Source organism: Phaseolus vulgaris, chromosome 5 (genome assembly GCF_000499845.2).
Source record: "Phaseolus vulgaris cultivar G19833 chromosome 5, P. vulgaris v2.0, whole genome shotgun sequence".
NCBI lineage: Eukaryota > Viridiplantae > Streptophyta > Magnoliopsida > Fabales > Fabaceae > Phaseolus > Phaseolus vulgaris.
Window position 1 is genome coordinate 3,470,379 of NC_023755.2, and position 121,896 is coordinate 3,592,274.

At 31.2% G+C, this 121,896-nt stretch overlaps 7 protein-coding genes across 10 annotated transcripts; 4 read left to right on the forward strand and 3 right to left on the reverse strand.

Moving 5' to 3' along the window:
• Positions 1–22,153: 22,153 nt before the first annotated feature.
• Positions 22,154–23,151, forward strand: LOC137834877 (zinc finger A20 and AN1 domain-containing stress-associated protein 5-like). Its single transcript, XM_068643104.1, has one exon. The coding sequence runs from the start codon at positions 22,427–22,429 to the stop codon at positions 22,919–22,921; it is 495 nt and encodes a 164-aa protein (XP_068499205.1). The 5' UTR covers positions 22,154–22,426; the 3' UTR covers positions 22,922–23,151.
• A 20,260-nt stretch (positions 23,152–43,411) lies between these two features.
• Positions 43,412–47,927, forward strand: LOC137834876 (pentatricopeptide repeat-containing protein At5g40410, mitochondrial). Of its 3 annotated transcripts, XM_068643102.1 has the most exons (3): positions 43,418–45,735; positions 46,849–47,154; positions 47,465–47,927. In XM_068643102.1, the coding sequence occupies exon 1, from the start codon at positions 43,779–43,781 to the stop codon at positions 45,660–45,662; it is 1,884 nt and encodes a 627-aa protein (XP_068499203.1). In that variant the 5' UTR covers positions 43,418–43,778; the 3' UTR covers positions 45,663–45,735; positions 46,849–47,154; positions 47,465–47,927. The 3 variants fall into 3 exon arrangements, with proteins under 3 accessions (XP_068499202.1, XP_068499203.1, XP_068499204.1); XM_068643101.1 differs by having other exon boundaries at positions 43,412–45,735; positions 46,849–47,927; XM_068643103.1 differs by having other exon boundaries at positions 46,833–47,927.
• Positions 47,928–61,799: 13,872 nt separating this feature from the next.
• LOC137834878 (DNA damage-repair/toleration protein DRT100-like) lies at positions 61,800–63,417 on the reverse strand. Its single transcript, XM_068643105.1, has one exon. It carries the CDS (start codon positions 63,231–63,233, stop codon positions 62,130–62,132), a length of 1,104 nt encoding a protein of 367 aa, XP_068499206.1. The 5' UTR covers positions 63,234–63,417; the 3' UTR covers positions 61,800–62,129.
• A 6,799-nt stretch (positions 63,418–70,216) lies between these two features.
• Positions 70,217–75,381, reverse strand: LOC137834879 (uncharacterized). The gene is made up of 7 exons (XM_068643106.1): positions 75,125–75,381; positions 74,922–75,034; positions 72,951–73,019; positions 72,775–72,833; positions 72,385–72,445; positions 72,252–72,305; positions 70,217–70,881 (listed from the first exon to the last, which is right to left on the reverse strand). The coding sequence occupies exons 1-7, from the start codon at positions 75,273–75,275 to the stop codon at positions 70,600–70,602; spliced, it is 789 nt and encodes a 262-aa protein (XP_068499207.1). The 5' UTR covers positions 75,276–75,381; the 3' UTR covers positions 70,217–70,599.
• Positions 75,382–79,782: 4,401 nt separating this feature from the next.
• Positions 79,783–85,485, forward strand: LOC137834880 (SURP and G-patch domain-containing protein 1-like protein). Of its 2 annotated transcripts, none has more exons than XM_068643107.1 (9): positions 79,783–79,943; positions 81,141–81,580; positions 82,908–83,034; positions 83,129–83,235; positions 83,825–83,983; positions 84,242–84,376; positions 84,494–84,667; positions 84,799–84,977; positions 85,099–85,485. In XM_068643107.1, the coding sequence occupies exons 2-9, from the start codon at positions 81,178–81,180 to the stop codon at positions 85,123–85,125; spliced, it is 1,311 nt and encodes a 436-aa protein (XP_068499208.1). In that variant the 5' UTR covers positions 79,783–79,943; positions 81,141–81,177; the 3' UTR covers positions 85,126–85,485. The 2 variants fall into 2 exon arrangements, with proteins under 2 accessions (XP_068499208.1, XP_068499209.1); XM_068643108.1 differs by having other exon boundaries at positions 79,819–79,943; positions 81,125–81,580.
• A 12,657-nt stretch (positions 85,486–98,142) lies between these two features.
• LOC137834881 (transcription factor bHLH130-like) lies at positions 98,143–101,616 on the forward strand. Its single transcript, XM_068643109.1, has 7 exons — positions 98,143–98,898; positions 99,154–99,788; positions 100,177–100,511; positions 100,608–100,778; positions 100,885–100,950; positions 101,047–101,115; positions 101,223–101,616. The coding sequence occupies exons 2-7, from the start codon at positions 99,188–99,190 to the stop codon at positions 101,292–101,294; spliced, it is 1,314 nt and encodes a 437-aa protein (XP_068499210.1). The 5' UTR covers positions 98,143–98,898; positions 99,154–99,187; the 3' UTR covers positions 101,295–101,616.
• Positions 101,617–104,867: 3,251 nt separating this feature from the next.
• Positions 104,868–120,586, reverse strand: LOC137834883 (clustered mitochondria protein). Its single transcript, XM_068643110.1, has 29 exons — positions 120,408–120,586; positions 119,602–119,839; positions 118,188–118,249; positions 117,758–117,947; positions 117,544–117,684; positions 117,285–117,447; positions 117,004–117,197; positions 116,810–116,911; positions 115,378–115,513; positions 115,132–115,260; positions 114,355–114,742; positions 113,713–113,817; positions 113,329–113,447; positions 112,920–113,028; positions 112,637–112,834; positions 111,813–111,947; positions 111,470–111,640; positions 111,236–111,322; positions 109,971–110,105; positions 109,693–109,848; positions 108,819–108,887; positions 108,211–108,369; positions 107,708–107,764; positions 107,590–107,630; positions 107,203–107,322; positions 106,607–106,916; positions 106,426–106,533; positions 105,895–105,966; positions 104,868–105,716 (listed from the first exon to the last, which is right to left on the reverse strand). Exons 2-29 carry the CDS (start codon positions 119,828–119,830, stop codon positions 105,258–105,260), a joined length of 4,344 nt encoding a protein of 1,447 aa, XP_068499211.1. The 5' UTR covers positions 119,831–119,839; positions 120,408–120,586; the 3' UTR covers positions 104,868–105,257.
• Between the last annotated feature and the right edge of the window lie 1,310 nt (positions 120,587–121,896).

Here is a 121,896-nt window from a genome sequence, read left to right on the forward strand (position 1 = left end):
ATATTTCTACTAAAATGGTAAATTTTAAAACTATATAAAGGAAAATTTATAAAAATGATAACGATAAATTTACGTATATTTACTCAAAGAGGTATATAATAATTATAAAGGTTAATTTAATATTTCCAATAATAAATTAAACACTAAAAGTAATTAGTTTCTATAAGTTTTCTTTATCATCATTTTAATTGAGAACTTTAAAAGTTGTAAGTCAAATAAAAAGAACTTGAACCAAGTTTCGTTCAAAACAAATTGACACATGTGATGATGGACTATAATTGTATAAATATATTCATGTTTTATAGTATTAAAGTTGTCAAATATTTTATTCTGTCTAAAATGTTATAAAATAATCATTGTCAAATATTAAATTTTAAAATAATCTTAAACTTCTTTTTTACTATAAATATCCTTTACAATTTATCAATTTTAATCACTATAAGAAAATCATAAACAACAATTAAATTTAAAGACAAAAAAATAATTAGTCACTATATTGATTAGAGAGTAAAAAATTATTGGTATCTAAAATGGTTTATATTATTAATAAAAATTTATAAAATAGTTTCTGGGTATCTAAATTAACTATCAAAGTTTTAACTACTAATATTTCAGATTCTAAATTCATCTCTTAAAAAATTAATAAAAATTAATTTAAAATATAAAGTAGTTAGTAGCTAAAACTTGAGTAAGTAATGATTAGATACCAAATTAGAAACTACCTTATAAATTTTATTAATAATAAAAATTATTTTAGATACTAATAATTTTATTAGTTTATAAAATGATATATAATTTAATTAATATAGTAACTAATTATTTTGATATCTAGAATTAATTTTTATTTAATAATTTATTGTAATGAATAATCCACAAAATACTATCAATTTGAGATTTCAATATATACATATATTATTTTTCCACCTAAATGTGTTTAACAAATGAATTACTTTAAAATTTATTTACTAAAAATAATGAAGTTATGAATAAAAGAGTGTTGTCTAAACAAAAAGACAAAGACTACCATTTTAAAATGTTTTGAAATTGGTTTAATTGATGTTAAATTGAATGATGTTGAAATAGATATTTAGGGAGCAGGGCAGATCTAGTTGTTTAGTGTGGATATCTATAAAAGTCAATAGACATGATTGCTGAGAGTAGAGGTGCAACAAATGAGTATCTGCAGAACAAAACTATAACATTCAATATGTATCTAAACAAAGTAATCAACAAAAAGTATTTTCTGTAAATGGTTGTGGTATGCCATTTGTGACAAAGATCATGCCATGTTAGGTGAATTGTTTTTATGTCTAAATAAGAGGCTTATTTGCAACAAGTACTACAAAAAGGAAAGGAAACTTTATCTGCATAAGAACAATTATTTCTATTCTAGTAATATTGATACTCTTCCTTAATTCTTCTTCAAGATTCCTAGCTTTATCTTGAATAATTCTTTGTAATTGTTGAAACCTTGCTTACCTTTTCTTAGTTATAGCCATGGACATTGTAGTTATGCTTTAAATGTTATACTTTCATGAAAACATCATACATTTAAAAGTCCTACATCACAGCACTTATACTTAGAATAAACTAAGAGGGGTAAATTAGTTTTGTAGAACTTTTTTAAATTATTTTTACCCCTTTGTATACCCTTTTGAAAACAAAACTTATTAAAAACATAATGCAACTGAATCTGGAAACAAGATTGAACAAAATCACACAGTATATTCATAAACAGCAAGATAAATGTTTTATCTTCTTAGTCACAGACAATTTTAGTGACAATTTAATATTTTACCTTCTTTGTTGGACAAAATTCAATCATGAACAACATAAGGGAGTAATGGTTGTGGAGGTTATATATAGCAGAATATGCCATGCAATGGCTATATGATGTGTATTATAGTGAGGAACCCTTGTTACATGCACTTTGAACTACTTATTTTCTAATTATAAACTATCATTTTGAGCCATAGTATGAGTTATATCAATGAAATACAAAAGGTTTTTCATATAGATGGAAATCTGCACTTATTTCAATCCTTCTTACCTTAAATTTTAATTTTAGGCCTGTTACAAACAATAATACTATCCTTATCAGAATCATCATATTGAACTATTTTTGCCTTTTTTTCACTTTTGTTTCTCTTTTCCATGCCAACATTTAGAGGAAAAATGACCTCATTTTTCATAGTTTTAACATTGAATTTTCCTTTTATCAAAACCTTTGTTCTTTCTTTGACTTTTACCATTTCCTCCTCATCTTCTATTTCAAGAATTCTGCAACTCTTATTTTTTTTATACTGTGCTAATTTCTCTTTTGCTTTCCTTTACCCTTCTTCCCATCTTTCTTATCACCATTACCTTTCTCAGAAGTTTGAGCTTGCAATGCTTGATCTATCTGTTGGTCCACTCAATGAATCTTTGTTCATATGCTTTGAATGAATTCTGCAACTCCTAAACCTGTAACTCTACAAGATCTTTTGCTTTCTCAAATTCTTGGTGTTGTCTACTTTTCTATATGTTAAAACTTTAGGCCAGTTGGGTTGGGCTTTCTGGGCTTTCCTTTTTCTGTTTTTTTGTTTCATATAGTGCACCCCCTTTTCTTTTTGCACCGCTTGTATATAAACCCTTTTTAGGGTTTTCTGTATTCATAACTTCAGATTAATGAAATTCTCTTCCTCTCTTTCTCTCACACCGTGCTTCACCTCTCCTCTGTTTCTTCACACCTCGCTGATTTCTTTCTCTTTGATCTTTGTAAATGCTGCAACTACCTCGAAGCACTCCTTTGATTTATCTCTGTTATGGTATCAGAGCTCTTCTTTGAGAAGAGCTCTGCTGCGCGCACTCTGTCTTCGTTCTCTCAAGATTACTTTCCTTTCTTTTCTTTACTTTTTGTGCATTCATCCTGCTTTGTATCTTCTTGATTCTCTCTAACGATTGTTTTATTTCTACAATTCGTGTTCTTTTTGCACGCAAATGGCTGACGAGAATAGTGAAGGGAGCGAAAGCCCTAGTTCCAATCAGGGCAAGAATTCCTTACAAGGCGAGAGTTCTATTCATAGCTTCTTATACCTACATCCCAGTGAAAATCCTGCCACACCCCTTGTGTCACCCGTTCTTGATTCCACAAATTACCACTCTTGGAGTCGCTCGGTTCTCACGGCTTTGAGCGCAAAGAATAAAGTCGAGTTTGTTAATGGCGCTGCTCCCCGACCTTCTGAAACCGATTCGTCTTTCTCATCCTGGACAAGATGCAACAACATGGTGGCGTCTTGGCTTGTACACTCAGTCTCTGTTCATATACGTCAAAGCATCATATGGATGGACAAGGCACTGGACGTATGGAATGATCTCAAGGCCCGCTTCTCACAAGGCGATTTATCCCGTATTTCTGATCTTCAAATGGAAGCGTCCTCACTCAATCAAGGTGACCTTTCTGTTACCGATTACTTCACTAAACTCAGGATCATTTGGGATGAATTAGATAACTTTAGGCCTGATCCTATATGTTCTTGTACTAAGCCTTCTGTCATTACCCAAAGAAAAAGAGAGGATCAGGCAATGCAATTTTTACGCGGCCTTAATGACCAATACAACAATGTAAAAGCTCATATTTTGCTCATGGAACCTGTCCCTGCTATTACCAAAATTTTTTCTCTTGTTATCCAACAAGAACGCCAGTTTAATAACAGTGTTCTTATAGCTAATGTAAAAAATGTTACCCCTGTTACCTTTGTTAACCACACCAGTTCCAATACCATTTCCTGTACTTTTTGTGGTAAGTTGGGTCACACTGAGAGTGTCTGTTTTAAGAAAAATGGTTTTCCTAACCAAGATAACAGAGGCCCAAAGTTTGGTAGTAATAAAAAGGTCTGTACTTACTGCAACAAAGTTGGTCATACCGTTGATGTCTGTTACAAGAAACATGGATACCCTCCCGGGTATAGGTTTCAATATGGTAAGTCTTCTCAGTCTAACAACGTCTCCACTACCATTCAAGAAGAAAATTTTGGAAATCAATACCAAAACAAGCAGAATAATGGAGGAGAGTTTCGCATCACTCAGCATCAATATCAAATTCTTTCGGAACTTCTGAAAAATGCTAACAATTCCAACAATCAAGTCCAAGTCAACCAGGTTGGTTCCCTCTCTGCTGATCATCAAGGTCAGAATTCGGCTGTCACAGGTAATATCCAGAAGCTCAAAAATTCCAATTTTAATGAATATACTTGGATTCTGGATTCTGGTGCGACTGATCACGTTTGTTTCTCTTTATCAAATTTTACATCATATAAAAATATCAAACTCATTACCATTAGGCTTCCCAATGGAAATTCTGTTATTTTTTCCTGTTCTGGCACAATTTTCTTTAATAAAAATCTCATTCTTGAAAATGTTTTGTATGTACCAGATTTTTCTTTTAACTTAATATCTATTTATCAATTAACTGCATCACTTAAATGTGAACTTATTTTCTCTTCCACTGAGTGTCTAATACAGAATTCCAAAACCAAAGACAAGATTGGTACAGTTGATCTTGTAGCTGGACTATACGTCTTCAATAAAGCTGATGGCAGGATTATGAATTGCACTACAGAACCAAGCAACATTTGGCACCTCCGAATGGGTCACCCCTCGGATGAAAGGTTAAAAATTCTACAAACATACTATCCTAATATGCATATTGATAAGAACTATGTTTGTGATACTTGTCACCAAGCCAAACAAAAGAAACTTCCTTTCTTTCCTAGCAATACTAAAACTGTTCAACCTTTTGAATTACTGCATATTGATATCTGGGGACCCTGTTCTGTTGTTTCCATGCTTGGTTATAAGTTTTTTCTTACCATAGTTGATGATTTTACTAGATATACTTGGGTTTTTCCCATGCACAACAAATCTGAAGTCAGGGCTAGTGTTGTTAAATTTACTGCTTACGCTGAAAACCATTTTTCTACTAAGGTCAAAATCATTCGAACTGATAATGGTGCTGAATTCTCTATGCATGATTTCTTTGCTTTAAAAGGTATTATACATCAAACCACTTGTATTGAAACACCTGAGCAAAATGGTATTGTTGAAAGAAAACCTCAACACCTCTTAAATGTCACACGTGCCTTGCTTTTTCAATCCAACCTTCCTGCTGTTTTTTGGTGTTTTGCTGTACAACATGCTACTTTTCTTATTAATTGTATGCCTACTCCGCTGCTTAATAACGCTACGCCTTATGAGAAACTGCATAAAAAGCTTTGTGACATTTCTTCCCTTCGTGTTTTTGGATGTCTATGTTATTCTTCAACTATTATTGCTCACAGAAAAAAACTGGACAGCCGTGCTGCTCCAGGCGTCTTCCTTGGTTTCAAACCAAACACAAAAGGGTTTTTGTTTTTAAACCTTAAAAATCACAAGATAGATTTGTCAAGAAATGTTATTTTTTATGAGAACTCTTTTCCCTATCATTCAAATCATATTCAAAATGATGACTCAAATAGTCTTTCTTTACCTATTCCTCAACACTATGCCCAGACTCATGATGATATTCATATGCAAACTGAAAATGTTATTGACAATACTACTAATGATGTTTTTGAGACTGACGCTATTTTTGAGCAAAATGAGCAAACAGAGCAAAATGAGACAGCAACAACATCTCCTAGAAGATCTACCCGCAGCAGAAGACCCCCTATTTATCTTCAAGACTTTGATGTACCAAACATCAACAACAGTGTTGTAAGTACCAAACACTCAATCCATTCCTTTTTAAATTATAATTCTCTATCAAAGTCTTTCAAAAATACAATTCTGTCAATATCTTCTGCTGAGGAACCTCACAACTATGAGGAAGCTGTCCAACACCCTCTTTGGATCCGTGCTATGAAGGAAGAACTGAAAGCACTTCAAGATAATGGGACATGGTCCCTAACTACTCTCCCTATCGGTAAATCAGCAATTGGGTGTAGATGGGTTTACAAGATCAAGCATCACGCAGATGGTTCCATTGAGCGTTATAAAGCCCGGTTGGTAGCAAAAGGCTACAATCAAATTGAAGGACTGGACTTCTTAGACACCTTTGCTCCTGTAGCAAAGTTGACTACACTACGTCTACTTCTAGCTCTAGCTGCAGCCCAGAACTGGACACTCAAACAACTTGATGTGAACAATGCTTTCCTACATGGGGACTTAGATGAAGAAGTTTACATGCAACTGCCCCAAGGCTTTCACACTTCTTCCCCCAACCTGGTCTGCCGCCTAAGAAAGTCACTCTATGGTCTAAAACAAGCAGGTAGACAATGGTATGCCAAACTCTCAAATTTCCTATTGTCACACAATTATAAAATTTCCACTGCTGACCACTATTTATTTTTGAAACATGATGACAAACACACCACGGCACTCTTGGTCTATGTGGATGACATTGTTCTCACTGGGAATGACCCTATGGAGATATCTGCTATAACCAGTATGTTACACAATTTCTTTCACATTAAAAACCTTGGTGATCTGACTTATTTTTTAGGAATTGAAATTGCTCGCAATGCCACTGGTATCCACTTAAGCCAGCGCAAATATGTCTTGGATCTGCTCAAAGATACTGGTATGTTGGGATGTGCCCCTGCACCTACACCAATGTTACACACTATCAAGCTCTCAACCATAAAAGGCACCCCTCTTGGTGATGCAGAATCCACTGCATATAGACGTTTGATTGGACGCCTTATTTATCTGACCAACACACGACCTGATATTTCATTCTCTGTCAATTATCTCAGCCAGTTTGTCTCACACCCAACTAGTGAACATCACCAAGCAGCAATGCGCATCCTTCGTTATCTCAAAAGAACTCCTGGCACAGGTATCTTCTTACACAGTCAGTCTCTTATTCAATTAAAAGCATATAGTAATTCTGATTGGGCTACATGCCCTGAAACCCGCAAGTCCATAACTGGTTTTTCTGTGTATTTGGGGGAGTCACTTATCTCTTGGAAGTCCAAGAAACAGCAAACCATATCCAGGAGCTCATCTGAGGCAGAATATCGTGCTCTTGCTGCAACCACCTGTGAAATTCAATGGATAATGTATTTGCTACAAGATTTACGCATCCAACACCTGCAACCAGCCCTTCTCTACTGTGACAATCAAGCTGCCATCCAAATTGCAAATAATCAAGTCTTCCATGAGCGCACCAAGCACATAGAGATCGACTGTCATGTTGTCAGGGAAAAGCTCAATGCAGGCCTACTCAAACTACTTCCAATCTCTTCATCCCTGCAAGCGGCTGACTTCTTCACCAAGCCTCTACCTGCAGCCCAATTCAATATACATTTTTCCAAGCTAGGAATGCAGAACATCTACTCCTAGCTTGAGGGGGGCTGTTAAAACTTTAGGCCAGTTGGGTTGGGCTTTCTGGGCTTTCCTTTTTCTGTTTTTCTGTTTCATATAGTGCACCCCCTTTTCTTTTTGCACCGCTTGTATATAAACCCTTTTTAGGGTTTTCTGTATTCATAACTTCAGATTAATGAAATTCTCTTCCTCTCTTTCTCTCACACCGTGCTTCACCTCTCCTCTGTTTCTTCACACCTCGCTGATTTCTTTCTCTTTGATCTTTGTAAATGCTGCAACTACCTCGAAGCACTCCTTTGATTTATCTCTGTTACTATATGCTTTCTGCAACATGCTTCCTTTACAGTGTTAGATTTTGAAAAATCTTTTCTAATATAGAAGGTTCCACACATTGATGATCTTAGCTTATCTTATAAATGTTTTTTTTTACATTACAATATATCCTACAGACTTGCTTCTTCTCTAGGAAGGCTTTCAATTCCAAATTTTCTGCTTACTGATTAACAATGCTATATTCTGTCATCGTTTCAATCCTAAACCTCCTTCTGCATCACTGTATATGTTATTAGTACAATTATCTAAGTTACGATTTACTTTTAAGATACATATATTAAAAGGAAAGAAAGAAAATGTTTATGTGATGGTTCAAGTCTCAAATGAGATGGTTGAAGGCAATTCCATCTGATGAAGTTGCAGCCAAATCCATCAGTATGTGAGTTCAATCACAACAATTATAAAAGGAGTGCTTAGTTGGAGAATTTTAGTTGTAGAATTTTGTTTAGTGATGTTGGAGATCCCACATTAAATAGAGATTAGGATATTGCATATTTTATAAGTGGATGCAATTCTTATTTTATAAGTTGGTGTATCAGATTTAGATAATGAACTTTTATTTAAGTAATAAGTCAAAAGATTTTGCATTTCTATTTCATTGTTTTTTACATCACCTTTTCTCTTTTCAACATATATAGCTTTATTAAAAAAAATACTTAGTATTTTAAATTTATTAGACAATAATTAGTATAGACTCTAGAGTTTCTTATATATAAAAGCAGAGAAGTAACTCTGGCATCATCATAACCCTTCTTGAATTGTATTCATTAGTAGTGATTGAATCAATGATTGAATATTTTTTCATTTATTAATTGATTTGATAACTGGAGTTTCAGTAACAACAAATAATAACTAAATTGATTATTGATTTTAATTACATAATAGGTCACTAATTTCCATTACTCAATTGGTAATTAATTTCAAATACTGGATTGGTTACTAATTCTAGTTACTCAATCGATTAGTGAATTTTGTCTAACGTGGTGTCCTACTTCTAACATTGTGACCCTACGGTTACTCACATTTGCAAAAACAATTTAGATTCAAGTTGGTTGGAGAATAATTTTAGGAGAATTAATGTTCATGAACTCAATACTTTTTTAATCGGTCAAATTATTGAAATTAATTAATTTGATGTAATATATAGTTATAACACATTTTGTTGTTCTTAAGATGTGCTCAATTTAGATATAATGAAGAAAAATATTATCATCTTCGTGATCAAATTTTAGAATATTTTATTGTGTTTAATTTTACTTTCACTTGTTCTACTCTTCTGCGTGTGTCACGTAAACACACCATTAATATAATGTTTCTTGTTGATGACTCTTTTATTTTAGTCTTTCAACATAATGATCATACTTGTCATTGACAAACTTGACCACAAAATTGACAGATGTTTATGCCTTACATGATCGTCCTCCTAAATTTGTTCCAGTTGCCAAAACTACTCTTGTGCAACCTTCTACTGTGGACCATACAACCTTCTACTGTGGACCATACTTCATTTGATACCCTAGGCGAGTATGCTATTTTCAATGAATTTCTTAAATGGTATGAGGATCGTCAGAACCCTGGTTCCACTGTTGTTGCACATTCAGGTACATCTTTTGTTGGCCTCACTCATTTTACTTTCCTTAATTCAAGTGTCACAACTCACATTATTGGTAATTCAAATAATCAATTAGCAAATATTTTTACTAAACCCTTATAAAAATCTAGGACGGATTACATTTATAACAAGTTAGGTACGTATGATTTATATACACTAACTTGAAGAGAGTGTTAGATATTATTATATATAATTAGATATTACGATATATTATAAATATTATGAGATATATTTTTTCTATATAAATATAATTCTATCGGTTAAATATACACAATAAATTATTTTTTTAATAAATATAAAGAGAAGTGAGAGTATCATGCTACATTCCTTATATACACACTACGCATGGGACTTCTGATAATTTACTTCACTTTTATTTTTTATTTTAAGTTGTAAATTTGATTTAAACAGTGAAAAGGGGTGGGACCCTAGAAACGTAAGGCATGGTGGCACATCTGTGTCCGGTGAGCACACGCGTCGGCGACGGCGTGGACAAAACCTGACGTCTCAAAATTAAAGAGTTGGTCGGTCAGATAGGGCGGCTCATCCTCCTTTAAATGCCTTCCCGTTTTGCCCTTTCTTCGTCAATGCTCGCGCTGTAACCATCCCAATCACTTTTCAAATTCTAAAATACACACATCTCAACGTCCTTTTAAACACTCTGCATAACTTATAAATAAAACAATCAAGTTTCTTTTACCTTCTAATATTATAAAACAAACATTCAATAACATTTTTTATAATGAAATAATATTTTTTTTAATGTAAAGTGGATGGAATTAGTGTTAAAATATTATTATCCTAAATAAAAATATAAAATAAATTATTCATAATATCTTACAATTTACTTTTCCATTTTTAACAATAATTTTAGCGGTTTGGGTTACTTTGGAAAACCTATTACCTAACTCAAAATAAATTTGGGTTTATTCTTTTTCATTTTATGTAAAATTCAATCCACTTTAACTTAACCTACTTTTGATCACGTTGGATTAAGTTGTGTTAATTGAAATCAAGATTTTGAATTTTTTTTATTGTTAAAAGATATAGTTTTTAAGTATCAATTTAATTAAAAAATAATATAATATTTTTAAAAAAATAAAATTTTGAGTAAGTCAAAAATGTAAGTTATAACAAGTTTATTCAAATTAATTCAACACACTAAACTAAAAACATAAAATAATTTGTTTATTACATAATTTTTCCAAAATAACAAGGTATAAAATATAATTTAAAGTTTAAATGAAAGTCATAATATTATAGTACATGAAGTCTTTTCAAAATATCAAATACTAAAAAAAAACAATAAAAATATAATCAATTGTTAGCAAGATAAAGTTTATCAATAAAATGTGAAAAGTTTTAAAAAAATAAATTATACTTGTAGAATAGTACAAATTTCAATATTTTTAATTCCTATAAAGAATAGTCACAAGAGTAATAATATTTAATGACAAATCATATTAAACTCATCTCTCAAGTCAATTAATTTGGATTAGGTTAATCACTCAATCTATATAATTAATTTGTTTGGATTGAATTAAGTTGCACTCAATATAAACGAAACTTAACTCAATCTAATTAAAACGAAACTTAACTCAATCTAATTAAACTAGAATAAGTTAGATTGGGTCATTAGATAACTCAATCCAATAAATACCCCTAACTTTTAATTTTTTAATTATTCAATTCATAAATATATTCAGCTAACACTGATCTTCCTGAATAAAAGAAAAAAATTACACCAAATTTGTATTTTATCTATGAATAAATTAGTGTTATCAGTACTTTATTCATTCACAAGTTTAAACATGTTGAATCATCTAAATACACGATGAATATATTATAAGAAATGATGAAACCAATTACAAATATGGCAAAATGTGCTTTCAATTACTATTTTTTTTATTAGATTTGATTTTAATCTCTATATTCACAACTTTAATGAATATTTGACAATTAAAAATGTATTTTACCATTGAAATTTAATTTTCATATATTTTATCAATAAATTTGTGAAAAACCAGTTAAATACATAAGAAGAAATGATTGAATTGGGTATTAGTTTTTTAAAAAAATTTACAAAGTTTGTATGATGCTGGCATACACAAATTTTTACGTGACAAACGGTGTATCATAAATTTGATAGATGCAATTTAAACAGGTTTAAGGAAAAAAATATTTATGTTTAAGATTTTATATTGGTTTGTCTATTTTCTTCTTTAAAGCTTTCATTACAAGAAAATTATTAAGCAGATACTAATTTTAGATAAAAAAAATAATTAATTATTATATTGACTAAATTAGATATTATTTTATAAAAAATAAGTAATATATAAAGTAATTTTTTATTATTAATAAAAATTTATAAACTAGTATCTAAATTGATATCTTGTAATGAAAGTTTTAAACAAAAACATAGACAATATTTTGACAACCCTTGATCACTTGTTCTTTTTGGTAAAATTATTCTTCTATCTATTAAGAAACTTCACCTTCAAGCTTGTGTCTATCTACATTGAGATGTAAAAACGCATTAATTATGTTCCATGCAACATTAAAGACTTACATCTTCTTTAAGCAACATCATGATAACTAACGTGAGTTATCCGACATAGTTAAATTTTTCACCCAAACTAGAGTAAAGTAGTAGACCGTACGTACAAATATCCATTCCAAATTTGACAAAGAGTGCGTTAAGATGAGTGTTGGCGTAGAACAACTTTAGTCCATCCTTCAAGATATCTTTAATGTTAACATAAGTTTTACAAGATATTTTATGTAGGCGTGAAGATGAAATAATCCCTACAATACATAATAAAGTTATAAAGAATTTTGTGATGTACAAAGTTAGCTTAACTATATGTATCATCTTATACTAAAACTTTACTTATCATAAAAACAAAAGAGCATAACATTGTATGTATCATCTTATACTAAAACTTCACTTATCATAAAAACAAAATAGCATTTTTTTTTATCAGCAATGAATAAATTGAATTAAAAGGGATACTTCAGGGGTATCCCAACCCGTATACAACACCCACAAGTGGCCTCCCATTTATAGTTGGATCATCCACAATTGAAATTTGTTGTAGAACCAACCATAAAGTGGAAAAAGCACACCCAAAAGAACCCCAAAATTACAGCCTAATTCTTAGAAGTACCTAGCCCTCAGCAAGCATATAACACGTAGGATTTAGAGCAAGGAGTGTAAAGCTTTTAATTGGTTTACCATCATGGCAGGACAAGGTAAAAATGGTAGTAACCACCCCATCCATCAACTCAGAAAAACAACCCTGCAACAGTTAGATTTCCTGCCAAAATACTACTTTTTCGTGCCACCAGCTTCCCCATCTTCCTCTTGTTCCTTACAACCAACAAGCTACCTCAATCCAACATACAACTTTGCTGAGTCGCCCAGAATCAAAACCACACACACTATACCAACCACCCAGAAAACGTAGCAGCCTCACCCACTTCATACCAACAGTAACCATGTACCATAAAGCACCTTGAAAATGCCTCATTGCCCATAACCAGCTGCATGGGAGTTGGGTGTAGTGTGACTCCAACATCCCATACGTATCTGTCCAGAAGAATCAGTACTGGTCACCCGTCTCTGCCCTACAAACATCCTGTATTTCGGTAGTCATTGCAAAACCAAGTTGAGCACTTTCCATATTTCCCCCTTCGCAGCTCCAGAGCCGAGAGCCATCACAGTATTCAGTCCCCAACATTCCTTTGTTCAACTGCTCCCCTTAAGTGCCTACAACACAAACCAGCATGTATTGCCTAACCTCGCAACAGTAACCAACCCAGTACAACCACATGCACCAACAAATCAGCTCGTACCTTCCGAGGCACTAACAGAGGCATTTTGCCTAGAATGCCAAAACCAGAGTACAGAGTCTTTTCCTTATGCAACCACACCCACATCAATACCATCCCTTTACAACAGAGCAGACCCCACTTCTCCCTAGTCCCCTCACAAGAACACCAACAAGACCTCCTCCTGATCCCCTTTACTTATAACTCTTGATACAGGACATTGGGTTCAAAATCCAGTCCACAAGGGAATAATCAAACCTTTGTGCCTTATGCTTCATCCATAGCCACGATTTTAGTTGGGCTTTTTGGAACACCTCTTCTGCATCCACTATTTCTTGCTTGAACACCACCGAGTTTCTGTGCTCCCATATGCACCTTATTATAGCTGCCCAGATACCTTTCCATACCATGTTTTGTTTGTTGTTGGCCTGGATTAACTGAAAACTCTCGAAGTGGCTCTTTAGGGCATTATGTTGTACAAACAAAATATCAATCCACCTAAAACACAGGCCCCATACGCGCATAGCTAACCCACACTCCATAAAAAGATGTTGGCTGGATTCGATCTTTTCTTGGCATAGCACACATAAGGTAGATTCCAGCGCCACCCCTCTCCTGCTCAAGCACTCTCTAGTTGGTAGTCTGTCCAGAAGAGCTCTCCATACAGTGATAATGACATTGGGGAAAGCCTTTGCCTTCCATAAAAGCTTAAACACTTCACTCTGGGGTCCATTACCACTCTTGGTTAAGCACAAATATGTTGATTTCACTGTGAAACACCCATTTTCTTCATTTCCCCATACCCGTAGGTCTGGCTCCTCCCTTTTAACAGTGGCCCTTGATATGAGAGTTGTAATAGCTCTGTTACTAACTCTGATTCCCATTCGAATCTGTCACGCCTCCAGCTTAATGTCCATCGCCATACTGACCCTTCCCACACACCTACCTCTTCCACCCTTTGTCCCTGGTTGTGCAATAGGGAGTGAAGTCTGGGGAATAGCGTTTTGAGGTTAGTGTTCTCAATCCATACATCCTCCCAGAATCGTGCTCTGTCGCCCCTTCCTAGTTTCCATCCAATTTCTGCCTGGAACCATCCATCACCTTCTCCCTCCCTACACACTCTATGAAGGTCTCTCCACCACCATGACTGCCTTTTGATAGGTGTTTGCACTGACTCGCTGTCTATTCCATATTTTGACTCCAACAACTCCTTCCATTTCCCTCCCTCGTCTGATAACCACCGCCATCTCCACTTGGCCAATAATGCATAATTGAAATTGCGGATGTCAGTAAGACCCAACCCTCCTTCCTCTTTTGCTTTGCACATATTCTCCCAGCTTACCCATGAGATAGGCTTCGTGTCCTTCCCCCATCCCCACAAAAACCTCCTTTGAATGATGGTGATACTCTTGCACACTGAGTTCGGCGCTCTGAACAGATATAAATAATACAGAGGTACAACAGTGAGTACAGACTTTATAACACATATTCTCCCAGCCATGGATAAGAACCTCCCTTTCCACACACTGAGCCTAGCTTTTAGCTTACTAAGGACTGGCTCCCAAAACTTCTTCTTCCGTGGATTGCCTCCCACCTCAAGACCCAGATACTTAAAAGGAACTTCCATCTGGTTACAGTTCAAGGTCTTCGTGTAGCAGAGGAGATCATTGCTATGGACATTAATGCCTGCTAACTTGGACTTATGAAAATTAATCTTCAGCCCTGATGCGACCTCGAAACCCCTAAGAATAGCCTTTAGGGTCGTCACATTCCTGAAGGAGTCCTCACAAACAAACAAGGTGTCATCAGCGAATTGGAGAATGCACAGCTGGAGCTCGTCCCTTCCAATCGTGAGACCTGATAATAGATCAGCCTTTACTGCTTGCCTTACTAACCCGGTCAACCCTTCAGCTACTACTAGGAATAGAACCTTGCCTCAGCCCCCTTTTAGGATAGAATTCTTCCGTTGGGCTTCCGTTCACAAGTACGGACACAGTAGCACTCTCCATACAACCTCAGATCCATCTTATCCACTTGCTATGGAAGCCCAATTTATGCAGCATATCGTAGAGGAACTCCCACCAGACCGAATCGTAGGCCTTTTCGAAATCCACCTTTAGGCATAGTCCACTTCTCCCACCCTTTCTAAGATCTTCCACAACCTCATTAGCCATAAGCACACTGTCAAGGATACCTCTATCCTTCAAAAAAGCCGATTGGCAGTCGTCAATAACCGAGGGTAGAACCTTCTTAATCCTACCAGCCAACACTTTTGAAATAATTTTGTATATGGCGCCAACTAAGGATATGGGTCTGTATTGGTCGAGGTAGACGGGATTCTTAACTTTGGGTATTAGTGCTAAGAAAGACACATTACACCCCTTCGGTATATGGCCTGTTTCATGAAAAAGGCCCATCAGTGCCAAAACCTCTTCCTTCAAGAAATCCCAACTCTTCTTTATAAAATTGAAGTTGAATCCGTCGGGTCCTGGACTCTTTGAACCTTCACATTGCCATACCGCTTCCTTTATTTCCTCCTCAGAGAACCTTTCTAATAGACACATGTTATCAGAAGCAGATAAGGACTTGAATTCCACCGCGTCCAGTCTAACGCCTAAGTCTTTAGTCGCTTCAAATCTGTTTTGAAACAACTTCTTCGCTTCCGCCCGAACGATGCTAGGCTCCTCGCTCCACAGGCCCACAACCTCCACTCCCTTCACTTCATTTCTGATTCTTCTCCATCTCAGTGAAGAGTGAAAGAATTTTGTGCATGAGTCTCCATTCTTGAACCAGCTAACTCTGGCCTTTTGGCGGATAAGTGATTCGAGCTTGATATTAGTTTCCTTCAGCCGACTGACCAGTTCCACCCATAACATATTATTATATCATCTGTTAGATGTTAAACGAAGTAATTGCGTCTCACATAATCTATTTGAAAATTATCGTCTTACAAACAAAACATATTCATATTTACACTTTATTATTTACCAATACTTAAATTAAAATAATAAGAATATATTGGACTTTACCTTCTTCTTTTTTACGCATTTTACTGTTTTTTTTTTTTTCAATTTTGATGCATTCTATTATTATGTTAGTAACAAAACACGTTGATGTTGTTTTATAAGATAGATAAACACTTTGTTACATAATTAATAAATATGTAAAAATGTGTGTAAATAAAAAAAATGGTATAATGTGCTTTAAAAACTTAGGATGACAAAAAAATTCAAATACTAATAACTGACTAGTAGATTATGCAATTAAATCAATATTAATTTAAATGTAAATTATTTTAATAAATAATTTGAATAATGTTATCAAAGTTTGGAGTTGATTCTAAATAGAAAAAAACATTTAGATAATATTTTTTACTAAAAATAACCAGACGTATTTTCTGAAAAAAATACCAAAATTAATGTATATTTTGTTTAATAACTTAACTATAAAAAGAAAATACTTTACGGAAAGTCCCAAGGTCATTCTTTTTATATATATATATATATATATATATATATGTATATATATATATATATATATTTGAATAAAACAATACCATTGAAGTAAAAATATAAAGAAAGTTTAAATAATATTCACAGTAAATATATGATGACTAGTTAAATTACTAGCAATTTTATAAGTTCCAATAGGTAATAAATTCGATATTTTCAAACAATGTCTAAGATCGAGTATTTTAGACGAGAAAATTTAGTTGGGACAAAAGTTCCCACTAAAACTTGTCATCAACCAAGTTAGTGGATATTATGTATCAATAATATAATTATAAAAGTTACTATCTAAATGACTAAAATAATATTTAGTTATTATTACTTTAACCTTTATTTCATCTTTTAAATTTAAAATTAAAATAACTTTTCCTTTGAAAATACTTATAAATTTGACACCCTATATAGGGTTTTAGTACAATTTGTAAATAGATGGTCCTCGACATAACACATTGTCTTATGGTTGGAGACAACTTGATAACTGTATAAAATTATTGATATATAAACAACATAGAGAAAAGTATCAAATTGGTGAATTATTAAAGTTCAACACTGTTGGGGCACAATATTATTTAATTAATGCTACATGTACACCATTTATCAACTCCATGATATTATATGTGGCTCTCTGAAGGTAAACATGTTATTCCTAATTTCGCCCAAAAATTTAATAAAATGTACATTTCATTAATTTAATTTGAAAACGACTTATGAATAATAAATTAATAGGATTTAATAGACGACTTGCTTCTGCTTTCATTTAATAATATTCTATATTCAAATTCTAGTTGTTTTTTATCGGAAAACTCTTGAAAACAGTGTTATTTCTGGAAAGGTAATATTGACCCTTTAAGATTAATTGTAAAGTTGTTGTTGAAAACTAAAAAGTTTACTTGAAAAAAAAAATCGATATTTAAGTTAGCAAGAGTAAGAGTTAGTAAGAATTAAAGAAAATTGTAGAATATAAGTAAAAGTGACTATGAGAATTAAGCATGTACTTGTGGAATTGATTTTGTATTTATAGATTTTTGAATTTAGGTTAAAATATTTCAAAAGATATTTAAAATAAATAAAAAATATGTTTATTAGTGAATATTTGACTATTCAATCAGTTATAATCATATATATATTTGAGTTTTTCTAGTGCACCTTATCTAATTTGATTTAATTATATATATATATATATATATTTAAGTTGAGATTTGATATTATTATGTTCATACATTTCTGAATATTTCAGATACGAATATGTACATTAAACCTTTCAAATGTAAAATTCATGAATAAGGTGCACGTGGATTCATTTGAGGATGAACGACTTTTAGTGTTTCAAGTAACTAAATTCAATGTTGTATTTTTACAACCATCTTTTTGAGGTTGGTATTTTGCGACTCTCATGGGTTGAGTTTATTTAGTTTTTTCTAGTCAGTATGATGTGTTTTTACAATGATGTATTTCTCAATATGCATTAATCAGGACTTTTCAATATTAATAATGTGTTTGTGCCTCTTTGAGACATTTCATCATTTGACGGCAGTCATTTCAATTTCCATGTCATATTGTCCCATGGCACAATGTTTCAAATGTCGTTGTTTCATGCAAACATTTGAAATTTTTTATTGCTTTATATTCGAACATGTCTTCCTTTGTTATTACTTTGTTTCATTACTCTCCCTCCATCTCTCCTTATTCTTTGAAGCCTTTGTGAGAGTGTTTAACATTTTTCGTCGTTGTTCACTACCATTTATGTCTAGTTACGTCTCTAATGACTTATTCTTATTCATTTTCTTATTCTTCCATCACAAATAGTTCTTAGTAATTAGATAATTTGTTATCATTGAAGATGAATTGTCCTCAAGTCATATTGACTATTTTTCTTTGGATGGGATGCTAGATAACACTTCTCAACTTTAATATATATATATATATATATATATATTATCATTTAAAAGTTTGCTTGAGTACCTTGCTAGAGAAATCCAACCTTGCTATGAGAGACTAGATTCATAAACCAAACATATGAACTTAGAATTAGTAGAGATTTCGTCTTTTTCAATTTGATTACAAATGCATTGCACTGAGTCCTTACATGCAAGATGAACCAACAATTGGAACTGAAGATTTGCAGGAAAAAGAAAAAACTTGTTCAAAAATAAAATTTGATTGCTTCATATTGTCCTAAACCAAAATTATAATCTAAATAATTGGTAGTTAAAACCTTGATAGCTAATTAGATACCAATTTATAAACTATTTATCAATAATAGAAACTAATTTAGAAACCAATAATTTTTTTAGTCTCTAAAATGGTTACTAATTCAGTAATTATAGCAACTAATTATATTTTGTCAATAAAATTGGTTTCTATTTAGTGATTTTTTTTGTAGTGCAGAGGTGCTGGTGTGTCTTCTACCAACTTATCCTTCTTTTGTTTTTGTTACTTTTAAAGACTAATTTCATATTTTTGAAATTAAAATTGGTGGTGATCAATGTTTTATATATAATTTTATTTACATCATTTTTTTATACATAACTTTATTTATATTGTTGATATTTACTTTATTTTGTTAGATATTAATTATTTTTTTAATTAGAATACTAAAGTTTGATTCAATTTTATTGTTATTTCTTGTATATCTAAAACAAAATAATTAAAAAAAAAGTGACGGACAATCCGTCAACCCGCGGGTTACTAACCATAATTAGGTGTAAAAAAAATAACCATAATTAGGGTGTAAAAAAGAATGAAGGCAAATTCTTCGTGCACCATATCAATTTCAACTTGACAAAACTGACCATAAGTGAAAGAAGGGTGTGGATAAAATCCATATTTAAATTTTCATAACACATTTCTGAATTTCAAAAATTCTTTTTCAAAATGCATTTCTAGAATTTATGTTTCGAATTTTCTTTTTCAAAATGTTTTTTTTTTCATTATGAAATTATTTTTCTATTTTCTAGAATAATATTTTTGATTTTTGAATTTTATTTTTTAAATTTCATATTTTCAAATTCAAAATAGAAATAATTTTAGAAAATTTAATAAATATATGATACAGGTTCAAAATTATATGGTGCAGAAGTTGCCAAGAATGAAAGATTAGTTTAAAAGAGAAAGTGAATGAAAGATGAGGAGGTTGATTTAATGGAAGGATATTGAATTTAAATAAAAAGTTGACGTATATATATATAATAAGGGTTGGTAAGTTATTTTATAATGTAATATTAAAATTGTCTTTAGATATATTTTTAAAATATAAATATTTTTGTTTAAAATTTAATTGAGAAAATAAAAATATTATTTATTAATCACCAATAATAATTATAAAAAGTTAAAAAAATCAATAAATAATTATTTTAAAGAAAATAAAGCATTAAGTATAAAGTTAAATTAATGATTCATTAACCATTCTAGTAGTTTGCACTTTTACTCCATATTCCTTTTCAAAAGTTTTCAGATAAATTACTAGAAATTAGTTAAACTAAACAGATAAGATTTTCATGTATCATGTATCAATCCCTGTAAATAATAATTTATCCATAACAAATAATACATAACCTCTGTCTGCAACCAGGAACAAACCAGTTCTCCAGGAACAGGAATATACACATATATATATATATATATATATATATATATATATATATATATATATATATATATATATATATATATATGATCATGTCCATGCTCTCCCCACATGCTTCTTACTTTTTTACTCTTTTTTATGTCCTCTATAAATAATTTTCTATAAAGATTATTAAAATGATTTTTATCTCTTCTAGTAAAAATGTATCAATTTAAGGACTTTATAATCACATGTTGATAAAAACAATCTATATAGTAGAAAATCCATTGTGAAAAATATAAAAAAGATATTTCAAAATATTTTAAAACTTTTGTGTATAAAACGATCTTCATAATTTGTATAAACCTTACCACCAATAGGACTGTGTCTAAGTTTTATCCTTTTCCAGAACAAAGTGAGAGAGTGAAAATCGAAGAGAAATGAAATGTTTTTAATTAATGAAATTGTAAAAATTACAAATTTATCATTAGAGTGAAAATTAATTTTAAAAAATATTAATTATTTATATATTGAACTCAGGTATGATTAAAATATTATTTCTATTATGATTTGTGTATTTAGTTAAAATAAAATATGATTTATCTTATATTATGCATACATGTAAAATTATTTAATATAGATTTTGATAAAATTAAATAAAATTTAAAGAAGATGGTTATTTTATATAATTAAGTCAATATTTTATATATTATTGATTTATTCGTTATATGAAATATTAATTGGTGAATATACATGTGAAATATGACACGATGATTTTTTTAAATGGTTTTTATTCTTTGATATTACTGTCAATGAAGATGAATATTCCTTACCTATCTGATATGGTGTTTTAATCACAATGGGAGAGTGGAGGTTATGATGAATCCTAATTGCAAATGAAAAGAAGACAATGACTATTCAAGCGTAAAAGAGAGAAAAACAGATAAAAGAAAATACAAAAGAAATTCTTATTCACTTATATATTAGAGAGTAAAATACATTGTGGATATATAAGAAAAATACTATAATCTAGATGAAACAGAAAAGAAAAGTTGAGCTAAACAAACAAAGTCCAATAACTTAAAAAAAAAAAACTAAATATGTTAACACTTGAATTTTCAATTTAATTTTAGTTATGATACTATGTTGTTATATGATTTCTACAAATCAAATATTATTTTGTATAATATATATATTTTATATTCTCACTAAGTTGATAGGTGGAATATTATCAAATGGTGAAACCTCTCCTATCTTGTCATCCCAAACATTCAAAAATTACAACCATAAATGGATTATCTCAAAAACCATTTTCAATCTCTTGACTTCAGTTTGACAAAAATAATTATATAAACCTAATCGATAAACATATTATAATATAATATATAATTGATTATATTGTTTGTAAATTAAAAATAAGAGTATTTTAATTTTGTTTGTATATATATATATATATTTATTTAACTTTTACTTTTTTATATATATTTGAACCATATATTTTCCGATTATTTTGTAGCATATTGTTGTTTGTATTTCTTTACTAATTAACGTATTCATAGTGGTGAGCTTGTTTGACATTAATCGATGTAAAGAGTTTTTAGCCATTGGATTTGTTTAGAAGAGGAAGCTTAGAATTTAGTGTAGTATGGTGATAGAAAGAAAAAGGCATAATTGGAAGCCAACCCACCAACCTAACAAAATGAATCAGAGTAGTAACAGAGGCAACACCAACCATAATAATAAAAGCAACAATAATAATAATAATAATAATAAAGAATAATAATAATAAAAAAAAGGAAAAAGACAGAGACATATGATTTGGATGATGCAGTGACAGGAACACGTCAGAAAGGTGTGAGAAAAGTAAGGGGCAGAGGGAAATTGCAACAGTAACAACGCGAAGAAAGGAGGAAGTTGGAGAAATTGGTAATTTGGGCCGCCAGAGTATGAAGGAAAGAGAAAGGGAAAGAAAGAAAAAGAAAAGAAAGAAATGTTTGATACGCGTCTCTATGAGGCCCATATTCCATTGCCATTACCGACCTCACAACTCATCGCAACACCTTCAAATCCCCCTCTCCTTTCTCTCGCTCCTCTTCGCAACCCATCCACCACAATCACAACCCTTTTCTCCTTTCTCTCTCCTTCTCTCTCTCTCTCTCTCTCTCTCTCTCTCTCTCTTTCTCTCCCTTTTTCTCTCATACGCAAAACCTAACTCTCTTTTCTTCTTCCTCCATGGCTCAGAAAACCGAAAACGAAGAAACCGAGTTCAAGGTTCCCGAAACTATTACTCTCTGCGTTAACAACTGCGGCGTCACCGGGAACCCCGCCACCAACAACATGTGCCAGAACTGCTTTACCGCTTTCACCGCCTCCACCGCCACAACCTCATCCGCCGCCTCTGCCGGAATCTCCTCGCCCTCCGCTAGATCCGTTGCTTCCGCGCGTCCTCAGAAGAGATCCTTCCCCGAAGAGCCTTCTTCGGCTGCAGATCCTCCCTCCTCCGACCAAAACGCGCCGTCCGAGGCCAAACGCGTCGTCAACCGCTGCTCCGGTTGCCGGCGGAAGGTTGGACTCACCGGATTCCGATGCCGGTGCGGCGACCTCTTCTGCGCGGAGCATCGGTACTCCGACCGCCACGACTGCAGTTACGACTACAAAGCCGCCGGAAGAGAAGCCATCGCCAGGGAGAATCCGGTGGTCAGAGCCGCCAAGATTGTTAAAGTCTGAAAGAAAGGAAAAAAACACAAAAAAGCAAGAGAAACCTGAAACGGAATCTCGTTCGTTGACCGGTTCCGCGCGATCATGGGTTTTCGGTTTTTTTTTTTTTTTCAGATTATATATATAGAGAAGCAAAAGAAAGTAGCAGGTTTAAGAGAGAGCGTGTGTGAGATTTAGAGAGAGATTGTTGCTGAAAAGATGAAGAAGAATTTATCTGAATTTCTCTTGTGTTCGATCAATCTCAGATCGTTTCATTTTTTTATTTTCCTCCTATTTTTACGCTTGTTTTCTCCCCTATTTGATCTTAAGATGATAAATTATTGTGATTTACCATAATTGTTTCCATTCTGGGGTCGTGGATCTGTTCCTTGCATGATTTCCATTCTCAGAAGAATATTGATTTTGCATTATTGCTCTCTGTTCGAAGTTGGATTCAAATTTTGAGATTGTTTCATTCGAAATTAATTTGCAACTGAAATCGATTTCATGATTAAGCTCGTGATCATGAAGATTTTGAACTTTTGAACCGAACCTAATTAGGTTCTTGAAAGCGTTGAATTTTCATGTTAGATGAATTGGTGGGCGATGATTATTTTTCTCAGAAACGAGACACGGCGTGGTGGAGTAATTCGGCGGTGTTCGTGGGGATATTGTGGTAATTTCCAGCTCTTTGAAAATGGAATTTTCGGTAATAGCGATAATTGAAAGTGGGGTGGGGTCCACGTGATTTGACGTGTGACGATATATTGGGTTGTGAGATAATGAGTTTGGGTGCGATATATCGCGGTTTTTTCTTTTATGAAAGTGACTGGTGCCTTATGTGACCCAATAGAGTATCGCCAGGTGTTTGCTGAATAAAGGTATGTGACGTATGACACAGACAATTTTTTTAGTTTTTTTTTCTCGAAAGGAATATTTTTTATTTAATAAAACGAATCTTGAAATTTTTTTTTTTTTTTTTTCTTTTTTCTCTGGAGGAAGTATATTTATTTCGGATAAGGGGTTAGCGAATTGCCTTATTAGGTTCTGTATCCTTTAAGATATTCCGATCTTCTTTTTTTTTTTTTAGAATTTTTGAATTAGGCTTATTTGACCTAGGAAAAGGGATTATAAAAGAATATAAGTGACTCGGTTAATTTATATACACCATTATAGGAATACAATTTTTTTAGTTATCATTCAGTGTATCTTTTATTTATTATTTAATAATTTATTCTTTATTTATTAAGAAAAGATGTATTTTTTAATTATCTTTTTTATAGTTTTAAGAAAATATGTAATTATGTAATTACTCACTACTAATATTAACGCTTAATTTCTTTATTTGAAACAACTGAATCATATATTTTTAAATATTTTTAATAATTATATACACTTTTTTAAAACTATATTATTTAAATTAAAAACAGAATACACAACTGTAAGAGCACATGTGTTTCTGCTCGTCAATATAATAATAATATTAGAATATTAATCGTAAAACTATTGTGTTTGTTCACGATGAAAAGTCACCAGGAAACATTCTTCAATAGGTTTCGTCCATAAAACATTTTTCTTTTAAAAATTTATAACAAATGTGACTAGATAGTCTAGTTTCAATGTTTAATTTATTCTTAGTTTTTCAAGTTTAAAAGATGAAGTTAAAAGTGGATAAACTCAACTAAATCCCTTCACTAATATATATTCATGTTTATTTCAACTAGTGTTAAGATAATATAATATAGTTTTAATGTTTGACCATGCAAATACTTAATTTAAAAGTCTTTAATAAAATATTTTAATTTAAGTTCTCATACATTAGCTTTTTCTTATTGGGTTAGTGCAAACAATGATAACATGAAATATAGAAAGACTCAAGGAGAAGAGATTAATATACAATATTTTATATTGGTTCATCTGTTTCATAGACTACGTTTAGTTCATAATTAACCAACTAAGTTCAACTAGGTAGACTAATGTGGTGAAGTACACATAGAGTATTTTTTGGGCACAACCACTCATGACTAACTCCTTGAGTATTCTTGATAAAAGTCACTCCTAGTTTTACTGAGTATTCTTTGGGATCATAGTCACTCTTGGCTAACCCTTTGAGTATTCTTGCCTCAAGCAACTCCTGGATGAATTGAGTATTTTTTACTCAGGATGCTCTTAGCTAACACTAAGTATTCTTTGCTCAAGTCACTCCTAGCTAACCTTGAGTATTTTTTACACATAGCCTGAATGACCCATCAAGGAGTATTCTTTACTCAAGCCACTCTGAACTGAACCCGAGTATTCCTTGCCAAAGAGTCACTCCTGGCTAAGATCTAGATGTTTGGTATTTTAATAATCTATTGATGATTGGGTCTGACAACTAGAGAGGATTGTGCCTGACTACAAATATAATGGTTAAGCTTTCTCTCCAAGTTCAGATCATCCTGCTCTATCGGAAGGGTAACATCTTTCGATGTCTACAATAACTAGGCTCACTCTCTTAGGTAGCCGAATAAACACTCTAAGTGTTTTCCATAAGGTTTGTTTGGATCTTAGTATTTTAATCTTCATTGAACTCGAGGATCCTTTTATGAAGTAATGATGTGTGGTCTATCATCTGATCGACATTTTGTATCGTGCAACCTCTGCTCTATTGGTTTAGAGAAGTCTTTTTTGTTTGAGCAGCCTTGTAGCATCACATATCCTCTCATATGTATTTTCTTCTTTTGGATGAAATCCTTTCTGTAGACTCTTGAAGAAAGTAGTGGTTAGGCGGTCATTTATAATCTATATATGTTATTTTTGTGTCTGTCGAGTTTTAACATGATTTTCACATATGCAACTTCGATCTTTGTTCCTTTCGCTTCGTAACGTCCTTGATAATTGACAATGTTTATCTCCCTAGGTAGTATAGTATTTTGAACAAAATCATGATTGGCATGCATTCCGTACAAGGCAAATATAGTTGAAAATCATTTTGTATTAGGAAGTTGATGAAGAAAACAACTTTAGCTTGCGTCTCGAGAAATCTTTGATATTTGATTTTTGAACAAATTTCTTTGGAAAACATACATTCATTGCAAAGATAGAGTAAGCACATGGATATTTATTTTAGGTATGAGGTTTGCTTAATCTATGTGTATGGTTTGATGTTTGGTGCATGTTTCATTTGTTCTTTTGTGCGTCTTATCATACTTAAGAAAATATTATATAGTGTTGTATTGTTTGTCAGACAAAAAATTACGTCTTATATGAATTATCATTTTTATAGCATTATCTTTAAGACAAAGTGTGATGATATTTTATATTTGGTTGTTTTGAACCACTAATTAAAACCTTAGGGTGTTATACTTTTGCCTTAACACAATTGAATCATGACACTTAGGCTACTATGTTCTCAAGTAAAAAAAAATTATGTTTTGATTGTCAACTATAACTTTTGACTTAATGACAAACACTTGATCCAACATCCCTCATGAATATGATCCTATTGTGATATTAATGACCATGATAATCCACAATGTGCATGAGTCCTAATAGACCAAGGAAGCTCGAAAAATGTATTATTTTGGGATACATTTTTTGGCCTTTATATCTTGTGTAATTCCATTAAACTGTTTAAGGGAGTTTTCGTGGGTTTCTCAAAAGACCAAGTTGAAGTATAAAACTATGCTATACTAAGAATGAATTTTGGCATAGGTGGCATGAGAAAAAAACATTGATGGTTAAGTATATTGTGGTTAAAACTCATTTACCATACAACATCCTGTTAGGTCATCCATATTTGATAACCTTATACTCACATGTTCCAAGATTAAAACACCCAAGCTTATCTCTTGTACAAGTTGGTAAGCACATGAAATTAGGAAACCATTAATCATTTATCAAAGAAATATTAGAAACTAACCAATTGTGCTACTACAAAGGTAAGAAGTGTTCCTTGCCCAACCATAACAATGATTACATGGCTTATGTGCTAAAGAATTCACATATCAAATATTGTCACATGTTAATGGCTTCTCACATTTAATAGTGTGCCTTGATAAGATATTCTTACATTTAATATGGAAGTATTTTTGAACAGTTACGAAGGTTTCAAAATGTTTTACAAGAAAGAAAAGGGATGTGACATTTGGTTAGATTAGATAATATATGACATCTTCATAAGGATCCTAAGCCTCAACATAACATACCACTCAAAGACAAGGATTTTGTTTCGTATGGGATATTCTAATCTCCTCACCTCAAGTCTCGTAATCTTATAGCACTCGGAGCTAAGAGACTATGTACTCTCAAGGTTATTTTGATGTATCTACCACAAACCTTATTATCCTATACTACTCGGGATTGAGGGGTTGTGTATCCTCAAGGATATCCCAATCCCATTGGCTAAGAGTTATTGATAGTAGATAATTATTAAATTACGTTAAAAAAATTAAAAATGTCAAATTACTATAAATATGTCCTTATTCATTTAAGCCTATAGAAAGTAGGCTCACTCTATAAAATTATCGTGTTTTTTGCTTTATTTTTTCACTACTTAAACTCTCCCTTACGAGAGAGACTAGTACACTTTGCTACCAAGCCTCCCTATCCTCTTTTTGCATCATTTGGCAAGAGGGAGTGTAAAAAGTGATTTATCTTTTAACTCATTACTTTATTCTTATTTCTATATAAATTTTTCTATATTATTATTGTAGCATCCTGAATTTGGGAGGATCAACCATAAGTGACCAAACACTTGGTGAAATGGACACTTCATGATGGTATTGAGAAATATAAGGTTTAAGCGTCAGGTGAAGATACATTGCCTTCCACGCGATATGTTAGGCGTCTAGTTGTCACCCTTCATGCATTGTGTTTGTTGGTCATCGATCACCTTTTAGGAAATCAGTGTGTTGATCACAGGCGATCACCTCAGTCAAACCTTAAAACATTAGTGAAAATGAAAATTCTATTATCAAAATTTTGAGAATTAAGTAGTCAAATCCTTAAATTCTAGAACTCATTTTTCCATTACCATAAATCATCTTACTTCCTCAATCAATTTTCTATAATTAAAACTACCTATCATAAACATTTGAAAATCAACCTCTATAAATACAAAACATCCTAAATTCGAGGACATTTTGAACTTAGTGACTTAAAATGACTACTTTAACTAGAAAATTACTAATTATTGATTTTTTTTTGTGTTTGTTGGTCGTTTAGTGATAGTTTCGAAAGTTGTTATAGTCAGTTTTATATTAGAAAAAATTATTTTATGTATTGATGAATTTGTTTGGCCAAGATTTCCATCGATCCCATGCTACATGATTAAATCAAGTAAAATAAGTCTAATTCAATGACCAACCTAGCCTATAAAATAGATTGAACCAAACGGGAGAAACAATGACTTAAATTTAAGTGGGTTTTGGTTGGTTTGTTTAATCTACATCTTAAATAGGATTAGGGTAAGTCACTCTAAAAACAATAATTATAATTTACAAAAATAAAAATTATATTTTTGTATTAAAATGTATACGTATATTATAATTTATATATCAAATCATTCAGTATAAAAATTGTAAATAATTTTATTTGTGTGACTTAAATTAAAAAGATCCATATATTTTTTTTAAAACAACGCTTAAACATGTTTTGGTTTTGATTTGATTCTGAGATTAGTGTCTGTAAACTTACAATTTTTTGTAGAAAAAAATTATTAATGAGAACCCTCTTGTTTCAGTTTTATAGATGAAAAATAAATAAAATTTTACTCGTCTTTTTGTAGGAATTATTAAGCTTAGCAATGGGAAAATCGTTTTTTTTTAAATACAACATCGTTCGGTCTTAAGGAATTAAAATCTCTGATTAACACAACATCGATTATTTATGTAATAGAAACTATAAATTTCAAGTTTGAAGTTGATTGTCAAAATAAAACTGATATTAATTAAAATCAACATTAAAACCACCTAAAAAATGTTCAGAGCTTTTGTTTCTGTAAAATGAAATTATCAACAACTCATATAATTTAAAATAAAACTTGTTAATTTTGTTCTTAATAATTAAAAAGAAAATAGTATAGAAAAGTATAAATGATTGTGTTAAAAGTGAAGAACATTGGCAAGTTGGGCTACAATTTGCAGTTGCAACTATGCTGTCTGATAGCAGATAAAAGTTAGAAGTCACCTCGTAAAGGATGAAACATTTTGATAAAGAAATGATCACAGAATATCATTATCCAAACACTATGGGTGGTGGTTGATGACAGAGTGTCCAATACAATCCACATTGTTTAGTGGGTAAATCAATAATTTGATTCTTAAATACCTCAGATCATTTTTATTCATTTTTAAAATATGATGGCATGCAGTTAAATTTCATTATTCACTTCTATGAAATTATCTTCTTGTTAAAATGATTTTTTAAAAAATAATTTTGATGGTAAATTAGATATGATTTTATTATTAAATTGTAGTAGATTTGTATTTGTATAAATTTAAAAATTAAATCAAAATTTTCTTGTTCAAACATTATATTCATGTTATCTCATATATGTAAGAAGGTTTTTTTTTTTTTATGAATATGGTGTAATTCAGTGCATATATTATGGGTATGGGTAAAAAGAGTTTATTATGAGGTTGAGAAAGTAGTATCTATCTAACTGACACGACTTTATATGAAGAAGTCGTACCATATGCATACGACTTCAATTCATATTTGATTCACGTGGAAGTCGTGTCACAATAAGATTATTTTAACTGAATTCGTATAACACAGAAGTCGTGCATGACTTGCACGATTTTGATTAATTTTAAATTTAAACCTTAAGTAAAGTCGTGCATGCAGGACACAAATTAAGTTTTACTGAATTTTTTTAAAATAAAATTGTTTGTTTCTTGTTTCTTTTAAATAGAAATAATTATTTCTCCATAGAACACTTGTTGATTTTTGTGCAACATGTTGTGTGGGAAAGTCTCATCTATTTCTTTCTCAATCCTCTTTAATTAGTTACAACCAACCTTTAAAACTTATTTTTATGATCTTTGGGAATCTTCTCATGTTTAATCTTTAGAGGAATATAATTACTATGTTTCTTTTGTTGATGCAAACAATAGATACACTTGGATTTATGATCTGAAGATCAAATATGAGACTTTACATACTTTTAAACAATAAAGCATCTATTGAGCTCCAATTAAACCAGAAAATTAAAGAAGTTCAAATAGACTGGGGAGGGGTGAATTTAGACCTTTTACTCAATATCTTACCTATTTTGAAATTTATAATCATCTTATTTGTCCTCACACACATCATCAAAATGGTGTTATAGAACGTAAATGTTGTCATATTGTTGAATGGTTCTTACTCTTCTTTTTTCAAGCTTATCTTCATATGATCTTTCAGGATCATGTTTCTCATATTGTTGTTTATTTTATTAACATGCTTCCTTGTTCCGCTTTCCCTCATTTTATCCTTTATTCTACTATTTTCCAAAAAAAATCCTAACTATAGCTTCTTTAAAAAATTTGGTTTGTAATCCACAAACTCGACCTTATAATACCAATAAACTACAATACCTATACATTCTTAGGTTATTCCTCATGTCACAAATGTTATAAGTGTCTTAATTTAAATGGCAAGATCTTTATTTCTAAAGATGTTGTATTTGATGAAAATGCTTTTCCTTTTTTCACTCAAATACAAACCCCTTTGATGCCTTGTTCTCCCTTTCATATACTTCCTCTTGGAATTATTCCATTTGTTATTGACTTTCCAATTCAACATATTACTCATGAATCACCTACTGTTGTTCTTTCTCCTATTTCCATTGCGTTTAATCCTTCTATAAAACCTAATCCTACTGACCTTGTTGTTTCATCATCCCCTAGACCCATTCATCCTATGCAAACCTATTCAAAATAATGTCAAGCCTCGACGTTATCCTACTTTACTTCTCATAGTTGCAAAACCATCCACTGTACAACAAGCCTTGCCCCTCTTTGGAAAAAATTCATGCAAGATGAATATGATGCTTGATTGGCTAATAATACATGGTATCTCACCTCTCTTCCTATTGGACAAACTGCTATTGGTTATAAATGGATGTTCATAATTAAAGAAAATTCATATGGTACTATTAACAAGTACAAATTCCATCCAATAACTAAAAGGTTTCATCATAAATTTGGGTGTGAATATTTAAAGACTTTTTCACTAAATGTGGAGCTTATTACATTTAAGATTATTGTCACTTAAGATCTTACAAACAACTGGTTTATTCAACATATTAATATCAATATTTTTTTTTAAATTGCATCTTAGAAGAAGATATTTACATGACTCAACCACCTGGTTTTGAGTTCATAAATTTCACTCTTGGTTGTAAACTTTAGAGGTCTATATATAAGTTAAAACATGCCCCTAAAGCATGGTATGAAAGGTTTACCACTACTTTTGTTGGTTTTGATTTTATTCAAAGCAAGTGTATTTCCTCTTTGTTGATACTTAAATCTGATGCAATTTGTCTTTGTTTTTTCATCTATGTAGATGATATAATTTTCACATACTCCTTTTCCACACTGTTGCAATATGTCATATCTAGATTGAAGTTAGTCTTCGCTCTCAAGTAACTTGGTGATCTTGAATACCTTTTGGGTATTGAAGTAATGTCTCTCTAACGCTTCCTTCTCAAACGAAATATATCCGTGAACTACTTGACAAGGAAAAAAAGTTAGCCTATGCTCTGTATCGATCAATTCTTGGTGCTTTGCAATATATAACATTAACTAGATCTGAAATTCGTTATAGTGTTAATAAAGTTTGTCAATTCATGGCACAACCCTTATTAGAACATAGGAAAGTTGTCAAACACATACTTCATTATCTTAAAGGCACAATCTCCTATGGTTTACATCTTTAGCTTGCATATACTCTTGATAGTTATAGTTTATCTGTCTATTATGATGTAGATTAAGCCTCTGATATTGATGATAGAAGATCCAGTTCTGGTTCTTGTATCTTATTTGGACCTAATTTAATCAAGTGTTGAGGCGAAATAAAGAAGTCTTTCCATCATTGCATCTAAAATTTTATGGTTGCAATATCTTCCTAAAGAGTTAAAGATTAACTTTGTTACACCAATCATTTATTGTGATCAAAACACTTTTGCTTTAAGTCATAATCTAGTTTTACACTCTAGAGAGACATTTTTTTTTTTTTTGTAAAAAATTGTTGGAACATTAATTAATCATTACTGACCATTTTGTGGGTGATCAAATTGCTCACATTCTTACCAAACCTTTCTCCTATGTTCCATTCTCTTACTTACTTCAACATTCAATGTTATTATTGTTTATTTTTAATAAGACTCAATACTATTGTTTATTTTCAATAATCTTGACTATTAGGTATATCAACTTTGTGTTATATTGTTTAGTCTTTATTTTAACTATGTGCATGTATTATGCATATAAATGTATATTGTTGAACCCCTTTACAAAGAAAGAATCCATTCAATTCTCAAATTTTCTCTCTGCGTATCACTTTCTTTCTTTGCAAATCTGTTTCCTCTATCCTATGGAGATCACTTCCTATCCTGAACTATAATTTTTTAATTAGTTTAGTCTTATTTTGATCAGTTTTAAAAAATTAAATAAAAATAAAGTAAAATATATATTTTTGAAACTTAAGTTATATTATTAACTTTATCTTCTAAGTATAAGATTTTAATATATAAATAAATATAAATTGTAATACGTAAATTTTAAAAAAGTAATACTAATTTAAAAGAATTAAGAAATCCAAGTTATCTACACTTAAGTTATGTATATAGTAGAATTATTTTCTTATATCAAATTTAATAAGGTATAATGGGAAACGAATCATATTCAAGTTTTGTATTAATTTTCATGATGGAAAACATATCCTTTTTTGAAAATGTTTAAACCTGAACTAATATTTCACATAATGAGTTAGCTAGATTGAATTGAATTTTTATGAAAAAATTCTTTGAATAAAATTTTTCCTTTGCCAAAATTATAAATTGAGGTAGACCATTTTCGAAAGAAATTTAATTTATGGGAAGAAAAAGAGACACATTAAAAGTGGTTTTGTGACTTTAGGTAAATATATGAAATGAAGGACACCCACTTGGGCAAGGTATTCTATTTTGTCCTTCCATTGCAATCAAAGGTCACCCACCGATGAAATTAAAAATAATAAAGGGTACCCCACGAAAAGGGTGCCCAGATTGCAACCCAAGAATAAGACGTGGAGTGTATTGCAAAATACTAAAAATACCAAAATACGACGTATGCAGTACGTAACACGCAATTTTTTCTTCTCTTTTTGTCATAGAATTAAATATAGCTCGATTGTGCGGTAATTGTAGGTAATATATATATATATATATATATATATATATTATCATAGTAGGACTTATAGTATGAAAGTTAATATTAGAATAAGTTAAAGAAATGTATTACACCAAAAGGTTCATTAAATTAAATTTGACATTTTTAGCAATTTAAATAAACTTTTAATGAGTTTTTTCAATCAATATTCTTGTTGTTGAACTTTCATAATGTGAAGAAATTAGCATAAAAAAGACCTCTTTCTCCCTTCTGAGCATTAAAAAAAGGATATGGTAGAATAAAAGTTTGATATTTTATCTATAATGTAAGAAAATGATATAATAATAATAGAAACATGAAGAAAATTATAAAAACACAAACAACTTAAACTTTTAGAAGACTAATGATATAAAAAATGAAATCGAAAGAGACTAGTATGCAACTATACAAGTAGATCCCTTTTATTAATATTTATTTTTAATTCGAAGCCTCCACCATGTGTGGCTTGTGTCATTTTCATCAAGATGAATTCCATAGTGCATTTATTGCTCATCCTATAAATTTTATACTTTATCAAACTTATTTGCAAAGTTTGCTCAAAGGGCATGAACAATTTCTCAAGCTTTCTCAAAACTTATCTTTTTGTTGGTTCTTCCATCTATCAATTTTTATTAGCTCTATTTGAAACATGTTACATCATTCCAAAATAAATTTCACTTAATTGAGTTTTTTTTTTTCTATAAAAACTTTCATATTAAACACTTAATTGACTTTTGAGTGAATGAATCCTTGCTTCATTCTAATGTTGACATAAAAGCCTTCACCAGATCATGGTATAAGCATCCATTCATCTAAATGAAGATTTCAACCCAAGTAAATAGAACTAGTTGATGTTAAGATATTGGTGAGTAATCAACCTTTTGTCTTTCCATTCATTTTGTACAACATCCTCACAACAAGATCTGAAATTCAGCAATCCCTCCAAATTTATTGCTCTTATATATATTTGGATACTTTTTTTACATATACAAATATGATTAGCCAAAACTAGTAAAAGGTTTATAAAATAGATTCAATAAACCTTCTAAAAAGAACTTTTACATATACATGACTTTAACAACCACAAAAAAAAATAGAACAATGATTTCTTGGCAGTAGATAAACCTAAAATACAAGTAAGCAAATTGTTTTTGATACTTAACTTATTATAAATTATGGTGAAGTCTAATGTACTTTAATATGTTTAACATATGTATAAGGTAGAGGAATAATTTGTGATGAAAATACCATATTATCATTAGACTTGGAGGAGAAAAAGTAAAAAACAAAATAGAATATTATTATAAAGTAGTATCCTGCAATATCATATACATGTAACCACTATGATATAATACAACATAATCATTTATGTTTTTTTTTTTAACGTAAAAAGATAAATATCTCTTTTACTTTTTATTTTATATTAATTTCTTTATTGATAAAAGAAAAAAATAACTTATTTATAAAGACTTATTGTTGAGAAGTGTGAGATAGACCATACATCACAAATACTCTCTATGAGTTTGCATGTCTCATCACGTGGGAAAGATCAAGTGGTTTTCTTTTTACCATGACACGTTTCTCTCAATTTATGCATTAGATAAATATATTGAGATTTTTTTTTTCAACTTATAAAATTATATGGTAATATATTTTTTTACTAATTACAATTTTAGTTGTTGTGACGTATATCAACAATATTCTTTGTATGATTTTCAAAAAATAGCATATATTTTATAATTTTATGTTAATAAGACTCTTTTAATTTTTTTTAAAAGACTTTACAGTCTGTTATTCACTGAAAAATTTAATGAAAATCAAAATTTTCATATCTTACTTTTAAATCAAAAGAGTCATTAAGTCAGAAATAAAACCTACCAACTATTTTCAATAGTTTCCAGATCATACTTCTCAATCCAAAGAATCATTAAATCAGAAATAATACCAACAAAAATGTATAATTTATATTCCACTCAATAGCAAAAAGCATGTTAAAAAAACGTTTCATTATCTTGGCCGGAAAGAGTTCTATGAGCATGTTTTGTAGTTCTCGGTTAGAATATTGGAAAGGTATTTGTCAAAGGTTTTTTTTGACAATTAAGTTAGTATTCGGTTTATAACAATTGAGTGTAATAAATGCATATTTTGGTATGATGATCAATTTATTTATAGAGATGAATTAGACTTTTATATTTTATGAGTGTATTACGGATGTTGCAGTTAACCTTATGATACAATGTATGATTTTGTCTCTAATAATTCTTTTAATCTTGTTTTTAGGATGTAAGAGTGAGGTTTAGTCAATGTAGTTATTTGTGGTTGAGGGGTCTCGACTCCATATTATTAGAATTATTATATTTTTCATATAGATGTATATAGAAAGTATATCAATGTAAATAAGGGAATAGTTTGTTGTAATTGTTGATAGATAAGCATATCTTACAGAGTAGCAAATTATATGGACCATATCTCTCAAATATGATTTTATATAAACAATATACAAAAAATATATTTTCCATAATATTTGATATGGTATCAAAGTCATTTAGAGCTTATCCTTGTGAGTGTTTGTTGGGCTTATTAAGTCATCTGCTTTTGGACCACCCCAAAATATATAGTTCCACACACAAGTTGGTAGCCTCGGCGTGAGGGGGGGGGGGTGTTGGAGATCCCACATCAACTAGAGATTAGGACATTTCATAGTTTATAAGTAGGTGCAAACATCACCTTATAAGCTGATTTTATGAGATTGAGTTAGGCTTAAAGTATACTTCTTGATATGGTATCAGAGCATCAAAATCATACTATGTACGTCATTCAGATCAACCTGGACAACTACTTGTCCCGGAGAAATTGAATAGCTCAAACTACCCAACATGGAGCAAATCAATGACTCATGCATTTTTGATGATGTCTTCCTTACCTAACATCATTTACATAATTTCTTATGGGTCTCAATGACACCTATAAATGTGCCTGATATAATATTTTGATGATGTCTTCCTTACCTAACATCCGACAGGCATATTCATTAATTATATAGGAAGAGACACAACAACAATTGTCGATGATTAATTTGGGTAACCATGATGTTTACGCAATGCAACATGTTTTCTCACGAACTTTAATACTTCAGTAAATTCTGTCTTCACAAAACCATGGATTTTGGGCAGTGGGCAACTGATCATATTGTTTCAAATCCATAATTATTTATTAATTCAACTCCATCACTTTTCTTTGCCTATAGGCTCAACAACCCCAATCACATCCAAAGGGACCATCCAATATAATAGGGATATCAAATTAGAACATGTTTTATGTGGTCATTCTTTTCATTTAAATCTTATTTCAGCAAGTAAACTCAGTAAAACTATAAATTGTTGTATTATCTTACTTCCAAATGGTTGTATTATGCAGGATCTGCCTACGGGGAGGATAATTGACTCAGGTGAACAGCGAGGTGGTCTTTATTACATGAAACCTTTAAAAAAATTGCCCGACTTTTTTCATGTTTCTAGCAACACGGATCTCTGGCATATGAGATTTGGCCATCCATCTTCATCCCATTTAAAATTGACATCTTTATTATTTTCTTTCAATATGTCTACTCATAATAATTGCAATATTTGTCCCATTGCTAAACAAACAAGACTTCCTTTTACTTCCAGTGCAATAAATACACAACGTCCATTTGACTTGTTACATTGCGATATTTGAGGTCCTCATAAATCACCTACTTATTCAAATGCACAATTTTTTTAACCACCGTTGATGATTTCACTAGATGCTCTTGGTTTTTTTTTTATGCAACACAAATAAGATACTCAACGCCTACTACAATCTTTCATCACATTTGCATATACACAATTCCACATCTGTGTTAAAGTTGTCAGAACAGATAATGGTACGAAATTTCTTTCCATCCGTTTTTTTTTTCTTTATCACGACATTGAATGCGTGTCTATACCCCTCAACAAAACGAGGTGGTTGAGTGCAAACATCGTCATATACTTACAGTTGCACGATCTCTTCCTTATCAGACTAATTTACCTATTCGTTTTGTGGGAGATTGTGTTTTAACTGGGATTTACTTCATTAACCTGCTTACCTTCCTCCATTCTGTCAGATGCAATACCCTTTCAACTATTATACAACCAAGTTCTATCTGTTACACATTTACGTATTTTTGGAAGCCTATTTTTTGCAACAGTGAATCATCCCAAACACAAATTTGATCCTCGCGCTTGACGATGTGTTTTTATTGGATACCCACCTGATCATAAAGGCTACAAATTATATGATCTTGAAGACAACATTGTTTTTGTCAATAGGGACGTAATATTTCATGAAACCATTTTTCATTTTTCATGAAACAACATCACCCTCACGCTCTTTTGTCCTACCAAATTTGGTTATTGGCTTAGACCATCAAAATTTTACATTTTGTACCACACTACTTTCACCAATTTCGCCCATTGAGCTCATTACTGAACTCGTACCCATTGAGCCTATTCCTGAATCTATGACCACTAAATCTCCTGCGCCTAATTCATCCTTTCATATTTCTACACAACCACTTTGACATTCTACTTGTCTTAAACATCCTCCTGTATGACATAAATATTACTTGCTGCCACCTCACGCCAATCAGTCCACTCTTAGCCAAGGTTCTCTCCCACGTACACGATATCCACTTTCTCATTTTATTTCTTATTCCAACTTATCTTCTGCTCAGTGCACTTTTTTAGCTAAAATGTCTACACATAGACAACCTTTTCATCATATGATCAGACCATTCTTTCTCCCCCATTGAAAGGAAGCCATGGAATCTAAATTATCAACATTTACATAAAATAACACCTGGAGCATTGTTTCATTACTAGATGGCCACAAACCCATAGGATTTCGATGGGTTTATAAAATAAAATACAGGTTCGATGGGAGCATCGAACGATATAAGGCGTGCTTAGTCGCCAAAGGCTATACGCAAGTGGAAGAGATTGACTATATTGCTACTTTTTCTCCTACTGCTAAACTTATGACATTACGTTGTCTTTTGACTGTTGTAGCTGTTAGAATCTGGTTCACCTACCAACTTGACGTAAAAATGAATTTTCGCATGATGACCTTCATGAATCTGTTTACATGGAGCTTCCTCCCAGACTTCAACGACAGAGGGAAAATCAGGTTTGTCGGCTTCTTAAGTCCTTGTACGGATTAAAACAAGTGTCTCGAAACTAGTTTGCTAGTTTCTCTAGGGTTATTCAAAAGGCAGGATATATTCAACCAAAAGCAGACTATTCTTTATTTACCAAGTCTGTTGGATCATATTTCACAATTGTCTTGCTCTATGTCGATGATATACTTTTAACAAGAAATGATGATGTGGAAATCAAGTATCTCAATGAGTTTTTGCTCCAACATTTTCGAATCAAAGATCTTGGCACCTTAAAATATTTTTTGGGAATTGATTTTTTTCAGTCTAAACATGACATTTTTATGTCTCAAAGAAAATATATGTTGGACATTTTGGACGATACAAGTCTAACTGGGACAAAACCGGAGAAGAACCCCATGGAGAAAAATTTAAAACTCATTCTTACTGATGGGGATTTATTACATGACCCAACTAAATATCGCAGGTTAGTTGGAATGCTCATTTACCTCCCCGTCACAAGGCCAAATATTGTCTACTCAGTTAGAACTTCAAGCTAGTTTATGCAAGAGCCTCGCAAAACACACTAGGATGCGCTGAAGACTAGAGCCTCAAAACATGTTGCAGCATTATGGGTTTTGAAGTACATCAATGGGACACCCGGACAATGATTATACTTCCCTCTGATAATGATCTTAAGATGAAAGCCTATTGTGATTTAGATTGGGGAGGATGTCGTATTACTCGAAGATTAGTCAGTGGTTATTGCATTTTCCTGGGAAATTCATTGGTATCCTGAAAGTCTAAGAAACAAACCAACGTGTCAAGGTCATATGCCGAAACAGAATATTGGGCCATGGCAAATGCTTGTCTGGAGCTAACATGGTTATGTTATATGTTGCGAGACCTCAAGGTTCCAATTAGCATGTCTGCACCTTTGTATTGTGATAATCAAGCGACACTCCATATTGCAGCAAATTTTGTATTTCATGAGTGTACGAAACATATCGAGATAGACTGTCACATCGTACAAGAAAAGTTTCAAGCTAGGATGATGAGTCCATCACCCGTCTTTTCACATTGTCAATTAGCAAATATATTTACTAAGCCTCTTAAGAAAAATATGTTCATGACTTTGCAAAACAAGTTGGGAGTCCATGATATTTACTCATCAACTTGAAAGGGAGTATTAGAATTATTATATTTTTCATATAGATATATATAAAAAGTGTATTAATTAAATAAGGTAATAGTTTGATGTAATTGATGATAAATAAACATAATATGAAAAGTAACAAATTATATAAATAGTAAACATGCGTTAAATGAATATAAAAAAATATATTTTTCATAATATTTGATACAAGTGTTACACATTATATTTTATTCTAAAATAGTTTTTTTATATACACAACTAGTTAAATGGAGTATATTTATGATCAGTTGTGTTGGTCTACTTTTAACCTTTTTGAGAAAAATATTAAAAAACATTTAAAAAAAGGAAATTGTGTTCTTTCTAAAAAAATAACTTACGTAATTAAAAAAGTATTATATATTTAATATTTGTTTTTTTTTAAATCTTAAAAATAAACAGAAAAAATCCTATAGCCACATTATATTCCGTAACTACTTAATTTATTTGGATGAGTAATAAATGAAGTTGTAATTAAGAATAAGAAAAACAATGATTAATTAAATCAAATAACCTAATCCCAAGGGAGAGGGTATAGTTTACTCCAAAACCATGTCATGTATTTAATAATTCGGTGTATTAATGAAAAATAAATAATGCATGTACAGAATTATGAAATTAATATTCCACTTTGGTAGAATTAATATAATCCAAATTATCAGCTAATGACATGTAGATGAAAACTAATATTTTTTTTTTTCGAGAAAATATAATGACCATTACATCAAGCAACCCAGCTGGCATGTATATAATACACAAAAATGATTTTAATCAATTTCGTCCTATTATGAGTCATTCATAATAATTCATACTTATTAAGAAAGTTAGTTAATAGCAATAAATATAATTTTATTTATAATATTATCCTAAATGGCCTTAAAAGTATTGAGAATATCTATATTGTTTTGTCCACTTAACTTTTCAACTAAATAATTGATTATAGAGAGAATACTAATACTGTGGAAGATGTTCAAACAATAATGACATTCATAAGCCTACTACATTTATTCATATCTATAATAATAAATAAGATTAAAAGAGGAATGTGATTAAGATATAAGATAGGAAAGAATATAAAAAGTATCTAGTTAATATCCAACAATAATGACAATAATAATTGATTTAATATATTCTAAACATTAATGTGACAATTATGGTGCATTATTTATTTCTCGAAAATTAAGTTTAATATCCTTTAATTTCGAAAGAATAAATTGGTATAAAAATTCAATAACAAAATTACATTTTTTTTTCTGAAAAATGTATATTCTAATTGAGAATTGAAATTAAAGTATATAAAAAAATATGTGTACAATTTCTTAAAACGTCTGTTAAACTATTTTAAAATGATTTTTTTTACCAATTACAAAATATAATTTAAAATGTTAATATATATATATATTAATATTATTTTTTTAGTGTATACAAATATGTAATAATATTATATTTTTATAATAACATCTTTATACTATTTTTGGGATCAAATCTCAACTTTTACCATTTGATAAGTTAGACAAATATCAAAATAATCTCCAATGAAGAGGTATTAACAAAGGTCTTAAATTTAAACTTAGTTTTAAAAGAATTTCTCTCATCGGAAGCTTATTGATTTGACATGGGAAGAGTCCTATGATTCAGGATTAAGTTTCATATGACCTTGAGTGTTAAGGATAACAAATTATTTCAATGAATAAATTATTTTTTTAAGTTGTAAAACATTGAAGTGAATTTTTTTTATTTTTTTTTTATAAAAGTGTAGGTTCATAAAAAGTCTTAGTATTGAAGTAAGATTTATCAATATAGTGTGAGTTACTTAGAAATAGTATCAGATGACGAAATTCATTTAAAATAAAAAAGAAGATTTGTTATCATTTTATGAGAATGCTAGCAATTATATATCCTACTTAAAGAAGATTCTAGTTATTTCAACTACTAAGTTAAAATAATATATAATTAAAATATTCATATATATATATATATATATATATATATTTGTTCTAGGAAAGAGTTTTAGAAACCTCTTAAACTATAACATTCAATATTAATGTCTTGTTTCTTCAATATTTTATCTTCTTTATTTATATTGTTAGGCTTTCTTCTTTATTTTCTTAATTTTATCATTATCAATATTTAGTATTTGATCTAAGAATAAAATATTATTGATTTTCTTTTATCTTGACTCTTCCTAGAATTTATGAATAACAACCAAATCTTCTATAAATGAGGAGAATGAATGAGGAGAATTTCGATGTAGAAAAATGGATAACTCTTATGTAAATCAAGCTCTTTGATATTGACAGATCACAAAGAGAGAAGTAAGATTCACTTAAAAAAACTATCTAAGCTCAAGTAAGAAAGAATATAAGATATTTGTGAGTGAAGTATTGAGTGAGTACTTCCTAAAAGTCTTTTTGAATTAAGACAATTAAGAAGACATTAAATCGTTATTAACATATATAAGTGAATTTTATACTAGTAACATATAATCTTAATAACCTATAATCGAGTTATGGTTTGATTTATGTGTCTTAAATATTATATTAAATAATTGGTTATAGGCATGAATGTATCTAACTGTAATTGGGAGTATGTACATAAGTCCCCTCGGTTCAGAATCCAAGAAGATTTACATATGGATCAATTTAAATGATGAACAAACTCGATTTGGACCCATTTGAGGTTAGTGTAGGTCGATCCTTGATTTCGATTTTGAGTAATGTCTATTAATCATTTTGATCTAACAATTTATACTATTTCCAATTATTGTTTGAAATCAGACAATAGAACTTGACCATTTGTTTCAAGTTTAAGAATTTTTTCGATGTTCGTCTGAACTTGAACAATAGTACTTGATCGTTTGGTTCAAGTTTAAGAAATTTTTTGATGTTCGTTTGAACTTGGACAATAGTATTTGACTGTTTTGGTCATGTTTAAAAAAAAATCGATGTTTATTTGAACTCGGACAATAGTACTTGACAATTTGGTTCAAGTTTAAGAAATTTTTTCAATGTTCGTTTGAACTCGGAAGTACTTGACCGTTTGGTTCAAGTTTAAGAAATTTTTCTAATGTTCGTTTGAACTCGGATAATAGTACTTGATCATTTGGTTCAAGTTGGTAAAAAATCCCGATGATCGTTTGATTCTCGATCAAGCACTATTAATCTAATAATCGTTTGATGTCGGAGAGTGTTGTATGATCATTTGATCTCGATTAACAACTTATAATAAGTACATTGTAAACAATTATATGTAAAAATAAACTTTTATTTTAAAAGAATAAGTCTCGTTAAAACCTTACCCGAAAAAAACTGTCCTCAAAGAAAAAAAACCTAGCTAAAAAATAGGATTTTATTTGAGTTCAACGTGAATCATAACATCTACATGATATGTCAACTAGAAAGGTTTCTCCCGTTGCTGCTGCGACGAAGACTGGGTGGAGGAGCCCCCATGGTGGGAGGAGCCATGTCGAGTCCTGATTGTTGTAATCTTCGCACACCAACAAATTTGAAATTCTAGAGTGAGAAAATGAAAAAGTAAGAGTGAAATGTCACACTTATCATCTTATCTCACATTATGACATTCATTTATACTTCATAATAACTATTTAATATCTTCCTAATTCCTAATGGTCTGAATTCAAGAAGATATATAAATAAGTGATAACTCTGGATAAGTAGTCACTCAACTCTTCATATTCTTTTGTACTTACAAAATTGTTATATTTTGACTAATTTATACATGAAAGGGTCCTTTATAAGTGCACCTCCATTCTCTCTTTTTGGTTTTTATCAAAGAGCTCAACTTAAAGGGAAAGTATCCCGTTTTCCACTCTCTATATAATGTAGTTTGTTTATTATATCAGTTTACATTGTTCAACCATTAATTCATCTATCTATATATCAATTACCAAATAGTTTAACTGAATTATTCATCTATCCGAGTCTTAAGAAATTATCATAGGAAACTTGTAAATGACTTTTTGCCTGATTCTTCAAATTTTCAAGATATTAAATTTATTAATGGACGAACAAAACATCTCCCCTTTAGATTCGTGTTAAATTTGGTTGTGTATAGTGCTCCAATAGAAATTTCTGAAAATTTGCTTTGTACTGATCAAGCATATAATTTTTTTACGACACATATGCACAAGATTTGCATGAGAGTAACATGTTTAGGTTGTTCCATGCAAAAATCTTGGGTCCCAAGTTACATCGACTAAAGCCTATGACGTTCCAATACTTGTTCCCTCCTTTTCCTGAATATTGTTCCCTTCTCTTTGAAACCTCTCTTCGGTCCCTTTCCATTTCATCATATCATTGTGACCCTCTTCTTTCCTCTCTACTCCTTACTCTCAAATCTTCACCTTCTGTCTCCTGTTGCAGGGTCATTCATGCCCAAGTGGTTAAATCACTGAATTACAGAGATGGGTTTATTGGTGATCAATTAATTTCATGTTATCTTAACAAGGGGTCCATCCCAGATGCACAGAAGCTGTTTGATGAAATGCCCCACAAGGATTCTGTCTCTTGGAACTCTTTGGTTTCTGGATTTTCTAAAAGAGGGGAACTTGGTAATTGCCTGAGTGTGTTTTCTAGAATGAGGTCTGAAGAGGCACTGGAATTGAATGAGCTTACAGTAATATCTGTTATCTCGGCTTGTGCTTCTGCTAAAGCCCGAGATGGGGGCAGCTTCCTTCATTGTTGTGCAGTGAAATTTGGTATGGAGTTGGAGGTGAAGGTTGTTAATGCTCTTATTAACATGTACGGGAAGTTTGGCTGCGTTGACTCTGCTTTCAAGCTGTTTTGGGCAATGCCGGAGCAGAATATGGTGTCATGGAATTCAATGGTGGCTGTTTGGACACAAAATGGAATCCCTAATGAAGCTTTTAATTATTTTAATATGATGAGGGTAAATGGTCTTTTTCCCGATGAAGCCACAATGGTGAGCTTGCTTCAAGCCTGTGAAAATTTACATTTGGGAAGATTGGTAGAGGCCATGCATGGTGTAATCTTCACCTGTGGTCTTAATGAAAATATAACAATTTTGACTACCCTTTTGAACTTGTATTCAAAGTTAGGGAAATTGAGTGTTTCTCACAAGGTCTTTGCAGAGATAAGCAAGCCTGATAAAGTGGCATTGACTGCAATGCTTGCAGGGTATGCCATGCATGGGCGGGGGAAAGAAGCAATAGAATTCTTTGAAAGGTCTGTAAGGGATGGTGTGGAGCCTGATCATGTTACTTTTACTCATTTGTTAAGTGCTTGTAGTCATTCAGGGCTTGTCCGGGAAGGAAAGTACTACTTCCAAATCATGTCTGAGGTTTACAAAGTTCAAACCCAATTGGATCATTATTCATGTATGGTTGATCTTCTTGGTCGCTGTGGTCTACTCAATGATGCTCATCAGCTGATAAAGAACATGACATTAGAGCCAAATTCTGGAGTTTGGGGTGCTCTTCTTGGTGCTTGTAGGGTTCATCGTAACATTGGTATTGGGAAGGAAGCTGCAGAGAATTTGATTGCATTAAATCCTTCAGACCCTAGAAACTATATCATGCTTTCCAACATTTATTCTGCGGAAGGTCTGTGGAGTGATGCATCAAAAGTGAGGGCTTTAATGAAGACTAAAGTTCTTACCAAAAACCCTGGATACAGCCTTATTGAGCATGGGAATAAAATTCACCGTTTTGTGGTCGATGATTACTCTCACCCTGATTCAGAAAAAATACACAAGAAGCTGGAGGAGACTATGAGAAGAATTCAAGAAGTTGGTTTTGTGTCTGAAACTGAATCCATTCTACATGATGTTGATGTAGAGGTGAAAACAGATATGATTAACAAACATAGTGAGAAGATAGCACTTGCATATGGACTTTTGGTTTGTAATGCTCATAAACCAATTGTTATAATAAAAAATCTCAGAATATGCCGAGATTGCCATAACACTGCAAAATTTGTCTCACTGATAGAGAAGCGTACCATCATTATCCGAGATTCAAAGAGATTTCACCACTTTTCAGATGGATTATGCTCTTGTGGCGATTATTGGTAGTGATCGCTGAAGGAGTTTGGCATTTCAGGAATGTATTGTCATTGATCGGAAGGAACTCATAAGAGCCAATATGGTAATAAGCTTGATAACCCTATATTAATGAAGCATAATTCTATGAGCATGTTCCTATCAATTCTTCCTTCTAACCAAAACTTACCGCTATCTGCATGCTGCTTACCCAATACTACACCAGAAGCCAACTTAAAAGTTTTTAAATCAAATTCATTTTCTATCTGGTAAATCATAAATTCAAAACACTTTAATTAATCAGTATGTTCCCTTAGTTTTTTATTTCTCTATAACTGCTTCTTGACCTGCTTTTTATACATTTTTATTTTTTCATCTATTTATTGTAGACTAACGGAGAGGAAGTAGTGAAATCTCGACTTTGTCATCAGTTATCTTTTGTAAATTATTTAAGAGCGACAACTTTGCCAAAGATTTGAGGTTTCTGTTTGTTTGGAAAATGAAATAGAAAATTCAATTTCTTCCCTTTTTCAAAAGATTTATAATATTTTGCCGAGAGTTACATGGTTTTCAAACTTGGAAGAAGACATTGATTCTGGCAGCAGAAAAGAACTAATGTATGCACTGAGGCAGAAAAGAAGACATTTATAATATTTGTGTTTCTATCCCCTCCCCACCCTTCTTTTTATGTATTCTTTCTCTACTGCTAAGAAATAAAAGGCTTGTGGTGACAATGTAAGACAGATGACATAATTCTAACTTCTAAGTAGTGTGATTGACAAAAGAAAAATTTCTTTGGACAATACCAAGAAGTTTTAATAGTTAATGTAACAAACAGCTATATAGCTTGAAGTTAAAAATAAAGAAACTATTTAGAAAAGTGGAGAAGCCAGTTTATCTCTGAATTGACTACTAGAGAAAATTGATAAGTATTAACTTCAGATATATTGTTTTAGTCAGACATTTCCGCATAAGGATAGGATTACTGATCAGTTTTAAGAAGAAGCTTACTCGTTATTTTATTGATACCAACCAGCTTCCCCAACCATGGAATTAATTTAGAGCTGGCATGCAGGATAAACTATGTATTAGACATTATCTGTAGGATAGTGTATATCTGGAACTTTTCTACTTGCCTCAATTTATGCTAACAGATATACATTCATCTATTATCAGATCTTACTGAATGTTTAAAAATACAAGCCACATTTATATGCAGGTCCAAACAAAATGGGAAGACCCCTTCTGCTGTTTTAGCCTACTGGATTGAACTTGTTACTGCTTGGAGAACAACAACTTTTTGACAAGGGCTTTTCTGCTGGTCCATGGTTGTGAAGCTTGTAATTTATGCAGAATAGATCCTCTCATATCATGTGAGATTTTCATGACATGGAGATTTAAGAGATAGACGATACTGTGTCACGTGATCTTGTTTAAGATTTTTGTATTTATCTTTCTCAATCTTCACGTGACCTTGTCATGCAAAAGTCCCGCATGAGAGGATTTATTCCCTTCGTTACGCAAGGTAATTGTTCTGTCTATTGTAGACAAATCAGCAAATACTAAATAAGCAGAAAAAAATTGATACATGGTGGTAATTGGTTTAGAGTGGAGGGGAACACTCACTTATCCACGAATTGGTAACAATTTGAACTCATTAAGGCAAAAATTTCTAGTTATTGATTATTGTTCTAGCCAAAAGTTATGAGAAACTTAAAACTATTCAAAATTTGTTCTCTGTAACATTCACCCTTTTAGGAGTAGTAGGTTTAAGTGTCAAGACATGTATATTTTTTGTGGGGTTGGGACAAATGTTTTTCTTAATAATTTTGCAGAATGTCAGAGAAGCAGTGGAAGCACAAGCAGAAAGTTTATCATTTTCAGTTTAGAACACTGGAGTATCAACAAACAGAGTATCCATCTTTCAGTTACTACAGTGATATGAAATTTGGCAAGGTTTAGTTTTAACGGTTTGCATCTAAGAAGAAATTTGGCAAAACATACTCCATACATGTGCAAAGCTTATTGCATCACAACAACCAAGTTCGAATGAAAGCTTTCCGAAAATATAGAATATTGAGAGTTTTCTCTTGGAATTCTTTATAGAAATTTTCTCATTTATGGAGGCCTGATCACTCTTGTGACATCTTAAACACTTTGAATTGTCTTTTGTACTCGAGTTTAAGTGGATCACTAAACATGATTTATGGGTTTGTAGGTTCTAAACCTTCTTGATTCATATCAAACAGCTATATTTTGATACATTAAATGACAATATTGTATTTCTTTAATTTTTAATGTATTTCCTTTTGCAACATGCTCCCTCAACTGTTTTATGTAGAATTATGCGTAAGCAGAATTTTGGGTTTATGTTTTTAATTCTTGTAAAATTGGAAAATCAACCTAGAACATTCTGTAAATTTTTTTTATACAGTATCCCTTAATTTGGGGCAATTTCCAAGAGAAAAATTGTAAAAATAGCATTTACATTAGTCACATGCAATTTTAAAGCAACCAATATACCCAGAATCAATGAAAGAAAAAAAAATAAAATGAGAATGAGAGTTGTGTAGAGAAATTTAGGGATGGGCCTACTTATAGACCAAGTCACAATCTTGAAGTTAATTTCACTTCTAAAAAAATGTTTCGATAATTATTTTTTTATTTTTCTTTATTTAATAAATTGAATGTTTATCTAACTCTCATTAGACTCTTAATACATCTTTGTGGGATGAAATGTCTAACCTTCTGCCCTAAAATGTTATTATTATACTATTATTATTATAATAATTATTATTATTAGTGATAAAATTATCATTTTATCATTTCGAGTTTCCCTTTTCGAAACATTATTAAAAATTGTAATTAAAAATGATTAAAAAGTTTGTTTCAATAGAATAAATCAAGACTTTTACATTTTCTTTAATTTTTTTTATAGAAATCATCTAAAAAATTATTACTATTATAAAATTGAAATTATGGGTATTGAATATAAATTCCTTGTTTACGTAGTTCAATAAAAATATCAATTGCATTATAACAGTGTGATTTTACTTTGAATGGACAAAGGGTGGAAAATTATGTGTATGTTTTTCATTGATGATGTTATGGTACTTCTAACCTTTGTTTGAATAACCAAAGAAACAAATTTAATTTGTTCCAAATCAGTGAATTCTATGGTGGAACATCATTCAAGTGGTCCACCGCGTATCACCATTGTTATTATACATCTACATGTGAAGGTGTTAATGACCGAAATAAATTAAATTTTGACAAAAAAAGGAACTTTGATTTTTCTTTTTTTGTGTTGAGTTACGAAGTTTATTGTTGATTTTGATGTTTGGTTTTTTATGCGTTAGATATGTACAAAAGCTCGTGATGGTCCAAATAAAGATGTTCATGTCTCCTCTAAGCATGTTTTGGATGAAGAATTGAGAATTATTAGTGATATTTTGGTAGTAAATAAGGTTTTAAAACATGAATAAAGTTGATGTCTTGAGACGTAGGTGATCACTGTCCGTAAGAACTTATCCCCGATGTATTGTGCAAGTTCTCTAGGATACAATAGTAATATTCTGAGAATCAGAACTAGCAAGCTACTCTTAAAAGAGTAAGAACCCAACAAACCCAGAAAAATTATAATGTAAAAGAAAAGAATAAATAAGTGAATAAGTGAAGAGGAAGAGAGGAAGAGGGAAAGCCGTGAGTGAGATGTGAGAAGAGGAAGAGGCAGTGAGTTGTTGGATGCGGACATAATCTCTCTTTATGTATGGAGAATAATCAAAATTTGTTGCATCTTCACAATAGCGTTTGACGTTTCAGCATCTCAACTCCCCAAGAAGAATGAAGGAGATCGTGGAGTGAACAAGACTCGCGTGTAGAGGATCCAACCAAAAAGCAAGGGAACGCGGCTTAAAGGTGGCCGAGATAGGCACACGAAAACTGCAACCTTCCGCAACGTTCTTCAATCTACAAAAAGACTAGGCAAGGAAATAGCATAAGCGGAAAAGAAGAACAGATGTTCACAAAACTGCTTTGCTTTATTTTAGGCAAAATCTTTGGCAATATTATTATCAGATTTACAACAATTTCTAATAGTGAAGGTGTAAAGGAATAGAAGATTGGTGTTAATAAGTTCATAACGTTGTTGAACACCCGATAAAGATAATAAAACTCATGAGGTTGTTGAACCTGATAAAGGTAATGTAATGTGAAGAATTTCATGAGAATTAGATAACAATGTAGCATATAAACAAAATCATGATGATTTGAATGTACATATTGATGGTCATTCATCTCAATTTATCTTATGATAATGATAATAATAATAATTATAAAAACAAAAAGGTTATATATCTTATATTTATTAGAAGTTGTTAAAGACTACATTATAAGAAAAGAATTAAAGCAAGGTGAAAATCATGGGAGTGTTATTGATAATTTATTATGCATGGAGTGAACACTTTGTTCTTATATTAGTTCATTGCTAACCTATACTACATTTAGCTTGTTGGGAAAAACGGGTAATTTTTCCACTAAAACAGAACCCTAATAGAGCTACCCAACAAATAATATTGAATAAATAAAGCGGAATAATAAAATAGATAAAGAGGAAAAAACACACCCGAAAATTGTTAACGGAGTTTGGCCAATTTAGCCTAATCTCCGAGCACAGTAAAAACAGCTCACTTTTATTATTATAGGAGAAGATATTACAAATTGGGATATATAACAGTGAATGAGGAAAGTTTAATTTATAACCCTCAAACCTCCTTCCCAAACAATGAACCCACCGATGTGGGACTTGGGATTAAGCCAAAATCAACAAATCTCCACCTTGGCTTAATTTCAAGTCCCACCTAAAACAAATCTTCTCAAAACATAACAAAAACAAACTTTACAGTGCTTCAAATTTGCGCCTCCGGACGCCAACTTCAAATGTGCAAGATATTAACCAAGTCTAAACAGTGTTCAAACTTGGCCCTTGTAACCACCTTGCCTTGTAGTGAACATCTTCTTTATTAGAAAATTCTTCTTTCTTTGCAAATACCCATTTGCATCCAATTGCCTTCTTACCTTTTGGTAATTGTGCCAACTTCCACATCTTGTTCTTCTTCAAAGACTGCATCTCCTCTTCCATCGCACCTGCCCAATTACCACTCTCTGAACTCAGAATGGCTTCTGGGTAAGTGGATGGAATGTCATCAACAACTGGAAGTGCATAGGCAACCATATCCATGAAACGAGCAGGCTTCTGAATATCTCGTCTCTGTCTTCTAACTACAATTGGCGCTGATTGTTGTTGAGATTCTTGGGTAGGAACCTCTTCCTCATCTGACTCTTTTTCTGCCATAGAAGAGTCACTTGTGGTATTTCGTGTTGGGATCACCACTGTCTGCTCAAACTCCACCTGCTTCCGGGCATACTCACCTGTTGTGGAGTACTATCAACACCTTCTGGATTTACCTTCTTTAACATGGCAGATTCATCAAAGGTAACATCCCTGCTGATAATTGTCTTATTTGCCTCTAGACACCACAAACGGTATCCCTTCACTCCAGGACTAAAGCCCATGAAAAGAGCTTTCTTTGCCCGTGGATCCAAATTTGATTCAATCACATGATAATATGCAATAGAACCAAAAACATGCAAAGAATCATAATCAGTTGCAGGTTTTCCAGACCATACCTCTAACGGGGTTTTGCCATCTATAGCAGATGATGGCAAAAGATTGACGAGATGTTGAGCGTATGTCACAGCCTCAGCCCAAAACTCTCTGCGTAACTCAGCATTAGACAACATACAACGAACTTTCTCCACAAGTGTCTTGTTCATACGCTCCGACACCCCATTCTGTTGTGGTGTTTTTCTAACAGTGAAGTGTCGAACTATGCCACAATCTTGACATACCTTCAGGAACGGAACACTCTTGTATTCTCCTCCATTGTTTGTTCGGAGAACCTTAATCTTCCTTCCTATCTGGTTTTCAACTTGAGCTTTCCACTTAAGGAAAATTTCAAGCACATCATTTTTGTTCTTCATAGTAAACACCCAAACTCTCCTAGAAAAATCATCCACAAAAGTGACAAAATAATGCCTACCTCCGATTGATGGAGTCTTGGCAGGTCCCCACACATCTGAATGCACATAATCCAGAATACCCTTGGTATTGTGAATTGCAGTGCCAAACTTCACTCTTCGTTGTTTTCCCAGAACACAATGCTCACAAAATTCAAGTTTGCAAGCCTTCGTACCTTTCAACAATCCCTGCTTGGTAAGAATTTGCAAGGATTTCTCTCCAGCATGTCCCAACCTCATATGCCACAACTTTGTTGCCTCAGCATCCTTCTTAGAGCTAGAAGTTGCTGCCGCTACTGTCCCCACCACTGTACTACCTTGGTAGTAATACAAATTGTTCTTCCTCACGCCTTTCAACATCACCAGTGCTCCTGAAGTTGCTTTAAGAATTCCATCTCACATCGTCACAACTAGGCCTTTAGATTTTAAAGCCCCCAATGAGATGAGATTCTTCTTCAACTTTGGCACGTACCGTACATCCCGCAAAATTCTGGTGGATCCATCATGATTCCGCAGCTTGATTGAACCTATCCCAGCTGTCTTACATGGATTATCATTACCCATGTAAACAACCCCGCCATCGAGTTCTTGAAATTCAAAGAACCATTCCCGAATGGGACACATATGATAGGTACAACCTGAATCCAATATCCACTCATCTGGATACGATGATGTTGAAAGCGAGACAATTAAAGAGATATCTGATTCCACATCACTTTTGCATTCAGCAACATTTGCATCTTGTGGAGTCTTCCCTTTCTTCTGCAGTTTTGGACAGTCTTTCTTCCAGTGTCCTTTCTCATGACAGAAAGCACACTCATCTTTGGCAACGACTCGACCTTTAGACTTAGACCTCCCTCTTCTCCCCTTTGTATGGCTTTGTTGACGACCTCTTGCCACCAATGCTTCTTCTTCTTGATTTGCCATTACAAACTCAAAATATAATATTCAATATTACAAATAATTTCAAACAACCCAAGGCGAACCTTCGGCTCTGATACCACTTGTTGGGAAAAACGGGTAATTTTCCCACTAAAACAGAACCCTAATAGAGCTACCCGACAAATAATATTGAATAAATAAAGCGGAATAATAAAAGAGATAAAGAGGAAAAAACACACCCGAAAATTGTTAACGGAGTTCGGCCAATTTAGCCTAATCTCCGAGCACAGTAAAAACAGCTCTCTTTTATTATTATAGGAGAAGATATTACAAATTGGGATATATAACAGTGAAGGAGGAAAGTTTAATTTATAACCCTCAAACCTCCTTCCCAAACAATGAACCCACCGATGTGGGACTTGGGATTAAGCCAAAATCAACATAGCTCTCCAATGTCAAAGAGAAAATGTTTCAATAATCAATCAACTAATCACATGTATTATCTCTACTATTTTTGAATTACTATAAGTACACAGAGTCATTCGTGATTATATATTAAATCTCCCCTAAGTTTAAGCATGACTATACAAGATTATTTTTTTAAGCTACACAACAAAAAAAGTTATTTGATACAATGTTTTCTATATCATTTAGCATATGACTATTGATAAACATTTAGAAGCTAAAGAATAAGAGTCACATAAGCTTGAATATGCGTATATACATTGTGCAAACAAGGAAAAACATAAAATGGGATGGTTGAGTTATGTTTTTGAAAAAATTTAGGCACTTTTCAAATATTGTCTGATGGGAAATATTCAGACGATGTTTTATGTGTTAAGTTATTAAATTATTATAGTTGTGTTTGATGAAGTAAGATTGAAGATTATGTATATCTAAGTAATTCATTGATAGTAAACTTATCTGATCAAGTGTGATAGACTCAACTTTTGTACTTCACAGATTTACTTGTTTAGACATTTTAGTTACATTTGTCCAATCAACAACTTTTCTTCTTCATTAGTGAAAATATAAGAAACATGCAATATAGAGAAGTAGAGGCAAAAATAATGTACACGCAATGTTTGTATACTGGTTTATTTGTTGTAACGTGTTTAGTTCTCAATCAATAGATTGAGTCCACTAAGCAGACTGATGTTATGAAACACAATGTGAGTATTATTTGGACTTGTAGTCACTTCCGACTAATCCCATGAATATTCTTGACCTAAGTTACTCCTAACTTAACGAGTACTCTTGATATAATCCACCTATGACTTAATAAGTATTATTTTGGCTTGCAACTCCTATCAGTAATGCCCCAAGTGAAAAGAAAATATTTTTAATAGGAACATTCAAGTATAGCTAGAAGACCTATTATGCACCCCTTAATTTAAGCAAAACATTAATCACCATTACTAACTAATTACATAATGAATTTTTACTATTGATGAAACCTTATTTGAGTAATCCAAATATCACCATGTGGTATAACAACAAATATTTTGCTTCTTTATTCTACTCACATGTTTGCTCATAATGAACTTTTGGAGACCAGCTCCCTTAGTAGACATCAAAATGTTTCGACCAAAAATTGAAAAGATGTTTGACCTAAAATATTTTATATTTCTTTTTTCTTTACTTATGTTGACATCTTCTATTTTATAATCATTCTCAAAGTTATAATTAGATTTAAATTTGATTTATAATCCATGACTAACAAATAATTTATTAATTGTACCATTATATTGATTGGTTATTTTAAAAAAATGAATAAATTTTTTATTCTCTTTACCACTTGAATGGAGTTTTATACCCAACGTGTGTTAGTTTCTCTTTGTGTAATATATTTCTTTCTAATAACTTCATACCTTAATAAAGAAAATAAATCAATATAATATAAGACATTATATTTACTTAATATATATATATATATATATATTTTGTCTAGTTGTATTTTTTTTTAACAAAAATTGCCATATTCACATAAAGAGCACTAAGTAAAAGTTGAATTTTGAGCTAAATTGCCATATTCACATGTTGGTTTATTTATTAAAATACTAATGACTGCATATGGAATTGTGGAGGAGATGCACCTATTATTTTTCTCCAAATTGGAACATATTTTTTCATACATATCATTTTCCACTTACACCTTATTCTACACATACTTTTTTTTATTAATTTCTTTTACACTTACCTCACCATCATATCAATTAGGTTAACTTTAAATTATAAGAATTTTCGGTATTCACTTTATTTCTATTTTTTTTTTTATAAAAATATTTCATGTTAGGCATCATTATACAATTTGATATCTCAAGTAACAATAATCATCTACCATCACATGAAAAAAAGTATTATTAAAAAAAAGAAAAAAAATATAAAAATATGGAGGAGTAGGCCAAAATCCATATGTTAACAAAAACTATACATAGGTAGACTATACATATTCATAAATAATTCTAAGAACATATTAGATGGAAGTATATTATACCAATGAAATGATTCTCTATGAATAAATCATAAATTAGCCAACTTATCTGCATACGCATTCACTTTACGAAAAAATATGAGTAATTCTAAACCTAATTTTCCCACAGTCATAAGACAAGTATTTTATCGATTACGAAACATCCACAGAACATTAGTCCTAACAGTGATCGTAGCACAAACCAATGCAGAATCACATTCAAGCTAGGCATTAATAAGCCCCATCTTTTGAGTTTCCTTCATAGCATGTATAACTAAATAAAACTCAGCAATCATAGCAGTCTGAACTTCAAGAAACGCAGAGAAAACACCAATAAATTTCTTCCAATGAAAAATACATTCATAAGTAACAAAATCAGGATATCCTTAGCAGAGCTTTATTTCTATTTTTATTTTAGTTAATTAATTTCAATAAAAAGAATTTTGTATTAGACGAGATTAGTCGTTTTTCAAAAATTTAAAACAACACTGTTTATTCTCTTATTATCTACATTCCTCATTTTATTTAATATTTAATTTTTTTAAGTATATATTTATTATAAAGTAAAATTGAAAATTCATAAAATATTTTTTAATTATTTTATTACAAACAAGAAAAGTTATGAAAATTATTTATTTATTAAAAAAATATATAATCAGTAAAAAATTATACTAATAAATATTTTTAGAAAATGGATATGTATACAATTTTTTTTTGACTTTCTAATTTTGATTTGACAACAATACCGTGATTACGTTATTCTTAATAACTTCAAAGATTAAAGCAATAGAAAAAACTTTTATATAATAATTTCATCTTATATGATCACTCAATCATTTTGATAAGATTTCTGAACCATTCATATATGATTTCTGAGCTACTCTTATATTCATCGTCTTTATATAACTCTTGTCTTTTCAAATTAACTAATGTCTCATTCTTATAAAATTTTTGTCCTTTTTATATATGATCGATAGTACAATTTTTATAAGACTTTCGTCCTTTATGTAAAGTTGAAGAATTGTCTTATAGAACTTTGAGTCCTTATAATTTTATGAGAATTCCATATTTAAAATATTTAAGTAAATATATAAATTATAAATTCAATTTCTTTTCATTTCATGTCACATTTTAATATAAAAACATAACACATACCTTGGCAGTGTCACTTACATGACTGTTGAAGAATGATATGAACCATTCAAAATAATTAAAACCTTGAATAAATGAACTAACAAATGAAAATTAAAGTGTTAAACATGGGTTTTTTTTACCAAAAAGATGTATAAATTAATTTATATATAAACTAAATTTTAGTTTATGAAAAAATAATTTTTACTTTTCTTTTAAAAATGTTACAGAAAATGTATTCAAATAAACTCTTCATATATAATTTCCATTCAACCAATCAAATCCACTTTTAAGGAATTGTTTTTATTACATAATATAATATGATTACTGAACAGTTTTATCTTCAAGCATGTGACAAATTGATTGCAGATCTATGAATATGAAAAATTATTTGTCAAGAAAAGACAGTGGCATAAACATTTTCTGGTAGGTAGAAAATGAAAAGTGCCAAAAAGTCTATTAAATAAAATCATTAAGTAGGGTTCATTGTGCCTGTGTGAGAAGGTGCTTTGTGCAACTAAGAGTGTAAATAAAACTTAATTACAATAGCAAAAAATGTACTTAAAGGAAAAACAACAATGAATTGCATAATTATTGTAATGTACATAATTATACATGATTAGGATTATATTTTATGCTGAAAGCACCCTAAGAATTTTAGTTTTTGTTTGTCTAAAAAATGGAAGTAGGGTGAAGAAAAAAAAGTGAAACATGGAAATTGAAAAAGGAAGAAAGGTAAAAGAAAGTTTTGCAATGAAATTATTTTATACAATTTTTGTTTTAGAATATTGGTGAAGAAAAACAAAGAAATAGATATTCATGGCTACATAATCAATATGTCTTAAATTGTGAAATAAAAGTTTGTTTTTAACTGTTATAGTTAATTATGATATCTATTAATCAATTATGATTATGAAAGTCTGTATTTTTTTTCCATTTCATTTAATAATAATATCAATAATGTTGAATTTCATTTTATTTCGTTCTCATTTATCTTGAATCACACCATTTTTTATTGTATTTTTAAACTTTTTTCTTAAATTAAAATTAACTTATATTATAAAAATTAAAATTTATAAAAGTTATATAAGAGATTGACTTTACAAATTAATGCATGTCTAATTCATTAACCATCTAGTCAAATATTAATTTTAGTGTTTTTTTTTATGTGTTCGTTGCATTGTAAAAAATATTGAAATGATTTGTTTATATTATATAATTTCACTGTTACTCAATATTTGTATGGAATGTGAATGTACCATGTAACGTATGAAAAATAACATATAATATAATATAAAAATATTATATTATTATTATTCAACTATCTTTTGAAATTTATAAATAGAAAAGATATATAGCTTATTTTCATAAAAAAAATTATCTCACTACCATTATCTTTTCTATATTCTGCAAATAGATTTTGGTTTTTAAATTCAGAAGAAGTAGAAAATTAACAAAGAAAAGAAGAACATTATCCAATCAAATTTGTAAACAGATAAATTTAATTTCGTTATTCTTAAAGAGTTTCTACGGAAAAGAATTTCTATATTCTAAGGATTTTTTTAATTGGATTTTGTATATAGAATAATGTTGCTTAGGATTTTAAGATAAAATGGAACTTGTACTGATAGGATTTGCACGACCAATCGAGAGTTAAGGAGACTCGATCCAAATCAATTGCCATAATCAATAACGAAATTTAAGTAATATCCAACATCAATTAATCTACTTTTATTATACCCAGTAACATCAAATGGCCCACTATAATTATATAAATAAACACATATCTCAAAGGATCATGTATGCAATCATCTAATACTAAATACTGAATGTCAAATGCCAAAGTTTGACTTGCACTACAAGAAAATGATGAAATAGAAACCAATTTTTAGAGACCAAAATAATTAGTTGCAATAGTAACTAAATTAGAGACCATTTTGGAAACTAAAACAAAAATTGGTTTCTAAATTAGTTTATATTATTTTCTATAATTGTTAAATAGTTTCTAAATTGATCTCTAATTAGCAACCAAGGTTTTAGAGACTAAATTTAAAAACTAAATAATTGGTAGATAAAACATTAATTGCTAATTAGATACCAATTTATAAACTATTTAACAATAATAGAAAATAATAGAAACTAATTTAGAAACCAATTTTTGTTTTAGTTTCTAAAATGGTCTCTAATTTAGTTAATATTGCAACTAATTATTTTGGTTTCTAAAAATTGGTTTCTATTTGATGATTTTCTTGTAGTGTTGAGCGTCTTTTGCATATATTATCTAAGTCTGGAATTCAAGGAAAGGAGAAGTGGAAGAGCGAGAGTAGTAGGAATTCGTTCGAGAAGAAGGAGTAAGGTGTATACCGACCAACCAAAGTGGTTCAATCCTTCTCTTGGTTCCAATCTCATTCGAAAACAGAACTAAAGTTTGAGTCACAACTATAAAAAAAAATATACATAAAAGTTTTTTAATAAAGGAACAAGTTTTTTTTCTCAATCAATGTCTCCAAACAACATTGAAATAAGAACAGATAAAAAAAATTCTTAATACTTCTTGAAAATTTAATGTATGTTCAAGTTAACACTAAGTGTGATATTGCTTTTATAGGAGAAATGCTAGGAATATATCAAAAGTGTAACACCCCATAATTTACATATAACTATTACAATACCGGTTCTACATATTTCTATACAAGCTTACAATTTTTCAAAATATTCCTAATACGTGATTAGGACATATAGAAATACAAATATTTACAATATAAGTTTCAAAATCAACGCCTTAAAACTCTTCTGATCCTCAGACACCTGTAAGATCATCTGCTCGTGTACGTAGTACAGTCATCGCAGTTCAAACACAACAAGAAAAGCAAGGGTAAGCTAGTGAAAATAGAATTTTATAATATACGCAATTAAATCAAAAGAGAAAACCAAGTTACATGATCAATTTCTCAAATTATACAATTTTCTTCAAATTCCAACATTAAAACAATCACATAGATCTCACATGGATCTACCCATCCAAGATATTCAACAAACAACGTCTTTCGGAAGACCCGTATTAAGTAAGTCCTACCAGAGACTAACACCTGATCCAAAGATTACCAGCGAATCCAACAGAAAGGATCAGGGTAAGTTCAATACAACCCAAGTCGTGCATCTCATATGTCACGGTGTGCATGAACTCCCCCATCAGCTTCTCACCACTTGATATCTTAGTCTATGTGACTTAAATCATCAGTGAAGCTCGGAGATCTCTGTTACCACATAGGCATCAATACTTAATACACAGCAAACATCAGTCCATACATTATCCCAAATGTATGAATTCAATTCCATATCATTCCGTCATACAATATCATTCAAAAATTGATCCACAATATTCAAAATTCTATTTGACATGAAAAAAATAACACTTTAATACTAAATCATCAAAATATAATATTTTTTACAAATTTAAATAATATACAAACAAACAACCCAATATATAAACATACAACATTCCTGCAAGAGAAATTGAATATTGGGACCACGTCCCTTCCGCATTCAGATCTTCTATCCTAGGGTGCTATTAAAAATTAAATTTAGCTTCCCTTACCTCAATTGCTTGCTTTCCAAGCAACTTTTAGAATTTTATTCTCCACCGTTTGGATAAGCTTCAAGATTTACGGGCCTAATGCAAATTATTCAAACAGAACAAAATTTCAGTATATAATAGAATAAGTTGAGAGGATTAAACTTCTCAACTGACCCCACCAAGATTGATGACTAAATCCTACGAAAAAACAGAGAACAAAGGATATTTAGAGTAAAAATGAACTTACTCTGTTTGAAAATCTGATCGGGTAGAAATGTTCCTTAACTCACCAGCTACAACGTGGTATGATCAGATTCTAAAATAGATGAAGATTGGGAGAGAAATTAAGAGAGAGGGAGAGAAGAGAATTGGAGAGAGAATGGAGATAAAGAAGAATAATGTGTGCAGGGGTTTTGTTTTTTAAAAAAACATGTTGTTACAAAAAGTATCATAATCCACAAAATAAAATAAAATAATGAAATATCTTCAAAATAAATAAGGATTATAAGTTTACATACAAACATTATGATGATTTGAAAAAGAAGATGCAAAAATTCAAAAATTTTGGATGCATGAACTTTAGAAAGTCTACTTTAGGCTATATCTTCCCTTTAGAAAGGGAGTTATCTTAGAGTAAAACAATTATTACATTATTCACTATGAAGCATGATTTATTGATTGAAACTAAACTACATTACAAGCTAAATTGTCGAAGAATTTTAATCATGGTCTTAAAGTTATTTTGACATACCATTGAAAATATTTTACATAATTTGAATATAATATTCTTCTCCAACAATAATGAAATTAAAAGTTAAAACAAACATAAACATTAAATTTCTAGTTATTAGAAAACACATGAAGATGAAGAGAGGATTAGTCGCTATGAAAAACATAGTCATAAAATCTGTAATTATTGATCCCTTAACAAAAGAATTGTTTGTTAGAGTGTTTCCTAATCATATAATTTATATAGGTCTTACTAGTTAATAATAATATCTACCTTTTATTGTATATGACTGCCCACATTAAGTTTGTCATGAAAGGATTCATATTGAATTAATAAAATATTTTACTAAGAAAGCATTACATATTGTACTATAGTGAAGAAAATATTTAATAACAATTATTAATATATATAATTACTTTTTAGTAAATAATATACCACTCTATGATAATAACTTGTAATGGTTATGCCGCTCATGAATAGAATTGAAGTAATTCAAATAAGGTTTTTATTTTTATTACTACTTTTTGTTTAGATGGAAGAGTAACTTTTCCCTTTGTGAAGTAACTTAATAAAATGATAAGTTATCTCTTCTCTGATTAATAGTTATATATTGTTTTGACCAGTTTAAAAATTAAGATTAAAATTAGTTTATATACATTTTTTTATTAAAATATTTTTTAAAAATAAAATTGTGACAAAATTCTAAATTTCAAAACGAAAGTAACTACAAATTTTGTTTCTTAACTGAGACTTATGTACCACATCATTTAAGAATCAGAATCAAAATCAATTTATATACATATATTTTTTATAAGAATAAAATTGTTTAATTAACCCTAAAATACTATATCAACCTCAATACTTTCTTTTTACTTTTCTTTGAATGTAGTAAGAGATTACTGATTTTGTTTGTTTTGAATGTAATAATAGTGAGTTGGTTGTGGCAGTGGAAGTGCATGATGAACTCACATGCAGAGAGGGGCCACTTGGAATGTGAATGACAGAGCAAGGATGGGAGAGGCTCCACCACAACTTCATGCCATCTCTTTCCTACTATTTTCTATAACATTCTCTTTTCAACACCATTCATTTCTTCTTTCATTATTTTACATCTTACACTAATTTCCAATGCCAGAAAACACTTCTCTTGTAGCAGTTAATGGGATCAGAACAGCACCATGTGCCCCCCAGGTGGTGGTTGAGCACCATTATTAATCTTCTCCATCTTCATTTCACAACTTCAACAATAAACATAGGAAACAGTGATGAACTACTTTTTATGTGTGAATATATAGAAAATTAAAGAGTGGAACAGTAATGAAATCATTATCAATATCTTTTACATTATGTGACAGAGAAGCTTGCATACAAAACAAGAATAATTTTGAAATTAGCTTCAGCTTTTCACCAAAACATGAATTCCTTCCTTCAAAACCCTTGTTCTGTTGTGCACGTGATCTCAAACTGCATCAACATCACTTCTTTTTCTTTTTGTCCCTTTCATCTTTCTCACTACAACATTATATTACACCACTTAAAAAACAAACACCGAAACATTTTACTATTACACCAAAATTCACACTTGTATCCATAATCGAATCGGGTACTTAATCGGGTCACCCGCAATAACTAGCAAGTCTTCAACGGGTTCCCACACAAGCAATCGTTGAACCCAAACGACGACGCTTCAAGGTGATCAAAGGGTTCTCCGACTGGAATGGATCCGCACAGATGGTTGTGACTGAGATCCAAATGCCCGATATATTTAGCGGATGCCAAGGATTCGGGTACCCGACCCTTTAAATTGTTGTAAGACAAATCCAAAGCCATGAAATAGGAGTGTGACCCGAAAACATCGGGTATGGATCCTTCGAACCCGTTTCGGCTAAGGTTCAAAATACCCATTCCGCCGTTACTCAACAAACTCTCGGGGATTAAACCCTTCAGAGAGTTGCTATCCAGATTAAGCACGGAAAGAACCGGCATTTTGCCAAGCTCAAACGGAACCGAACCGGTCAAGCGGTTCACGGACAGGTCCAAGTCCGCGAGCCGGTAAATCTTGGAGATTGAAACCGGTATTGAACCGGTTAACTGGTTCCGGTTCAGCATTGCTCGGCTCAGCATTGCAAGGTTCCCGAAATTCTTGGGAATCTCGCCGGTGAGAAGGTTGCTGCTGAGGTCGAGGTGTTTGAGTGAGGTGAGTTGGGTGATTGAAGGGGGAATTTTCCCGGTGAGGGCGTTGTCGGCGAGGTTGAGGACGGTGAGGCGGTTCAGTCTGCCGATGTCGCCGGGGATCTCGCCGGAGAGTTTGTTTCCGATGAGGTCCAGGATGCGGAGGGAGGAGAGGCCGGTGATGCAGGCGGGGATATCGCCGGCGATGTCCTTCCAGTCAGCGACGACGAAGGTGGTGAGGGTGTCGATGCCGCAAATTGCCGGCGAGAGTTTTCCGGTCATGTAGCCGGAGCGGCCGGATTTCTCGAAGATAGGGTCCTCCGACTCGCCGCGGAGGTTGACATCGGTGACGCGGCCGGTGGCGGCGTCGCAGCTGACACCGTACCAGTTGACGCAGCAGTTGGAGCCAGTCCACGAGTTGAAGAGGCCGAGGTAGGGCTCGTTCAACGCCTGCCGGAAGCCAAAAAGTGCCTCCCTGTCCGACGGCGAGCAACCTGTGGCGACGGCGACTGCGGCGGCGATAATGGCCGCTGCTAACAGGAGGAACGAGTGGCGTGCCATTGAGTGTGGTTTAGTTGAGTGTGTTTAAATGAGGTTTGTTATATATAGATGTTGAGTGACCAAACTGCCCCTGATGCAGTGCTATTATTACAGTCGGTGGTGAGTGTGGATTTTGGGAGTGTTGTTATCAAACTTTCAGTGCAATGCACATGCTATTTCTCTTGGGGGTGACATGGTGGGTTCGCCTTCATGGTTGGTTAGGTTTTTGTGTCCAATTATTGGGGTTTTGTACTTTTATTTTAAGAAAAATAAATTGATATTTTAGAAATGTAAATTGAATTGAATGATTTTAGAATAGTAATATTATTTGTTACAAAATACATAACTTTTTTGAATTAATCACATTTAAAGTAAAAGGAACGCCAATAAATAATTTAAAAATGAACTTTTTTTTACATAAAATTTATTGAAAATGGTAAAATTGAAAGAGATGTTTATTAAATAAGAAGTGGGTTAGGGTTTGTGTTTTGTGTCCATTAGAGTTTTATTTTAAACAAAAACTGGTACTTTTAGAACTTTTGGAATAAAAACCGTATTAAAAAATTTTATTTTGTTTAAATAATAAATGAAAATGGTACTTGTATTAGTCTTTTACACTACTTTTATTAATTTAGAATATTCTTACACCGCATATGGGTGCTATCATTGTAGGAGTAAAGATTGAACTTGGTGATTAAAGTAACTAAGGTGCTTGTGGAGATATAGTAAAAATATATTCAAAGCAAGATTTAAAATGCTTATTCCAATTAAACAAAAATATATATATATATATTTAAAAAAAATTGTAAAATTTGATTTAAAAATTCATAAAATGCTATAATTAATTGGTATAAGCATTTTATGATTTAAAAAATTGTAATTAAAAGATTTAAAAAAATTTGACATATTGAAACATTTTAATTAAAATTAAGAAGAATTTTTATGAATACAAGTTGGTAATTTTTTTTATTGCTTGAAAATTGTTAAAGCTCATTCAAGTTTGCATTTATCACGTTATGTATAATAAACAAACAAAATGATCATTATCATTTACAACTTAATCGATTAAGAATCAAATTGTAACTGAGTACATGCACAATATTAATTGATTACAAAGATATGCATAATTGGTTATGTTGGGCATGGTAATCGATTGTGGCATGTATTGTAACCAATTAAGAATGTCTTCTTAATCGGTTGTGTAGTTTATCAAACTACTTCCAAGTTGAAACACAACAACATTCAAACCCCATGCACATTCAAAATTAAATTTCCATGAAAGGGGATATTGGTAATTGACCATCTATGTCAAACTTTCCACCCAAATGACCACACTTGAGAGGGGGTGCTTCCTCATTCTCCCCTATCCTTTCTTTTTACACAAATCACCTTAAAATCACCCCGCCAAAATTTTCACCCAAATGACCACACTTCAAAGGGGATGCTTCCTCATTCCCCATTTCCTTTCTTTTTACACAAATCACCTCAAATTCACCCCACAAAACTACTATACCTTTTAAACAATGCAACAACCCAAACCAAACATAATGCTATTAAATTTATTGTTAGGTTATGGATGAATAACAAACGAAAATGAGAAAAAAAACACATTATTCATAAAAGAATCATAATAAATATGATAAGATATTTTTCTTAACAAAATAATCTTTATTTTTTTTTATTTTGTATTCTTTAAACTTCTTATTCGTAAGAATTAATTCTTGTATTTTTAAGTGTAAATAGTAATGTTTAAATCCAACTTAGTTGATCTTTCTCAAGCACAATGAGACATCAAAAGAGGGAGCCTATAACAAGGAAAAGATAAGCAAGAAGAAAATAAGACAAGCCTCATAGAAGCTCAATTAAAGCTTCTAATTCTCGACTAAGAAGGAGCTTTGGAAAGGAAAGGAAAACATGCTCTTAAGATGGCAGGAAAATCATAAACCAAGCATGAGAATCACCTCCTTCAAATTTGACCAACTAAAGATCTTTTTAGATTTATTTTTTAATTTTGACTTTCAATATTCACTCTCTTTTCTCCTTGAATTTTCAACCAACACTTGGAGAGTTATTGATCTAGGATTTCCATTTCTTTTATGTGCATTTACGTGTCATTTTGTAAATTGATTTTTGAATGACTTAGGTTATAAACAATTCTCTTTCTGGAAATCACTTTTGACATATATGAGATATTAAATTTGTGAGACACTTGTGAAAGTGATATTGTACTTTGAGTTTGATCTTAAAAAAGAGTTAAGTGGCAATTCTACATGAGATTTATACGGATATGAAGAAATCTCTTCCATCTTAAGGTGATACTCAACACTTCTTCACATTTTTTTCCTTATATTACTCATTGTCATATTCATTTATTCTTTTAATCATTGTCTTTTGTTAATTGTTTGAGTTCAATTGTTAAGTTCTTGTGTTTCTCTTGAAGTCCTATAATGAATAAAATATTTAATTCAAATTTTTTATGACATATAATTAAAAAAAAAGAGTAAATATGAGATTCATAGTTATTACTTGAATTTAATTTCTTCTTGATATTTTGAGCTTCCAATTTGATCTTTATCACACTCCACTTATTTAGTCAACATTTCACCATTTTCATTGTAGATTCTATTACCGTCTACTTTCATAACTCATACTATTTTGGTTATTCTTCTTTTGTATTGAATTAAGGTATATCCTTTGATAAGTTATAGCTAAGTAGTCTTCATCCATCCATTTATCCAACCAAAAGTTCATGTTCCTCTCATCTCCAATTTTTCATCTAACATTTTTTCCTTAAATAATTCAAATGAGTTTTCATACCAAATGTGTTTTTAAATTCCTCCACCATATAGAACATTCTTGTGAGGATCTAACCCATTATAAATATCTCTTTATCTCACATACCTTGTCTTGAAAATTGAACACCAAGAAATTGCCTCTAAAGTGATACATGTTCCATGCCTATTCAGCTACAAGTGTTTCATTGAACAGTTTACATATTTTACCCCCTAGATCACATGGTTTGTAGGATACATACATCCTCTTAACTCACTCATGCAACTTTCATTTCTATTTATTTACTCCCCATAGGAAAACCAATTAATAGGCTCATCTTTCTCAACACTCCACTTGACATTTTATAGAAAGACTTTTAGTATAGCATAAAGACAGAAGAACCAAGTTAATAAGAAACATTATTCCAACAAATGATAATTATTTTTTTCTTCCAAAAGTGTCAAATTTCCTCTTAAATTTCAACAAAATTGAATTTCACTCTCTTGGATTTGATCATTCAAGGACTCAAAAATACACAAAAGGGAAAGAAAACATTTTACATTGATTAAAGTTAAATATTGGTTTATCTCTTTTTTTAGGAAAAAAAATGCATATCAAGTATGGTTAATAACCATACCATTCATGTATGGTTAATTATCTAAACGTATTTACCTTTAATTTGAACGTCAGAATATTTTTGCAGGTACACCCCTTGCCCAACCAAAAGACCGAAAGAACAACTAGAAACTGAGAAACCAAAGAAAGATAACAAAGGAGAACTTGATAGACAAGATCCGATCTTGTAAGAACAATATACATAATAAAAGTTACATAAAAGAAATATTATATATATATGTAATTAAACATGATATATTTCAAAACTTTATTAATTTAGAAATCTCAATTTCAATATATACAAGATAGCATATGAGAAACAAATCTCTTCTAAAATACTTATATTAAGAAATAGGTTAAAAACGAAAAAAAAAAGTTAGAAAAGAGATAGAAAGGGAGACTTGAGAATAGAAGAGAAATAAGATATGAAGAAAAAGAGAAAGGAAATAAAAAAGGAAAAGAGAATATACTCTAAATCAAACACTTCAAGGAGATTGTTCACATGAATTTCTAAGCCATAGAAATAATAATATTTTAGTATAATTTTCACAAACAATTTTTTTAAATTAAAAAAAAGTCTTATTCAAGTAACTATTTTTGAAATTTAAGAAATTTGTTCATATTAAAATGTAGTTTTTATTAATAAGAAACGCATGTAAGTAATTTCCATTTAGGATATTAAAAAAGAGCATAGCAAATGGAGCAAAGTGAAAGGGAGACATGAAAAGATGTTGGAGTTGTTTCTGCCTTTTATTTTCTAAAATACTTTTTTTTAAAATATTTACAAAATTTGATATATTGTAGGTGAGAAATTAATCAACTTGGATAAAATTGTTTTAGAAATGTTTAAAAAAACGGAAAAGTGAATCAAACATGCTCAAGTTTAACATATGTTTTTGTTTCTACATCAAGTTTTTCTTCTACTGTTATCAACAAAAAAGTTTAATTTAAGATGTTATATAAATAAATTAATCAAACTTTATCACTAATGATTATTTGATAAGGGAGGCAAATATTTTTTTTACAAAAATAAATAAAATCAGCTTCGTCTTCCTTGTTCCTTCGGGGTATTCTGGCATTCACGTTATTTATATTATTTTAATGGACTTATCTTATTGGATCTGATTAGTGAAATAGATCACGGTTGTATTACCTAATTCTTAATAATAATTTAATTTTACTGACCTTGATTTGAATGTTAATGAATTCAGTGTGTCAGTCGGTCTAACCGTCCGTGGAGATCTCAGTCAACTTGGTTAGGGAGACCGAGTCATGACATTGACCGGTGGACCGATACCAGTACAATTTCATATTTTCTTTATATATTCTACTTAGTTATAACATTAAACAGTGAACTAGGAAGTACTGGATAACCATAACAGTGATATTATTCTGCACTTATTATCATATTCAAACTTTATATTAAAAAACTTTATATTAAAAAACCGACAAGGCATATTTATGTTGACAAGATGGAGGGTCCAAATTGCACTGTGATCACTACTTCCTTACTCTGGCAATGGGACCCAAATCATGTATTTTTTTCTATCAATATAATTTCATTAAAACTAATAACATAAGTTAATTTAAACTCATTTTCAACACTAAAACTACAATCCCTTTTGTTTGAAGAAAAATAAAAATAAAAGGCTTTTTATTAATTTTATTGCATCAACTAATCCATAAAAATACTTTACTGACTTTTTTGAAAATCAGATTTTAACCCATACCTAAACTTATGGATAAGTTAAATTCATTTCTTTTCACTTTTCTCCATTAAAAGTGTTTATGAAGAATTTTTTGTTTTTGTTTGTAGATATGTTAGAAGGAGTTAGGGCAAGAATGAAGAATGAGTAACATGTTTGAACATGAACATGGGTTGGGTCTTGAACTTCCATGTTCCAAAGTTCTCAAGTTGGATTAATGGTCTGAGCTAAAAAAACAAAAGGATAAAGGTTAATGACTCAATGGTCCTCCCAATAGAAGGCAAAGTCCTTGTGTTTTGGACATCTTTTAAAGCTTTCATGTGCAAGATCAGTGTGGACATAAAAGAGCCACTGCATTGAAGTGATTGATGCTAGTGAGTTTTTAGATACTTTTTAAGACAATTTTTTTTATAAATATAAATAAATATTAAGTATAATTTAATCTTATAAAATTAAATTAAACTATAAGATAAAGTTTGTATTTAGTTATATATTATAAAATATCTTTAAATATTATCACATGTGTCAAACAATATTGATCAAAACCAATTATTTTTCTAATATTGCCTATGTAACTAGAGTTTAACTCCTTTTAAATATTATTCCCCCAACATTTAGTAGTACTTTTTTCCTCAAAATAATGACTAATAGACAAAAAGAAAAGGAAGTGCACTAGGAAGATTAGATTAATGAAAGACAATTGAATCATGTGATGTTTTTTTTCCTTCCCTAATGGAAAGGGTAAAGGTCCAACTAAATATTTAGACATTCTATTGAGTAGTTGGGCATTTAATAAACTTTACCACTTTATCTTATCATCTAGTCATTAATATGATATGGTGATAGGTTATATTAGGTATCTATGAGAAAAAAATACTTTGCACTAGCAATATGTATAAAATAATGTTACACTCTTATGTTTCTTAAGAGTGTATAAACCTTTTTTAGTTTTAAATATTTATAATAACGTTCCTTTTAGGATATAAGATTTATTTTGATGAATTTCTTCGTGAGTCTTTGAAGAAGAGAAAAAATTGAAGAAAAAAATTAATTTAATTTCTTTATAAGCTAAAATTTAATTATACTTAATTTAAAAATTATACAAGAGAATTTCTACTAATTAGTTCACACATAAATTAATTTTAACTTGTTTTCTCTCCTTAAAGAAATTTATGGAAAAGTTTATCCTAAGAAGTCCATGATGTAATTTCTATTAAAATATTAAAGAATTTAGTGTAATATATAAGTGAAAGAGGACAAAGGAGGGAGCTTCAAACTTGTGTATTTTTTACCAAAACTTTTTCCGAAGGACTTTTATAAGAAAAAATAAATAAATGTTTTGATAAACTAAAATTAATTTGTAGAAATTCTCTTATATAATTTCTCTATAATTTTTTTAAAAAATTTATTCATAAATTTTATTTAATGTCTTTTTCTTTTCTAAGGAAAAAATTGTATGTGTTATTTTTTAAATCGAGTCTTTCTTTCTAAGCTTTTCTATTTTCTTTTCATCACTGTAATAGATTAGGCCTTTGTTTGAGCTTTTAATTTTTTAGTTGCACCTTTAATGTGACTTTATTTGGCTTTGTAAATTATTTGTGTAAAGAGTTTTGATTCATTTACGAATTAAATTTAATTCTTAAGAAACCTCTTAAGTTCTTAATAACTACTGTTGAGTTTCATAATTTAAAGTGATAAATATTTCGAACTTATCAATTCTCATTGAACTATGACCTTGTTTTCATCTCTTACCTTAATTCCATTTTTCTATTTTTTGAAAACCTACATTGTTAGGATGATGTTGAAATGATCCGATCTAAGGGAGAACTTCATTGATAAGGAGAGTGAATGAAATGTTTCTCAAACAATCAACACATGTATAGAGTGGAAAAACAGTGAGGGAGTACAGTCTCACAGAATAACAATCCTTGTATAAATGAGATTCCATATAAGTTAATGAAATTGCTCAAGCAGATAAATGGACAAAAGGAAAATGGTAAAAATGTGATTCTTCATCCTTCCTATTTCCAATATTCCACTGAATCATTGGGAAGTTGAAAATGTTTAATTAACCCTCCACAATAACTGGCACACCACAACTATCTAGATGACACTGATATTACATGTGGATTGGTACAAAACAATTTTGATACAAAATCTAGTGAGTTGTGTTGATGGAATTGGGTGAAGATTTGGTTGGATTAACTAATTCAGAGTGAAACAGACATTTTCCATCTCAATTAGCCAGGAAAATGGTACCAACCCCCTTGTGTTGAATAAAATATTTATGATATTCAAGCAAAAATGTCTTCAGCAATAAATGACTCCTCAGTAGTATCAATATGGCTTTCTGAAGGTACCTGAAGTGACTCGTAGTTTAGTTGTCTGGAAGCTTCATACAAAGCTATGCCAACACTTACAGACAGATTCAAACATCTGACATAAGTCTCAACCATTGGGATTTTGACAGTGCCACCACCAAATGGTTCAGTTTTGCAGTCTACCAAGGCCTCAGGAGGCAGGCCACTTGTTTCAGAACCAAACAAAAGATAGTCACCTTTTCTGTAGGAAAACTCCTGCGGAGTAAGAAGGAACCACAATTTTATAGGCATATTTACAGTTTCCTTATATTGCTTTTTGAATGCTAAGGCACACACTACTTTTAATACAAGATAATAAGTAACCTTTGCTTCATGAGATGTCCAAAACCATGAAAACAAAAAAGAGCCACAAAACCAAAAGGTATCAAATTGAAAAAACTGAACCAAATAAGCATTACTGAAAAACCATAAAGAAAAGAAAATAAAACTAAAAACTAGCTTTGATTGGTTTTCAAATTCAGACCAATATATATAACCTATAAAATTTATAGATTATCTATACTTATTTAAGAATTTTGCTAGCATTCCTCCAGTCAAAATAAATTCCCTCTATTGGATTTAGACTAATTGAAAGATTGACAATTTGTTTGAAATTATATTTAGACTTTAGCTATCAAGAACTTGACTGTATTTTGATGTATTATCATGAATTCCTTTCAACCTATAGTTGGTGTATTTCATAAATTAGTTTAGACTTGTAATGGCGAATAGAGAAGAAAAAAGAAAAGTTTTCTAATACATACCAATTTAAATAGGACTGGATTGTGGTTTTGTATTTTGAATAAAACAGGTTATATTATATTAACAGAAAACGATTAGAAATTTAGAATGGATCAGCTGGCTTTCCAGTTAAAATCAATCTAATACAAGAACACCCCCCCTACTTCCTACCTAACCCCAAATGATCCACTCTCACAAACCACGTCATAGGGAAGTGAGAAAGTCATATCCAAGACCTTGTTCTACTTCACAACTGTTCCCCAGATTAATTCTAAGCTGTCATTTATAATGCAGGAAGCAAATATTGAATCATATCATACACTTTAACAGATTTTGGAAAACTTAACATAAACTTATTAGAATAATGCATCTCCGTGTAAAGAGCTTTATATTTACTTCATCTGTACATAATGCTCAATTCTTTCTTTTTTCTTATGGAGGGTAGGGAGGGGGTTGGTTGGAAGAGCACTTATTCTAACATGCTCTTACATACTAAAATGCCCTCACTTCAGGCCTACACTGACATTCATTATCTCCTCATAAATGGCAATACCGTGATTCTGTTCCCATGTTTCTTATTAGTTGTAGACAATGTAGGGTAGGAAGGTTGCTATAGGGATTCCAAATTTGTATTTTGTTTCTCCAATCAACTTGTTAATTCAAAGTTTCAATGCTATAAAGAGAAACTACTGAGGATTGAAAACAAAATCTTCAACGTTTTAGAGATAAAAGAAGAAATTCATTATAAGGAGAAGACCTTCGGAGATGTCATGGCATTACAAACATCGAGCATCAACAGGATAAATGCTGTAATTAAAGGAACTGTGCTATGGTGGGCAACTCACAGAATGAATTTGTGTTCCCCTCTTTGTAAAAGCTAGCAACCGCTTTTCACCCTCCTGTACCAACAATGGTAACATGTCACATGTGGAGTCAAAGGAGATGATGATATATTGAATTTATCTGAATGGTAATTACCTGTTGTCTAAAATAATCACGAAAATCTCCCCAAGAATCATGAACTTTAACAACCACATATCTGTATTATATTGTTAATAATGGAAAACCAATAAAAAGCAACAAAGCAATTATGTCAATTTTATAGCAGTTTTTATTTTCATTTTGGACAAAACAATATTAGATCAGTTAAAACTACTAGATGTGTTATACTAGATAAGCAACACACTTCAGCCACTCAAAAACAAAGCTTTAGAGGAGTTAAAATCCAGAGTCAGGCACTTAATTCAAAATAAACAGTGATAGACAATTACATACTACCCTGTATGGTATAAGTGTTGGTCTAGAATAGCTGGAGAGATGTGAGTGAGAAAAAAATTAAAATTTCAATAAGCATATATCCATGGATACGGCCAATAATCCAATCCAGCACGCTTTAGTTTAGTATCATCCACCTGAAATCCTAATGGCTGAAAAGATAATTAAATAGAAAGCCTATCATCAGTATTTTGCGATAAACACTACAAATAGATGACAATCTTGTCATCAAATATAAAAAGTATTTAGATATAGAGAGCAAAACTCACCCCAACTAAGTGTAATCCAACATTTGATGCTGCACATGTTCTAGCAATGCACCCTGTGTTTCCTGGAATCTACCAAAGACAAAATAAATCATAGAACAACCTTCAGTAATTTTCTAATTTAACTCTAACTCTAAGCTAAAAAAAGTTTACCAAGACCAGTTTTATTGTTTAGCGGTTTAACTTCCTTACTTGTTTAAAATGATTTGAACTTTAATATTCTCTCAAATTAAAATGCAAAATACCTGTCCAGCCCAACATTGACCATTTTTGTTTTTTATCATCATTATCATTCTGAAGTTAATATCTATTGCCCTATTACAATATTCTCGACAAATATATTAAACTGAAAATTAAATGATAGATCACAGATCAGTGATTAGCAAATGCATAGTTAGATCATTATTTTCTTAAATGTTGGTCATTCTTGTGATACGAGCCATTGTCAGGGAATTTATCAGGAAATTGACATAAACCAGACTTTCTTATATATAGGCGGTGTTGTTAGGATACAAGAGAAAACATGCATAAAAAAATATCAGTATTATTGAATTAGATGGTGCTTAAAGTTCATACAGAGAAGAAACTCCACCTGAGAAAGATTTTTCATAACTTTTCATATCTTAGGCATAACCCCAGAACTCCCATACTCTCTCCCTATAATCCCACTGCCCAGCAAAATAACTATCTGCCACCTTCGCAGTATTTAAATTTTGCACAACTGATTAACAAAGATAATAGAGCCATGATCCCTCTCCTAGAAGATGTATCTTCTCAGGCCTAAGTATATGCCAAACTAGCTATCCCAACCTCCTCATATGCTACCACCGCTTTTGTAATACATTCTCACTGTAACAAACAATCACATACACATACATTCTCTTTGTAACTAACAAACTAGATAATGATGAAAGGAAGCATATTCCGTCCCGATTGCCCCAGTGGCCAGGGACTTGCGCCTCATAGAATAATTGGTCTGAATCTTTGGCCTGGCAGACTCGGGTTGATGGTCTTCATCCCCTTGTATGGTCCCGGGCAGTAGTATTAACACGGTCTTGGAACCACAAGTTCTATCAGATGTACTGACAAGTTTGACAAATAATCTTTTATTTAAATAAAAATAAAGAAACTAATCTCTTAGAACTCAAATAGTATTTAATACTACAACAGAGTACTAATCAAGGGGGGTTGAACTTGGATTTTCACCAACTCAAATGTAATCTGCTTATTTTTCTAACTTTGAGAACATAAATACATCTCACCTTTATAAGTTGTTTTTGTAAGGTTAATCATTGATAACATAAATGATAGTCAAACTAAAGTATACAAGTGAAGGACAACTCTCATCCAATAATTTCATTTTGAAAGGTTAAGTTAAGCTCAAACTCAAATTCTAAGATGATATCAAAGTTTATCTTAACAATTATTGTTAAGTCTATTGGTTATCCGCTATTGGGCCACAATCAAACCACCCATATATTTCTAGTCCTAATATTTCATGTTTGAGATGTCTAATCTTTAACACGCCGGTGTTGGAGGTCTCAAATGACTCCTGATATGACCAAACTAAAGAATTTCTCACTTATGAGGTTTTTAAGGTTGAGTTAAAGTTCAAATCCAAATTCTAAGGATTGACTAATGACTTCAATTCAATAATGTGCATGATATTATGTTTATTGTTGAAGCTTCATCTCTTCCATTCCGTAATCTCTTCTTCATGCAAAATGGATTGACCGATTAAGTACCAAATACTAGGAGAAATGGTTGCTCCATAACAAAACCAAATTGCATAAACAGCTATAGATAAATGTCAGCTTTAATTTTTATGAAATTTTGGGACTAACATAATGCTTCAGTAAAAACCGTGTCTTCAGAATTCAAAAACTAACAGAAAGGAAAAGTTACACAATAAACAAAAGAAATAATAATAATTTGAATAAAAAGAAATCTAGTTTAAGAGAATGTTGTTGTTACCTGAGGGGACACGAGCACAACCTGAAGAACCTTGGAACACGATGCTTCATTCACAGCCTCTCCAACGCCACGAGGCAAAGCACCTTCCTTGCTTACGATCTTAGCTGACCCATCTGACACAAGAACAAAATCAAAATTTGGAACAACAAAAAGCAAATTACCCACAAATAAAAATGGCGAAAGAGTGAGAAATGTGAAATTACTGGGAGAGCAATGGGGGAAGAACCGACTTGAGGAAGAAGTGAGAAAAGGTTTGAAGTGAAAGAAAGTGAATTGAGAAAAGGGAGAGAATTTAGATGATGGAAAGTGAAATGGGGTTGCAATGTTGAGGGATTTTAGGGCAGTGAAGTCCATTCTTCACTCCCTCTGTGCTTCTTTCTCCTTTATCCGTTGGAGACTATGCACTGTAATATAAATTCATTTCTTTCTTCACCTCCATATTTTCTTCCTCTATCCCAACAAATGAAAGTCTACATTCTTTTTAATTATATAATTTGAAAGATATTTTTAATTTTTAGATGTATAATATAAAATTATTTTTGGTTTCAAGTTTTTTAAAAGGTTGTACAATTTAAAAATCATTTTTTCCTAAAAAATATTTTCTTAATATATAATCTGGAAGTTATTTTTCTCTTTCAAATTACACAATTTAAAATTTAATTTTAGTTTTTGGATTATATAATTTTAAAGTCTTTCTGTTTGGGTAATATAAAACCCAAAAGTTATCTCAATTTGTACATTGGAAAGTCTTTTTAGAAAAAAATTTAAAAATGACTTTTAAATTATACAATTTAAAATATTTATGATATGCATTACAAAAATAAGGAGTAGATGAAGAAATGTCCGAAAATAAACATAATAGGTTTGTTGTTAGATAAAATAAAAGAAGAAAAGTATCTATATTTTAAAATTAAAAACAAAAAACAAATATGGTGACCAAATAAGATGTAAGAATGTACAACTACTTTGAAACTAAATTTAATGTATAATTAGTGGGGTAATGTAGTATGTATAGTTAAAAGGCCATCTGAGTTTATCTCAAATTATTTAAAACAATTAAAAAATGATAGAATTAATGTACTAATCAAATACTTTTTGAGATTTTGAAAATATTTTTCTTGATCTTTAGTCCAACTAAACACCATGTCCTTCTTTTTATTTCATAAAAAATGTAATAATTATAGTAACATTTTCACAAACATATATAGAAATAAGTTAACTTGTGAAAACTTTAAACTTTACTAATATTTTTAAGAGTTTGGTCAATCTCTAGTTTTCCACATTTTATTTATCCACGTGAACTCTTTTAGAGCGCACTACAAATCCCATCAAAATATACTACTAAATTTAACAATGGAAAGACAAAACACACGATGCATTCACAAGTGCTAAAACATGGTTTTATGTCATTCATATTATACCTATTTTCCATAATACAATGTAAAATAAAGTGTAATGACAATTTTATAATTATGATGTCACATATTAATTGGTTGTTTTAAATCGATGTAACATATTACATTGGTTATTAAATGAATCAATCATGAGATGTCTAAAGATCTATATCCTTTTCCATGAGTGATGGCACCATATTTTGTGTCGTTCGACATAAATACTCCTTGTTAATGATAATGTTCTTTCTCTCCATCTTTGTTTGACAATACTTGTTATCTTGTAGAAGTGAAATGGTGTTTGTATCTAAGGATGATCTATTGAAAGATTGTAAGAGGTGAAAGAAGTGAGACAGTGATGCACAAAGCCAAAAGCAAAACACTTGTTTTTGAGACAATGTTGGTTCTTTTGGAGGACTCGTTGTCATTGAAGCCCTTTTTCATACATTCAATACACATATTCATATTCTTCCCATCCACTAAAATAATCACTTGTTGAAAGGTTTTGACGATTGATGGGAACGACGCATAAAACAGTCTAAAGCTTCATCTGCCTGATCCATGACGTGATGATTTGCATGGTGTGAGTTAGAAGAATACTGAACGAAAGATTTGATGAGGGGATGGTTTGTTTTTCCCATACATTAGACCATTCTAAAAACACAATTCAGTTTGAGGCTAAGTGCGCACTGAGATTTGTGAGACTAAAAGGAGTGTTGGAACGAGATGTCCATATACAAATACTTTGATGTATGTGTCGAAAACATGTGCTTTTGGTTCACCTTCTTCCTTAAAAGACACTTTGATCTTTGGAACATCAAAGTGAACAAATTTGATGAGAGAGCAATGTTTGAGAATCTAGTATATTTCAAACTTGGTTACGCTTGAGAAGGCCTTGGCTTTTGGCTTTGGCCTTTTCAAACCATGGATTGTGACATTTTATTCGTAAACCACCTTTCTTCATGCAAGCCACCGTTTTTCCTTTGAATGCCATTTACTTTTTCTTCAGTTTCGAAAAAATAGTGGAGAAACTCCTCTTATAACGACATTTAAGACTTGCTTCCATTTTGTGTTCCTCTTCTTTGGAAGATCGTGCCATCATCAACAACCAATTTGTTTTTCCTACCTCATTCCTATGATAATCGATGCCTGGAAAATTAAGCCTATGTATAACTATCTTGCCTTGTTCTCTAATCATTTAATTTTTATTTATACATTTCTAAACATGGGTTCCAAAAAAATAAGTTTCATATACACATCTCATATAAATGATTAGTACTATACAAATGATAACATTATCAAACCAATGAAACGTTTGCAAAAACTCAAGTTTAATTTTTTTAATGAAATTAAATCATTTATTAGAAACACTTTGGTGAAAATATCAACTCATTGGTGATTTGTTTTAACAACTTGTAAATAAAAAATGTTTTACTAGATATAATCACAAATTAAGTTATATTGCACTTCTATATGTTTGGCCTTTGAATGTTGGATTGAGTTATTAGAAGAAATGATCACATTATTATGGTTGATAAGTGTCTAATTTCAGTAATATTTCATACTAAAATATAGGCACTTATGAGGGTTTAATACTAATTTACATATAAAATAATTCCTAATTTATGAATTTATACTTTTTTTTCATCTTTTATGAGCTTTATTTGAATAAGAGCATTTTATTCCCAAATTTGGTGTTAATTGCATACTTTTAGGGAGGATTGAAGATTTGGAGTAAAAGAGAATAATTTGAGCTAAAACGAGAAAGTTGGAAGGTCCTAAAATGGAAAAAGATGCAAAAAAAAGATTTGGCATTTTGATGTTTTACCACTTAGCCCATTAGCGCGACACAGAAAACGACCTAACCCTAGAAAACTAGGATAAATAAGGGGCTAGAGGCTCAACCCTAGTGTGCCAAATTGAGAGGAGAACACCATAAAGTGAATTGTAAACGAATTAGGAGAATGGAAGGTGCTAGAAGTATGCGTGACTAATTCTACTTTGGGATTGAGAGTAATCTGTTCAAACTCTTATGTATTAAGGTGATATCTTATATATTAATATTCAGTTCTTGGTCGATTATTGATATTGTTGTTTTACTTTTAACTTTCCGTGACAAATTGAGAATCTTAAATCTGACCGGGAGGTATTTTTAGGGTTCGGACCTAAACAACAATACTTATTTGAGTGTTAGGGATAAACTTGAAATGTTAATTGTCATTAACGTCTAAGTTGTTTTTATAAATATGCGAGAGATCGATATTTAGTAAACATTTTTAAGGATTTTATATGCGATGGATCGATATAAATGAATTTTCTACTGGCATCAATTGCAATTAAAGAACTTAATCTTACTATGCTATGCTAATCAAAATACATGAGAGTGAGATAGATTAAACCTAATCCCTATTTTTCCAATTGAAGCAACTAATTCTTTGGTTGTTTTCTTATTGATCAATGCCAACATAACCAACTCAAAACTATTTTTATTGTTCTGTTGTTATATTTAGCGGATATTGTACTCGATAATTCGCCGTTCCTTGTGGGATCGATATCCGTCCTTAGGGACAATTATTACTTCTGAAAAACGCGGTGCACTTGCCCTAAAAAGTCATCAATGGTCACAATACATGTATATTGTTTTGAAAACTAAACTAATCCTCGAGTTGATACTTAACCCATAGAAGTTGCGAGCATCATCCTATAGCTGACATATATTCAGCTTTAGTGGTGGACAGAGCAATTGAATTTTCTTCCTTGCTTAACCAAGATATATACATGGTCCAAGGAATTGACAACTTCCGCTTGTGCTTTTTCTTTCAATATGATCTTCAGGATAAATTGTGTTGCAATTTCATTCTAATATGAAACTAACATCTCAGTGGTTCCCACACGATATTGAAAGATCCGTTTAATATATTTAAGATGTGACTTTTAGATTTGACTGAAATCTTGCACATAGAAAACATTATGCATAATGTCAAGTCTATGTAAAATTTTAAGGGAAGAAAAATTACTTAGTATTTTTGTGTGGATTCATGTGATAGTGTATACTACATTGAGTTCCTAACCAACTAATCAAGTTGAACTAGGGAAATTACTATTGTGAAGTATAAACAAGTATTTACGTATTCGAGTCATATCAGTATTCATGGTCAGTGTCTGTGTTACATAGGTTATTTGTAGTGAACTACCTATATTAATTTAAATTCTCTATTTTTAAAATAATAATTAATCTTAAAAAATTAAAAGAGGTAATATATTATTAAATTAAAAAAATTAAAAGTAGTAATATTTTGTTACCTATTTAATAATTTATATATTAAATTATTATATTTAAAATTTAAATTAATTTTATGAATATACCCTCAATTTAAAAAAATATATTATATTTTTAATTTTTAAGATTTGAAATTATCCTCTAAAGATATTAATAAAGAGATAATAATGATTGATTATTATTAAAATTTACAAATATTTAATTTTGTCACTGGTCTTCTGTACTTTTTAATATATAAACGGAAGGAGACACGAAACAGCTATCGATTTCGCTAGGTTTGTACAACATTTGGGGTGAAAAGTTCAGCCTTTTCCGATTTGCATCAAACTCAACACACAACAACATCGTTTGGTCAGTCTTCTTTTGTTTCTGCTTCCAATCTAGGGTTTTCTCTCTCAATTGTTTTTTTTTATCTTCAATGGATGCGGTTCGATTTAAAGGGATTTCGGATGTTCTTGTAATTTAACTCATAATTAGGGTTTGCCTTTTGGGATAATCTCATGTGAATCAATTCTGTTATACAGTGTTGTGTTGTTGAGTTTTTGATTCGGTGGTTTTTTTTTTTTTTCATTTTGGTGAATGTTTTCAATCAAATCGATCCCTCGATACCATGATATCAATCCGTGGTTTTTGTCTTTCACATGTAATAGATAGCCCTTGTGTTTCTTTTTGTTGTTTTTTTTTCCCTGAAACTGTTATGCAAGACTTAGGTTGTTGTATGTTGCTGTGGATCGTATATGGTGGCAAAGTCGTAGTTGGCGTGTGTTGTAGGGATTCATATGTTGTCTCCTATTTTTGTCACCTTGGTTAAATGCTGAAAGCTCTGAGAAAAATATGAACTAACATGTAAGGGAGAAGCTATCATATATAGTGAGCGTGTATGAGATGAGAAGAGTAAGTATTGGCCATGCAATTGTATATGAATCGTCAAAGCCGTTTTTATTAATTTTAATCTCAGTCATCCATTCTTAAAATATGGTTAAAAATTTGCCTGGCTCACTCTTTCATATGATTCTCCTTTTGTGCCAGTTTAGTCTGATGAACAAATTAAAATTTATGGTTTGGTACTGTTTCTTGGTTATGAAGTCTTGCCTCTTATGACCAAACCTTTTTCATTGGAAGGGTCCCCTCTTTGGTTTATCTGTAGATTGATGTAATATATTGTTATAGTTCAGTAGAATCTGTCACATTTGTTTCACAATCTGCATCTTCAAATGGTCACTCTTCTATGGGCTTGTTTACCTTGTTTTGAGTAATTTATGGTTGTGCTTATTGTTGATGATATCAGGTTTGACATTGAATTTATAATTCATCACATATTTAGATTTATACCATGTTTGGCTACAGCTCTTTCATGACAAAAAAAGGACTTATTTGTATAAAGCTCTCATCGGAAGCTGCTAAAAAAGAGAAATTGTTTTCTTAAATAACTTGAACCAAACATGTACTTAAATTATACCATGTATTTATGTATAAAATAAAATAAAAAGTCAGATTTAAAAGTCAACTGCATCATCTAAAAGGCTTTAAAGCTTGCTTGTCCGACAGTGGATTGCTGTAAACTGCATTGTTTGGCTGTTAGCTAATGGATAAGGGGGTACCACCTAGCCTCTTCGTCAATGATGGTTCTTTCATGGAGAGGTTCAAGCAACTTCAACAAGAGCAGGAGAAAGGGAAGAATGTCAAATTTGAGGATTCTAAACCAATTAAGGTTATTTCAGGGTCTTTGTCTCCCAATCCCTCCATTACCAAAACATCTGTGGACTTGAAGGTTAATGATACACGGAAAACATCCCAGGGTGCTTCTGGTGGCAAACTAGCTTTCAGTTTAAAACAAAAGTCAAAGCTGGTACCACCCCCTGTTAAGCTGAGTTCCGATGAAGATGAAGAAGAAACAGAAGCTGGGTATATTTCAAATGATGCACCACTAAAACGACAAAAGTTAGGCCAGGATGGCATTGACCAATCATCAAGACAACTTGATGTTGGTAATTACTTCTTAAACTTTCTAGTTTCTGCAAATAGTTGGCTCATGATTGGTATTCCTACTTTTTGCAGTTTTAAAGTCAGAATGATCAAATAGTATGTGATCCATATTCCATGCCTTTATATTATATGTCTTGCTATTTTATCATTAAGATTCACTTATTACATTTTTAAGTTCATTAATGTGTGCTGAAGGCCTTCCACGTGTATCTTGTTGTGAAGATAAATATTATTTTCGATATATCTTAACTAATACTAACCTGGCTTCTGATTTTCTTTTCTTTTCCCTACATTTATTGTTATTTTGTTCTCTATCCAACTTTATATATCATCGTAACCTTTCTATTAGATACAAAATCTATTCATGAGGCTTTCCCTAGCATCTTTGTGCTTTTGGGCTTGCTGGTCTTTGATGTAGTATCAGAATCTCTAACTGGGTGATCAAGAGATCAGTCCTTGCCAATTCTGAGTAAAAGTTCAATTTCAGCACATGGTAAGGGGAAGCCTTTGCATTGTTCATGTGTCTGGCCCTAATGCCTGTGGGAGGGGACATTAGATACAGAAAGACATTACGAGCCTTTGCCTGTGCCATAAGGAGTGTTGGTTGTTGACAGTTCTGTTACTGTTCCAACTCAATCTTGAAAGTGTCTGATTTTTTTACTTTTTTTGAAAGTTGTGCTGTGTAGCTTATTAAAAAAAAATGGTTATATAATTTTTTAACCAGAAAATACAATTTTTTGCACTTAATAAACTTTATAAAAGACAAAATAACTATTTAATATACATTTTTAAAATCAATTTTTTAAAGCATAAATAACAGACCCTTAATCTGTTTGCTTTGGAATGGTAGAAAGGGGGACATCAGTGTAATGTAACAGCATTGAAATAGGAACTTGCTTGTTTCATTTGTACTCATCCTTTGGGTCGCACAACTGAAGTAATGGAAGACTAAGAAGGGTTTAAACCCATTGTTTGGTCAGTCTTTAGCATTTCTGAGCGTTCCCTGCAGATATTTTAGTTGAAAGAAAATGCCAGTCATACAGTTGCAATTACAGTTTCCCCCCCTTTTTTCTTCACTCGAAAATAGTCACCCTCTACATTACCTGCGGTTTCATTGTTGAAGCAGTCCTCTCCGTGTATACCTTCTTTGCTCATTAAAGTGGCATGCAGCAAAGAGGAGAAAGTGTCTTGAATATTTTTGTCTCATGAATGCAGCTTATTCCCCAAGTACCTATCAAGAAATGGTGTATTGGCAGGCCTGCTACAAGACTAATTTGCATTCCCTTGTTCATGCTCTCGGTATTAATCAGTTTTATAAGTGATATGCAGCACCTCCTTCCCCAAGTGATCCTACAGTGAAGAAAGTTGCTGACAAACTAGCAAGTTTTGTGGCAAAAAATGGAAGGCAATTTGAGGATGTTACGAGGCAAAAGAATCCCGGGGATACACCTTTCAAGTAAGTATGAAGTAAATTTCTAGTCCTTGTTTATTAATCCTTTATTTATCCGTTATAATTTATGATTATATGTGGTGCATTTTTTTACTTGCAGATTTTTATTTGATGAGAGATGTGCTGAATACAAGTACTATGAATATCAGCTTGCTCAAGAAGAAAAGGCTCTTGCGCAGTCAAGGGAATCACAGGTGCCTCGCAATGGTTAGTATTTCAATATATTTTCATATTTTTAGACCAATTTACAATGACAATGTATTTCGTTTCAATATATATCCATAATTTTAGCTGCTTTTTTACTAGGATTTTTTTTTTATAAAAAGCTCCTAGTTTTGTTCATTTAAAGTTTTCATGCATTTAATTTCCAAGTTTTGGTTAAGGATCATTGTTAATAGTATTTCAATATATTTTCATGATTTTAAACCAAGTTCTTTATGTGCTTTAGTAGTTGCTTTATGTGGATAATTTGATTGATCTTATTTATGTTTGAGATGATGTCTTAAAGATTATATTTTAAAATTCTATGGATGTCACCTGGTAACTGTTAAGTCTGAGAACTGCAATTGTTTTGTGGAGTGTGTATGTTGATATTGATTTGCGTTTTAACTACACATGATAGATGTTTGAAGCGGTAACAGTATATGTGATATTTCTCCTAGTAATGTCGCTTAGTTCATCCACTAGCCTGCATATTTGATATGTTTTGACCTCTCTGATATGTGGAATATGCTTTCTCATCTACCTCTTGTATATGGTTTGCATGTGATGGTTTTATTGTGATGGTTTTATTCAGGGGGTACAAGCACTTCATCTTCCAAACAGACTAGTGGCCATCAAAGATCATCTCAGCAGCATACATCCTACCAAATTCCTGCATCTGCTTTATATGATAGTGCTGACAATCCAAGAGCTTCTGGATCTTCAATTCAAGCATATTCAGTAGGAATCAGTGGTAATTGTCATATTAATCTGTATTCTTTTATTGTTTTCATAGTTTCTGTCTGCTTGATCTCTGTTTCTCTGTCAATTTGATAAAGTTTAATGTGTCTTCAAAGGAAGTCATAATTTTGCTCCATTGCATTTCATTTACTCCTGAAAGTGTTTAAAGATATCTGAACTACGCATTAACTATTATTTGTTATTACACTTCTCATGGACTTGGTGTGTAACCTATTATTTTTGCTGTTTCCTTTGTGTATTTCTTCTGCAGAAGAGCCCAGTGGTTCATCAAATGCTGATTCTTTGGCACTAATGGAGTTCTACATGAAGAAAGCTGCACGGGAAGACAAGTATAAACAACCTAAGTATTCAAAAGATGAGATGCCCCCTCCTGCTTCTCTTCAAGGTTAAAATTGATTGTTACTGGATTTTCTTGATCAGAATATTCATTTAGTTAGACTGTTATTTTTGTGCGTTTCTTGTGAATCTATTGATTCCTTTCTTTTGGGTGACATGTTACCAGGCAAAAAAGGCCATCACATGGGTGATTTCATTCCTCCAGAAGAACTTGAGAAGTTCCTGGCTAGCTGTAATGATGCTGCAGCACAGAAAGCTGCAAAGGAGCATGTAGAGAGGTCTAAGATTCAGGCTGATAATGTAGGCCACAGGCTCCTGTCAAAAATGGGTTGGAAAGAAGGTGCTTTGTGCTTTTTCCCAGTCTTATATGAGTAACACAGTTCTTTTGAGAGTTGATTGAAATTACATTATTATTAATATTTTATTAAATTTACAATATCGTTCCTTGTTCTGACAATCATTGATTCTCAGGTGAGGGTCTGGGCGGAACCAGGAAGGGTATTTCAGATCCTATCATGGCAGGTAATGTTAAGAAGAATAACTTGGGGGTTGGTGCTCAGGAGCCTGGGGAGGTGAGTTCTGAGGATGACATATACGAGCAGTACAAGAAGCGGATGATGCTTGGTTACCGTTACAGACCCAATCCTCTGGTATATAATGCTTGGAACCTCTTTTTAATTTTTCCTATTGGAATTTCAGTTACTTGGTCACCATCATGGTATTTTGCTATGACAAGCCTTGTTTTCATGTTTAAATGGTTTATTTTTACAGAACAATCCTCGAAAGGCTTATTACTGAACTTAACAGTGGATCTGCAAGTCTTCAGGAAACAGCTTTCAGTGTTGGATGAATTTGTGTGTTGATATTTTGGGGTTTTGTTATTGTGTGCTGCACTGCTTGTAGGACTTGGGGAGAAAAGAGGAGAAAGTGTTTAATGTTTGTTACTATCACATTTTTATCCGTCAATAATGGGTTCTTGATATTTTTCACTTTTCTGAGATTTGGAGCATGTTTTTTTATTGCTAGTTTATTTTGAAGTGGTACAGGGATATTGTGGGGGATAAGATTGTGATTTCTCGGAAGCCTAACCCGTGTCTTGGTTGGATATTGATTATTGTGTTATGATATCTTAAATGAGTAAACTTCTTTTTGTTGTCATTTCATGATTTAAGATGTTTTAACAAATTTGCAAGCAAGAAGAAACAACCTTTTTTAGAGGCATTTTGGGAGAAGCTGCAACAGGCTATCAAAACCAGTTTCCCTTTCTCAAATTTCAACTTAAACATAAAAAATATCAATTTTGTTTTTCTGAAATGGTTAAATTTCACAGTTTTGTTTATCAGTTTTTTCCTCATGAATATATATTTATATTTTAAAGTACTTATATATTAGAGGTCTACATTTCTTTATTCACTTTGGATTCATAAAATGTCGAAGTTGTGCCTGATTATTCCGGAAAAAAAATGTTTACACAATGTTTTAGAACCAAAGGTATTCTGATAGCTCATCCCATTTCAACAGACTAGATAATCTGCAGATTAAGATGTATCGTTTTGAAAAACTGAAATGTCAAATAACAGAAGAACTGAGATCAGATGTTCTGCCAGAAACAATGCCTAGAAGAAGATAAGTCAACCACCATCATTACATGTTTAGACACGTTCAATTGCTAAAGTTGTGAGAGCTACAACTGATAATTTTCCATGGGGACCTACAAAACCACGTTAAAAGCATTTGAACACGTTTTCATATATGAAGTTACACTCAAACGGAAACAAAGAGAGAAGCAAATTAAAAACACGCCATATCCCTAACTTTGAGTAGTAAAATTCCTATCTTATCTGCATGGTTGAGTCTGTTCTTATCACTTCATATTGGTGAAGCAGACACAAGACTCAGAGTAAAGTCATAGCAGTGACATGACAGTCTAAATTGTCTAATTCAATTCCAAAATGTGAATGTGATCAATAATAGACTCCACTCAAACTTATATGGGATCAATAATAGACTCCACTCAAACTTATAGCCGACATGCCAAAGAAAATGTCCAATTATACAGTTCAAATTCGAATGCTCAAAGTTTGGATTTTTATTAAACTAATGCAATTTTAACCTAAATGCAATTCTAACCTAATTTTACCCAAATAGATAAATTTTAAAAATATTACATAAGGTGACTCGTGTTTTAAAATAAAAAGTGTTTTTATAAAAAAAATACATATTTAAAGAATATATTTTTATTAGAATAAAAAATTATATTTAAATAAAAATGAGAATTAACCAAGAAATCCAAATTATAGAAAAGAATTGAACTCTTAATATTTTATTTTTCAATCATTATTAGATCTCATTCTCACTTCTCTTGCAAAGGTAATGTTTTAGCTTACCGCTGCTGCAAATGATATTGCAAAAGATTTATGTGAATAATATATTCAAAGGACATTTACTTTGTTTTTGATACATTTTGCATATAGATTTTTATTGCATAATTTGAGAGAACCTTCTCGCATAAGATTAAATTGGTTTTGGTTATTACTTACTAAAAATGTAATAAAATTACCAAATCAATATCTTCCTTTCCTAGAATGAAGAATATAGTAGTGAACACTTCAGGAAGACCATCTAATGACTTTAAACAGAGGGAGCATCTAGTTCTTCCATAACCAAGTTTTCCAATCTTCAAAGTAACATAATTCTTCTTAAGAAAATCTTCAACATCTTCACAAAGGATAACTGAATTCGAAGATTTCTTTTTAGAACAACTTTTCTAACATTAGATGCTCGAATGTTTTAGGAACACTATCTAACTTTTTTTTAGCAAGACTTTCCAAACTTCAATAAAATTCATAATTTTTGGAAATAGTCAAAATCGATATGAGAATAAAATATATTTAAAAATTAGATGTAAACAATAATTCTAATTAATTCGAATTTCATTCAATTGCACAAATCTCATAGATCAATATATTTTACTCTCACACCTTAAAGAAAAAGAAAACCATGTTAAAGGCTCTATGAAAGAATAATAAAATTGTTCTCATCACACATTCCTAACAAATTCACTGCCAACAAAAATATTGGCTTTGTACTCTCCAAAATATTATTTTGGCTATTTGTACCAGTTCCTTAATCCCTCGAATATGGGTAAACATAACAAGATAACAAACTTGTAATACCTATCACTAATTATTTACTCTTTCAGATTTATATACAAGAATAAAAATTGATCAATATATTGAAATACAAGAAAAATCATTCTGTTACTATGGTAATAATAGAGACAGAGTAATGCTAATAAAAAGAAGAAAGATTAACCAACTTCATCCGGGTCCTTGAATGCACCCAACGTAATATTTTCCACCCAACATTATTATTTTAAATATAAGTATAAAATATAGAGTCTATATTAATATATATATATATATATATATTTATTGCATAAAAATAAAAAAAGAGAGTCTATAATTCTTCATAAGTATAAAATTAGTTATTATTATTTTGTTTATATTTACATTTAAAATAGGATTTCATTGTTAAAAAGAGTCAAATATGAGTTAAATTTTTACGATAGAAGATAACAAGAGAGAGATAAAAAGAGAGGAAAACACATAAACTATTTTAAGATATTATATTAAGGTGGTGAGATACTTTTTTTTATTTAAGTTTGTTAATTGTTATCTAATATCTCAGTTTTTCTTGCATGCATGCTGCTGGCCAACACACAACAATTTATACTTTTGCTCAATTTTAATTTATTTTTTGACATGGATTACAGCTATAAAGCTCAAAAGAAGTGTTTGTGCTGCTTACCTCACACATTTGGAGTAAAATAAAATCATTTTTATATTCTTTGGTCTCATAATTAATGTGCCACTCTATTGTGGCATGCAACCTCTAGAATTTCAGAACTAATATATATATATATATATATATATATATATATATATATATATATATATATATATATATGATTATGCTTTTCATCTGCAAACCTAATCTTATCTTCTTTGAATCCATTCTATTGGAGACCAAAGTGAGAAACAGTGCATGCTGTCAAGTTTTAAATGCTGAATTGGTGATTGGTGCAAAATGAAATTTATTAGTTTAGCTGAGCAAATAAACAAAAGGGCAACAAGTTTTGTCGTTTTGGTCAATCTAAATCATGCTGTGATTTTGTACCTAATATAGGATCAGGTGAAGTCATAAAAAACAATAACATGGATCTTCCATCTTATTATATTTGGTGTGAAAAAGGTTGTAATCTTAGGTGCAAAATAAATGCAACATTTTACTATGGTTCTTTATGAGTATGTGATCATCCTAACTTTAATCATCATCATTTTATTAAATAAATTACATTTTATCCTTTTTAATCCCTTAAGAATCATTAAGTAGTTTTATATTGTTTAATGTAATAACTTTTACTATCTATAAGAAACGCTTATTCATCAAAAGGTTTCTTTTTAATAACCTTTGACTTGAAAATATTTAGCAACAATTACATATGTTCTTATCATAAATGAGCAAGAAAAGAAAGAGTAATTTTTAGAAGTTGAGTTTGAATTTATCATAAATGAGCAAGAAAGAGTAATTTTTAGAAGTTGAGCTTGAATTTCTAAGGATCGATTATTGTGTTATTGATGAAGACACATGAGAAATTGACTTGTAGAAGATTTTCTGATGCTCGATCCTTAACAGTTAGAAAAAATATAAAATATATGAATATTAAAGTGATTCAGAAAATTGAGTGAGTACTACCCAATAATCAATATGTATTTATAAACTTTTGGGCTTAGTCTGAAATATAAAAAAAAAATTAAGATAAGTAAGAGATATGTTTGATTACTGTGTCATTATCATTCAATCAATTATAACAAATTGTTATTATATATATATATATATATGAGTTGTTTAGATAACAAAAATTATTTTGTAATGTGTAATTATAAATATATCTTTGAATATCTTGGAGTTAGTGCGTACATAAGCCCCCAAACTCGAAATCAATAAATGAGGTGTAGGTGAACTAATTTGACGGATGAATTGAGTTTTAGTGATTGAGTTTCAACTTGAGTAATTAGTTTTTGAGGTTGTATTCTCGCAACCATGTTTCAAAGATTGATGCTTTGTGACCTTTCATAGGGTTGACTTTCGATTATTGTATTCAGTATGACGTGTCTCATAACAATGTGATTTTCAATATACTTTAATGAGAGGTTTTTATTCTTAATGATGAGTTATTACTCTTTTTGAGACGTTATGTCACTTAAGTGACTAATGTTTCGATTTCTTTGACATGTTTTCCTAAGATGTGACATTTCAAAACACATTTGAACTTTCTCTCGTTGCTTTATATTAAAAAAATCACTCTTTCTTATTACATCTTTTATCATTCTACCTTTCTGGCTTCCATAATTTCCTTCAAAGGCTTTTTGGAAAAGCATTTACTAGTTTTTGTTATTGTTCATCACCATTTTTTTAGGTACATCCCTGATGGTTTCTTCTTTTTCCTTTCCCGATTCCTCCCATGAAAATAACACTCTAGTAAGTAGGGATGTTGTTGTAATTGGAGAGAAATCGTCTTTGAGTTGCACTGACTTTTTTTCTCTAGAGAGGAATCGTTTCCTCATGAACTCTAATATTGAGTCTGGGTATGTTTGTATAAAAGAAGTGAGAATTAGCTTTAAAAACATTGACCAATAAAATATGTCAGTCAAGCTTCCTTAATCAATGAGAACCTTTTTCACATGTCAATTTAATGATTTAGTTACCATCATTGCAGCCTTCTAGTATAATGAAAAATTCACTATATACAAAGTCATAATTCATGGTACCTATTAACTATTGCATAAGTCTTGTAAGCACATCTAATAATCTTGACTAGGAAATTGAATGCACTTACTTGGTTACCTACTAGTAATATCATGTCTATAAAGCTCATTAAATGTAGTAAGCTCCCAATAATTTTGGCATATTATGGTTGAGAAATAAGTTTTTTTTTTCTATTTTTCTTTAATCTAAAGTTAACATCGTAAAATGTGTTCATTAGCTTAGAGTCAGCCACAACTTCTAAGAACTTTTCCAATATATTGTTCTTGGGATAGTAATATGTTAGTTTTCTTCCTTATGATTCTAACTCCCAAAATTAAATTTGTTTCACCATGCTCATCATTTCAAATACGGATCCCAAAAATATTTTTGTTCATAAAACTATATCATTTCATTTGCCAAAAATTACCATGTTATCAACATATAAGCCTATAATAAAAAAAACCCCATCATTTTCAATTTTAATGTACATACATCTACCAACATCACTGGTAGAAAATCATTCACTTAATAAAACATCATAAAATTTTGTATACCACTATTTTGATGTTTGTTTTAGGCCATAAGAGATTTCAAATGTTTTCACTTTTAACCTTCTAATACAATCTCAATAAAACATGTCCATCTCATATGTTTTAATCATAAAAAAATAGTATTTAATTTTGATGAACTAAAGATTTTATCTTAAGTGTTTAATAAAACAAAAGACAATCTACCTACAAGTCATCAAACTATCAACATCATAACATCTAGTCTACATAGTACTATCTTGATAACATATGCAACATTTTTTAAATATAAGAAGACTTTACCAAAATGAGCTATAATACACAAGATTCACTATAATACACACAAGATGTAGTGTATACACAAAACACAAATTCATTTGAATTCACCAAAGCATCAACAAGATACAAAGTTGTTAACTCACTTATCCTTATGATTATTCTAACATAATAATACATCCACCGATTTTTTTCTTCTAAATGTGTATGTTGGATATGGTGTTGCCAGTATAGAAAAAAGATTATCAAATTGAAAGTTGTTTCAAGCATAAAAAGATGAGTACAACACAAAATGTGTAAGCTAAAAGGTTACCAATCCCTGACAAAGCTCTAAATTTAAATAAAAAATTATAATAAAAGTTTAAAAATCATCAATTTTCAACCATAGAATAAAATATTTACTCTAAAGCAAATACTATTATAGCTTTTTATTATTTGCATTATAATAACAATAATTATTATTATTCTTGTATCATGCATATTTTTTATGGATAAATTATTTTCTCATTATAGTTATACTTTCATTTCATGAGTCTTTAGATTTCATTATAGTTACGCATTAACTTCATTATGTTTTTAACATTTAGAACGAACCCGTTTTTTGTTTTTGTTTTTAAACTAGAGAAAAAAAATCCTTACAAATTTAAAGAATTTTTTTCAAAATCGATTTCAGTCTTTAGTGAAATAAAAATCGCATCTTTTTAAATTTAAGAAACTTAAATATTTTTTTGAAATTTAGAGAATCACTCCCGTCTTCATCCCAAGTTTAAAAATAAAAACATAACCAAGTCTGATACTTTTAAATTAAAATTTGAGAAATAATTGAATGCATTTGATCATATTTTAATTTAATTTGATGGGTATGATACAAAAAATAAATATATATTGTGACCACTACTTAAAAAACAAGGAATCTCTGTGTATCAAAACTGCTTACTTACTGAATCAGCCATCTTAATACCATAAAGGTTTTTGTTTTCCTTCTCCTGTTTTCCTGTCACTTTCATAACCTTTTTGCATTTTTTCCATACTTTCTTATGTCGACAACGTGTGTGAACAACGTCAAATACATGTTTTGCTGTTTTTTTTATTAGATGTTAATTTGGAAGGTTATGGTTAATGACAGATCATAGGTGTCAGAGTCTTATCTTAATTATATCTATTAAATAAATAAATTTTAAATTTAATTTAATTTTATAAAATTAATTTAAAAAGTGAATTTATATATTACTAATTTTTATTATTTTTAGTTAATATTAGATCTGTAACACATTTTCTTATTCTGATATGCTGTCAACAGATACATAAGATTATATACTTTTGACGATAAAATAAATAATTTGATAGGTCCAATAAATTTGTGTTAAGATAAATTTTAAATAATTTTAATATTAAAAACTACGTAAAAGGTAAAATATTTTGTATTTTATTGTAAAGTATTCCTTAATGAAAAAATTATATGTTGTTATGTATTCTTTATTTACATGCAAAATAAAAAATAAAAAAAATTTAATCTGTGAAATGATTAGTGAAAATCCCATAACCGTGGTGATTAATGATTGGTAGAAATTGAAAGTTGAATGTAGAAATTTGGTGTGAGCTCACACTCTTTGACCACGTGATGGCCGTCAAGAGAGAGTATCTAAACGCTTTCTGATGTCCCAAATGCAATCATTTGCAATTTCATTTCCAAAAAAATTTAAGAGCATAAGTCACGGGTGGTTTTGAAATGATCTTTTTTTATATATTTATAAAATTTAAAGTTGAAAATCTAGGTAGGTATGTTTGATTTTTTTTTTAAATTATTATTTTAAATTAATATTTATTATTTTAAGTTAATATGTATTAAATCAAATTTAAAGTTAACTTATATTATGTTTAATTAATACTATTAAAAAATCATTATATAAAAATTAAGTTAAAAAAAATTTAATTATTATATTGACTAAAATTAGATACTATTTTAAAAATTAAAAAATTTACTGTATCTAAATTAATTTTTATTAATAAGTAGTTTTTAAATTAGTATATAATAATAGAAACTATTAATCAATAATAAAAACTAATAAATTTTTTAATTTTTAAAATATTATCTAATTTAGTCAATATAATAAATAATTATTTTTATTTAAAATTGAGTTTTATTTAGTAATTTTTTTAATATAAAATATAAAATTTAGTATTTAATATTAGTGAATAATGTTGGTTAGATGTTGTCTTCTTATTGCCATTGTCACCACATCGACACCTTGCACTTCAAAATTGAAGTTGATGTATTTGTTGTTCTAAATTTTTAAAGATTGTTTTACATTATTGCTTTTAATTACATGCCCTTATTTAAATTTTATTTCGATCATATTTCTTGTATAAATTATTGAATGCATTGGTGAGTTTCTGACACCTTGACAAATTAAATTGTTTTATTTTTTTGAAGTTCATATTTTAGTATTTATATTGCCAAAATTATAAAAAACATAAACTTCAAATTATAAATCTCAAAATTTACGAGTTTATTTAGGTTAAATAAAGATTATGTGTAATAATATAATTAATTATACACTAATTTATTGAATGCATAAATTTAGTTTGTTTTATTTAATATTGAATGGATAAATTAGTTTTCTATTGCATATTGAACATTTATTTGAGATTTGTGTTGGAGATTTCACATCGACTAGAGATTATAGTATCTCATGAGCCGATTTTATGGATTTGAGTTAAGCTTAAAGTCCACATCGTAATATGGTATCAGAGTCATTTCAAGTCTATCATTTCGAGTGTTTGAGCTTATCAAGCCACCCACAAACCTCAACCATGAACCAGCTTTATAGGGTTGAGTTAGACTTTAAAATTCACTTCGTAATAAGATTTAATATAAAATTACATTAGATTAATTAATATGGGTAAGTTATTTTATCAATTTCTACACTATATTAATCAATCTAAATAATATTATAATAGTTTATACACCTTGTTTTTTAATTTTAATTTTCACTTATAGATTTTATGTTTTAAAATTCTTGACATATGAAATTGCAATACCTTTTATGTACTTCATTTCGTTGCCATATTTTAATTTAGTTAAAACATCATATAGACATCTTAAACTTGACATTGTGAGTGATAAAACGCAATAATGTGAAGTTGTAAAAGTAAGACAATTGAACATTTTCATGTGAAAATTCACCAATTTTTTCTTACAAAACTTGTTAATTGTTTGAAAAAATAGGCAAAGTAGGTTTATAAAATTGATGAGTTGAAATGAAAGTCAAAGTCTTGGAAAGAGACCAAAGTTAGAAAGTTTGTGTGGCAACAACCAAACACACGTCGGCCATGGAAACTCAAACCACATTGGCTACTTTGTTTGGTTTCATTAATATGAATATGAAATTTTTTTGCTTCTTCATTATCCCAAAAAATTGGAAGACATTGACTTACAAACGTTCTAGGTATGAAAGAAATAATACATACTTCAAAAAAAACTATGTCATTGTCTTGGTGTAAATATTTTCATTTTATAATATTTTTTTTTAATTTAAATTTAGATTTGGATATTTGTAGTAAAAATATTTATTAAAATAAATATTACCAATTTTTTTTACGTGATAAACGAATTTTTAGTAAGTATTAAAATGTTAAAATATTTTATATTTATTGACCTGTGTTATAATATTTTAATATAATTTATGTTGGTAAACTCAAGATGTTTAAAATTTGGATTATAAATAAAAATCAATTTTGATTATAGTACACAGATAACAAATATATATTTAATTTTTAATAAATTGATGTATTTTATTATATATTAAAATTGTAATATGTTGAAATAGTTAAAAACTTATTACAATTTGAGATGTGGAAGGTTAAGCAAGTTGAGGGTGACATTGATATTATTCCAATCTAAACCCTAAATTCACATGTTTTACTAAAAAAAAATGTTGGTTCTTATCCATGTTGCTTTCTACGAGGGCAAAGAGATGAAACTACAATAAATGTTGTGTCTTTCTTTGCACCTCTCCGAGGGAAAGCTGTTCTTATCCATTATTTTGTCTTTTCATGAAGGAGTTGACATTCAAATTTTATTTAAGCTTTTTATAGTTCCTTGCAACACGAGAAAATAATAAATGGAGTTAGGTTAATTAAGTCAAACTAAGACCACTAATTAACTATAATTCCCTGGCTTTTACGTAACTCTTTCAGATGGAGAAAAAAAAACATTTTTTTACATAATTGAGAGATAATATTAATAGAGTAAGAAATTATTTTAGCTTAATTGTATTTTTTTTTATTAGATATTCTAAGAATGTTCTTAGAGAACTATTAAGATCACTCTTCTTTTATCTTTATCGGTCGGTCGTACTGTACTCCAACTTTCCTCCTTGTTTGCTCCTTCCTCCTCTCTACTCGTCGCACCTTTCGGTCTTCTTGTAACACCGACTCGGATGATACCTGCAGAAGGCACTCCGGCCTTAGGTCAGTAAAGGTATTCAATGCTCGGTTGTCAGAGCACGATATATGATGACATATCTGAATCTTAGAATATGTGTTATTTATATTACCTTTAGTAGACTTTCCTTATTGTGCCACATTAGAGAGTTTAGAGATACATTACCTAACTCTTAATTGCGGATTAGTTTTACTAACTCTGATTAAATGTAACTGGGTCTGAGGTATCGATCGGCCCATTGAGGTGGACCATGATATCGATAAGTCCATTAATAAAGATCGAGACATGTAATCAATCGTACCACTCTCATGGGTACAAGGGTATAGTTTAATTTTAATTTGTTACTTTTTATTTTATTTGTGTCAATTGGATATTTTATGTAACATAATTGTAAGTAACTTTAGTTTTTAAAATTTTAATGACTGAAACTATGTAACTTAAATTATTTTGTGGAGTAGAATATATTGATATGATATTGATGGAATCAGTTTACTCACTTCAAACTTAAAGACTAAATTTGTACATTTGTTATTCATGAATGATCTAATTGGTATAATTAAAATTTTATAAATTAAAATCAAACAGTTTTAATTAGACTATTTTTAATTAAACTATTTAATAGATTATTTCACTTTAAGTATAATTAGAAACAACTTATATTTTAAGTCATAAATATTATCTACTAACTTGAAATCATCAAATGAAATTCTTTTCATTAATGATAAATTTTTATTATTCCAATTTCTTCATAGGAAAAATATATAATTCTATTTTATTTGTTAGATTAAATTATACAAAAAATTCATTTATACAAATATTATCTACTTATATTTGATTTGGTCTCATATTAAAAAAAACACAAAGTAGTCTTTTTTATTTTATATTATAATTTTTCTATTTTAGAAGTAACTTAATTAACTCAAAATTTAACTATAACTTAATTTATCTTGATAATTAATTCACTATAAATCAAATCATTTATCAATATCTTGTTTTTATCTAAACTCCTATAATTAATGAAACTTCTAAAATATTTTTTTTTGTCAATTATGTTTTTTAATCAACTCATCACATTGACTCTAATATCGATTATAAATTCACGTTGACCTAATAAAAGTTATATCAAAATACAATCTCAGTTAACTTTCATCACAAAACAATTAGTGCAACTAATAAAAAAAAATTCTGTTAAGAATGAAATAAATTTGATTTTAACATAACCCAATTGAAGTGAATTCCCAACAAAGTTAGAAAATTAAGTTACAAAGGAACACTTTAAACCACTTTAAGAATATAAAGAACCAAAATAAAAAAAATATATTAAAAAAATAAAAAAACTATTTATATAATTTACCCTATTAAATTGTGTGAGAGTTTGGTGTTTTTTGGAGCTGGAAACTTAAAAACACCTTACTCAGAGGTTTTTGTCTTCTTATCCTTTTTTCATTGAACATAGGCTTCTCAAACTCTGTGGTCCCAACTCAATTGCCTCATTCACTTTCTTTTATCATAAAATGTCAATTTTCACATATAAATAAATACCAGCCACCATTGGAACAGTCTACTTAACTCAGATAAAGATCAATATTTAATTCATACACATTTCTCAATGTATAATATTTCTAGGTAAAATATCATTTAGTGCCTTTATTTTTTGTTAAAATTAATCTTAGTTTTTATGTTTTTTCCACCTTAATTTTATACAACAATTGCTAAATTTCATCCCTTATCCTAACATTACACGATTAATACAAAAAAAAAAGAATGAAAACAATAAAAGGTCAAATTTTTTTTCAAAGTTTCGAAATTTTTTAAATTTGTTGTTGTCTTTCTAATTAGAATTAGTTAGCTTTTAGCTCTTAAAATGATTATGCTTAACATTTAAAAAAAAAACATGAAAGACAGAAACCGAATTTGCAATTTTTAGAGGAACAAAAATTATTTTTTCTAAAAATTCACCATTTTTAAAATATAAGGACAATATATATAGAGAGAGAGAAAGAGAGGAATACAAATTATTTAATAAAAACCATCAGTTTTAACCAAATATTAACATACTTTAAGCATATTTTATCAAATATTTTACTTATTTTTTTAATATTATAATCTGAAACTTTCTCTATTTCTTTTTTAGTGTCATAGCTTTGGAAAGAAATATTTGTTTTATTTATCATTTTCAAATTTGAAAATAACATCAATTTCTCTTTTTCTTAATGGCAGTAGTATACACTCTTACATTTCATATACTTTTTAATATCATGAAAATGAAAAGAAAGAAACAAATATTGTGCAATAAGAATGAAAAAAAAATTAAAACATTCTTTAATTATTTTATTATAATTAAAAACTTTATTATATTTTTATTTGTAGACAAAACCTTTTAACAAGGTAAAGGAACAACGACTTGGAATCTTTTCTTTGCTTTCTACATTCTAGGATGTAATAAAGAGGTCATATTTCTTGGTCCATATTTATATATATAAAATCTTAATAATGTCTTGAATCTGAATACAAGGTACTATACAACCCATAGTTTTCAAAAACAAAAACCCTACCATTTTTTTTTAACTTATCCTAAGAATTCTACACATTTTTCCCTTTGACTAGTAATTTCAATGAAAATTATTTTTCTAATCAACAGTGCAGTTCCAGATATGACCCACATATAATTTCTTTCACAATCCATAGAATAATATCTTTTTGAGGATAACCAACACTATTTGAAAAGCAACTTCCTGTGGTAATCTGTGATGAGTTCTTCACGAAAAGGACCATTATAAAATAAACAAAAAATGTTTAGGGATAATGCATGAACATGAGAATTATGTAAAGTAAAAGTTGGTGTCCTTTCCTGCAACCAAAGAACACCAACCACACAGTTTCTCTAATGCTTACACAAAGGTCGCTTGATCCTTAAGCAAATCATCACTAATCACATTTTCATTCTTTTTCATCTGTTAGAAAGTTACTATGTTCCACCAGAGATGTCTTTATTAGTTGTTTATTATTTGAGTTTCTTCATGTTTTTTATTTGTCTAAAAAGACTTAAGCAGAAGAATCAAAAGATACATATATAAAGGTGACGTGACACTGCATGCTTCTGTAAATCAGTACTTAAATGTCTTTGGTTTGTTTAATTTTATGTAATTATCCACTTTCACTATTCAATATGCAAAGCCAAAGTTAGATCCCAAGACAGATTTTGATTATTTCTTGTTCAGAGAGTTTAGTGGTCAACGGCAAGAGAATGAAAAATCATGGTTGCAATGGACCCCCTTGTGTCATCAAGGTATAATCGTTATATTGTGGAATCATGAGGGTGCTTACTACAAGAAACTGCATAAATATGTCACAGTTGCAAGACAAAATAATAATCTTCGTTTTCTACTCTCACAACTCTTTACTTTCTTCCTCTTCTCATCTGTGTTCGTGTGTATGCTTTTTGAGTTCAGAGCCAGACTCAAGGAGCTGAAGGACCTGAGCCTTGGATTTGAATCTGGAAAATTTGATGTATGCCCTTTATTGCTTTTCAAGATTTTCTGCTCTTTCTAGTCCCAAAAACTACTTTGATTGCAGTAGGAACATAATTCAAGAAAAATTCTCAGCTGAAAAGTTGTGTCTCGTTTTTAACTATTGGTAGATTTTAGCTCTTGAAAAGGGTTGAGCATGTAGTTAGAATTTCCCTTTGGAAGCATAATCTTTTGGCATAGTAGCCTCACTGAGGTATGTATGAATTATAGATGATCATTTTCTTTTCTTTTTCAGTGATTTTCAGGTGATTGCAAAAGATATTGCAAAGATGAGTGTTATGTATAGTCCTGTTCTCAAGTACTCAGATGTGGAGCATCGGCTAATGAAAAACCAAGAAATGGATTCAAGTATTGGAAATCCACAACAATACTGTCACCAACCCAATTCTGGACTACAGAGGTATTGTTCTGCTCCAAGCTCATTGCTGGCAAGCCTAATTGACAACAATATTCATGACTGTTTCAACGAGGAATCTTTCACAAGTGAGATTCATCAACATTATCCTCCATCCACAAGTTCAGAAATGGACACCATGTTGTCCAAATTGCTACCATCCAACAATGGATGGAGCAATTCAGAAGCTTTGCAAGAATTTGGAAGCAAGCCTGTAAAGCAGGAAATAGGGGAATCTGTTCCACAAGGACCACCACAACAGAATGAATATTCTTATGGTGGCTCTCAGTTAATTTACCAATCACAGCAAATTCAAGGCTTGCCAAATGGTTCTTCCAGTGCTTTTGGTAGCTCTTTTGGTGTGGTTAACTCCATGGCCTCAGAGAACCCCATTCAACCTAAATTGGGTGCCAGGAATTGCTCCAATCTCTTCAGGCAAAAGAGTTCCCCTGCAGGATTTTTCTCCATTCAAAATGGTATGCATTTTTTTCTTGTTTGCTACCGTTTCTTTTATAGTCTATGGTTTTCCTTTTATGGTTTTAACACCATATGTTGTTGAAATGTTCAGAATTAACTAAACCTTGCAAAATACTTATTGTCAAAATCAGATCCCTCTTTCCTTATTGGGAGTTAGTTCTTTATATTATCCTTGCAGAGAATGGGAACCAGATGAGAGATAAAAAGGTAGGAATATGTGAGAAGTTAATCTTAATCATAAAATCAAATTAAACAGCCAAAAAGAGATTAAAGTAAATTATTAAAAATGTTCCATGTATACAGATATATGCATAAGAAGCTGCATGATAGTAAACAAGACATTAGTTTTAGTGTAACGAATTATATATACTTTTCTGTTTCTTGTAGATCTTGCAGCATTGAGAGAAGTAGGTGCCTTTAAAGCCAATGATGTTTCAAATGGACAGGCTACTACATCATCTAGTGGGTTGAGCAGTTCTCTTGCTTTCTCATCTAGGCCATCTTCATGCCTCAAACATATGCCACAAATTGCTGAAAATGGAAATGAAAGCCTTGAAGAAAATTGTGACCAGAGTAGGATCCTAGCTAATGAAGATGGTAACTCAAAGTTCTGCATACCTAGCTTCACCAGTGAAATCTGGGAAAGTTCTTCATTCAATGCCCCCAAAACAGAAAGTGATGACGAAATCATGTTTTCCACTTCAAATGGTTTGGAATCTCAGGTACATAACAAAGTTTGTGGATATACTTTCAACCAAATGAACTTTGAACTTTTTTCCACTGTTTTGATCACTGAATATTGTTGTCATCATCCTCAGGAATCAGACTTTGGCTATCAAAATCTTGGTTTGACCCACCATCAGAGCCTACCTAGCTCTTCTACTAAGATGTCATCCATACAGAGGTTTCTTGAAATTCAAGGTTCTGTTCCTTGTAAAATTCGAGCCAAAAGAGGTTTTGCCACTCACCCAAGAAGCATTGCAGAGAGGGTAAAATTCTATAACTTCTAGCAATTATAAATCTCCACTCAATTTGTCACTTTTCATATTAACAAGACCATGCAACTTAGCTGTTTCTTATTTGTTATCCTCAAAGGTAAGAAGAACAAGAATTAGTGAAAGAATCAAGAAATTACAAGACCTTTTCCCAAAGTCAGAAAAGGTAATTTAACTCTCACAACAAGAACATCACATATTGATTTTGTTTCACTTCCTCTTTGAAAATTGATGTTAACTTGACACTTCTTTCACATGGCAGCAAACAAGCACAGCAGACATGTTAGATTTGGCAGTTGAGTACATCAAGGACCTTCGGCAACAAGTTAAGGTACTAAAGAATTACAAAATCTTTCCATAAATCCTGAAGAGAGTAATGAACACATTGAACTCCACCAAACTTACACTGTCTAACTAAGTTTCATTCTTCTCATGCAGGTTCTCTCAGATTGCAAGGCAAAGTGCAAATGTACAAGTAATGAGAAGCATTCCTCTAGAACTTGTGCCTGATTTATTCAAATGTAGATAGCAAAATTATGGATTTTAGTGTGCCAAAGTTAGCCATTGTAACCATATAAAATAATGCTGACATTTACCTGGTGTGAGTTTAGATCCAGGTGAATATTTTTCACTTCTGATTTTCATTTCTTTCACCCCTTCATAGTTTGATTTAGAACCAGAAAGTCTTAGCATGTTTGGCAGAAATCTTGCACCTCTTCATTTTTACCTATAAGATATGTTCTATTGGATTACTGATCGAGTTTTGTAACACAAAGTTCAATACAAAGTTCAATACTGAATTCTATGTGGAAATTGCTTTTGAAACTACAAATTATGATCTTCTCTAAGTATTTTTTCTGACTCCAACACAGTATCTTCTTCACTAGAAAACACACCACCTGTGGGACCAGAAAACAAGAAGAATTATTGAACTGTTCAAATAGAAAGAGAAGAAGATTTCAAACATAGGAGCTAGGAGTCACTCATGGAAGAGAAAACCAAATTGACTTTTATTATTTAATTTTTATTTTTAATTTATGCATAAATTAATTTTAACTCTGAACAATTTTTCTTTTCTAAAAGTGGTTGAATCCAAACATTCCCAAGAGATTACCAACAAAAATGTCTATAATTATTGTTTAAACTTCCACTTTCTTTGATTTCTCAAATTAATAGAATTAGGCAATTATACTAGGAATATATCTTAGGCAATAATTACTCAAAAAATAATAACTAATAATTTTTTTTCAATTTGAACAGTCTTGTGTGATGCTCTTGCTAAACAATCAGAGGTATTTCAATGTTTCTGACACAATTGGAAAACTGCTAATTTATTTTAAGAATTTGATTTTCGTGTGTTATTATTGCTTTTTTTAACACTGTATATTAATTATAAATTATTATAACTATATTTTCAAAATAATTATTGTAAAAAATACTTTATAATTAATTATTTTTTGTTTTCAATATAATAATTAATTATTTTTTGTTTTCAATATAATAATTAATTATTTTTTGTTTTCAATATAATAATTAATTATTTTTTGTTTTTAAAATTAACTTTTATTTAATAATTTTTTTAGTGAAACTTTATTAAAATGTTTAAATTAAATTCTAATATACTGACATCTGAAAAAGCCGTCATAATAGTTTCCTACAAGTTGAAACCATTTCTTTAGAGAGAGAAAAAAATCTTAATTTATTTTCCAGAATTAAAGTTTTGAACAATGATATTGCATAATATGTTAAAAGTATTTGTCGTATTTGTATCCTTATGGAATGATAAGAAATAAAAGAAACAGAAATTGCAATTCAATTAACATTTATTGAAGAGAAACTCAGAGATCTACATAGCTTTTTTTCTAATAATAATAATAATATAAAAAGGTAAAAGAATGACATTATCCTTTTTATTTTTAATTACTCTAATTTTTTTAACCTTACATCTGGATTTTACTTTATATTTTTTTAGAATGGAAAGTTTCAAAGATATTTGATTGTAATGAAGTGTTGAATGAGTTAAAGTTAAGGATGAAAATAAGTGAAGTTAATGACTGAATAGATTCTATAGACAATGCACACTTTTTCAACAAACACAAGGTCAATATGAAACTCTAAATGGTTTTAAAAGTCTTTTAAAGTATAATAAATCAATTGATCTATTTAAATAAACATACATTATTATTATTATTATTATTATTATTATTAAACTTAAATATGTTTAAGGTTTTATATGACTTGTTTAGGTTTCGTTCTTATGGAAAAACTCTCGTTCAAATTATTAATTTTTGTGTTATCTTTTAGTTTTTTTTATCAAATGAATTAAATAAAAGGTTAAAAAACCAATTGATAGAAATGTAAAAGTATTTATAAATTATATGTAAAGTACCTGTCCCAAGATCTCACCTATCATAACACTAAAGTAACATAACATGGCACTAAACTCAAAAAATAAATATTTAAGATACAACTTTGTAGAGGGTATAAAAGTTAATCTTACCAGGTAATCCACTATCATATAAACAAGGAACTTTAAAATGTGAAAGAAGTGGTAAAGTTAACAGAAGTTTCTCTCTAAGTTCTTACATAAAATGGTGGAAAAAGCTATGTTTTTCTTTCATGTGGTCTAAAATGCCATTATAGTGTGAGATGACCTTTTAAATGACTTCACCAGTTCTCAGCAGAGTGGATGTCAACCTTGAGGCAAAGAAAAAAGGTACCAAGTTTTCAAAAAAAAAACCTACCTAACTTTGATAACAAAGCCGAAAGAACTCTACTTCCAAAGACACCAAAATCATTGTGAAAACCAACTTTTTTTGTTAGAGAAATTGGAAGAAAGCTTAAGCTTGTAGGGATGAGGATCATTGGTAGAACTATCACTATATGGAATATGGATTAATATATAAAAGTATGGATCAATTTCATAGTTGAGCAAATCTACCTCTAGAACAGGTTTGATGATGGATGATATTTGGAGAAAATGGTTCGTATAATTTTGAAGGGAATGAAATATCTACTTAAAAAACCATCAAATAATAATTAAATTTAGAAATAAAAAATAATTAGTTACTATATTAACTAAATTAAATATTAGAAACTAAAAAATTATTCATATTTAAAATAATTTCTATTATTAATAAAAAATAATAAAATTACTTCTAAATTAGTATTTTACTAAGATTTTAACTACTAATATTTTAGATTTTAAATTAATATCTAAAAGACTAATATAAACTAATTTAAAAATTAAAAATTAAATATCAATTTAAAAATTATTTTATAGTTTTTCTTAATAATAGAAACTTATACTTATAACTTTTTTAGTTTATAAAATTATCTTTATGTTAGTTAAATAGTAATTATTTTGGTTATTTTGGTCTATGGTCAAATATGATAAGAAACCCTTTAATCCATCACAAGTCCTAATTGTGAAAGATGAAGAGTTGAAAACTTAGCTTCACATAACAAGTATAGGACATTAAAACAAGGTGTTAGTCATTATGTTTTAAAGGTTTGTGAACTCTTTAAAAGAAAAGTAATTTCTAATTGAAATTCTTTAGCAAGATTCAAACAACCTATGATAGAGGAAATTCTTAGATGAATATGTAAAATGCCTAATCAATAATGACTCTAGTTATTTGAGTTGAATACTCTGTATTCAAGTTAACTGCTTAATGTCTGTTAAAACATGCAAAGAGTGTTTAGAACACAACCACCTAAATCAACCTCTCCTTGAAATTACATGACATGTAATCAAAATGATCATTCTCTATTTTAGGAACAATTTGTTTTGAAGTACATGAATATTTAGAATTATCTAACATTGTATTTGCCCTGAAAAACCCCATACAAGTCCCTCCTGAAATATTTAACTTAAACAGCAAAGAGCCCAATACAAAGTCACACTTGGCATAGTTTTCATCATTCCTTGTTTTTGAATGAATAAAAATTATAAAAGCAACAGGTACAAATATTAAACTTTGGCACCAAAACCCTACTAAGAGAATCTTATAAATTCTGGATCAATCAATTCACAGAAAGAATTGGCATCATATTATTAAAGATGATAATGTCATACAAAAGTTGAAGCAAAATTTTCTACATAGTAGATTATGCATTTAATTTGCCTTAATTCAGCAGTAAATTAAATTTGTCATTGTCACTGATACAGGATTCACTTTAAAAATGATAGTTCTCACCCTGCATCCTGGAATATGTAGTTTATTTGAAAAATTATCAGGAATCGCCCGGAAGAAAAAATTAACAATGTATTTGATCACAATCACATTCATTCTGGATGTTTAAATCTACCAAACCTAATGAGCAAAGGCCAAAAAAACAAAATCACTTCTGATCGCTAAAGCACTCTTCAGAAAAAAAAACTGAGCAAAGTACCTGGTTAACCCAACCATCTCAAAAAGAATATTGATCTGAAATAAAGCTACCACTGCCAACGCTTACAAGTTCAAAATTTCAAGCTCCAGCTTTTGGTTTCGCTTTCTGCTTTTTGGCGTCCAATGACGACAATCCCTTGCCTAATCCAACAGGAGCCTGCTCTGGTATTGTTTGGTCTTTCTTGACATCAGTAGACTCACTTGGAGGCATGCCATTTGCTTCCTCCTTTGCTCCATCTGCATTCCCATTATCCATAGCATCTGGAGTTGCACCTGAGTTTATAATATTCAGAAGTTGGGTAAGGGGTGGCAAGGCTTGGACTGGTACACCATGGGGACGCACTACCAGACCCCTTGCTGCAGCCTTCTTCCTGACTTCAGCAGCTGCACGTGCAGCCCTTTCATCCATTCCCCTTCCTCTGGGGAGGGCCTCACCCATTATTGCCGCATTGAGGGATTTGTTTGCAGTAGCACCTGAACTTCCAGATCCCCCAGCAACTGCAGCAGCTTGGAATGCATGAATCAAATCAGGATGTGCCTGTGACAGTACAATATGAAATAACTAAGATTGTTGCAAACACTTGAGATATTCGGAATATAAAAGAGTATCTCATTTTTTACAACTAGTATATCATAGGATTAGCTGAATATACAAGATATTATCGGTATTAGCCATAGATACTATCTGATTATATTTCATACAAAAAATAAGGTACCTTCAGGATATCAATAGCCTTCTGAGCCGATACTGCATTCAGAGCTTGACCCTTCTGCTTTTGGGCATTCATCTGTTAAAACAAGTTGTGAAAATGTAACACTAAGACTGCCATCAAAACACAACCATTTGCTACTACGGAAATGGAGACTGCATTCGTACACAAAATATAGGAATGCCAATGAATACATAATGATCTTGATATGACTGCTAACATTCATAAACACCTCAACCCACCTAACCTAGAAGGCCACTTCTCTCTCTCCTGGTCAACTAAGTCATCCTACAATCAACCATTGTCATTTCCAAAGATCTCTCTATCTTACCTACTCGGACCCAAAATGTTATCTTCATCAATTTTCTCCCCTTCCGTATTTATTACTTAATTTTCTGTCAGAATTTTAGTTCCCCTTATTATGAATAAATGAGTCTCCAAGTCTTTCTTTAGAAATACATTTGGAGCTTAAGCATGCAAATTGATGCCATGTGGAAATGTATAATTCCATTCATAAAGAAGGTAGCGTACAGATACCTGCATCTCTCGCATCCTGAATGTGTTCATCCAATTCTGCGAATCTCGTGTCCTTGAATCATCTTCACCAAGTTGTTTGACAAGTATATCATATGTTTTCCTCTCATGCTGACAAACCAAATGCCAAAATCAGTTAACAACTCACCTTAACTGCCAACATTACCACCCCCACAACACATACCTGATGAGAGAGCTTGAAAGCACCCATACAATTAAATGCAATGGCAAGAGCATGATAACAAACAGCAGTTTGAATATGTTCCTCGCCAAGAAGCCTTTCATTCTTCTTTAAAGCTTCTTGCAGATAACGGAGAGCTGTGTTCATTTTTCCTATATCCTGATACATCATTGCAACATTGATATATGTTGCTGCAACATCAGGATGATCTGGCCCTGATGACAAACTTAATAATAGCAATGCACGGGACATATGGCGAAGGGCTAGTTCTGTCTGGTTAAGTCCGTGGTAAAACAGAGCCATATTTCCATAACTGCAACAGGTCGAGATGAAACAAAAGTAGGTTCAATACATTAAAAATAACCTGAATTGTTCAACAATGTCTGTATGGTTCAAAAATAGTTAGCACCCCGTTAGATATTTGAATGACTCACAATCCCAGTCCAATTTAGTTTTAAAAACCGTAAATGCTTCTCAATTTTTTCTATAATTGGGTATCCCAGTTTATATTTTTGGCCCAATGTAATTTTTAACATTCCACTGCACAACCATAAGATATTATGGGAAAGAACATAGAAGATCAATAGAATAGGGAATGCCTGTGAGCTGTGTCAGGATGATCTAGACCGAGGCAACGTTCATTTATAATTAGTTCCTTGTGCTGCTGCATGATAGCCCCAGCCATATCTCCAGCATGATACAAAACCATGGCAAGATATCTGAAATACAATAGTTTCAACAGAGATTAAATACAAAGCATAAAAATAATTCAACTGAAACTTGATAAATAGAAATTTACAAGCAAAGGATATAAATCTTCAATTTTACAAGGACGGACAACAGAAAATGATGAGCTCAATTCACATTCATAATTCAGCTCTAAATTAGCACAGCATGCAGAATTGCATATCATGATTAATATAGGAATTTAAATAGAAAAACTTGTAGGATCACGCCAGAATGGTAGAAATAAATATTAAACATACCGACAGCAATTAGCAACCTCCCGATGCATGGGACCAGTAACCTGAAATCCATTCAACAACGGTTATTTTATGCACAACAAGTCATTCAAGAAAGACAAAGCAATACAGAATTTCATGCCTGTTGTAGAATTGAGAATGCCTCAGAGAATAAAGTGTAGGCTTCACTAAGCATACCCTGTAATAAACAATAAAATATATGTTTAATACATTCAGTCGAGAAAAGGAAAAAATAGATAAAAAATCAAGCCTCCATGATTAATAAATTTATACCACAGTATTGAAGACATTTAAGAATTCCATCTTATGAAGCTTAATTACCACAACTACCAACTCTTGCAACACTTCAAAAATAGCCCACTAGTAATAATGATTAGATTTCTGTTAACCTTAACACCACCTCAGCCCAAAAGTAAAATCTATCCTAAATCCAAAAACAAAGAATGCCACAGATACTACTCATTATCGGATCCCTTTAAATTGTTTGTTATAGGCAGCAAAGGCCAGTGCCTGAGAATTGCAACACACTACACAAACCACTTAACTAGAGGTCAGGTCCCCATGGATTCAATGTATACATTAGTTCCTGTTATGGTAAAAAAAAATTCAAGGAATGGCATATACCTCAGCCAATTGAAGTTTTCCAGTTTCCACAAGTTCCTTGGCTTCCGAACAGGAAGGAACTGAATGCTTGACCACTGGACGGACATCCATGACATCTGATGTTTGGAAGGGTGTTGCAGAACTAAGATCGTATTTACGAGCTGCAACTGTTATACCAACCTGAAAATCAAGAATGGTAAAGCCCATTCAGAATTTTAACAGGTACAAAATTCAAGAGGTTATTGGCATAAAAACAGTAAAACCAACATAAGAGTTCCAACGCTTCTCACATGTATTACCGAGGCCAATAGGTTTTAAAAACTGTTGGCAACAAGTGCACAAATGCATTAAACAACTGAATTATAGATTTGGAGAATCATCACTATGTTTGCGACATAAAAAAGGAAAAATAGTCACAATATATCCCATCTTTTTTTTTCACATCATGTGTCAAGAAATACAAGATTATGATGAGAATATTTTACATATATAAAAACTCATCAAGTTGGTACATTGGTTTTTTTAAAGAGTTTCATGCCATTGGAACTCTCTAAAATTAAAAAGCCAGAAAACAAAAAATCCATAAAAACTATTTACAGCACAAACTCAGAACACTATCTTGTGCTTACCTTCAGACAAAGATTTCGTATAACAGAAATTTTCTTAACACGCAACCTTGCATCCTCGGGCAATTCAAACTGCAGCAAATTGATTTGAAGTTCAAATGAATATCACAGTAGATACAGGTGTTAACAAAGAGAAAAACAAAGCATAAAATAGGCACAGCTGTTTAGATTATAATAGGGATCTAGTTAGTAAAACAACAGCAAAATACAAGAAAATTGAATTTGGTGGGAAACGGAGATGGGATAAAAGGCCAAATTTATGAATCATAGACCTTGAGTGATGCAGTTCCAAATTGTACAATTCATACAACTAGAATAATTTATGACTGGTACAGTATAGTAGTTTGGATATAATAACTATAGTCACACCATTAATTCAACTAAAACAGTTAAAGGAGAATCATCACACAGCATTGAGCGATATAATTTGATTGGGGTGCCCTGTAATTAATTACAGAGGTTGTATTTACCAATAATGGTTTTGCAATATCAAGGTTTTGGAAGTCTCTGTAACTGCAACTATAAGCCACAATTCAAAAGCTACAGGGTGACCAAAGAGAAGAAAATATTGATTAAGAAAGGCCAGTTAAAAAATACATACAACAAATTGGTGGCTTCAAAAAACACAGTTGTGCCCCTTCTAGCAGGGTCTAAGAAGGGTATATGTATGAAGCCTTAACCCTGCATGTACAAAGGAGTTATTTCCAGGATTTGAGCACCGGACCTCTAGGTCACAGCTCATAATCCTGCATCCTTACCCTTGTGCCAAGGCTAACAGTTATTCAACTAAAAACAGCTAAAATAACAAAATGTACTTACTTTCAGACTAAAAACAGCTAAAAAGAAACATCTATTTAGGTTAGGAAATAGCTGATACCTTGTACTTAACCAAGGCAAATTCTTGAATGTCTGACCAAAGCGCTTCTGAGCTGATACTCATGTACAGAGGTTGAGTCTTTCTTAATGATGCCCTGCCTTTCCATCGAGCTTGCCCTTTTGAATGCTTGCCTGGAGACCGTTGCCCAGCATGTTCCTGTAGAATAAGCCAGGAAAACAATATTTTTTTCACACTAAAAGGAGAACAAAAGTTCAGAGCATAAAATACCTAGCAAACTAAGTTGCAGCAATCTTAACAGTCAACCATAAAGAACATACCTTTTTAGGAGTTTTGGACTGCGTGCTATTGGTGGTAGCTTTTCCACTAGGAGCTTGACAACTTCCAAATAGGCAGTTTAAGAAATGAGATACAGCTGGTGCAAGATCATGGTCCTCTGTCTCTCTCAATAAATCCTGAATATGACAAGCACGATCTCAAATATCATTAATGAATGCAAGTGGATTTACTAAGTTATTTTCATGGTATGTTGTCTACTCTGATGTGTCAACATCAAAGTCTTTGATGTTTCCCATGCTTAAGTAATAGCTTATAACAGTCAAGCAAAAACAATTCATTTATCAATTAAAAACATGAATACCACATATGCACAGTCAATCAGTACAAAAGATACAATATACAGCTGGCAATAAATCTCATGCACTCACAAGTATTAAAATCATGGTTATGGTTATCAAGGGCAATTACAAACATTAAGATGATAACATTTTTAAGTCAAATAACACATTATATAGCTAACAAATTGTATTATAAACCTACAAACAGTATTTAACTTAAAAAAGGTCAAAGGACAAATTTAATTTCAGGACAAGATAGTGATTGCAAGGTTCAGCCTCTCTTAAACCATCACTAATTCCTGGAATAGCAAACCAAGGAAATAAGCTTGGATTTCCTAACAGGGAAGCAAACCAAAAGCAAGGGGCCACCTTAGAAACTTCCAAAATAACATGACTTCAACTCTTAAAATGTTATTTAAACCTACTTCAATCCTACAAATCCGGTTTGTTTGCTATAGCTTGATCATATCTCTAGTTAATAGGATCATCTCTAATACATCCCCTCACAACAAGGACAAGACATCTCGCACACGGGACTAAATATTTGCATGTGATCCAATGGTGGCCCGATAGGCTAAACATAACATAAACCTGATATCATCTTAGAATGTAAATTTATGACTAACTCAACCTTACAAAATTGGTGTTTATGGTCAGGATTACTTCCACTTATATACTATAATTTGGCCATATATCTAGTCGATGTGAGACGTCCAATAAAAACAATACAATTTTTTAGTGTTATATTTCTTTAATAATGAATTGGTGGTTTGACCCTTCCCTTCCATTTTCATTAAAAAATAGCATATCAAACCCTGAAAAACAGGCTCTTTATAAGAAAAAGATGCCAGGGATCCAAACCCAGACGGAAACCCATACTTTGGACCCACATGTAAATGCAATTCCAGCATGATTCAGGTACAATGTTTTCCCCACAGAATGAAGTGCTTAAACTAAGCTTTCCTCACCTTGATGATATGCTTGGCAGATCTGACAACAATCTCATTGTTGCAAAGATCCCACAGATGAGGTAGATGTTTAGTCCCTCCAGCCACCTTAATGAAAAAAATGAGCAATCAGAAAGAATTATCAAAAGTCTATAAGCAAATCACCATCATATATAAACAAAAGGTAATTCACTAGACCAGCACTGAAGAATAATTACAACAGCATTACTATTGACCAAAATAAATGGTGCTTACTTTGCCAATATAGCGAACATTAATTCCATGAGCATGCAGTGCTTCAGTTAATGTCTGGCCATCCATTGGTGAAACTTCAAGCGTACATAGGTCTTGTATAAACTTTGGAAGTACAACATCAATAAGATATTGACCAACTTTTCTAACATTATCTTCATCAGCTGCTATTTCCTGGTGAATGTGATAAAAAGGTGTAATGTAAGAATACTGTGCCAAGAGCATTGTGATGTTTTCATCACAAGAAATCACTATAAAGAAATAAATGGACAAATACAATGTTTACATAGATGGAAAGTAAAGTTGTATTTAGATATAGAAAAGGGAAAATAAGAGGAAAATAAACCTCAGGACTCCCAGCAAGTTTAAATTCAGTGAAGACATTAGGATTAAAAACAATATCCTCACAACCATCAGAGGCTTTGGCAGTAACAGAAGCAAATTCTTTGACATCCTCAGTTTTTTCTTCCTTCGTTGAATCCTGCAGAAAGCAAATAAACGACATGCAATTTAATTATTGGAACTTCATCACCAAGACAATATTCCTATCAGACATAAACTAATAATCAGTCAAATAATTGAAACACAATACCCTTTCCAGCGTTGCTTTCAACCAGACAAATAATTGTAATCATAGCCAAGGTTAGGGTCATATATGTTAACATACCCTTTTAAAACACGTGAGAATACGATAAAGAAACAAACGTAAATGGGAAGCAAACAATAATACCAAAACTAATGCTTCACCTTTTCCATTCCAACAGTAATCTTCCATGTTAGAAATACAGGACATATATCAATTGAAAGCTCAAATTACTAATGCACAAGCAAAGGAATGATTCTGGTACTAAATATGAAGCTCAAACAAGTACTTTCTTTTCAAAATAAATGTTGGGAACAAGTCTCTTGCATGTCCAGATGTGTTATTTGCTACAATAGAGGGTATTGTACACATTGAGAATTGCTATTTGTAGCACTAAAACTAGGGTACATGCATGTTCACATTCATACATATTGCTTATCGCATGTGATTGGGAAATTGCATTAATTGTTACTCTTCTTAAATGAAACTATTTCTGAAATTAAAAATTTCACTGAATTGGCTTAGATAAAAAAATTACTTCAGCATAAATTAGTCAAGGACTAGTATTACACTGCTATAACACTTACTGGCTTGTCAGCATCTGCAGCATTACAGGAATCATTCACCAGCGTGTCAGCATCAGCAGCATTTGGAGAATCATTCACCAGCTGATCAGCATCAGCAGCATTTTGGGAATCATTTACCAGCTGGTCAGAATCAGTGGCCAAATTGACAGCCTCTTGAGAATTCACCTCGGTAGGTTTCAATGCCTCTGCTGCTTGGGCCTGTTCCCATAAAGAGCCAGTCAGCTATGTAAAATTCAAAACACAAGGAAAACCCCAAATATCCTTCATATCATAGTGTGCTTACCTGGCAAAAAGCAGTAATTAGTTCTGGCCTCAAGATACAAAATCGAGAACCAGGCCCAGTATAGTTGGCATCACGGGGAGTCACCCTCAACAAATCAAGAAGGTAATGTCTGATTCGGTTTAAAAAGAGCAAAGCATCAGTGCATTAGCACAACATGCTATATAAACAAAATTAGGAAAGTTGCAACAGATAACATCTTGAGTTAACTACAATCTACTTGCATTCAACACGTAACTATTGGACAATGAATTACATACGAAAAAAATAGCCAGAATTGATTAGTAATGGTGAAATCTAAATCTTCCTGCAGTAAAAAATTATGCCTTTGAAACTATGCATTAGGAAATCTGAAGACATCATATCACCAACAAAAGTACACAAACTGAAAATAACAAACTCAAATAATTACCGGTCATCACCACCAACAATGCCCTTGCACTCAACTGGGGCAGCTAATTTGAAAACATTTCCAGATCCATCAAGGACTAAATGTTCCTTCAAATGAAGGCGTTTGGCAGCCTCTGACACCTATTAATAAAATTATAGAATAAAAAAAGGCATCTTATTTTACAGATAATGCAATTTTAAAAAATCCCAACATCTATTAATGTAATAAGAGAATACAAAAATTCATCTTATTTTACAGATCATGCAATTTAAAAAATACTTGTTATTTCCCTGGCAACCAATTTTCTAACAATTTAATTTCAGCCGAAGTTTCAGGAGATGCTTTAAATTCAAATTAGACACTACATTGTTACTAAACTCAGATGGCCACACCCTTCTTCCTTACCTTAGAATGAAAATCTTCATTCCAGCAAATTTTCTTTCCATTGTCGACAGAGCCATACAAGAGAGAGTCAGACTTGTCCCCTTGAAGAATGCCTGGTAATACACTCTGCAGAACAATATAAAATTTGATTTGAGAATAAGGATTCACACTGTTTCAAATTTAAAAGTTGAATTAAAGCAAATTTTAGGTACAAATCTAATACTTATAATCAATCTAAAATTATTAAAAGAGAGCAATTTGGGATATCACAAACAATTATCCTGCACAGTTTACAATACTTAAAGAATGTAAAAGGGCACCTATAAAAAATATTGAAAATATATTTGTGTTGAAATAAATAGAAAATAATCACCTCATATACAATGGTAAAGAAAATAACAAATACAACATATGTTCATCCTACAAACTAATAGAAATAAGAAATTGAAAAGTCTTGCCACATTTTATAACCGTCTTGACACATTTCAGCATGTCCTAATTCGTTTTCTCACTATTTTGAAGCTCTTTTGACAAGCTTTAATCCATTAAGTTGCACTTCTAGACAAGCATAGACCAATAGCAAATTGACAAACTATAACAACACTTTGATGTAAAAGCAGAAAGTCAAGTACGCCATAGGTAAATTTGAGCTTCATTACAAACCTGAGCTACCACTCTATGCCCCCTGTAGTCGATTATAGCCATAGCAAGATTATAAAGTCCAGGAACATCAGCTTCTTGGTAAGCCTTTGTGCCCTTCAAATCATTGTTTGCAGAAGCATACGTGGCTTGCTCATTCTCAGCCAGCTGAGCTTCTGGAGAAACGTCTTGAGTGGTTTCTGTGCCATTAAGATCTTCTGAACTTGAACCAGTATCTTTCCCCCCATTAGGAACCTGACTTTCTCCATGAAGTGGAATGGAAGCTTTATCAGAAGAACTTTGCAAAGTGCCTGAGCTCCAAGTTTTTGAATTAGAATCCACACATTTCTTTGACAGCTTCTCAAGGTCCGCATCAATAGCAAAACTAAAGAATATATTGTTGTGTACATACCTATCACCAAAATTAAGGCAAGGAGCCAAAAGGATTTCAAAATACAAGGGAAAACCCATGTGTGTAAAGGGGCACAATAACAATGAGAACAAGTATATGATCTATGACAACAACAATCTAAACCAGAATAATAAACAAAAATAACATTGCATCATATAACAACTGAGAGCCACATCATGAAGATGCATTTTACAAGTGAAAAAATTATGGATCAGTGAATAAGTATCTTATGTTCCCTCTCTTCTAAAACCCCAGAGAAGAAAATATAACATGCAACTTCCTCTAGACATTACTTTTCAACATCCTAAAATAATAAAATATTAGAATACAAGAATAGCTATTTACAATTTCTATAAAAGAAAGTTTCAAGATTTAAAAGACCCACTTACATGTGAAAACATTCAGGGTCGGTTGGGTTTATTGGAGGAATGCAGCCACTGATCACTCCAATTGCACCATTAATAGCTGCATCAACAAAGTCTGATGTCACTTTATAAAGTGCCCTATCCCGCAAAATCCTACACCAATAAACAAATTACCCAAAAAACATAGATAATCAATGAAAATATCTCATCACCAAACTAAAGAACAGGACCAATTCCAAATCCATCTATATGAATGATAGATAAAGGCACCTCTCCTGTGGAGTTGTATGAGGAAATTCTCTACAGGACTGCAGCTCTTCGTTCCAGTCTCTTTGCATGCCAATTGGCTCATTTCCATAAAGAAGAGTCAAAGCATTCTCAGCCCGGGCTGCATCACGTCTGTGGTCTGCCATGCCAACACCCCAACACAAATTACGAACACATCAATCCAGTCTGAGATTCAGATATTAGGAACATGACTACAAGGTTCTCCTATAATTTCAGGACATTTTAAAATTGGCTTCCAAATCAAGTAGAACATAACAACAACCAAAAAAATGAAAGTCTTCCTTCTAGGCAGCAACAGCAGCACAGGTTAATTAACTTCTTCATGTTCTACCAAAAACCAAGTCTCAAGAAGTTTTTCTTAAAAGTGGATTTTAAGCCTAACCCAACCTCACAAATTGGTTTAGTAAGGTAAGGATTGCACCTTATTTATATATTATAATTTAACCATATCTCAAGTAAACGTAGAATCTCCAACTCACACCCTTACGTCAAGATGGTATTAGAGCTTTTCAAGGACCTATCCTAGCAAGATTTGTTGGATCTACAGTGTCATCTGTTATTAAGGGTAGTAATTTAACTTTTTTGGTCTTACTCTAACTTCCATTACTTGCTACTACAACTTTTTCTTTTGACAAATTCATTTTTTATTATCTATTCTTGTATTGCACTCATTAATGACATTCTCATCTCTGTAACACTTAGCATAGCTCTGGCTAGCATTATATCACGCTAACTCAAAGCAACCTGATTTTCTAAACTATCCTTTATGAACACTAAATTTTCAGATCCATAACCCCTTTACACAAGCTACTAGAATAGAATGAAAGCTTAAAATTTTTGTTTCCATCTGTTATTCTGTTTTCATCATTGTTATAACTTGTAACAAAATAGTTCTCAAATTTTATACATCAAGCACGTAAATGATAATATAATCAAGTGCTAAAAGTGACAGAATAATTTGCCTCACTTCTGATGTAGTAAATGATAAAAAAAAGTGCATGAAAACACTTGAGATGAATACAAAAAGAATAGAAAATGAATTAGAGAATGTGATTCCCCTCTTTTGGGTTCTCATATTTATAAGGATTTATTGGAAGTTCAGATACAATGAATGAGAGGATAGAGAAAAGAATACGAAAAGTCACATCTAGAAACTTGGTACAGCACAAAGCACATATCAGCTTTTCAATAAAGTCAATTTAAGATGACCTATTCTAACAAAAACTACATGGCCAGATGTGTGAATAGAAAGATGTTTAATAACAATGTGCTCTCACAAAATCAAACAAGAAAAATACATCACCTAGAACTAAAGTAAAAGCAACAATATCATCAAATCAGATAAAGAAAATTCTACAACATAAAGAATTGAAAACTACGGCTGATGAAACAAAATGCCAGAGGCTAAGCTTACCAGGAACAGGGTATAACCCAAGCCAAGAATTAGGTGGCAACAACGATTGCACATTTTCAAAAGGATGGGCAGCTGCTCTACCCTCCAATACTTCCCGGAAAGCTTCAAAATTGGACAAAAGGTTAAGTTTTGGGTTTCAAAGCAAACATCTCGGAGATTTAAGTCCTAAACAATAAGTTATCACACTTCATTACCTTTTTTGAACTTAGGGCTAATCTTTTGTAAGAGAGCAACAAGAGTTGTTGCTTCAAAAGTAGCTTTACTTTGCCGTGGATCAAGAGTGTTTGCTGAGCTTGAGTTAACATAAAACAATTTTGTACTTCCCGTAATACAAAATTTATTACCCTCAAGAGTGATCACATCCAAATAAATCAAATCTCCAAGAAGCCTACAAGCAACCACAGAACAGCCTCATGGATATAAACTAAGCAAGCCAATGAAATTTTATTAACTAAGAGGATGCATCTTGGGATACCTTCTATAGCTCGGAGGAGGATTGAAGGATGAAAACACTACGCTCTCTACGCATTTAATATCCTTCAATGGGGATGATAACAAATTACCCAACGAACCAGAGATGTCCTCCATATAACCAAGCCCATCAAGCTCAGGAACTTCAGGTTTCAAGGTATCTTTATCTGATATTCCAGGAAATGCAGAAGCAGTCTAGTAACTTTCCCAAACCTCCCTGAATTATCAAATAAACAGATTATAGCAGCAGAATTATCCCATACCTCCTGAATTTGCAGCTTTATTTTGTGATGTCTCATTCTGTAGGGCAAGTGATGTTGATAGTGAAGCATGGAGATTAGAAAGGGAAAGCAACTCCCTTGTACGGTGAACATGGGCCCTTATAGATCGATCATCATAAAATGCTGCAAAGAGGATTTATCATATTGTATCCACCAATGTTTAATCATTATAAATACTCCAAGTTCATTAACATACCAGGGACCATTTCCAAGGAGCAACCACCAGCAGTAATATCAGCTACTTCGGAAATTTCATTATAGTCTTCCAGGTGATGAGTTGATGCATCCTTCGTATGCAACAGTAAATCATAGCATGTGATAAAACACGTCTCAGGAGCATCAAGGAGGAACTGTCGTACATCCATGACAGAATCTCCAGGATTCAACTGTGAATCAATTATACAAGTTAGAAGTATCTTGATCCCTCAGTTTTTATTCAGGTAAAATAGTAGCATATTTAAACATGATATGATAAATAGTTAAATGTGCAAACAATTTTACATCAACAGTGAATGGAAATAGTTAGATCTCTGTAATGATCATCTTGGAACGATTGATTACTCAGTTTCTCTTAATGTGATGTGATATAGTAAAAGGCAAAAGCTTCACAAATGAAGTTAACTCACCTGAAGCTCAAGCTTCTCCCCAGTTTGTGTTTTAACAGAAACAGGGTAAAGTTGAAGATCGCCTGCACAATCATTTTACGAAATATTGGTCATAAAATGAAATTGAAGTCCTAGTATCCATTACAAAAAGGAATGAAATATATTTGACTAAATTACCAATTTTATTAATAGAAGACTAAACAACTGATTGGACAACAAAAATTATCAAACATAATGCATAGCACAATCACCTAATCACTAGTAAAATAAAGGATCAAATATGTTGCAAGGCATATATTCTCATATAAAAACATAGTAAGTTGCAAATAATCACATTATTTACAAATAACCTTAGTAATTTCAAATTTTAAACCAGAGGAAGGAAAAAAATCTAGTGTCGTGAGAGTGATGGAAAAGAACTATTAATAAAAATAAAGTGATGGAAAAGAATTATTAATAAAAATGAAGTGATGGAAAAAAAACAAAGGACAGAAAGATAAAAGGATATTAGGAAGATATAAAGAAATGAAGAATAAGCAGAGAAAAAGAAAGAAATGGAAGGAGGGAGGGAGGGGAGAAAACAAAAGGAAATAACTGTAAAGAAAATATATTTAAAGTATATGAAGTAACCCTGAAAATGGATTTTTAAAATGAGGGGAGTTCCATCATGGGTGCAGCAGCACGTGGCGTGATTGTGGGACAGCACCATACAGCAGCAAATAAAGATGGCACGTGTCCAAAATCACCACATTGTAACTGCCATAACAGTTTATTAACAACATTGGAATTTAATTTGCACCTTATTATGATAACCACAATATCACGCAAGTGCGGCTACAACTGAGGTCACAATGTGGTTAGCCACATTTTCTATGGACTACAAAAACTCAAAGTTACACTTAACATAGGACTGTATTTTTTTACAAAGATACTTAAAATATGTGTGGCTTACAAACAGCTGGGTACCAACTAGGCATTTTTCCCCAAAAACATCGACGCTCATTTTCTTTTTGTTCCTTTTTGTTCGATTTTTCATGTTTTGTCTCCCTACTCGATCAAAAGAATTTGTCCTTACCTTTGTGTGCACAATGGCATGCAGTGTGGTAATGAGTTGGGAGAGCAACCCAACTAGAGAATGCTATTTGATGTATTCAGACTTGTGTTTCGTTGATTTAAGTTTCATTATTTACTTTGCTACATATATCTTTTACAACCAACTATTGATATTTTATTTGGTTATGGTTTATGTTATGTTCAGAAATATATTTTATTTAATGTAATTTTTACGTTAACTTCTTTATTTCATACTTTTATATATTGTTTTTAATGCAAAATAGCTACTGTAGCACATCAAGAGAGGGCTTCACATCCAATTACCATACTACAATGCTATTATATGTATGAGCAATACAAGTACTTCTCTAACCCATTTCACCTTGCTTTTGTTGGCTCCCTTCAGTTGCTGTTTCATGCTCCTTCAGCTCTGGATTGGCACCAGTAGAATCACTGATTGCTGCAACTTCAGCCACATCAGCTTTTGCAGAGTCTAAAGTACCTTCCACGCTATCCTTCACATGAACATCAGAATGGACTGCTGGTTCTGAAGTACTAGGCGTATTATGGGACACTTTTTTGTTCCTCCCCTTGCTTGATTTTCCAGCCATTTCCTCTTTCTAAAATCCAAAACAAACATATCAACGCACCGCAAAAAGAAACAATGAAGGAAGTACAATAAAGGGTCTGTTATAAACGTCAAAACAAGCAATCCATCCCACAAATTAACTTTACCTAATTCAAAAGCATGCACACCACCATAGATATAAGCTCCATAATCCCATAAACAATGAAACATGGTAACACATGAAACTAATGCCACACTGTCTCAAAAATTTCGAAAACAGAATTTCTAAAATGAGCTAAAGCCCCAACAAAATATAAAATCCATAATCAGATAAAATTATTGAAAGGTCACAACTTTTAAACACAAACAGAATCGCACATGTTTCTAATAGCTGATTCCCACAAGAACCACGTAAAAAACATAGAAATAAGAATTCAGTATAATATAACAACGACCACAACAACATTCATTATCTCGTCAATTCCCACAAAACCCACAAAACAGGATCATCAAACGTAAAACCCACGTTCAGAAAATTAGACACTTAAAGGTTCTCTTCTAATTTAATTTAATTTTTGTCAGGAAGTGAAGAAAAATATCATAGAGAGAAGGCTTGTTACCAGCGAGAATAGGACCCAAAGAAATTAGAGGCGGAGTGCGAATTAGATAAGAAGAAGTTGCATAGAAATAAGAAAAAAAAGGGTTTTAGAAGGTTTTGAAAAGAGAAGGTTTTTGAGGTTTCAGAGAGCGAGAGAGAAACCCAAGAAGCAGTGGCTGAGGCGGCTTCTTCCCTGTGAGAGAGAAACAGAGGTAACGGAATGTGTAATAATTTGGAACTAGTGGGCTTGGGCCCTTCATTCTTGCACATACATTTTTTCTCCAGGAATTTCTTTCTGAACCCCATAACTGTGCAAAAAGACTATTTAACCCTTAATGAAAATAATAAGTAATCTTAAATCTGTAAAACCCTGATCTTCTTCATCCCTTCATCAGTTGCTCACCTGAGGCATCCCTCTCTGCACCTTGGCTTTTCTTTGGAGGTTTTTGGTGTTTTTTAGAGTGTTTCAAAGCATTTGTTCTGCCATTGTTCGATATTGAATATGCATTTGAGAGTTACTACCATTTCCATTAACAAGGTTCGTTTTGAAGTTATGAAATGTAAGTTTTTTCTTCATTTGGATTGGATGATATAGAAGTACTCTGGATGATACAATTTGGGAACAATTTTTTTTATAAAATGCATTATGGATTATACAATTTAAAAGGTATTTCCATATTCGAGAATATCTTCTGACTTGTACAATTTGGAAGGTATTTTTATATTCATCAAATACCGTCCAAATTAGATTGTCTATCATGAAAAAAGTTAGTTTGATTTTTACTAATGTAAGGATGACGTTGTGGTCAGACTTATGGCTAGGACGAGAGGTGGCGGATCACAAGTCGATGGTAGACAAAGACCTACGACATTAGTTTGTAGACAGAGACCTAGCACAAATACCATTTTGTGTAACATTGTCCCTGTGGAGTTTTGGCATATCTTACTTGGAAGGCCATGACAATATGATAAACAATCTATTCATGATGGTCTCGCCAATAAAATATGAGTGAATGTTCTTTGTTAATTATTCTCTTAGTGAAGTTATCTCAAATAAGGAAAACTTAAAATATGTATCATCTTTCGAGAGTTGAAACCTTTATTTTTCAAACACCTACCTTTCTTTGTAAGCTAAAAGTGATGGATTTAGAATACTCGTGAAAATAAAAAAGTGACTTAATGTCAAATAATAGTTGCGTTCTTTATCTCAGGAGGAGATAATTAAGAGTGATTTTGTGTACTTGTGTAAGTCAAACATAACACTGATAATACTTGTTGTAATATTTTGAATATGGTCAAACTTGAGCAAACTAGTATTTAATATGCGTTCTATAACACTTGTATTGTTTTTCCTATCTATCCTTTCACCAATTTTCCAAAAGTATGTTGATGCAATCCTAGCTTGCTTTGCTATGAATTGTTTGTTTTGTATTTTGTGGTGTGGAATTTGGTGGGGTTGGGTGGCTAAAATGAGTGAAAGAAACTACAAAGTATTTGTGTATGGAGAATGA

What these genes read in the sequence shown, in the direction of transcription:
- LOC137834880 (XM_068643107.1), top strand. Translation starts at nt 81,178, where the DNA reads ATGGATAAGGGGGTACCACCTAGCCTCTTCGTCAATGATGGTTCTTTC. An exon ending in CCCGGGGATACACCTTTCAA is followed by an intron (nt 83,035 to 83,128) that starts GTAAGTATGAAG and finishes TTTTACTTGCAG; the next exon opens with ATTTTTATTTGATGAGAGAT. An exon ending in ATCACAGGTGCCTCGCAATG is followed by an intron (nt 83,236 to 83,824) that starts GTTAGTATTTCA and finishes GGTTTTATTCAG; the next exon opens with GGGGTACAAGCACTTCATCT.
- LOC137834883 (XM_068643110.1), bottom strand. Translation starts at nt 119,830, where the DNA reads ATGGCTGGAAAATCAAGCAAGGGGAGGAACAAAAAAGTGTCCCATAAT. An exon ending in GGGAGAAGCTTGAGCTTCAG is followed by an intron (nt 117,948 to 118,187) that starts GTGAGTTAACTT and finishes ATTGATTCACAG; the next exon opens with TTGAATCCTGGAGATTCTGT. An exon ending in TGGGTTATACCCTGTTCCTG is followed by an intron (nt 115,514 to 116,809) that starts GTAAGCTTAGCC and finishes TTGGCATGGCAG; the next exon opens with ACCACAGACGTGATGCAGCC.
- LOC137834878 (XM_068643105.1), bottom strand. Translation starts at nt 63,233, where the DNA reads ATGGCACGCCACTCGTTCCTCCTGTTAGCAGCGGCCATTATCGCCGCC.
- LOC137834881 (XM_068643109.1), top strand. Translation starts at nt 99,188, where the DNA reads ATGAGTGTTATGTATAGTCCTGTTCTCAAGTACTCAGATGTGGAGCAT. An exon ending in CAAATGGTTTGGAATCTCAG is followed by an intron (nt 100,512 to 100,607) that starts GTACATAACAAA and finishes CATCATCCTCAG; the next exon opens with GAATCAGACTTTGGCTATCA. An exon ending in ACCTTCGGCAACAAGTTAAG is followed by an intron (nt 101,116 to 101,222) that starts GTACTAAAGAAT and finishes CTTCTCATGCAG; the next exon opens with GTTCTCTCAGATTGCAAGGC.
- LOC137834876 (XM_068643101.1), top strand. Translation starts at nt 43,779, where the DNA reads ATGTTTAGGTTGTTCCATGCAAAAATCTTGGGTCCCAAGTTACATCGA.
- LOC137834879 (XM_068643106.1), bottom strand. Translation starts at nt 75,275, where the DNA reads ATGGACTTCACTGCCCTAAAATCCCTCAACATTGCAACCCCATTTCAC. An exon ending in TTGGATTACACTTAGTTGGG is followed by an intron (nt 72,834 to 72,950) that starts GTGAGTTTTGCT and finishes TTATCTTTTCAG; the next exon opens with CCATTAGGATTTCAGGTGGA. An exon ending in GCTGGATTGGATTATTGGCC is followed by an intron (nt 72,446 to 72,774) that starts GTATCCATGGAT and finishes AATATAATACAG; the next exon opens with ATATGTGGTTGTTAAAGTTC.
- LOC137834877 (XM_068643104.1), top strand. Translation starts at nt 22,427, where the DNA reads ATGGCTCAGAAAACCGAAAACGAAGAAACCGAGTTCAAGGTTCCCGAA.